The sequence below is a fragment of the Triticum aestivum genome, chromosome 2A, assembly GCF_018294505.1.
Source record: "Triticum aestivum cultivar Chinese Spring chromosome 2A, IWGSC CS RefSeq v2.1, whole genome shotgun sequence".
NCBI lineage: Eukaryota > Viridiplantae > Streptophyta > Magnoliopsida > Poales > Poaceae > Triticum > Triticum aestivum.
This window is the reverse complement of record NC_057797.1, coordinates 617,496,256-617,640,434: the sequence shown is the minus strand read 5'-3', so window position 1 is coordinate 617,640,434 and position 144,179 is coordinate 617,496,256.

Sequence of the window (144,179 nt, the reverse complement as noted above, 5' to 3'; positions counted from 1 at the left end):
CATGTTCATTTCCCCAAAACACTTCTCTTCACTTCATACAAGAGAGTTTGAGATACTCGAGATATCATACAATACACATGAACTTATCATTTAAATGTATGTAAAGCTTGTTTATCAACTTAAATCGTTAGTATATGACATAAGAAGACTATGTGCGCAGGTTTTTCATTTTTCTGATTTTTATTTAATTTATTATGCTCATTTGAAATCTGGTCAAACATAGCTTTGACTGCTCCAAACCCCTCCCAAACCCCGCTAACCCTAGCGCTGAATAAGGACCGTTCATCTAACCCTAGCGGTGATCAAGGGCCGTCGATCTAACCCTTCTAGAAGAAATCTGCGGGGAGGAGGGGGGCGATCCGCGAGATGCAATCTGATTGGCTGGGAGATTGTTTTTTTAACAAATATCGGACGCGCTGGATGGACCGTTGGGCCGTCTCGTTGTCTGGGCCTAAGATCGCAGTAAATAGCCCGTCTCAGCCTTTCCAGGCCTTGCATGCATGGAGGCGGCTACGTGGGTTTGCGCATGCGCGGGAGGCGGCGACGTGCATGCATGCGAGTGAGGCGAGCGAGGCGCGCTAGGCGAGTTAGGCGAGCTAGGCTAGCGAGGCGAGCTAGGTGGTTCAGGGCAGTGGTTCAGGGCAGCGGTTCACATGCACTGCCCGGTCAAAGATGCATCATTTTCATGCAAAAATTTAAGTGTGCAAAATGTAACGGATACACACACGCGTCCGGATTCACGCACGCACCGTTCTCATCCTTTCTCTCTTCCTCTCCCACCCACAGGCCTATAAATGGGGTGCCTCTCTTCCTCTCCCACCCACAAGCCAGATCCGATCCTCTCCAACTTCAAACACCCAAGCGACCAAGCCCTCCCCAAGCGAGACCAAGTGAAGAAGATGCAGTTCAACGGGCCGACCTTCCGTCGTCCGCCTGTGGTGCCGGAGCTGCGCTACCCACCGGGCATGCTCGTGGAGAGGGAGCTCCGTGTGTGGGCTATTTCAAGGTGGAGGGGTTCCGTCGAACTCACCCGCGCCTTCCTTAGAGCCGGCTATGCCCACCTCCCACAGGGCTCACCGAGGATGTTCACCCTCAACGAGGTTCGTGACCGCGGCGGCATCCTCCTACTGCTCACGGTCACCTTCACCAACCCATTTGACGCGCTCGAGCTCCTCGGCCAAGTCTTTTGGTGCGGCTGCGAGGCCATCTTCTTCACCATCTACAACATCTACACCAACTACGAGCGCATCTTCCCCGCTCCAGGCCAGATGCACTCCCTTCCCTACAACGACGAGGAGGAGGTGTGAAGATGAAGACGGTGTTGAAGGGGCGCGCGCGGCCAAGGTGGAAGAAGGAGGTCAAGATGAAGATGTTCAAGCCCGGAGTCAAGCTCATCATGTTTGGTTTTTTATTTTGTTGCTTTTCTATGTCGTGTCGTGTCGTGTCATGTTTCATCATGTGTCCGTGAACTGTCCGTGAACTTATCTAAGTTATTGTAATGGTACGGTGTGTTCCATCTTATTATGTGTGTTAAAAAATGTCCGTGCCCAAACTTATCATTTCTTCCCTAAACAAGTCATGAAGTTCGAGAACTTGTGGTTTTCGGAGGGGGTGAGAAGCCCTTTGTTTCATTCAAACAAAAAGTCATGAACTAACATGCAAATTTATTCCCTTTAAATCCTAAACCAAGTGCCACTCTAACCCTAAACCAAGTGCCACTCTGACCAAAATCATGTGGTAGTGCAACATACATTTTCAACCTTCCAACCCTCCAAAATTTAAGTGCAAAACAAAGGAAAACCACTCTCACGCGTGTGCAAACATTCACGGTCTCACTATGTACACCTTCCTTCCCTACCCATGTCAAAGTCTTGCCATCTGTCCTAGCGGTTACCAGCGCAGCCCTAAACACCACAAACCCACGCGGTCCTGGGTTCGAGTCCCCAGCCGCACCAATTTTTTGTGCATTTTCCACCCTTCATTTTTTTATACATATTATGTTTTCCTCAATGTAATGCCCTTAAAAAATGTTCATTTATTTTGGCACCTGGCGTAAACCTCTACCAGAGCTGAGGCACATTTTCCATGACATTTTGGTCTTTGATTTAAATCACGGTGTATTTGAATTGGATTAATTAACAGCTCCAAAAAATTTCTAACCTTAATTGTTTGGCTCCGGAATAATTCAATTAGCTTCCACAAAAAGTTTCAGCATTATGATTTACCGCCTAAATTAAATCAGAATAGAAAACAAAAAAATACGCAAGAAAACCCCTGAATGGGCCTAATTGGATGCAGTTGGCCCATTAGTCTAGCCTGCACTTGGCTCTACGCTCTGAATTTGGCCCAAGAGCAACCTTTTTTTCGGACAGAAAGGCAGAGCAGAGAGCTGCATTTCATTGATCAAAAGTTTCTGAATTCCTAATTTCTTCTCTTTTTTTCCAACATATTTAAATGTTGGTCACTTCTTCTCTTTTTGTTTCAACATTTAAACAACTTTAACCAACATTTAAACTAGGTGAATTTCTCAAACAATTTCAAGATTACAAATTCCTTCATAATTCATGCCTTTCCATACATTTTCAACATTACAACCAGTGCGATTACCATACCTACAAATGCCCAAAAGTATTTGCAAATGGGTATTGGTAGTGCTTGATCTTCAAGCTTCCTAACATTCTTCTTCAACATCCTAAGCTCAATAGCTAGCTCTCTGTCAGTGCGTGCTTCGCCATCCATCTCTTCTTCCGGAGCTCGTGGTGTGGCCACTGCCGTTCGTGGCAGCATGCGCAACCATTCTTCATGCTCTTCTTGCAGTTCATTCATCAGAGTCTTGGCCAGAGCATCGACCCAAAGAAAGAAGCATGTCACCTGCATGAACACTAAACAGATCAACCCATTGCTCAAACATCCCGACGGCGAAAATGGTGCAATTGCCCCGATTCTTACCCCATTCTCGCTGCACACGTAGAACGGATGATTCTGGTTCCTCGGTGTCTGAGAAACCCTTCGATCAACGCCCGCCCGGCACCGCGGACAGACGAAGACAGGCATGTCCACACGCGCCCGGCTCTGCATCCGCGAGGTGGCGCGGGAGCTTGAGGAAGACATGGAGCTCGGAGCCGAAGGGGATCTCAACGCCGCCGCGCCCTCCACTACTAGCTTCCCACCGCCGCGCCCTCCACAGCTAGCTTCCCGCCGCCGTGCTCTCTCTCTCGCCGTGGTCACCGCCGTGCTCTCTGTCGCCGTGGTCACCGCCGCTGTCGCCCGCTTATATAGCACACCCGCCAACGGCTCTCTGCTCAACGGCTCTTTGCTGGGTCCCACAAGCCACGCGTGCAACGGTTTGAATAAAATTGGCCGTTTCTGCCGCCTGGTCCCACCTGTAAGGGCCGAGTCAAAAGGTTGACTTGACGGAGACGGCAGAGTTCACGGAACGAGTCGGTGCGCACGGACTAGGGGCAAAACTGAGCACAATTCGCATCTGAGGGCAAAACTGAGCACATGGACACCACTAAGGGCAAAAGGATAATTAACCCATGAAACTACCCCTCTACATGTTATATATGACCACCAATGAGGTGAATACAATTATCTTGCACCATACATTTCTTCCTCGTGGTATCAGTTTAAACCTTACCTACGATCCCTACCCTAGCCGCCGCGCCGCTGCTACACCTCGCGAGCTGCCCCGCCCGCTGACCGCAACTGCTAGCCGCGCCTACCCCGCTGCCCGCGCCAGCTCCACTCGCTCAGATGCCTCGTTGTTCGTCTACACCTAGGGTACTGCTACGGCCTATCTACTTCTTTATGTCGATAATATTGTCCTGACGACATGCACCATCAACCTCCTTCGATGGCTCACCAAACGCCTTCGTGCCAAGTTCGCCATCAAGGACTCGTGGCCTCTCAACTACTTCCTCGACATCGAGGTGATACGGCGTGCGGACAACTTCTTCCTTCATCAGCAAAAGTATGCTCACGAGCTACTTGACCGCGTCGGCATGCTTAATTGCAAGCCCGCGGCTACGCCTGTTGATACGAAGGCTAAGTTCTCCGCTACTGATGGTGCTCCCGCACCGCATGCCTCATTCTACCGGTCCATTGTCGGTGCCTTGTAGTAACTGATGCTCACTCGGTCCGAGTTGCAGTATGCTGTCTAGCAGGTGTGTCTCCACACGCATGCTCCCCGAGATGCTCATTGAGTCATTGGTCCTGGTGAAGCGGATTCTCCGGTACATCCGTGGTCACATGGACCTCGGCATCACCTTGCGCATCTCCCTCCACCGACATCGTCTCTTATTCGGATGTTGACTATGCTGGTTGTCCGGACACTCGTTGCTCTACCTTAGGGTACTGTGTGTTCTTTGTGTTGGGGAACACATTATTTCAAAAAAATTCCTACGATCACGCAAGATCTATCTAGGAGATGCATAGCAATGAGAGGGGAAGAGTATGTCTACGTACCCTCGTAGACCGAAAGCGGAAACGTTATGAAACATGGTTGATGTAGTCGAACGTCTTCGCGATCTAACTGATCAAGTACCGAACGCACGGCACCTCCGTGATCTGCACACATTCAGCTCGGTGACGTCCCTTGTACTCTTGATCCAGCTAAGGACGAGGGAGAGTTTTGTCAGCACGACGGCGTGATGACGGTGATGATGAAGTACCGACGCAGGGCTTCGCCTAAGCACTAAAACGATATGACCGAGGTGGAATTCTGTGGAGGGGGGCACCGCACACGGCTAAACAATCAACTTATGTGTTCTAGGGTGCCCCCTGCCCACATATATAAAGGAGCAAGGGGGAGTCCGGCCGGCCCTCATAGGCACACCAAGGGGGAGGAATCCTCCTCCTAGTAGGAGTAGGACTCCCCCTTTCCTAGTCCTACTAGGAGAAGAAGGAAGGAGGGGGAAGAGAAGGAAGGAGGGGGCGCCGCCCCTCCTCCTAGTCCAATTTGGACTAGGACCATGGGGGGCAGCCCTTGGCAGCCCCCCTCTCTCTCCCCTAGGCCCAATAAGGCCCATTACATCTCTGGTGGTTCCGATAACCCTTCCGGCACTCCGATATATATCCGGTGACCCCCGGAACTCATCCGGTGTCCGAATATAGTCATCCAATATATCAATCTTTATGTCTCGACCATTTCGAGACTCCTTGTCATGTTCGTGATCACATCCGGGACTCCGAACAACCTTCGGTACATCAAAACACATAAACTCATAATACCGATCATCATCGAACGTTAAGCATGCGGACCCTACGGGTTCGAGAACTATGCAGACATGACCAAGACTCACTTCCGGTTAATAACCAATAGCGGAACCTGGATGCTCATATTGGTTCCTACATATTCTATGAAGATCTTTATCGGTCAAACCGCATAATAACATACGTTGTTCCCTTTTTCATCGGTATGTTACTTGCCCGAGATTCGACCATCGGTATTTCAATACCTAGTTCAATCTCGTTACTGGCAAGTCTCTTTACTCGTTCCGTAATGCATCATCCCGCAACTAACTCATTAATCACATTGCTTGCAAGGCTTATAGTGATGTGCATTACCGAGAGGGCCCAAAGATATCTCTCCGACAATCGGAGTGACTAATCCTAATCTCAATCTATGTCAACTCAACAAACACCATCGGAGACACCTGTAGAGCATCTTTATAGTTACCCAGTTACGTTATGACATTTGATAGCACACTAAGTGTTCTTCGGTATTCGGGAGTTGCATAATCTCATAGTCATAGGAACATGTATAAGTTATGGAGAAAGCAATATCAATAAACTAAATGATCATAGTGCTAAGCTAACGGATGGGTCAAGTCAATCACATCATTCTCTAATGATGTGATCCCGTTCATCAAATGACAACTCATGTCTATGGTTAGGAAACATAACCATCTTTGATTAACGAGCTAGTCAAGTAGAGGCATACTAATGACATTCTGTTTGTCTATGTATTCACACATGTATTAAGTTTCCGGTTAATACAATTCTAGCATGATAATAAACATTTATCATGATATAAGGAAATACATAATAACTTTATTATTGCCTCTAGGGCATATTTCCTTCAGTCTCCCACTTGCACTAGAGTCAATAATCTAGTTCACATCGTCATGTGATTTAACACCAATAGTTCACATCTTTATGTGATTAGTTCACATCTCCATGTGACTATACCCAAAGGGTTTACTAGAATCAATAATCTACTTCACATCGCTATGTGATTAACACCCAAAGAGTGATCATGTTTTGCTTGTGAGAGAAGTTTACTCTACGGGTCTGCAACATTCAGATCCGTATGTATTTTGCAAATTTCTATGTCTACAATACTCTGCACGGGGCTACTCTAGCTAATTGCTCCCACTTTCAATATGTATTTAGATGGATACTTAGAGTCATCTAGATCGGTGCCAAAAGCTTGCATCGATGTAACTCCTTATGACGAACTCTTTTATCACCTCCATAACCGAGAAATACTTCCTTAGTCCTCTAAGGATAATTTTGACTACTGTCCAGTGATCTACTCCTAGATCACTATTGTACTCCCTTGCCAAAACCATGCTAAGGTATACAACAGGTCTGGTACACAGCATAGCATACTTTATAGAACCTATGACTGAGGCATAGGGAATGACTTTTTCATTCTCTTTCTATTTTCTGCCATGGTCGGGTTTTGAGCCTTTACTCAACTTCACACCTTGCAACACAATCAAGAACTCCTTCTTTGACTGTTCCATTTTGAACTACTTCAAAAACTTGTCAAGGTATGTACTCATTGAAAAATTTATCAAGCGTCTTGATCTATCTCTATAGATCTTGATGCCCTATATGTAAGCAGCTTTACCGAGGTCTTTCATTGAAAAATTCTTATTCAAGTATCCTTTTATGCTATCCAGAAATTCAGTATCATTTCCGATCTACAATATGTCATCCACATATAATATCAGAAATGCTATAGAGCTCCCACTCACTTTCTTGTAAATACAGGCTTCTCCAAAAGTCTGTATAAAACTATATGCTTTGATCAACTCATCAAAGCGCATATTCCAACTCCGAGATGCTTGCACCAGTCCATAGATGGATCGTTGGAGCTTGCACACTTTGTTAGCATCTTTAGGATTGACAAAACCTTCTGGTTGCATCATATACAACTCCTTTTTTAATAAATCCATTAAGGAATGCAGTTTTGATATCCATTTGCCAGATTTCATAAAATGCAGCAATTGCTAACATGATTCGGACAGACTTTTAAGCATCGATACGAGTGAAAAAAAATCTCATCGTAGTAAACACCTTGAACTTGTCGAAAACCTTTTGCGACAATTCGAGCTTTGTAGATAGTAACACTACTATCAGCGTCTGTCTTCCTCTTGAAGATCCATTTATTCTCAATGGCTTGCCGATCATTGGGCAAGTCAACCAAAGTCCACACTTTGTTCTCATACATGGATTCCATCTCATATTTCATGGCCTCAAGCCATTTTGCAGAATCTGGGCTCATCATCGCTTCCTCATAGTTCGTAGGTTCATCATGGTCTAGTAACATAACTTCCAGAAAGGATTACCGTACCACTCTAGTGCGGACCATACTCTGATTGACCTACGACGTTTGGTAGTAACTTGATCTGAAGTTTCATGATCATCATCATTAGCTTCCTCACTAATTGGCGTAGGAATCACTAGAACTGATTTCTTATGATGAACTACTTTCCAATTCGGGATAAGGTACAATTACCTCATCAAGTTCTACATTCCTCCCACTCACTTGTTTCGAGCGAAACTTCTTCTCTAGAAAGGATCCATTCTTAGCAACGAATATCTTGCCTTCGGATCTGTGATAGAAGGTGCACCCAATAGTTTCCTTTGGGTATCCTATGAAGACGCATTTATCCGATTTTGGTTCGAGCTTATCAGCTTGAAACTTTTTCACATAAGCATCATAGCCCCAAACTTTAAGAAACAACAACTTAGGTTTCTTGCTAAACCACAGTTCACATGGTGTCATCTCAACGGATTTTTAGACGGTGCCCTATTTAACGTGAATGCAACTGTCTCTAATGCATAACCCCAAAACGATAGTGGTAAATCGGTAAGAAACATCATAGATCACACCATATCTAGTAAAGTACGATTATGACGTTTGGACACACCATTACGCTGTGGTGTTCCAGGTGGCGTGAGTTGCGAAACTATTCGACATTGTTTCAATTGAAGGCCAAACTCGTAATTCAAATATTTCGTCTCCGCAATCAGATTGTAGAAACTTATTTTTCTTGTTATGATGATTCTCCACTTCACTCCGAAATTCTTTGAACTTTTCAAACATTTCAGACTTGTGTTTCATTAAGTAGATATACTCATATCTGCTCAAATCATCCGTGAAGGGCAGAAAATAATGATACCCGCCGCGAGCCTCAACACTCATCGGACCGCATACATCGGTATGTATTATTTCCAATAAGTCAGTTGCTCGCTCCATTGTTCCGGAGAACGGATTTTTAGTCATCTTGCCCATGAGGCATGGTTCGCAAGCATCAAGTGATTCATAATCAAGTGATTCCAAAAGCCCATCAGCATGGAGCTTCTTCATGCGCTTTACACCAATATGACCTAAACGGTAGTGCCACAAAAGTTGCACTATCATTATTAACTTTGCATCTTTTGACTTCAATATTATGAATATGTGTATCACTACGATCGAGATTTAATAAACCATTCACCTTCACTACTAGGGAAAACCTTATACATAGAAATTTAGCAGTAGTGCGTGGAAAAAACGGGCGCTAGTTCTAAGTAGCAGTAGCGCGCGTGCGAAAACCGCGCTACAGATACAATAGTAGCAGTAGTGCGTGCACGTGAAAAGGCGCTACGACTAATATTCCCATTACCAAAACGATAGGCTACGCATAGCAGTAGCGGTCTTGAGAGAAGCGCGCTACCGCTAGGACATAAGTAGTAGCGCGTTTCGCGCGGAGAGCGCTACTGCTAATGGAAATAAAATGAAATGAAAAACAAATGGAAAAGTAAATGAAAAAGAAAGAAATAGAAAAAAGAGAAAGGAAAAAATAAAATGTAGAGCAAAATAAATGAAAAGCGAAAAAAGAAGAAAGCTGTAGCAGTAGCATTTGTTCGTAAGAGGCGCTATAGCTAACGTAGTTGTAACGCGTTTCCTAGACCCCCGCTGTAGAAACAGGAAAGGAAATAAGAAATATGAAGGGAATTACATAGCTATAGCAGTAGCGCGTTTTGTGAAAATTGCTATAGCTAACTTAGCTATAGCGCGTTTCGTGAAAAGCGCTACCGCTAAGTTTGACTTAACCACAAAACCGTTTCGCCCCGGCCACCACTTCTCCCCCAAATCCCTCGACCCACCCCACCGCCGTCTGCTCGATTCGCCGTCGCCCCACTTCGCCACCGTCTCCTGCCGACGTCGACGCCCCCGGAGCCACCAGAGCCGTGCGTCGTCGACGCCACCGGAGCTGCCCCCAACGCCACCGGAGCCGCGCGGCCACATCAACGCCACCGGAGCCGCAGTCGACGCCACCGGATCCTCCCTCGCCACAATTGCCTCCCTCGCTGTCGGTGTCAAAACCGGCGGATCTCGGGTAGGGGGTCCCGAACTGTGCGTCTAGGATCGATGGTAACAGGAGGCAGGGGACACGATGTTTTACCCAGGTTCGGGCCCTCTTGATAGAGGTAAAACCCTACATCCTGCTTGATTAATATTGATGATATGGGTTGTCACAGCCCTAGATTAGCCATCGTTTGACTTTGCTTGATCTTCATGCATCATGTCTAATTTTATCTGAAACTTGAAATGGGGACTAATAAACCCTAGCAGCAAAGGAAATTCAACTAGGGTCAAAATTAAATCTTTTCAATGAACCCAAAATGCCCTTCATAAATGTTCATCAGTTTTGTTTTGGTCTAGAACCTCTAACAAAAATGGTGCACAATTCTCTAGGACACTCTGGATTTTTTGAATTAAATCATAAGTATTTGAATTTGGACATTTAAATTCTATAAAATATTTTAAATGTCCAAATAATCTTGAAGGCATTTGAGGGCCGTTGGAAATATTTTCAAAAGTGCCCACAATTATTTCAGGATTTTAAAAAATGTATTAGTATTTTTACTAATTCAAAACAGGGGCAAACAATAGAAAACAGAAACAGTTTAAATCAGAGAAAGAGAGAGAAGTCTCACCTGTGGCCTGGCACTGTTGCTGGCGGCCCAGCCCACCAGGCAACATGCCAGTCATCCCCTTCCTCTCGCCAGCATTGTGCATGGCACACGCACAGGAGGTGAGGGCCACCTCCTGCTTCGCGCTGGAGGCTTGTCCTCCTCCCTGACCCCATGCCTGGATGACGCCATGCTGCCCCGACTCTCTCTCGCACTCTCCCTCGCCTCATCCCCTCCTCTGTCTCTCTCTCACGGCCGAACGCCACCATCGCCGCCGCTTGCAGTTGCCACGGCCAGAGCCACATCCTCGCCCTCCTCCTGAGCCCAGAGCTCCACCACGACCTCTTCTTCGTCCCCATCTAGCTACACATCGCCGGATGCCCCGTGACGCCGCCTTGGAGATCATCTTCAACCTCCTGCACCGAGCGTCGCCGTCGTCGATTCGCCGTCACCAGTGCGTCCCCAAGCTCTCTGACGATTCCATCGGATGCTCTGTGAGCTTCCCGTCGCTTCCCCTAACCCCGTGGCGTTTTTCTCGTTGTAGCCACCTTTTCCATCGGAGCCGAAGCTCGCCGGCGCCGTGCCTCATCGCCGCCGCCGTTTCCGGCCACCCCGCGGCCTCCCGTACGGTCCTTTGGATGCGGACGAGCAAGAGCTACTCTCCGGTGCCCATAGCTCACCAAACCACCACCCGTAGCTCAAATCCAAGCCGAGCCGCCGCCGTTTTGGTCGCCGCCGGCAAGGCTCCAGCGACTGCCGACGTGTCCGTCATTAGCGGCTAATCGCGCCACTAATTAACCTCCAGTGAAACAGACAGCCGGGCCCCACCGCCAAACTAACCAGCTAACTAAAAAAGATTAAGTTTAATCTAACTCCAGTGGGCCCGCGTGTCAGTGTTGACTATGCTGACATGGCCGTTGACCTGACCCCACATGTATGTGACCCTAACCAACCCTAAGACACTGACTGCTGGGTCCCACGCGTCAGGTTTGACCTGGGTCAACCCAGTTGACCTGCTGACGTAATGCTGACGTAGTGCTAACGCAGTAATGCATTTTCTGGAATTAGTTTATTTCTAAATAATTAGAAAATTCAAAAAATTCCCAAAACTTCTAAAAATCATAGTAATTCAACCGTAGCTCCAAATTAAATAATTTATATATGAAAAATTATCAGAAAAATGCAATATATCCATCTGTATTATTTTCATGCATGTCAAACTAAGTTATACCTGATGTTTAGGTGAAAACATGATAATGGCATTTTAAATGCTAAATATGGAGTTTGCATATGAACCCTTAGCTCATATGGACTTCATTTAAACTGTTGCTAGATGCATTAGTACAAATCATAGCATATTTCCATGTCATGATCATGCATCATATTGTCGCATTTGCATTGATTGTGTTCTTCTCTATTGCCGGTGCTTGTCCCCTCTCGGTAGGCGGGTTCCGACGATGAGTTCGATGACACCAATGAAGAGCTATAATATCTTCAGAAGTGCCAGGCAAGCAAAATCCCCTTGTTCATTCCGATACAATCCCACTCTCTCGCTCCTGCTCTCTTTTACTGCATTAGGACAACAGTGATTCAACTGTTACATGCTGCGGTAGTTGAACCCCTTTCCTCTGCATGACCTGTCATTGCCACAGTAAATAGATGAAACCCACTAGCATGAGTAGGAGTTGTTTGAGCCCTGATGTGCCTACTCGTTCATGCTTGTTGTCATGCCTGCTACAGCCCGGGTTCCCGGAGTCCTGTTAGCCCAGTGCTACAGCCCGGATTCGCACGCTGCTGACCGACATGCTCGATGTTGATTCATGTATGCCTGTCCCCGTAAGTTAGTGCCACCTTGGGTTCACGACTAGTCATGTCGGCACGGGTTCTCTGTCATATGGATGCTAGCGACACTATCATATACGTGAGCCAAAAGGCGCAAACGGTCCCGGGCCATGGTAAGGCGACACCCGTGGGAATACCGTGCGTGAGGACGCAAAGTGATATGAGGTGTTACAGGCTAGATTGGTGTGACTTAGAATCGGGGTCCTGACAGCTTTGGTATCAGAGCCTGACTGGCTGTAGGATTACCAAGCCAAACTGGTCGAAATTGAGTCTAGAAATGCTTTAGTTATATAAGGGAATTGATTGTGGGTTGGAACATAAGGCTCTTTTTACTCCTTATACCTCATGCCCTCTGATCTGAGTCACCCTCTTCTCTTCTACGGGGTTTAAGTACTAGGCTTCTCATCTTTCTATCAGGATCACGTGTTGCTAATCCGTAGAATCTTAGGATTGTTGGTTCCAAGCCTCAGTTCAGTTTTTACTACTTTTAGTATGTTGTCAGTTGAACCAGAACCTTGATATGATGTTTAAGTGACTATGCAAATCCTTGTGAATGTCTCAAATCTTTTTCTGAGCATTTACAGCCGTTATGCTGTCCGAGTCATCCCAGGTTTCTAGATAGTCTGATGCATTTGCAAATCCTTGCTCCTAGTTTTCAATGTCCTTTTGGCCCAGATTAAGCACACTAATCGGTCTGTTGAGGTACTCCATTGCCTCGGTATATATGTTGGAGCTACTATTAAGACCCTAGGTGTCGTAGAGGATCACCTAGTAATCTGGCCATGTTTGTGTTCCCAGTGTGATGATTCTGGCCATCATTGTTGAAAGCATCCCGTGATGCCATTTAGTTGGTAGGTATTCTATTCCTGGGTTCTTGAACCCGAGATTCACCCTACTTACTTCATGTTGATATTGTTTGCTAGTTCCTTTAGGATATTAGTAACCTTGTGATAGTCCTCGAGGTCTGTGGTATATCATTCTTCCAAATACCATGGATCAATGTGGCAGAAGTTCTTGAACCAAAATATCACAACCAGAGTGCTCTTGATGAGTTCTCCATTCTATATTGTGGCTCTGCCAGTTCTACCTTTCTGCATGGGTTATCCGGAAGAAATATGTTGAACTCGTTCAAGATACTAATCTATGCATCCACAACTCAGAAAATTATATGTTCCCTTGAGTTGTCCCTATTTAGTTGTTTTCTGACTCTCGTCTATCAACTGATAGTCGGGAGTAGTTGTGCGATCGTGTTCATCGATGCCTGCTATTCTTGTGGTCCATCAAGCCATTCTATTCCAGAATGACTAGGAGAAACAAACTCCAGTACCTCATCCATATCTAGGATTGGATCAAAGCAATTGTACTTCGCAGATCAAAATGCCAATCCAGCTTTTGTTCTGTTCTACCTTGGAGTATTACCCCCTTTATGTCAGGATTGTCATGAGAATTGCACCATCTCTCATGAATTTTGACGCAGTGATACTTCTCGCCATCATTATTCATTCCTCGGTCTCCATGTTGTTGTGACCGGAATGCCGAAAAGTGAACCGTGATGTATGAAATCAATACTCCTAGCAACCCAGTTGCTTGGTAGTTAATGGACACTAATTTCATTCTTAGCGTGTTGGTTATTCAATCATCATTCTAAGATTGATCGTGCTACCTAGTCCATTTCCCTGGTGCACTGCTCGATCAATGAGATAGGATTGTGTCAATCCATCACTCTCCTGATCACATCGTCTTGCCCTGAAAAGCAAGATTGTTCCCAAGCTTAGTAACATATCGGTGGTTCGTGATGTTCCGAATATCTTCTCGGAAGTATTACCAGGGTTTTACCTGGCCGCTATGTTGAGTTTGTGATCAAGTTGGTTTCCTATAAACCACCCCTTCTCCAAGAATCTGTGTTGGATACCCCTGAGCTAGTTGGTTGAGCTAAACAACAACTTGGAGAGTTGGAAGATAAAAGCTTGCCTAACTTAGTTCATTTAGAGGGATATCTTGTTTTTGTGTGTGTGTTAAAGAAAGATGATATCTTCACCGATTGACACTCATGGTCAGTTGTTGGATCTATTATCTTACCAATCTTAGATTTGAGTATGGGTTATCGTCAAATCAAGTTAGAACCAACGATATTCATAATGTTGCCTTACTCGTGGTTGATTCCTCGAGCATACACCATTACATCTTTTGGTCTGGCCAATACTATCACATTGTTCGCATAATGGTGGGACTCCAGTGATATGGAAATTCTGATGAGTTGCTGTTGAGCCCATCAGCAGCATCTTGTCTCCTCCATGATTCATGTTGAACATTGAGCTAGTGTTGAAAACTTTGTAAGCAATGCCTTCGTGTTCCATTCATGAAGCTTATGCTTGGATGAAAGAAGTGACTTTCTTCAAGTTCACGTGCATTAGGTGTAAGTTGCCGCCATGAATTTGAGAAAGGTTTGTTTTGTTTCCCTTGGAATCATCCCAAATCTGTCATGCATACGTGCGAAGTATTCTATGGTTTGGTAGATTAATTACCTCCATTCCATATGTATCTCCTAGTACACCAAGCCACTGATTGACTTGTTCAAGAAACACGGAGTCTATTCTAAGGTTAATCCTTTGGACTTCCACGCGTGGAGACTTCAATATCCTTGATGATGGTTCTCCACCTGAACTCGGTAGTGCTTTATTATAAGACTACTCTATGGTCATGCTTGCCTTGGACAACATGTTCACATGTATGTATCAGAACTAGCTCATGTTTTGGAGCTTGCTATCATAGTTCATCTCCCGAGAGTCTCGCAACGTTATCTCGTCGACTTGTGTTGCAAACTTTCTTTTCTAGACATGTTGTCTGAAAAATCGTGTTACCAGCCAGATCTGAATCTCAGGCAGATATGATGGCTGGAATATTTCCAAGATCTATGATGTAGGCCTCGACGAGGTTGATGTTCTGGCCGACACACCTAGCCGGAAGATCTATTATTGTAGTATCTTGAACGAGCAATTCGACCATCTTCTCCATGAGGATTTGGTATGACTTATTCCACAAGTTGTTCCTTATGGATTCTTGTGCTCCCGAAGTCCGACCTCTACTTGATGGCCATGTTGATGCTTTTAAGCATTGACCGTGGTACCTAGTACATCAAGGAGATTAGAAGCGGAGTGCTAAATGTCTCTCGGTCGATCATCCAGATTTGCTTCTTTGGCATTGCTAAGGAAAAAATCTGAGAAAGTGATGTCCTCCTTTGCATTTGCATCCTCCATCACCGTTTATCATGGTAGTATGATGTGTTGCCAGGATCCTCGGCACGGATGTTGGTAAAACCTTGATGAATACGGAAATGCTCAAGTTCTTGAGAGCACACTCAGTCACTAGGTTATATCCTTGGTATCAACTGGAATGTGCTTCCATTTGCCGAGTTGTTCTATAACCGTAGTTTCCTTTCCAAACTGAGTATGCCATCCTCTTGAATTCTTTCAAACGATCAATTGTGATTTGCCTCAGGCTGGTATGAAGAGTTTCAATGATCTCTGTATTAAAAGTAATTCTTTTTGCCACTTAAGGGAATAATTCTATGAGTCACCTTCCCTAAGGTGCCCCGTTATGGAATCATGGCAATTATCTCCTCACTACCTTGAAAACCATGCACTATCCTACTCCAGCATGGAATTGTCGCCTACCAATTTGAACCTTTGTCATATGTTTCTCACCCATCATCTCTGATGTGTGTTTTGCGTCTTAGCTCGAGAAATGTTCAATGTCTCATCCCGTGAGTTGATCGTCGATTGTTCGATCTTTGAGAAGATCGATCCTTCTAGAGTTTTCCCTTTCCTCTTGTTGTCCTGATAGTTGGACTTCTTAGAGCATGACATCAAGACAAAGATCGTGATCAAATCAACGTTCTTATGAAGTGCAACCTGGATCATGAAGATTGCATTAGATTTGTGTCCCCTCTGTCTTCTTACCTCACGTCTTGAATCTCGGGACGAGATTCTTGTTTAGTGGGGGTGGGTTGTCACAGCCCTAGATTAGCCATCGTTTGACTTTGCTTGATCTTCATGCATCATGTCTAATTTTATCTGAAACTTGAAATGGGGACTAATAAACCCTAGCAGCAAAGGAAATTCAACTAGGGTCAAAATTAAATCTTTTCAATGAACCCAAAATGCCCTTCATAAATGTTCATCACTTTTGTTTTGCTCTAGAACCTCTAACAAAAATGGTGCACAATTCTCTAGGACACACTGGATTTTTTGAATTAAATCATAAGTATTTGAATTTGGACATTTAAATTCTATAAAATATTTTAAATGTCCAAATAATCTTGAAGGCATTTGAGGGCTGTTGGAAATATTTTCAAAAGTGCCCACAATTATTTCAGGATTTTACAAAATGTATTAGTTTTTTTACTAATTCAAAAGAGAGGCAAACAATAGAAAACAGAAACAATTTAAATCAGAGAAGAAAGAGAGAGAAGTCTCACCTGTGGCCTCGCACTGTTGCTGGCGGCCCAGCCCACCAGGCAACATGCCAGTCATCCCCTTCCTCTCGCCAGTGTGCATTGTGCGTGGCGCACGCACAGGAGGCGAGGGCCACCTCCTGCTTCGCGCTGGAGGCTCGTCCTCCTCCCTGACCCCGTGCCTGGACGACGCCACGCTGCCCCGACTCTCTCTCGCACTCTCCCTCGCCTCATCCCCTCCTCTGTCTCTCTCTCACGCGCACGACCGAACGCCACCATCGCCGCCGCTTGCAGTTGCCGCGGCCAGAGCCACATCCTCGCCCTCCGCCTGAGCCCAGAGCTCCACCACGACCTCTTCTTCGTCCCCATCCGGCTACACATCGCCGGATGCCCCGTGACGCCGCCTTGGAGCTCATCTTCAACCTCCTGCACCGAGCGTCGCCGTCGTCGATTCGCCGTCACCAGCGCGTCCCCGAGCTCTCTGACGATTCCATCGGATGCGCTGTGAGCTTCCCGTCGCTTCCCCCTAACCCCGTGGCGTTTTTCTCGTCATAGCCACCTTTTCCATCGGAGCCGGAGCTCGCCGGCGCCGTGCCTCATCGCCGCCGCCGTTTCTGGCCACCCCGGGGCCTCCCGTCCGGTCCTTTGGATGCGGACAAGCAAGAGCTACTCCCCGGTGCCCATAGCTCACCAAACCGCCACCCGTAGCTCAAATCTGAGCCGAGCCGCCGCTGTTTTGGTCGCCGCCGGCAAGGCTCCGACGACTGCCGACGTGGCCGTCATTAGCGGCTAATCGCGCCACTAATTAACCTCAAGTGAAACAGACAGCCGGGCCCCACCGCCTAACTAACCGGCTAACTAAATAAGATTAAGTTTAATCTAACTCCAGTGGGCCCGCGTGTCAGTGTTGACTATGCTGACATGGCCGTTGACCCGACCCCACATGTCTGTGACCCTAACCAACCCTAAGACACTGACTGCTGGGTCCCACGCGTCAGGTTTGACCTGGGTCAACCCAATTGACCTGCTGATGTAATGCTGACGTAGTGCTGACACAGTAATGCATTTTCTGGAATTAGTTTATTTCTAAATAATTAGAGAATTCAGAAAATTCCCAAAACTTCTAAAAATCATAGTAATTCAACCGTAGCTCCAAATTAAATAATTTATATATGAAAAATTATCAGAAAAATGCAATCTATCCATCTGTATCATTTTCATGCATGTCAAACTAAGTTATACCTGCTGTTTAGGTGAAAACATGATAATGGCATTTTAAATGCTAAATATGGAGTTTGCATATGAACCCTTAGCTCATATGGACTTCATTTAAACTGTTGCTAGATGCATTAGTACAAATCATAGCATATTTCCATGTCATGATCATGCATCATATTGTCACATTTGCATTGATTGTGTTCTTCTCTATTGCCGGTGCTTGTCCCCTCTCGGTAGGCGTGTTCCGGCGATGAGTTCGATGACACCAATGAAGAGCTATAATATCTTCAGAAGTGCCAGGAAAGCAAAACCCCCTTGTTCATTCCGATACAATCCCACTCTCTCGCTCCTGCTCTCTTTTACTGCATTAGGACAACAACGATTCAACTGTTAAATGCTACGGTAGTTGAACCCCTTTCCTCTGCATGACCTGTCATTGCCACAGTAAATAGATGAAACCCACTAGCATGAGTAGGAGTTGTTTGAGCCCTGATGTGCCTACTCGTTCATGCTTATTGTCATGCCTGCTACAGCCCGGGTTCCCGGAGTCCTGTTAGCCCAGTGCTACAGCCCGGATTCGCACGCTGCTGACCGACATGCTCGATGTTGATTCATGTATGCCTGTCCCCGTAAGTTAGTGCCACCTTGGGTTCACGACTAGTCATGTCGGCCCGGGTTCTCTGTCATATGGATTCTAGCGACACTATCATATACGTGAGCCAAAAGGCGCAAACGGTCCCGGGCCATGGTAAGGCGACACCCATGGGAATACCGTGCGTGAGGACGCAAAGTGATATGAGGTGTTACAGGCTAGATCGGTGTGACTTAGAATCAAGGTCCTGACATGGGTAGTACAAGAGTAGATCTACCACGAGATCAGAGAGGCTAAACCCTAGAAGCTAGCCTATGGTATGATTGTTGTTGTATATGATCTATCGACTAGCCTGGCCTCGGTTTATATAATGCACCAGAGGCCTAGGATAACAAGAGTACTAGCCGAATACGCTGGTGGGGAGGAGTCCTTGCCTTGATCGCCAAGTCTTGTGGAATCTTCCTTGTATGCGGCAGCTGTCCGAACTGGCCCATGAGTATACGGCCATGGGGGTCCTCGGCCCAATCTAACAGATCAGGAGATGACGTGGTGAGTGCCCCCTGAACCGGTCTTCAAGTTAGGGACGCTCCTCGATTCTTCCGAACCATTCTTCATCTTCGGTCGTTGGTCTTGAAAACTGGTTCAACAAATCTTCTCATCTTCGATCTTGAGGATCGCCGAAATGCATTCGGCAAGTTTACACGTCGGGTATCCGAGGAGCCCCTTTAAGTTTCCGGCCTTTATCAATGCCTTGTTATTTTTATGCCACACCTCGGGTTTGAAGTTGTTCCCGGGAGGCAGTGTCCTCTTGCGTCCGAGCTCTAACGCCGGACTGCATTTGAGGTATCTTTTGCGGCCGAGCACTAATGCCGGACCGCTTCCGAGCTCCAACGTCGGAATGTATCCGAGCTCCAACGCCGGACTATGTCCAAGCTCCAACGCCGGACTATATCCGAGGTGTCATATCACCTTGGTTCAAAAAAGTTGAAGGAGTTTAGCCGAGCTTAATGCCGGAAATGCCCTCTATGGAGCCAGCCACTAGCGCCCAAGCTTTATGCCGGACTGCTTCCGAGGTGGTGCACCACCCCGACTATGAGCCGATTTTTTGTCAATATTTTTTATTATTGCAATTTATTCTCTGCCGAGATATATGGCCAGTAGCCCTCAAGGTGTGTATCGGTCTAAAACCTGAGATGCACCTGAAGGATGTCGTAAGACCGCTGATCCCAGTAGCCGCTGAGACTCAGGTTGATTTGCAAAATTGGCTTGAGGATCAAGTCCTAGCTCGGCAGAATACTTCGGGACACAAAAAGCGGCGTGCTTAGTCCTCGAGACTCAGGTTGGGTGCGGCCGACCAACCTAAGGATCAAAATCTCCTCAGCAATTGTATTGCACTTAAAATTTTCTGCATTGAACAGGCAATGCAGTAGCCCCCGAGATACTGGTCGGGTGGCAACACCAGATCAGGGGATCGATGTGCCCCTTTAATATTTGTAAATAATAAGGCCGAAGCCCAGTAGCCCCCGAGCCTTAATGCGGGCATGGGTGGCCGAATTAAGATCGATATCCATAGTAAAATCACAAATTATGTGTAATGACTCTATCTATCCAAGTACTTTACGTCATTAATGCTTGGATCCGCATTGTACATAACTTTGTTGACCGACCATCGGCTTCCACCTCCTCGGCTAGTAGCCGAGGAGTGTTTGTCCTACTTTATAAAGCCTTTATGAGGGCAAAGATTTACGACAAACAAGGCAATCTGGCCATACAGTTTTATGAACAAAGGTACGCAGAGAGTTATATTACTGTTTAACAGAAGGAATGTCTTCCAAAGAAAATAGTCCCGCTATTGGTTCCTTTCTTTGGGTTGTCATGCTAAGCATGATCATTAAACCTCAGCTCTAATGTAAGAGCAAAATATCGAGGATTTAGTTTGGGAGGCCAGTTAATAGCCCCCGTAGTGTTCGGCGACAGTCGGGGTCAAGCCGTAAACACTTCGGCCAATGTTATGAACGGCCCATCATTTAACATAGTCATCGGGTCACTGACCAGTTTACGCTTATTGTGAAAGTCAGTTTTCGGCTTTCTCTACTGAGGTGCTTAACCATGTGAGATGGAAGCACAATCGCAGTGGTTCTCCCTTTGCACGCCTAGCCGAACAAAATGGAACGTAGGAAGCAAGTGCAGGAGCCGGGCAACCCAACTATTGACCGAAGACACAATTCGAAACCGATGCATATATAGCAATATCTGAGAATGTTTTTGCCGAATCCCTAAAGGTGTCCGGCGTTGCACTGCGAGACTAATGTTGGAAAAGCACAAATAGTTTAAAAGTTCCAAAAAGCTTGGAAAACCAAGAAACGTCAGTAAAAACATGACGTCCGAACAATATCAAGTGTTCGGTGCCAATCCGAAAGTTGGTCTTAGAAAAAAGAAGTGCTTCTGTCGTGCTTTAACATGATACATCCTATCGCAAGACTTAGAGCGGGTCAGCCTACGGCTTCAACCTCCTATCCCGAGGGCGGAGTACTTCTCATCAGGCCAGTTTAGCAAACTAAACTCTAGCGGCTTTGAGAGAGAAATTAGGCTCCCCAGCTAGTGACCGCACACTCGTGTCGAAAAAAAGGAGTGATAAATAATAATAATAAAACTTTGCAACAACTAAGAAGAAGAACACTTATTATAAAACGGCTCAAATAAACTTAAGAGCCCCCAAGTGACTTGGGTAGAAGAATGATTGCATGTACCGAAGTACTTATATCATATCTATGTTCAACCGAACTTTAAACGCGTCTTAACCGACCGTCAGCTTCTCCCTCTTCGGTCAAGGACCGAAAAGTGTTATGTACTCCATCAGTCGAGAATATCGACGGTGTTTCCAATAACCAGGCAATCAGGCCATAAGGTTGTAACAGACAAAGTGCGGTCAGGGAACTTATGCTATATTACCGTGAAGTGTAAGAAGCATCTTCGAAGAAAATAGTACCCCCACCGATACCTTTCTTCAGTGCTCATTGTTATTATGAGACTTGTGCAATAGATTTTTTGTACTCATGAGTTCCGTTGTGTGCCGACCATCATTGAAAACTATAAGAGCGCTAGCTTTCGACTTCACCCAGTCTGAGGTCCGGCTCGGGCGACCCGATCGTGACAATCGCAGAGGTGCTCCCTTTACTCCCTAGCCGAACAACCGGGAACGTAGGGGTAAACACAGGAGCGAGGCAACCCAGCTTGCAAATCACTTAAGTCAATATGATGCATATTGTGGCATAATACACGAACAAGGAACAAAGCCGTACAAGTATAATCATATGCAAGTGGAAAAGCTTCATGAAGGAAGCCCCCAAATTAATTGGGTATTTGAATTTATGCGTCACAAACAAAGTTTGAACAAGGAAATTTTTTACAAGCAACTTTTTTCCAAAAAAGTATAATGCTTGGTCGAACCGAACACAAGTTAGAAATTAAAGCTTTGAGCATGAAAGCGACTTAGCTGGTTAATGTGTTCGGTATTGATGACGCGGTCCGAGCTTGGTGCGGGGCAAGGTTCCATCCCCCAAGCTGGTCCCGAGGTGGCGGAGCGGAGAGTTCGACACACCGAAGTGGTGACATAGCACGGTCAATGCAGACCGGCAGAGTGACGCCGAAGTCCCCGGATCATTTTCCTGTGCACAAAAAATAGTGCAAACCGGAGATAATAGTAATAATGATAATTAAAAAATGTTGCATAATAAATAATTTATGCAAAGTGAGGAATAGAAGAAATATGGCCTGGCGCGGAAGTCAATGTCGATGCAGGGCGTCGACGTGATGTAGTAAAGGCGTGGCAAAGCCTGAATTCACAGGTCGGTCCGAGCTCCGGATGCGGCGTTCGCCGGACTATGTACAGAAACTGATCGAACCCCCACGCGACCGTCGTTAATGCGGTCACCATTTGATAGACCTGTGTACATATCATGGACAAACCAGAGTAATAATTCCTTGGGAAAAATGAACCCAAACAAGCAAAAAATTGTTAGGATTAATAGCACCTGATTTATTTGTTGTAGCATTCTGAAGAAAAGCGACTCCCAAAATCGGGAATCAATCTGCACACCCATTGCCTGATGGGAAATAAAGCGATGGCCTGGTGATGCTGGCGAAGGTTGGCTTGCCGATGCGAAGTCCTCGGTCCAGCTTAACATGACGAAGTTGGTCGGCTGGTGACGCCGACGTCACCGGAGTATGTTGATGAAGAAATAGCCGAGTCCCCGGTCTAGCCAAGGCGAAGGAGCAGGTCGGCGAGGAGTTGTTGTAGCTGCCATGTCAACCGATGTGTTGAAGTAGTTCGGCGTGATGGACACCAGCTTGAAGAAACAATAGTGCAACCCTGCCGATGCAGGTCGTGACATGGTCGATGCCGGCTTGATGAAGTGACCGTGCGGCGATGCCGGTATGCCTGCTCCGTGTAATCCGTGGGGCGGCGATGTTGGTGATGATTTATCCTTCACGATGCCGGACTCTTGTTCGGCTTGCCGAGATGATGATCCGAAGTTGAGCTCGGCTCAACAAAGTGACGACGTGTCTAGCACAGGTCGGCAGCCGTGGAGCAATATTACCGTACTGGTTTGACACCAGCATGATGTTGAAGATCATGTTCAAAAGATCTTAAAGTTAGTGGGATGTGTTTGGGAACAAAACATAATACCCCATACAAAACTTCCTTCAAAAGGGATGTCCGAAATCCCATTCATAAAAAAGACGAACTCGGGTCGCATTCGTTTTCGCGCAGAAAACATATCCGAAAAGTGATGCACTAATCGGAAGGTTCCCGGAGTTTGGACGGTCGGATCGAGCTGAAATTTTGAGAGGTGGTAGATATAGGAATTACGCAGCCAATCAACGGTTGGATCTTCCAAAGGACGTCTGAGCTAGAAGCTGGACACCATGCCCTAAACTTGTCCAGATTCCCGTCCAGATTTGACAGGGCTCCGGTATATTATAGATTGCCGGAGATTCCTCGATCGAAACTCGACGAAATTTTGCATGGTCGTTGTAGACTCAATTCCGCACAATTACATCAAAGGGATCGTCAAAGCAATGCTCTAAGAGGTGGTGGCAGCGGATACAAGTTCGCTGTTTGGAAAAACAGCACGGTCGCCCGAGGGCAATGTTGACGTTGAGCCCCCGAGCTCCATGGATGATTCCTCCATGATCTTGATAGAGATCGGAGTTGATGTTAATGAAGGCCCTCATCCGAACATGACGATTGGAGATGGAGCACGGTCCTCGGTCAAGCCAAGGTGACCAGTTGAGCCGGCGACGAAGATGCCGACATCGCAGTTGACCTGCAGACGAGCCATCGATCTTTTTGCCGATCACACAGTGGAACTCTCAATGAAAGCACCAATGTCGGTGTCAAAACCGATGGATCTCGAGTAGGGGGTCCCGAACTGTGCGTCTAGGATCGATGGTAACAGAAGGCAGGAGACACGATGTTTTACCTAGGTTCGGGCCCTCTTGATGGAGGTAAAACCCTACGTCCTGCTTGATTAATATTGATGATATGGGTAGTACAAGAGTAGATCTACCACGAGATCAGAGAGGATAAACCCTAGAAGCTAGCATATGGTATGATTGTTGTTGTATATGATCTATCGACTAGCCTGGCCTCGGTTTATATAATGCACCAGAGGCCTAGAATAACAAGAGTACTAGCCGAATACGCCGGTGGGGAGGAGTCCTTGTCTTGATCGCCAAGTCTTGTGGAATCTTCCTTGTATGCGGCAGCTGTCCGAACTGGCCCATGAGTATATGGCCATGGGGGTCCTCGGCCCAATCTAACAGATCAGGAGATGACGTGGTGAGTACACCCTAGTCCAGGACACCGTCACTCGCCGTCACTGGAGACGCCCCTGCCTCCCTCACCACCACCGGAGCCATCCTCTGTAAGCCCCCACCCCTCCTCTCTCTCTAAATTAGTTAGGTTAATTTAGTTAGGAAAAGAATTTAGTTAGGTTAATTTAGTTAGGAAAAGAATTTAGATAGGGCTTTGACAGAGACGCCCCTGCCTCCCTCGCCGTAGGAAAAAAATGTATATGCTTAACTAGGGCAATAGGGTTAGGGTTGTAGTGTTTAATTACAAATGTTAGGAAAGTAAGGTTTAACTAGATGTTTACTAAGGTGGTAGGATTTAGTTTAGATAAAAAAATCAATATGAAAATATAAATTTCTATTAGTGTTGCCAGTCTAGTAGGTTCTTAATTTTTAGTGGATTTTTATTAGGACAAAAATTTAGGACATAATTTGAGTTCTAGGTTCATAATTTGAGTTCTAGGGTTCATCCATCTATATTTGGTTTTTGAATTGAGTTTCAGAGAGCATGAGATTTGTGTAGATTTTCTTGAAGTGTCAAACACTAGGAGATGCAAATTTGAAGTGGTCATGATATATGAAAAATCCTCAGCTGTGTTTGCTCATCGATCATAATTGACATTGAAGTGGTTCGATTGTGCCCAAGTGGCCTTTTGTTGTTTCCAGGGAATGAAGCCGAGTGGCCTATGTTTTGCCGGAATGTTGATTCATTTCTGTTCCGGCAAAATTCAGGTTCTCGATTTGTCCACTTTTTAGCAAAGGTCATGCCGAAATTTTCCATGAATTTCGGCATGACTTGTGCTACAAACTAGGACATATCGAGTGCCCGGTATTTGCCGCACCGGGAAGGAGTCAACGTTCCTGCAAAACAATAGGCCTTTTTTATGTCATTATTCATTTTATTAGGTCTAGAATTAATTGACTAGATTTAATCATAGGAAACATGGCTAGCAACAATGAAGGACGGGGTTCTGGTGATTGCGATGACGTCTACCGGGCGGCAGACGAATTTTTTAGCCTTGCCGACACGCAGACCGGTCCTGAGACTGAGATCGGCGCTGAGACTGAGACCGACGCTGCCTCGGGGAGTGGAGCCGGTGTAGAACCGAAAGCAAAGAGGCAACGGCCTCCTAACAAACTCAGGACTACTAGACTGGTGGTCACGGAGGTGGACGACGGCAATTTTGAGCCAAAGGCGCCCGAGGAAGTGTGTCGATGCTACAACAATCAAATAGGTTGCATCGTACGGACAACCGCCACCATCAACGATGAGAAACTACAGAGATAGAAAATATGAGGAGCTCCCTCCTAAAGAAGTTTCACCAGATATTCTTGTTCCCGGGCCGGAATGAGAAGGATTATGAAGATCCCGATGAGGACCCGCCAATGAAGAAGATAAACAAACATGCCATGACCAAGTTTAGCGACGCGTTGGCCGCCTGGAAAAATCAAGTGAAAGTAAAGATCATCGACAAGAAGGAACCCTACTCCGAGATTGTAAAGGATAATCCAACAATCATGGAAGAGCAGTTTCAAATATTCAAGGAGGCTTGCGAGGCCGAAGCTGCCAAAAAAAGTCTCAGTACATGAAGGGGCTTCAAGAGAGGAACATTGGAAGCCACCACCTCGGAAGCCATGGTTACGGCGGAAAGAGGTCCAAATGGGCCAAGGAGGACACGGAAGCCGCGAGTCTGGGCATCCCAGACCCCTTGGCGGATTTCACCGTCCTGCAGGAGCGTGACGTCCTCAGGGCCCAACACCGTTGGGACCCAGTGAAGAAGGTTTACGAGACAAAACCGGTCATTACGGACTTCATTAGAATGCTGGTAATTTTAGTTTCTGATCAATTCGACTGCACACGTTAGTCATATTTGTAAACGATCCTTGTGCCTTTTGCAGAGAGAGCAGCACCGGATTGCGGCCGAAAGCGACTCACCGTCTGAGGCATTGGCGAGGCCCAAGTGGGACACTCCATTCAACTGGGTGTTGAACATATTGAAACGACAACCGGTGGATACTCGACCGTTGTATGGACGCGTGCACGGTGTCGGAGATGGCGCCACGTGGAAGAAGTACTACCGTGAGACCACGTAGGAGAGAAAGGAAAGATGGAGGTTAACTGAAGAAAACATTGACAAGAAGGTTGAGATTGCGGTTGAGAAGAAATGATCTCAGACAGTCGCAACAGCGGTAGCTGCCGCAAAACAGGTGGTTGCAGATTTGTCTACTTCCTTGGTGACGGGCGTTTTCACTTGGACAAGGCAAAATCCAGAAAAAAATGCAGAGGACTTTCCCCTTGCTGACTTCTTGGAGAGCAGCTCGACTAGCATTGCACCAGCACCTGCTCCCGCACCGGCTCCCACACCTGCTCCCGCACCGGCTCCCACACCGGACGTGCTCAGTGGTGCTTGGTCTTTGGCTGAGCTCGACGCCCTCACGGTATCTGTCACACCGGCCCCCTTCAATATAAATGTATAATCTCCCGTTTTCGTTGCCTTTCGGATGTCTCGCGTCGCAGACTTTTCTTTGTAGGCCGACGAAACCCCGTGCACCATATTGTACACCATCGGCGACCAGAAGGTGGACGTGGGGAAGGCGATGATAATGGAGCCGAAGGAACCATTGTTCCACAGCCGGCCGATCCCCTCGAACGTCTTCAAGGTTTCCGTGGCCAGTGTCAAACCGGGCCATGAGAATTTGCCTCCTCAAATACTAGTGGGGGATGACGACGAGACACCGCCGCGGCTTGGTGATTGTTGCAATGGGTGGGTCCTGTTGTGGGCAAAGAGTCTGCTTCGTCTGGAGGTTGCCGGGAGCACACCCACGAGCACACAGCCTCAGTAAGGTATGAACATCAACACCCCACCTACCCAATTAGCGTCGGGTGTCAGGTTGGGTGATAGCGGACGGGGTAAGGAGGAGGCTCCATTAGTCGCTGATGACGTCACCATGGATGAGGATGAGGACGACGATGGCGCTGAATAGTATGTCTATACTGGCGCCTCCTCAGGGTTTGAGCATCATGAGTCGGTGCCTGAATTGCCGTCTCAATGTATTATGGACGACCTTCCGGTAGTAAAGAAGTCTAGGAAGAGAGCGAGGAAAGGCAAAAAAGCTGATTCTATGATCCAGCCGCCTCAGCAACTTCGGCTTCAGGACCGTATAGATATCCCCGATGCGGATAAATGGCATATCCCCGGTCAACCAATCCTACCTGCAACAGCGCTATGGGTCAGATTCGGCGATCCAAGGAGACTTCATGATGATGTGCTGCGGGTAGAGAAAGGCATCATCGCCTAGAAAGATCCAAGATACCCACTCTACATGGTTAACGTTCCGTGGCAAATGTCGTACGTCGACAGCTCCCCCGCAGATAAGTTCTTCCTCCGATTCGATTACATATTCGGCATGTTTCACGTGAAGAAGCTGGATTTTACGTTTGTCCGCCTTTATGCCTTGCACATGAACTACATCATCGGGGTTGAGCAGATATCTCATATCTGTGTCGCTGACCCGCACTACATGCACGAGGGCTTCTTGGGAGTCTGCGCAAAGCACCGTGAATACGCGAGGGATTACATCGCCAATTTCATGCTCGCCAATAAGGACAAGGAGGCGATTCTCATGCCTTATCATCCCGTGTAAGTCATCCGCGCTGCTATCCTTCCTTCGATTTCAATCATTCATTTGCACGGTGGAGGCTAATTACTTTGAGGTGTACTTATTTTGCGCAGCGGCGGGCGCGCCGTCCTCATCATCCTCTACCCCCGATTCTCCCACGCTCTTTACTTGGACTCGTCGAAGAAGATTCACAAAAAGGATTACACCCACATCAAGGATGTTCTCGACAGTGCAATGTTTTACTACCAAGCAAGGGGTGGAGAGGTCAGGGACAAGAAGAGAAGGGGCGGCAGGGCCGCCTTCGGCCATAAGACCGACTTATGCTGCATCCAGCAACCGAACAATTCTCTTAATGATGGATTCTATGTCCTACACCACATGCTAGAGTACAGACGGGATCACCAGAACCTTCGCATGTCACCTAGATCCGGCGATGCCCATATTCACTAAGCTCAAGGACTATCTCCCTGACTTGGATGGATGGAACGACATGTTGGAGTGATTGTTGATATATGACAATGTGTCCGTTTAGTCCATACTTTCTGTATGACAAAACTTTGAGTTATGCATGGTGAAACTTTATTTGTGATGTAATTAAACCGTCCTCCTCCTCGACTAGCGAAAATCACTCTAGTTAGGGCATTTTGGGGCACGATGAACTTTGTTATTTATGCTTATGATATGTTGTTTCTATTTTTGCCAAGTCTGTCTCTTTCTATTGCTCAACTATATATGTTGCATATCATCAACTCATGTGATGATGCAGGTGCATAGATAATGGATGGCGAAGAAGTGCTATGCCAGGAGTATATATACGACAAGTGGCCGGAGTGTCAGGCCCAGGTGTACCGGTTTCCCATTTCCGAGCGACATGCAGTAGTTAGTTTAGGTTCACGCTAATGCGAGAGAGGGATACGAACTCATGTACTCAAAGTGATAGCTCTTCTCGCATATATCATTGTTTAGATGGATGACGATGTATTTGCAAGTAATCGAGACTTGTATCACTATTTTTGAGATGATGAGGAGAGACCACTTTGTGTTGGATGATGATTATGATGATGACATGATTTGATGAGACTAATTGTATGTATATGCTATGATTACATTTGTATGTGTATGATATGCTAAAGATTATTGTATAAAGCCTATTCAAATACAAAACAAATACAAAACAAATATGCAGGAAAAAAACTAATAAAACTAGTAGTAGCGAGGGGGGAAACTTTAGCAGTAGAGCCGCCTTACCAGTAGCGCTTCCCAGTAAACAATGCTGCAGATAATATCAGCAGTGCCCTTTTCTAAAGAGCGCTACAACTATTCATGTATAGCAGTAGCGTGGGACAACATGCGCTACTGCTATACGTTAGTTGTAGCGCCTTATTAGTAGCGCCGGTCCCCGCGCTACTGAGAGGCCCAAATCCCGCGCTGCTGCTAGGCTTTTCCCTAGTAGTGCTTGGGTGTATGACCATATAAGGTTTTATTCATGTAAACAGAATAACAATTATTCTTTGACTTAAATGAATAACCGTATTGCAATAAACATGATCTAATAATATTATGCTCAACGCAAACACCAAATAACATTTATTTTAGGTTCAACACTAATCCCGAAGGTAAAAGGAGTGTGCGATGGTTATCTTATCAACCTTGGAATCATTTCCGACACACATCGTCACCTTGCCCTTAACTAGTCTCTGTTCATTTTGCAACTCCTGTTTCGAGTTACTAATCTTAGTAACTGAACTGGTAACAAATACCCCGGGGTTACTATGAACACTAGTAAAGTACACATCAATAACATGTATATCAAATATACTTTTGTTCACTTTGCCATCCTTCTTATCCACCAAGTATTTGGGGTAGTTCCGCTTCTAGTGACCATTCCCTTTGCAGTAGAAGCACTCAGTTTCAGGCTTAGGTCTAGCTTTGGGCTTCTTCACGGGAGTGGCAACTTGCTTGCCATTCTTCTTGAAGTTCCCTTTTTTCCCTTGCCCTTTTACTTGAAACTAGTGGTCTTGTCAACCATCAACACTTGATGCTTTTTCTTAATTTCTACCTTCGCCAATTTCAGCATCGCGAAGAGTTTGGGAATCGTTTCCGTTATCCCTTGCATATTATAGTTCATCACAAAGTTCTAATAACTTGCTGATAGTGACTAGAGAACTCTGTCAATCACTATCCTATCTGGAAGATTAACTCCCACTTGATTCAAGTGATTGTAGTACTCAGACATTCTGAGCACATGCTCACTAGCTGAGCTATTCTCCTCCATCTTGTAGGCAAAGTATTTGTTAGAGGTCTCATACCTCTCGACTCGGGCATGAGTCTGAAATACCAATTTTAGCTCTTGGAACATCTTATATATTCTATGGCGTTCAAAACGTCTTTGAAGTCCCGGTTCTAAGCCGTAAAGCATGGTGCACTAAACTATCAAGTAGTCATCATACCGATCTTGCCAAACATTCATAACGTTTGCATCTGCTCCTGCAATAGGTCCGTCACCTAGCGGTGCATCAAGGACATAATTCTTCTATGCAGCAATGAGGATAATCTCCAAGTTACAGACCCAGTCTGTGTAATTGCTGAAGGAAATATGCCCTAGAGGCAATAATAAAGTTATTATTTATTTCCTTATTTCATGATAAATGCTTATTATTCATGTTAGAATTGTATTAACCGGAAACATAATACATGTGTGAATACATAGACAAACAAAGTGTCACTAGTATGCCTCTACTTGAGTAGCTCGTTGATCAAAGATGGTTATGTTTCCTAACCATAAGCATGAGTTGTCATTTGATAAATGGGACCACATCATTAGGAGAATGATGTGATTGACTTGACCCATTCCGTTATCTTAGCACTTGATCGTTTTAGTTTACTGCTATTGCTTTCTTCATGACTTATACATGTTCCTATGACTATGAGATTATGCAACTCCCGATTACCGGAGGAAGACTTTGTGTGCTACCAAACTTCACAACATAACTGGTTGATTATAAAGGTGCTCTACAGGTGTCTCCGATGGCACTTGTTGAGTTGGCATAAATCGAGATTAGGATTTGTCACTCTAATTGTCGGAGAGGTATCTCCGGGCCCTCTCGGTAATGCACATCACTATAGGCCTTGCAAGCAATGCAACTAATGATTTAGTTACGGGATAGTGCATTACAGGAACGAGTAAAGAGACTTGCCGGTAACGAGATTGAACTAGGTATTGAGATACCGATGATCGAATCTCGGGCAAGTAACATACCGATGACAAAGGGAACAACGTATGTTGTTATCCGGTTTGGCTGATAAAGATCTTCGTAGAATATGTAGGAGCCAATATGAACATCCAGGTTCCGCTATTGGTTATTGACCGGAGACGTGTCTCGGTCATGTCTACATAGTCCTCGAACCCGTAGGGTCCGCACGCTTAACATTCGATGACGATCGGTATTACGAGTTTATGTGATTTGATGTACATAAGGTAGTTCGGTGTCCCAGATGAGATCGGGGACATGACGAGGAGTCTCGAAATGGTCGAAACATACATATCGATATATTGGACGACTATATTCGGACATCGGAAAGGTTCTGAGTGATTCGGGTATTTTTGGAGTACCGGGGAGTTACGGGAATACGGGGAAGAAGTATTGGGCCTTATGGGCCAAGTGGTGGAAGAGAGGAGGCAGGGCGCGCGGCCCCCCTAGCCCAAACCGAATTGGACTAGGGGGCCGGGGGCCCTTTCCTCCTTTCCTTCCTTTCCTTCCTTTTCCCTCTCCTCCTTCCTCCTCCTAGTAGGAGTAGGAAAGGGGAGTCCTACTCCTACTAGGAGGACTCCTCCTCCTCCTCCTAGCACGCCCTACAGGGGCCAGCCGGCCTCCCCCTTGCTCCTTTATATACGGGGGCAAGGGGCACCCTAGAACACACAAGTTGATCATTGATCCCTTAGCCGTGTGCGGTGCCCCCCTCCACCATAATCCACCTCGATCATCTTGTAGCAGTTCTTAGGCGAAGACCTGAGTCGGTAGTAACATCATCACCGTCATCACGTCATTGTGCTGACGGAACTCTCCCGTGAAGCTCTGCTGGATCGGAGTTCGTGGGACATCATCGAGCTGAATGTGTGCTGAACTCGGAGGTGCCGTGCTTTTGGTACTTGGATCGGTCGGATCATGAAGACGTTCGACTACATCAACCGCGTTCTCATAACGCTTCCGCTTATAGTCTACGAGGGTATGTGGACGATACTCTTCCCTCTTGTTGCTATGCATCACCATGATCTTGCGTGTGCGTAGGATTTTTTTTTGAAATTACTACGTTCCCCAACAGTGGTATCAGAGCCATGTTTATGCGTAGATGTTATATGCACGAGTAGAACACAAGTGAGTTGTGGGCGATACAAGTCATACTGCTTACCAGCATGTCATACTTTGGTTCGGCGGTATTGTTGGATGAAGCGACCTGGACCGACATTACGCGTACGCTTACGCAAGACTGGTTCTACCGATGTGCTTCGCACACAGGTGGCTGGCGGGTGTCAGTTTCTTCAACATTAGTTGAACCGAGTGTGACTATGCCCGGTCCTTGTTGAAGGTTAAAATAGCACTAACTTGACGAAATATCGTTGTGGTTTTGATGCGTAGGTAAGAACGGTTCTTGCTCAGCCCGTAGCAGCCACATAAAACTTGCAACAACAAAGTAGAGGACATCTAACTTGTTTTTGCAGGGCATGTTGTGATGTGATATGGTCAAGACATGATGCTAAATTTTATTTTATGAGATGATCATGTTTTGTAACACAGTTATCGGCAACTGGCAGGAGCCATATGGTTGTCGCTTTATTGTATGAAATTCAATCGCCATGTAATTACTTTACTTTATCACTAAGCGGTAGCGATAGTCGTGGAGGCAATAGTTGGCATGCCAACAATGATGCTTCAATGGAGATCAAGGTGTCAAGCCGGTGACGATGGTGATCATGATGGTGCTTTGGAGATGGAGATCACATGCACAAGATGATGATGGCCATATCATATCACTTATATTGATTGCATGTGATGTTTATCATTTATGCATCTTATTTTGCTTTGATTGACGGTAGCATTATTAGATGATCTCTCACTAAATTTCAAGGTACAAGTGTTCTCCCTGAGTATGCACCTTTGCCAAAGTTCATTGTGCCCAGACACCACGTGATGATCGGGTGTGATAAGCTCTACGTCCATCTACAACGGGTGCAAGCCAGTTTTGCACACGCAGAATACTCGGGTTAAACTTGACGAGCCTAGCATCTGCAGATATGGCCTCAGAACACTGAGACTGAAAGGTCAAGCATGAATCATATAGTAGATATGATCAACATAGTGATGTTCACCATTGAAAACTACTCCAGCTCACGTGATGATCGGACATGGTTTAGTTGATATGGATCACGTGATCACTTAGATGATTAGAGGGATGTCTATCTAAGTGGGAGTTTTTGAATATGATTAATTGAACTTTAATTTATCATGAACTTAGTACATGATAGTATTTTGCTTGTCTATGTTGTTGTAGATAGATGGCCCGTGCTGTTGTTCCATTAAATTTTAACGCGTTCCTTGAGAAAGCAAAGTTGAAAGATGATGGTAGCAATTACACGGACTGGGTCCATAACTTGAGGATTATCCTCATTGCTGCACAGAAGAATTACGTCCTGGAAGCATCGATGGGTGCCAAACCCGCTGCAGGAGCAACGCCAAATGTTATGAACGTCTGGCAGAGCAAAGCTGATGACTACTCGATAGTTCAGTGTGCCATGCTTTACGTCTTAGAACCGAGACTTCAACAACGTTTTGAACGTCATGGAGCATATGAGACGTTCCAGGAGTTGAAGTTAATATTTCAAGCAAATGCCCGGATTGAGAGATATGAAGCCTCCAATGAGTTTTACAGCTACAAGATGGAGGAGAATAGTTCTGTCAGTGAACATATACTCAGAATGTCTGGGTACCATAAACACTTGACTCAACTGGGAGTTAATCTTCCTGCTGATAGTGTCATTGATAGAGTTCTTCAATCACTGCCACCAAGCTACAAGAGCTTCGTGATGAACTATAATATGCAAGGGATGGATAAGACAATTCCCGAGCTCTTTGCAATGCTAAAAGCTGCGGAGGTAGAAAGCAATAAGGAGCATCAAGTGTTGATGGTCAATAAGACCACCAGTTTCAAGAAAAAGGGTAAAGGAAAGAAGAAAGGGAACTTCAAGAAGAACAGCAAACAAGTTGCTTCTCAAGAGAAGAAAGCCAAGTCTAGACCTAAGCCTGAGACTGAGTGCTTCTACTGTAAAGGGACTGGTCACTGGAAGTGGAACTGCCCCAAGTATTTGGCGGATAAGAAGGATGTCAAGGTGAACAAAGGTATATGTGATATACATGTTATTGATGTGTACCTTACTAAAGCTTGCAGTAGCACCTAGGTATTTGATACTGGTTCTGTTGCTAATATTTGCAACTAGAAACAGGGACTACGGATTAAGCGAAGATTGGCTAAGGATGAGGTGACGATGCGCGTGGGAAATGGTTCCAAAGTCGATGTGATCACCGTCGACACGCTACCTCTACATCTACCTCCAGGATTAGTTTTAGAACTGAATAATTGTTATTTGGTGCCAGCGCTAAGCATGAACATTATATCTAGATCTTGTTTGATGCGAGACGGTTATTCATTTATATCAGAGAATAATGGTTTCTCTATTTATATGAGTAATATCTTTTATGGTCATGCACCCTTGAAGAGTGGTCTATTTTTGATGAATCTCGATAGTAGTGACACAAATATTCATAATGTTGAAGCCAAAAGATGCAGAGTTGATAATGATAGTGCAACTTATTTGTAGCACTGCTGTTTAGGTCATATTGGTGTAAAGCGCATGAAGAAGCTCCATTCTGATGGACTTTTGGAGTCACTTGATTATGAATCACTTGGTACTTGCGAACCATGCCTCATGGTCAAGATGACTAAAACGTTGTTCTCCGGAATTATGGAGCGAGCAACAAATTTGTTGGAAATCATACATACTGATGTATGTGGTCCAATGAATATTGAGGCTCGCGGCGGGTATCATTATTTTCTCACCTTCACAGATGATTTGAGAATATATGGGTATATCTACTTGATGAAACATAAGTCTGAAACATTTGAAAAGTTCAAAGAATTTCAAAGTGAAGTGGAAAGTCATCGTAACAAGAAAATAAAGCTTCTACGATCTGAACGTGGAGAAGAATATTTGAGTTACGAGTTTGGTCTTCATCTGAAACAATGCGGAATAGTTTCGCAACTCACGCCACCCGGAACACCACATCGTAATGGTGTGTCCGAACGTCGTAATCGTACTTTACTAGATATGTTGCGATCTATGATGTCTCTTACTGATTTACCGCTATCATTTTGGGGTTACGCTTTAGAGACAACCACATTCATGTTAAATAGGGCACCATCTAAATCCATTGAGACGACGCCTTATGAACTATGGTTTGGCAAGAAACCAAAGTTGTCGTTTCTTAAAGTTTGGGGCTGAGATGCTTATGTGAAAAAGCTTCAACCTGATAAGCTCGAACCCAAATTGGAGAAATGTGTCTTCATAGGATACCCAAAGGAGATTGTTGGGTACACCTTCTATCACAGATCCGAAGGCAAGACATTTGTTGCTAAGAAAAAGTAGTTCATCACAGAAACCGGTTCCTGTGACACCTACACCAATTAGTGAGGAAGCCAATGATGATGATCATGAAACTTCAGATCAAGTTACTCCCGAACCTCGTAGGTTAACCAGAGTAAGATCCGCACCAGAGTGGTACGGTAATCCTGTTCTGGAGGTCATGTTACTTGACCATGACGAACCTATGAACTATGAGGAAGCGATGATTAGCCCAGATTCTGCAAAAGGGCTTGAGGCCATGAAATCTGAGATGGGATCCATGTATGAGAACAAAGTGTGGACTTTGGTTGACTTGCCCGATGATCGGCAAGCCATCGAGAATAAATGGATTTTCAAGAAGAAGACTGACACCGACGGTAACTTTACTGTCTACAAAGCTCGACTTGTTGCGAAAGGTTTTCAACAAGTTAAAGGGGTCAACTACAATGAGACTTTCTCACCCATAGCGATGCTTAAGTCCGTCCGAATCATGTTAGCTATTGTCGCATTTTATGATTATGAAATTTGGCAAATGGATGTAAAGACTGCATTCCTAAATGGATTTCTGGAACAAGAGTTGTATATGATGCAACCTGAAGGTTTTATCGATCCAAAGGGTACTAACAAAGTGTGCAAGCTCCAGCGATCCATCTATGGACTGGTCCAAACATCTCGGAGTTGGAATAAACATTTTGATAGTGTGATCAAAGCATATGGTTTTATACAGACTTTTGGAGAAGCTTGTATTTACAAGAAAGTGAGTGGGAGCTCTGTAGCATTTCTAATATTATATGTGGATGACATATTGTTGATTGGAAATGATACAGAATTTCTGGATAGCATAAAAGGATACTTGAATAAGAGTTTTTCAATGAAAGACATCGGTGAAGCTGCTTATATATTGGGCATCAAGATCTATAGAGATAGATCAATACGCTTAATTGGACTTTCACAAAGCACATACCTTGATAAAGTTTTGAAGAAGCTCAAAATGGATCAAGCAAAGAAAGGGTTCTTGCCTGTGTTACAAGGTGTGAAGTTGAGTAAGACTCAATGCTCGACCAATGCAGAAGATAGAGAGAAAATGAAAAATGTTCCCTATGCTTCAGCCATAGGCTCTATCATGTATGCAATGCTGTGTACCAGACCTGATGTGTGCCTTGCTATTAGTTTAGCAGGGAGGTACCAAAGTAATCCAGGAGTGGATCACTGGACAACGTTCAAGAACATCCTGAAATACCTAAAAAGGACTAAGGATATGCTTCTCATTTATGGAGATGACAAAGAGCTCGTCGTAAATGGTTACATCGACGCAAGCTTTGACACTGATCCGGATGATTCTAAATCGCAAACCGGATACATGTTTATATTGAATGGTGGAGATGTTAGTTGGAGCAGTTCTAAACAAAGCGTCATGGCAGGATCTACGTGTGAAGCGGAGTACATAGCTGCTTTGGAAGTAGCAAATGAAGGAGTCTGGATGAAGGAGTTCATATCCGATCTAGGTGGCATACCCAGTGCATCGGGTCCAATGAAAATCTTTTGTGACAATACTGGTGCAATTGCCTTGGCAAAGGAATCCAGATTGCACAAGAGAACCGAACATCAAGAGACACTTCAATTCCATCCGCGATCAAGTCCAGGTGGGAGACATAGAGATTTGCAAGATACATACGGATCTGGATGTTGCAGATGAAGGAAATATGCCCTAGAGGCAATAATAAAGTTATTATTTATTTCCTTATATCATGATAAATGTTTATTATTCATGCTAGAATTGTATTAACCAAAAACATGATACATGTGTGAATACATAGACAAACAGAATGTCACTAGTATGCCTCTACTTGACTAGCTCGTTGATCAAAGATGGTTATGTTTCCTAGCCATAGACAAAGAGTTGTTATTTTATTAACGGGATCACATCATTAGGAGAATGGTGTGATTGACTTGACCCATTCCGTTAGCTTAGCACTTGATCGTTTAGTTTGTTGCTATTGCTTTCTTCATGACTTATACATGTTCCCATGACTATGAGATTATGCAACTCCCGTTTACCGGAGGAACACTTTGTGTGCTACCAAACGTCACAACGTAACTGGGTGATTATAAAGGTGCTCTACAGGTGTCTCTGAAGGTACTTGTTGGGTTGGCATATTTCAAGACTAGGATTTGTCACTCCGATTGTCGGAGAGGTATCTCTGGGCCCACTCGGTAATACACATCACTTAATTCTTGCAAGCATTGCAACTAATGAGTTAGTTGTGGGATGATGTGTTACAGAACGAGTAAAGAGACTTGCCGGTAACGAGATTGAACTAGGTATTGAGATACCGACGATCGAATCTCGGGCAAGTAACACACCGATGACAAAAGGAACATCATATGTTGTTATGCGGTTTGACCGACAAAGATCTTCGTAGAATATGTAGGAGCCAATATGAGCATCCATGTTCCGCTATTGGTTATTCACTAGAGACGTGTCTTGATGACCCACAAGTATAGGGGATCTATCGTAGTCCTTTCGATAAGTAAGAGTGTTGAACCCAACGAGGAGCAGAAGGAAATGATAAGCGGTTTCCAGCAAGGTATTCTCTGCAAGTACTGAAATACGTGGTAACAGATAGTTTTGTGATAGGATAATTTGTAACAAGCAACAAGTAACAAAAGTAAATAAAGTGCAGCAAGGTGGCCCAATCCCTTCTGTAGCAAAGGACAAGCCTGGACAAACTCTTATATAGAGAAAAGCGGTCCCGAGGACACATGGGAATATCATCAAGCTAGTTTTCATCATGTTCATATGATTCACGTTCGGTACTTTGATAATCTGATATGTGGGTGGACCGGTGCTTGGGTGTTGTCCTTACTTGGACAAGCATCCCACTTATGATTAACCTCTATTGCAAGCTGAAAGTGCGTTATATCGACTAGAGGGGGGGGGTGAATAGGCGATTTTTATGAAAGTCTTCAAAACGTGGAAGTTTCGAAGACAAACGATAGAAATAAACCTATTACCATGCAGCGGAAGGTAGACTACACTAGGCAAACCATAGTCAAGTATTCAATGAAGTGAAAGCACAATGACTAATAGCAGCTAGGTAGTAAGGATCAGGTAGGAAGATATTATGAAGCCGATCAGAACAAGCAGTCACTCAGTGAAGACAGAAGATAGTGCAATCATACAATGACTTCACAAGGACCAACAGTAAGTAAAGGGAAAGGAAGGATGAAACCAGTGACTCGTTGAAGACAATGATTTGTTGGACCAGTTCCAGTTGCTGTGACAACTGTACGTCTGGTTAGGGCGGCTAGGTATTTAAACCTGAGGACACACAGTCCCGGACACCCAGTCCTGAACACGCAGCTCAGGACACCCAGTCCTCATCGTATTCCCCTTGAGCTAAGGTCACACAGACCTCGCCCAATCACTCTGGTAAGTCTTCAAGGTAGACTCCCAAACCTTCACAGACTTTGTTCACCGGCGATCCGCAATGTCTCTTGGATGCTCAGAACGCGACGCCTAACCGGCTGGAGGATTCACAGTCCTCAAGTGTAATAAGTCTTCAGATCACACAGACAAGAAGACTTAAGTGATGCCTAACACTCTTTGGCTCTGGGTGGTTAGGGCTTTATCCTCGCAAGGAATTCTCTCTCAAAGGCGTCGAGGTGGGTTGCTCTCAAACGACAAAAGCTGTACTCTAACTCTGAGCAGCCAACCGTTTATGGTTGTAGGGGGTGGGCTATTTATAGCCACTAGGCAACCCGACCTGATTTGTCCGAAATGACCCTGGGTCACTAAGGAACTGACATGTGTTCCAACGGTCAGATTTCAAACACACACGGCAACTTTACTTGGGCTACAAGCACAGCTGACTTGTCCGACTCTGGACAAGATTCGCTCTCATAGTCTTCACTCGAAGACACAGGTTTTGGTTAAGCACCACTTCAGTCGTTCTGACTGGTTCTCTTGGACCCCACTTAACAGTACGGTGGTTCCTATGACTCAACAAAGAAGAAAAAGAACTATGAAAGATCTAAGTCTTCGAGCTCCATAGGCTTCATGCGATGTCTTCTCTTGTCATAGTCTTCAATGTGAATATCTTCACATACCACCTTAGACTTCAATGTCTTCATATATTTTTAGGGGTCATCTCTGGTAGGAAAACCGAGTCAATGAGGGACTTCTACCTGTGTTATCCTGCAATTCTCACAAACACATTAGTCCCTCAACTAGGTTTGTCGTCAATACTCCAAAACCAACTAGGGGTGGCACTAGATGCACTTACAATCTCCCCCTTTTTGGTGATTGATGACAAACTAGTTGAAGTTTTCAACGGGGAATATAATATGTGAAATTGTAAAGGATAAGGAATTGTCTTCATAAGTTGCAAGGGCTCCCCCTGAAGATGTGCATATAAGTAATTTGCTTTTGGAATGCAAATGCACATGACAGGTTATACTCGTGGAGATCCTCTTCAACTTATGATGACAATTCATTATGCATGTGAAGGTATGTGAAGATAATGACATGCATAATGGAAAATGGACGTCTGCAAAATGATCTAAGTGCGGAATTTATCATCGCACATGCGGAATTTATCATCGCATCACAAAGTGGCAAATAAGTAGCAGACGACCGTCGAGTTTAAGTGTTACAACTCAAAGAACCAAATGAATTAAAACGAGAGTTGTAAACACTAGGCAAAATATAAAGCAACCGCCCATGTGGACCCACTTGAAGACTATCAAACTCATATGCTTCTCCCCCTTTTGTCAGTAAGGACCAAAAAGGTTTGAAGACATAGAGCATCTACTCGTTCCCATGAAGAGTAGGTGAAGCAGCAGGGTCGTCGGTGGTGTTTGGCGGTGCAGAAGAACTTGGAGCAGTGTCGAAGCGTGCTTAAGGAGGTGGCGGTGAAGTAGCATCGTCTTCGTCCTCGATCACTCTGGCATTCACAGTTGCAGCAGAGGAAGAGAACTCAGAGTCTTCAAGAGATGGAGTTCGTCGCAGCACTGCCCTTCGAGGAGGTGTGGAGTCAAACTTGAAGCGTTCGGAGAAGCCATCCTCTTGAAGATCATCTTCAGAGCACATAAGCGTCAGCCCTTTCCATGTCCGTCGAGAGGTTTCATGGGCAACAAAGGCATTCTTGGTGGCAAGATTGTGAATGCGGTTGACATCCACCAAGAGGCTTTGCATTTGGCGCTTCAGCCAGTCATGATGCCTATCCTGTTTCTGATGAAGAGCCACAAGAAGCTCTCGGTCGTTGAGAACACGAGATTGCTTCTTGGGTCATTGCCTAATAGTGCTTTCGGTGGCTTCAGTAAGGGCACGATGAGGTGCACGTGTAGTTCCAGCTAGAGGATAAACACGGGTGACTGCTTCAACTCCTTCAATGTTCTGAGAGAAACTTTGATGCTCCGCATTCTGAAGACTAAGAGGCTCCTTGGCAGGCTCAGGATAAATGGCTTCAACGGACATATCCACATCAGGCAGAAAGATCCGATGATTGCGAGCAGATGGCTGATATGAGATAGCGGAGTGGAGTTTAATCAGCTGCATTATCCATGGAGCGTAGAACTTCAAGCCAAAAAGATCAGAGCCCGATGCAGCAAGTTAGCAGATGAAGAAGTCATGTGCATCGAAGCATTTGCCATGAAGAATATATAAGACCAAAGTCTTCATTGCACCTTCCAGCTTGGCATGTGGAGAATGTCCTTTGATGGGCCAGAGAGTTTGCCTTATGATGTGATAAATAGTCCTTGGCAGATACTCAAGGTCTTCAACAAGGAACTCCTTAGGATATGCAGCATCTTGTGGCAATGGCTTCATCATACTAAGCATCTGACTCATGTTTGGTTCAGGCTTCTGAAAGATGCTCTCCATAGCTTCACTGTGAAGCTGACAACCAGGTTCATAGAGATCACCAGGAGTGGGTAGACCAGTGAGCTCAATGATATCAAAGGCTTTGGCTTCGTGATGAACATTTCCTGTCATCCACTCCAGGACCCAAGTCTTCGGATCTCTGTTGTACCCACGGATGTGAAGTGTGGCATAGAATTGGAGCAGCAACTCTTCATTCCAGTGCTCTTGGTCGGTGACAAACAACAACAATCCAACCTCTTTGAAGCAATCCAGAGCTTCTTCCACACAGGGCAGACCAGATATTGCTTCGATGTCAAGACGCTTATGTGAGAAGATGCGACCTTGATTGTACAGAATGCAGGAGTAATAGCTTCACTGCGGATAGCTCCAGAACCGATCATAAGATATTCTTTCCCTTGAGTAGGGGTTCTTGGAGCTATTAAAGAAAGTGTTGTCTGCTTTGAAGCCATTGACATTGAAGGATCCAGGTGCTGATGCAGGACCTGGAAACCTGGGCATCCTTGGAATTGGTTTTTGTACCTGAGGCCTGTGCTCAACATGGTAGTCAAACTAAGGACCAGCAGCAGGTGCAGGAACAGAAGCAGTAGCATCATTGGCTTCACTGACTTCTGGTGCTTGGGTTGGTGAAGGCTCCACATTGGCTTCTGCCATGACAGCGTCAGTGGCGTCGGTGGCAGCCTCAAGATTCTCAACCTCCACTTGATGAGCTGGAGGGTCGGTGACAGTCACGTTCTCCTCGAGAACAACTTCTGGGTGAGACGGTGGTGTAGCAACTCTTGGGGTTTCTTCTTCATCGGCTGATGCAGCCGGAATGTCTTCAACAGCTTTAGCTTCAGACTCGGAGACTGGAGGCCTTGGTCCTTTGCGAAGCCTGCGTAACACTGGCGATGCCTGTGGAGTTGGAGTTGACTGGGCCTCAAAGTCATCTTCCTCTTGTGCTTGTGGGTGATCAGCCCATGATGCATCCTGAGCAATTGGCGTGAGAGGACGACCAATGCTGATGAGTTCGCTGTGCGTTAGCACAGGCGATGATACCTGTTGGTGCTTGATCTGAGGAAGAACTGCATCATCTTCAACATGGTCATGGTGACCAATGTCTTCAGCAGCAGTGGGATCAGCTGCTAGAAAGTCTTCAGCTTCATGAGCCTCTGTGAAAGTAGACTCATGGACAATCAGTTGGCGCTCTTGATGTTCAGTGGCTGGGCGAACCATGGAGATGGGTTCAACAATTAAGGGCTCTGTGGGAGCAGCCCGTTCCTTCTTGGTCTTCCGCTTCTTCTTGGAGGGAGCAGTAGCAGAGGCTTCAGGATGTTTCCTCTTTCTGGCTTCAGCCTCAGCAGTCCTCGTCTTCTTCAGTTCTGAAGCGGTAGACCTGGCTTTTGGCTTCGAGCCAGTCATGCAGGTTGGGAAGATAATGGGATGTGCTTCCTGCCTTGGTGCATCGGGTTCGGCCATAGCAGGCTTCTTCTTCTTCTTCTTCTTCTTCTTCTTCTTCTTCTTCTTCTTCTTCTTCTTCTTCTTCTTCTTCTTCTTCTTCTTCTGCTTTGCAGCCATCCTGGGGTCAATGCCAGGACGCCCAAGGGCCTTGCGCTTCTCAGCCTCATTGTAAGTAAGAGTGTCAAACCCAATGAGGAGCAGAAGGAAATGATAAGCGGTTTCCAGCAAGGTATTCTCTGCAAGTACTGAAATAAGTGGTAACAAATAGTTTTGTGATAGGATAATTTGTAACGAGCAACAAGTAACAAAAGTAAATAAAGTGCAGCAAGGTGGCCCAATCCCTTTTGTAGCAAAGGACAAGCCTGGACAAACTCTTATATAGAGAAAAGCGCTCCCGAGGACACATGGGAATATCATTAAGCTAGTTTTCATCACATTCATATGATTTGTGTTCGGTACATTGATAATCTGATATGTGGGTGGACCGGTGCTTGGGTGATGTCCTTACATGGACAAGCATCCCACTTATGATTAACCTCTATTGCAAGCATCCGCAACTACAACAAAAGTATTAAGGTAAACCTAACCATAGCATGAAACATATGGATCCAAATCAGCCCCTTACGAAGCAACGCATAAACTAGGGTTTAAGCTTTTGTCACTCTAGCAACCCATCATCTACTTATTACTTCCCAATGCCTTCCTCTAGGCCCAAATAATGGTGAAGTGTTATGTAGTCGACGTTCACATAACACCACTAGAGGGGAGACAACATACATCTCATCAAAATATTGAACGAATACCAAATTCACATGACTACTAATAGCAAGACTTCTCCCATGTCCTCAGGAACAAACGTAACTACTCATAAAGCATATTCATGTTCATAATCCGAGGGGTATTAATATGCATATAGGATCTGAACATATGATCTTCCACCAATTAAACCAACTAGCATCAACTACAAGGAGTAATTAACACTACTAGCAACCCACAAGTACCAATCCCGGACTTGGAGAATTGGATACAAGAGATGAACTAGGGTTTTGAGAGGAGATGGTGCTGGTGAAGATGTTGATGGAGATTGCCCTCTCCCGATGAGAGGAGCGTTGGTGCTGACGATGGCGATGATTTCCCCCTCCCAAAGGGAAGTTTCCCCGGCAGAATAGCTCCCCAGAGGCCTAGATTGGTTCCGCCTCGTGGCGGCGGAGTTTCGTCCGAGAAGATGGCTTATGATTCTTTTTCATCGAAAGACCTCATATAGCAGAAGATGGCCATCGGAGGGCCACCAGGGGGCCCACAAGGTAGGGGCGCGCCTAGGGGGGTAGGGCGTGCCCCCACCCTCGTGGGCAGGGTGTGGCCCCCCTGGTGAACTTCTTGCGCTCGTTATTTTTATATATTCTAAAAACATCTTCCGTGAAGTTTCAGGACTTTTGGAGCTGTGCAGAATGGGTCTCTAATATTTGCTCCTTTTCCAGCCCAGAATCCCAACTACTGGCATTCGCCATCTTTACGTAAACCTTGTAAAATAAGAGAGAATAGGTATAAGTATTGTGACATAATGTGTAATAACAGCCCATAAAGCAATAAATATTGATATAAAAGCATGATGCAAAATGGACGTATCATGTCTCGGTCATGTCTACATAGTTCTTGAACCCGTAGGGTCCGCACGCTTAAAGTTCGATGACGGTTATATTATGAGTTTATGGTTTTTGATGTACCGAAGGTAGTTCAGAGTCCCGGATATGATCACGGACAAGACGAGGTGTCTCGAAATGGTCGAGACATAAAGATCGATATATTGGACGACTATGTGCGGACACCAGAATGGTTTCGAGGAGTTTCGGGCGTATACCGGAGTACCGGGGGGTTATCGGAACCCCCCAGGGAGACTAATGGGCCTATTGGGCCCTAATGGAGAAGAGGAGGGGCGGCCAAAGGGCAGCCGCGTGCCCCCTTCCCCCATTCCGAATTGGACAAGGATGGGGGGCGACGCCCCACTTTCCTTTCCCCTCTCTCTCCTTCCGTCTCATCTCCTACTCCCACATGGAAAGGGGGGAGTCCTACTCCCGGTGGGAGTAGGACTCCTCATGGGGCGCGCCTAGGGTGGCCGGCCCCCTCCTCCTCCTCCACTCCTTTATATACGGGGAGGGAGGCACCCCTTGGAGACACAACAATTGATTTGGATCTTTTAGCCGTGTGCGGTGCCCCTCTCCACCATAGTGCACCTCGATAATATCGTATTAGTGCTTAGGCGAAGCCTTGCGACGGTAGAACATCAACACCGTCACCACCCCATCGTGCTGATGGGACTCTCCCTCAAAGCTCGGCTGGATCGGAGTTCAAGGGACGTCATCAAGTTGAACGTATGCAAAACTCGGAGGTGCCATGCGTTTGGTAATTGATCACTCGGATCATGAAGGCATACGACTACATCAACCGCGTTGTGCTAACGCTTCCGCTTTTGGTCTATGAGGGTACGTGGACACACTCTCCCCTCTCGTTGCTATGCATCACCATGATCTTGCGTGTGCGTGGGATTTTTTTTGAAATTACTATGTTCCCCAATAGTGGCATCCGAGCCAGGTTTTATGCGTTGATGTTATATGGACGAGTAGAACACAAGTGAGTTATGGGCAATACAAGTCATACTGCTTACCAGCATGTCATACTTTGGTTTGGCGGTATTGTTGGATGAAGCGGCCCGGACCGACATTACGCGTACGCTTATGCGAGACTGGTTCTACCGACATGCTTTGCACACAGGTGGCTGGCGGGTGTCAGTTTCTCCAACTTGAGTTGAACCGAGTGTGGCTACGCCTGATCCTTGAGAAGGTTAAAACAACACTAACTTGACAAACTATCGTTGTGGTTTTGATGCGTAGGTAAGAACGGTTCTTGCTCAGCCCGTAGCAGCCACATAAAACTTGCAACAACAAAGTAGAGGACATCGCATGTTGTGATGTGATATGGTCAATACATGATGCTATATTTTATTGTAAATGATGATCATGTTTTGTAACCGAGTTATCGGCAAGTGGCAGGAGCCATATGGTTGTCGCTTTTTATATGCAATGCAATCGCCCTGTAATTGCTTTACTTTATCACTAAGCAGTAGCGATAGTAGTAGAAGCAATAGTTGGCAAGATGACAATGATGCTACGATGGAGATCAAGGTGTCACGCCAGTGACGATGGTGATCATAACGGTGCTTTGGAGATGGAGATCACAAGCACAAGATGATGATGGCCATATCATATCACTTATATTGATTGCATGTGATGTTTATCTTTTATGCATCTTATTTTGCTTTGATTGACGGTAGCATTATAAGATGATCTCTCACTAAATTTCAAGATAAAAGTGTTCTCCCTGAGTATGCACCATTGCAAAAGTTCGTCGTGCCCAGACACCACGTGATGATCGGGTGTGATAAGCTCTACGTCCATCTACAACGGGTGCAAGCCAGTTTTGCACACGCAGAATACTCGGGTTAAACTTGACGAGCCTAGCATATGCAGATATGGCCTCGGAACACTAAGACCGAAAGGTCGAGCGTGAATCATATAGTAGATATGATCAACATAATGATGTTCACCATTGAAAACTACTCCATTTCACGTGATGATCGGTTATGGTTTAGTTGATTTGGATCACGTGATCACTTAGATGATTAGAGAGATATCTATCTAAGTGGGAGTTCTTAAGTAATATGATTAATTGAACTTAAATTTATCATGAACTTAGTACCTGATAGTATTTTGCATGTCTATGTTTGTTGTAGATAGATCACTCGTGCTGTTGTTCCGTTGAATTTTAATGCGTTCCTTGAGAAAGCAAAGTTGAAAGATGATGGTAGCAATTACACGGACTGGGTCCGTAACTTGAGGATTATCCTCATCGATGCACAGAAGAATTACGTCCTGGAAGCACCGCTGGGTGCCAAACCTGCTGCAAGAGCAACACCAGATGTTATAAACACCTGGCAGAGCAAAGCTGATGACTACTCGATAGTTCAGTGTGCCATGCTTTACGGCTTAGAACCGGGACTTCAACGATGTTTTGAACGTTATGGAGCATATGAGATGTTCCAGGAGTTGAAGTTAATATTTCAAACAAATGCCCGGATTGAGAGATATGAAGTCTCCAATAAGTTCTATAGATGCAAGATGGAGGAGAATAGTTCTGTCAGTGAGCATATACTCAAAATGTCTGGGTATCATAATCACTTGACTCAACTGGGAGTTAATCTTCCTGTTGATAGTGTCATTGATAGAGTTCTTCAATCACTGCCACCAAGCTACAAAAGCTTCGTGATGAACTATAATATGCAAGGGATGAATAAGACAATTCCCGAGCTCTTCGCAATGCTAAAGGCTGCGGAGGTAGAAATCAAAAAGGAGCATGAAGTGTTAATGGTCAATAAGACCGCTAGTTTCAAGAAAAAGGGCAAAGGGAAGAAGAAGGGAACTTCAAGAAGAACAGAAAACAAGTTGTTGCTCAGGAGAAGAAACCCAAGTCTAGACCTAAGCCTGAGACTGAGTGCTTCTACTGCAAACAGACTGGTCACTGGAAGCGGAACTGCCCCTAGTAGTTGGCGGATAAGAAGGATGGAAAGGTGAACAAAGGTATATGTGATATACATGTTATTGATGTGTACCTTACAAGAGCTCGCAGTAGCACCTGGGTATTTGATACCGGTTCCGTTGCTAATATTTGCAACTCGAAACAGGGACTCCGGATTAAGCGAACAGTGGCTAAGGATGAGGTGACGATGCGCGTGGGAAATGGTTCCAAAGTCGATGTGATCGCCGTCGGCACGCTACCTCTACATCTACCTTTGGGATTAGTTTTAGACCTAAATAATTGTTATTTGGTGCCAGCGTTGAGCATCAACATTATATCTGGATCTTGTTTAATGCGAGATGGTTATTCATTTAAATCTGGGAATAATGGTTGTTCTATTTATATGAGTAATATCTTTTATGGTCATGCACCCTTAAAGAGTGGTCTATTTTTGATGAATCTCGATAGTAGTGATACACGTATTCATAATGATGAAGCCAAAAGATGCAGAGTTGATAATGATAGTGCAACTTATTTGTGGCACTGTCATTTGGGTCATATTGGTATAAAGCGCATGAAGAAACTCCATACTGATGGACTTTTGGAATCACTTGATTATGAATCACTTGGTACTTGCGAACAATGCCTCATGGGCAACATGACTAAAACGCCATTATCCCGAACTATGGAGTGATACGTCCATTTTGCATCATGCTTTTATATCAATATTTATTGCATTATGGGCTGTTATTACACATTATGTCACAATACTTATGCCTATTCTCTCTTATTTTACAAGGTTTACATAAAGAGGGAGATTGCCGGCAGCTGGGATTCTGGGCTGGAAAAGGAGCAAACATTAGAGACCTATTATGCACAGCTCCAAAAGTCCTAAAACTTCACGGAAGTCATTTTCAGAATATATAAAAAATACTGAGCGAAAGAAGTTCCGGAGGGGGCCACACCCTACCCATGAGGGTGGGGGCGCGCCCTACCCCCCTGGGCGCGCCCCCTGCCTCGTGGGTCCCCTGGTGGCCCTCCGATGCCCATCTTCTGCTATATGGAGTCTTTCGATGAGGAAAAAAAATCATAAGCCAGCTTTCGGGACGAGACTCCGCCGCCATGAGGCAGAACCTTGGCGGAATCAATCTAGGGCTCCGGCGCAGCTGTTCTGCCGGGGAAACTTCCCTTCGAGAGGGGGAAATCATCACCATCGTCATCACCAACGCCCCTCTCATCGGGAGAGGGCAATCTCCATCAACATCTTCACCAACACCATCTCCTCTCAAACCTAGTTCATATCTTGTATCCAATTCTTGTCTCTAAGTCCGGCATTGGTACCTCTGGGTTGCTAGTAGTGTTAATTACTCCTTGTAGTTGATGCTAGTTGGTTTATTTGGTGGAAGATCATATGTTCAGATCCTATATGCATATTAATACTCCTCTGATTAGGAACATGAATATGCTTTGTGAGTAGTTACGTTTGTTCCTGAGGACATGGGAGAAGTCTTGCTATTAGTAGTCATGTGAATTTGGTATTTGTTCGATATTTTGATGAGATGTATGTTGTCTCTCCTCTAGTGGTGTTATGTGAACGTCGACTACATGACACTTCACCATTATTTGGGCCTAGAGGAAGGCATTGGGAAGTAATAAGTAGATGATGGGTTGCTAGAGTGACAGCAGCTTAAACCCTAGTTTATGTGTTGCTTTGTAAGGGGCTGATTTGGATCCATATGTTTCATGATATGGTTAGGTTTACCTTAATACTTTTGTTGTAGTTGCGGATGCTTGCAATAGAGGTTAATCATAAGTGGGATGCTTGTCCAAGTAAGGACAGTACCCAAGCACCGGTCTACCCACATACCAAATTATCAAAGTACCGAACGCGTATCATATGAACGTGATGAAAACTAGCTTGACAATAATTCCCATGTGTCCTCGGGAGCGCTTTTCTCTATAGAAGAATTTGTCCAAACTTGTCCTTTGCTACAAAAGGGATTGGGCCACCTTGCTGCACTTTATTTACTTTTGTTACTTGTTGCTTGTTACCAATTATCTTATCACAAAACTATCTGTTACCTATAATTTCAGTGCTTGCAGAGAATACCATGCTGAAAACCGCTTATCATTTCCTTCTTCTCCTCGTTGGGTTTGAAACTCTTACTTATCGAAAGGACTACGATAGATCCCCTATACTTGTGGATCATCAAGACTCTTTTCTGGCGCCGTTGTCGGGGAGTGAAGTGCCTTTGGTAGGTGGAATTTGGTAATGAAAAATTCATATAGTGTGCTGAAATTTACTGTCACTTGTTACTATGGAAAGTAATCCTCTAAGGGGCTTGTTCGGGGTATCTTCACCCTGACCAATAGAGCAAAGAGTTGCTCCTCAACCTATTGAACCTACTGAAAATGAAAATGTCTACTTTGAGATTCCTTCGGGTATGATAGAAAAACTGCTAGTTAATCCTTTTGCAGGAGACGGAACAATGCATCCTGATGAGCACCTAATATATGTGGATGAAGTTTGTGGATTATTTAAGCTTGCAGGTGTGCCCGATGATGTTATTAAGAAAAAGGTCTTCCCCTTATCTTTGAAGGGAGATGCATTTACATGGTATAGGCTATGTGATGATATGGGATCATGGAACTACAAACGATTGAAATTGGAATTTCATCAGAAGTTTTATCCTATGCATCTTGTTCATTGTGATCGCAATTATATATATAATTTTTGGCCTCGCGAAGGAGAAAGCATCGCTCAAGCTTGGGGGGAGGCTTAAATCAGTGTTATATTCATGACCCAATCATGAGCTTCCAAGAGAAATAATTATTCAAAATTCATATACTTGACTTTCTAATAACAATCGCACCATGCTCGATACTTCTTGTGATGGCTCTTTTATGATGAAGACTATTGAATTCAAATGGGATTTATTGGAAAGAATTAAACGCAACTCTGAAGATTGGGACCTCAACGAAGGTAAGGAGTCAGGTATGACACCTAAGTTTGATTGTGTTAAATCTTTTATGGATACCGATGTTTTCCGTAAATTTTGCACTAAATATGGACTTGACTCTGAAATAGTAGCTTCTTTCTGTGAATCTTTTGCTACTCGTGTTGATCTCCCAAGGGAGAAGTGGTTTAAATATCATCCTCCCGTAGAAGTAAAAGTAGCTGCACCTATTAAAGTTGAAGAAAAGACTGTCACTTATAATGATCCTATTGTTCCTACTGCTTATGTTGAGAAACCACCTTTTCCTGTTAGGATAAAAGATCATGCTAAATCTTCAACTGTGGTTCGTAAAAGCAATATTAGAACTTATACACCTCTTGAGCAAGTTAAAGTTGAACCTAATATTGGTATTGTTAAAGATCTCTTGTCTGATAATATTGATGGGCATGTTATTCATTTCTGTGATGAGACTGCTAGAATTGCTAAACCTTGTGCTAAAGATAAACATAGACCCGTGGTAGGCATGCCTGTTATTTCTCTTAAAATAGGAGATCATTGTTATCATGGCTTATGTGATATGGGTGCCAGTGCTAGTGCTATACCTCATGACTTATACAAAGAAATTATGCATGATATTGTAGCGACCAGACCTCAAACAGTCTGATCTTTGTGCTTCGGTCTCATCCCTGGATCAGTAATGCTGAAACCACACAGTACTCGGAGGATTTATAGCAGAGTAGCAATCACACACTTATTACATCGAGTGTCTCAAAAGAGAATTTATTACAATAAATATGGCTTAAGGCCATCTAATAACGATAACAGCGGAAGGCTTGGAAGATAAGTGAGTCCATCAACTCCAACGGCATCACTGAGTATAGAACCATGACCTAAAAACTCCTTAATCGTCCTCTGAAAAGTCTGCAACATTAACGTTGCAGCCCGAAAACGGGTCAGCACATGGAATATGCTGGCAAGGTAACACATAGAGAGTAATGGAATGTAACAGCTATACTATATGCATATTTGGCTGGTGGAAAGCTCTATGGTTACAGTTTTGCGTAAAGCCAATTTTTCCCTACTACAAAGGAAATTACTATCATGGTGGTTCTTAAACATTGAGAATGGTTGACAGCATTCTCAATCCCAATTAAGCATCATCATTAAACATAACCCAACAGAATTAATTTAGAGTAACATGTTGAGATTCACATGAAAATCCAAGTACTAGATACTCAAGATGTCCATAACCGGGGACACGGCTAACCATGATTAGTTTATTACACTCTGTAGAGGATTGCGCACTTTTCCCCACAAGACTCGAGTGCCTCCATTTGGTTTCTTGCACTACATGGTGTTTGAGAAGACGGATGACCGAGACATAGTCTTTCAGAAGTGCTAGCACCTTACGATGGGTAGACCGTACCACCTACATCCCCTACATCTGCTAGTCTACCACTGTAAGAGTTCGCACGACTTAGTCAACTATGCTAGAGCCCATAATAGCTTGTGGCTGCACACGGAAGTTTCTAGTATGAATAGTCTCATGATCCCTTTGAGCCTGGGTGGCGGTCCAAAGAAAACAGGCAAGTCCTGGAATACCCAGGTGCCTCAATCCACCCAGATGTGTGTTTAAGTTGCCACCTTAGATAAACCATTAATTAACAATCTCACATCTGTCATGGATTTCACTCACCCAATCCACGTCTACTAGCATAGCATGGCATAATAAGCAACGTAGAAGTAACTCCCAAAGGTTTGATAATAATAGGTAATAGGTACTACCTCATCTACTTCCCATCCCACAATTTAATTAGATCCTAATCATGCAATGTGTGAGGATTGATCTAATGCAATAAAACTGGGTAGTAGAGAAGGTATGATCAAAGTGTTACTTGCCTTGCTAATGATCTGCGAAACCTAACGATTCGAAGTAACAGGTGGCGCACTCTGGGTATTCTATCGCAGACAAACAAACAAGCATACAATAAGTACTCATCTAATGCATGGGTAAAACTCAAATAAGAGATCTAACCAGAAGGTTCAACTTAAGAACTCCGGTTGGCAAAAAGAATCAAATCGAACGAAGCAACGAAATCAAACGGCGAAAGAAAACAACTTCGTTCTAATAATCTGGATCTAGGGCAAATTTTACAGTAGCAAAATGTTGTTTAAGTTGGTTAAACGGATAGAGGGTTTCGAGATGAATCCCTAGGCGCTTGAATCGCCTGATTCCGATAAACGAGCGAAAAGTTAAACTAAAACGAAAATCGGATCAGGAATCGTGATCAGAAAAATCGCGGATTTAATCCGAGAAAAAGAAAAACGACGAACGCCGAATATTTTTTTCTCTTTTTTCGGCACGGAAATCGAGGCACGATGAACCTCGGGCGGCAGGATCGTCGGCGACGGCGGCGGCGACGGCTCCGGCGGCGCGCGCAGATCGAGGCGAGGCAGATGGGCAGGGGCGGCTCGGGGCGGCGCTATTTAAAGGCTGCCCCCGGGCGGTGTCCCGCTCGGGTACGGCCCGAAATTGGTTCGTTTTTTTATTTTATTCCGCTCGGAAGAAAAATAAAAAGAAATACTAAACGGACTCCAAAAATTCCGAAATAAATTTTCGCGGGCTTCTAAAATCAAGCCGCACAAGGTGAACATTTATTTGGGCCCTAAATGCAATTTTGAGAAACGCACATTTTTCCTAAATTTAGATAAAACACCGAAAAACTCCGAAATAAAATATTATTTGATTTTATTATTAAATCCTCAATATTTCTTTATTTTGGGAAAGTCATTTTATTCCCTCTCTCATATTTTTGTAATAGAAATAATTGATGATAAAATAAATAAAATCAAATGATCCTATTCTCAAAAATTTGAGAGAACTCAAATATGAAAATAACAAAATCCCCAACTCTCTCCGTGGGTCATTGAGTTGCGTAGAATTTCTAGGATCAACCAAAAAGCAAAATAAAATATGATATGCATGATGATCTAATGTATAACATTCCAAATTGAATATTTGGGATGTTATAGATATTGCACCTGCTGAGATAGAAGATATTGATGTCACAATTAAACTTGCCAATAGAGATACTATTTCACCAATTGGAATTGTTAGAGATGTTGAAGTCTTGTGTGGGAAAACTAAATATCCTGCTGATTTTCTTGTTCTTGGTTCCCCACAAGATAGCTTTTGTCCCATTATATTTGGTAGACCCTTCTTGAACACAGTTAATGCTAGGATAGATTGCGAAAAGGATGTTTTTACTATTGGTTTAGGTGATATGTCTCATGATTTTAATTTCTCTAAATTTCGTAGACAACACCGTGAAGAGGAATTGCCTAGTAAAGATGAAATTATTGGTCTTGCTTCTATTGTCGTGCCTCCTAGTGATCCTTTAGAACAATATTTGCTAGACCATGAAAATGACATGTTTATGAATGAAAGAAGGGAAATAGATGAAGTATTCTTTAAACAGGAACCCATCCTGAAACACAATTTGCCTGTCGAAATCCTAGGGGATCCTCCTCTACCCAAGGGTGATCCTGTGTTTGAGCTCAAACCGTTACCTGATACTCTTAAATATGCTTATCTTGATGACAAAAAGATATATCCTGTTATTATTAGTGATAACCTTTCAGAGCATGAAGAAGAGAGATTATTGAAAACTCTAAAGAAGCACCGTGCTGCTATTGGATATACTCTCGATGATCTTAAGGGCATTAGTCCCACACTATGTCAACACAAAATAAATTTGGAGAAAGATGCCAAACCAGTTCGTGATCACCAACGACGGTTGAATCCTAAGATGAAAGAAGTGGTAATAAAGGAAATACTAAAGCTCCTTGAGGCAGGTATAATTTATCCCGTTGCTGATAGTCAGTGGGTAAGTCCTGTCCATTGTGTCCCTAAAAAAGGAGGTATTACTGTCGTTCCTAATGATAAAGATGAATTGATTCCGTAAAGAATTATTACAGGTTATAGGATGGTAATTGATTTTCGGAAATTAAATAAGGCTACTAAAAAATATCATTACCCCTTACCTTTTATTGATCAAATGCTAGAAAGATTATCCAAACATACACATTTTTGCTTTCTAGATGGTTATTCTGGTTTCTCTCAAATACATGTATCAGCTGATGATCAATCTAAGACCACTTTTACTTGCCCTTTCGGCACTTTTGCTTATAGACATATGCCTTTTGGTTTATGTAATGCACCTGCTACCTTTCAAAGATGCATGATGGCTATATTTTCTGACTTTTGTGAAAAGATATGTGAGGTATTCATGGATGATTTCTCCGTTTATGGATCCTATTTTGATGATTGCTTAAGCAACCTTGATCGAGTTTTGCAGAGATGTGAAGAAACTAACCTTGTCTTGAATTGGGAGAAGTGCCAATTTACAGTTAATAAAGGTATTATCTTGGGGCACAAAATTTCTGAAAGGGGCATTGAAGTTGATAAAGCTAAAGTTGATGCTATTGAGAAGATGCAGTGTCCCAAGGACATCAAAGGTATAAGAAGTTTCCTTGGTCATGCCGGCTTTTACAGAAGGTTCATTAAGGACTTCTAAAAATTTTCTCGGCCTCTGACTAATTTATTACAAAAAGATATACCATTCGTCTTTGATGATGATTGTGTAGAAACATTTGAAATACTTAAGAAAACATTGATCTCTGCACCTATTGTTCAGCCACCTGATTGGAATTTACCTTTTGAAATTATGTGCGATGCTAGTGATTATGCTGTAGGTGATGTTCTAGGGCAAAGAGTTGATAAGAAATTAAGTGTTATTCAATATGCTAGTAAAACTCTAGACAATGCCCAAAGAAATTATGCTACAACCGGGAAAGAATTCTTAGCAGTTGTATTTGCTTGTGATAAGTTCAGACCTTATATTCTTGATTCTAAAGTAACTATTCACACAGATCATGCTGCTATTAAATATCTTATGGAAAAGAAAGATGCTAGACCTAGACTTATTAGATGGGTTCTCCTGCATATTATCGATAGAAAGGGAGCTGAGAACCCCGTTGCAAACAACTTGTCTAGGTTAGAAAATGTTCTTGATGACCCACTACCTATTGATGATAGCTTTCTTGATGAACAATTAAATGTCATAAATGCTTCTCATACTGCTCCATGGTATGCTGATTATGCTAATTACATTGTTGCTAAATTTATACCACCTAGTTTCACATACAAGCAAAAGAAAAAGTTCTTCTATGATTTGAGACATTACTTTTGGGATGAACCACATCTTTATAAAGAAGGAGTAGATGGTATTATTAGACATTGTGTACCTGAGCATGAATAGGAACAGATCCTACGCAAGTGTCACTCCAAGGCTTATGGAGGACACCATGCTGGAGATGGAACTGCACACAAGGTATTGCAATCCGGTTTTTATTGGCCTACTCTCTTCAAGGATGCCCGTAAGTTTGTCTTGTCTTGTGATGAATGTCAAAGAATTGGTATTAGTAGACGTCAAGAAATGCCTATGAATTATTCACTTGTTATTGAACCATTTGATGTTTGGGGCTTTGATTATATGGGACCTTTTCCTGCCTCCAATGGATACACACATATTTTAGTTGCTGTTGATTACGTTACTAAGTGGGTAGAAGCTATTCCAACTAGTAGTGTTGATCATAACACCTCTATTAAGATGCTTAAAGAAGTTATTTTTCCAAGGTTTGGAGTCCCTAGATATTTAATGACTGATGGTGGTTCACATTTTATTCATGGTGCTTTCCGTAAAATGCTTGGTAAATATGATGTTAATCATAGAATTGCATCTCCTTATCACCCACAGTCTAGTGGTCAAGTAGAATTGAGCAATAGAGAACTCAAATTAATTTTGCAAAAGACTGTTAATAGATCTAGAAAGAATTGGTCCAAGAAACTTGACGATGCATTATGGGCCTATAGAACTGCATATAAAAATCCTATGGGTATGTCTCCGTATAAAATGGTTTATGGAAAAGCATGTCACTTACCTCTCGAACTAGAACATAAGGCTTATTGGGCTATTAAAGAACTCAATTATGATTTCAAACTTGCCGGTGAGAAGAGGTTATTTGACATTAGCTCACTCGATGAATGGAGAACCCAAGCCTACGAGAATGCCAAATTATTTAAAGAAAAGGTTAAAAGATGGCATGACAAAAGAATACAAAAGTGTGAGTCTAATGTAGGTGATTATTTATTGCTATACAACTCTCGTTTACGATTTTTTGCAGGAAAACTTCTCTCTAAATGGGAAGGTCCTTATGTTATCGAGGAGGCCTATCATTCCGGTGCCATAAAAATCAACAACTTCGAAGGCACCAATCCGAAGGTGGTGAACAGTCAAAGAATTAAACATTATATCTCAGGTAATCGTATAAATGTTGAAACCAATGTTATTGAAACCGTAACCCCGGAGGAATACATAAGGGACACTTTCCGGAACATTTCAGACTCCAAAAAGGAATAGGTATGTGGTACGGTAAGTAAACCGACTCCAAAACAGTTCTAATGGCAATTTTCTTCTGTTTTGGAATATTTAGAAAAATAGAAAAATAAGAAGCAGTCTGGGAAGGACACGAGGGCTCCACGAGGGTGGAGGGCGCGCCCCCTACCTCGTGGGCACCTCGTGTGCTCTCCGGACTCCGTTTTCTTGCATGCTACGTATTTTGGTCGGTAAAAATTTATTATATAATATCCCGAAGGTTTTAACTCTCGTATCATGCAAATATACTCTGTCTTTGTTTCGAGCTGTTTTTCTGACAGATCCATGTCGTCATGTCGTCTTCAATTGCCCCCAAGGACCAGTTCTTCGAGAAGGTCATCAACCCCTACCTCGCTGAAGTGCTGCAACACCCTCAAACCATTGAGATGTGTGAGGGGTTGTTGCACATCTGCGATGTTGAGGGACCAAGGAAGACCGGAAGCACGGAGGCAAGGCTCAAGGCATTGAAGCAACAAGTTTTCAAGTGTCAGGAGATGGTGGAGGGTGGACTTGATTCCAATCACATTATGATCACAGAGTTCCCCAACAACCACAAGCTGTACGTCAAGGACATTAGGGAGGCCATCTTCAAGCTTCATGAGAAAATCGAGCACCTCCAACCCCAGATCTATGACCTGCAAAATCAAAACTGTGAGTATGAATATAGATTCAAGAGGATGAGTTTGGCTGCAGATTTAAGGTTTTAGGAGACTTGATCATCCTTCTATGATGGTGAGCCTATGCCTTGGAAGAGGGACGTCAAGCCTACGCCATCAACAAAACCATCAACTCCTTCACCGGCAAAAGAGATATAATAACATGGGTATGGGCACTCCCCTTGGCAGCTGCCAAGCTTGGGGGAGTGCTACGGTATCGTATCACCATCACTTTTATCTTTATCGCTTTTCTTAGTTCAATCCTTTTGATAATATTTTGATCTAGTAGAATAAAAGTTTTAGTATGATCTAGTTGTGAGTTTTGCTTTATGATCCTTCTATGTAATCGAGTCCGTGAGCTATTTATAATAAAGATTAGTGTTGAGTCAAGGGCTTGATTATTTTGCCATAATCTTGAGTGAATAAAAGAAAAGAGAAAAGAATAAAAAGAAATAAAAGAGATCATATGGATCTTACGGGAGTAATGAGCTCACATAGAAAGAGTACGATGAATAAAAGTTGTTGAGAGTTGACAAACATAGTTTTGGTCATCGTTGCAATTAATAGGAAGTAATAAAGAAAAAGAGTTATTCACATATAAATACACTATCTTGGACATCTTTTGTGATTGTGAGCACTCATTAAAATATGACATGCTAAAGAGTTGACGTTGGACAAGGAAGACAATGTAATGGGTTATGTTTTCTTACATCTGAGATAAATTATATTGTCATGGATCATCCAACATGATTGAGCTTGCCTTTCCCCCTCATGCTAGCCAAATTCTTTGCACCAAGTAGAGATACTACTTGTGCTTCCAAATACCCTTAAACCAGTTTTGCCATGAGAGTCCTCCATACCTACCTATGGATTGAGTAAGATCCCTCAAGTAAGTTGTCATCGGTGCAAGCAATAAAAATTGCCCTCTAAATATGTATGACGTATTAGTGTGGGAGAAAACAAGCTTTATACGATCGTGTGATATGAAAGAAATAAAAGAGACAGATTGCATAATAAAGGTCCATATCACAAGTGGCAATATAAAGTGACGTTCTTTCGCATTAAGATTTTGTGCATCCAACCATAAAAGCGCATGACATCCTCTGCTTCCCTCTGCGAAGGGCCTATCTTTTACTTTTATCTCCTACCTTGCATAAGAGTCATGGTGATCTTCACCCTTCCTTTTTAAATTTTATCGTTTGGCAAGCACAACATGTTGGAAAGATCCTGGTATATATGGCTAATTTGATGTGAGTTTTCATGAACTATTATTGTTGACATTACCCTTGAGGTAAAACGTTGGGAGGCAAAACTATAATCCCCTATCTTTCTCTGTGTCCGATTAAAACTCCATACCCATAAGTATTGTGTGAGTGTTAGCAATTGTGAAAGACTATATGATAGTTGAGTATGTGGACTTGCTGAAAGCTCTTATATTGACTCTTTCCTATGTTATGATAAATTGCAATTGCTCCAGTGACTGAGATTATAGTTTGTTAGTTTTCAATGAAGTTTATGATTCATACTTGAAATTGTGATTTAATTGTTAATCTAGCATAAGAGATCGTATGACTAGAATTATATAAGTTGTTGTTCTAAGAATGATCATGATGCCCTCATGTCCGTATTTTATTATTATCGACACCTCTATCTCTAAACATGTGGACATACTTTCCGATTTCGGCTTTCGCTTGAGGACAAGCGAGGTCTAAACTTGGAGGAGTTGATACGTCCATTTTGCATCATGCTTTTATATCGATATTTATTGCATTATGTGCTGTTATTACACATTATGTCACAATACTTATGCCTATTCTCTCTTATTTTACAAGGTTTACATAAACAGGGAGAATGCCGGCAGCTGGGTGATACGTCTCCAACGTATCTATAATTTTTGATTGCTCCATGCTATATTATCTACTGTTTTGGACTATATTGGGCTTTATTTTCCGCTTTATATTATTTTTGGGACTAACCTATTAACCGGAGGCCCAGCCCAGAATTGCTGTTTTTTTGCCTATTTCAGTGTTTTGAAGAAACGGAATATCAAACGGAGTCCAAACGGAATAAAATCTTCGGGAACGTGATTTTCTCACCAAACGTGATCCAGGAGACCTGGACCCTGCTCCAAGGAATAAAAGAGGTGGTCACGAGGGTGGGGGGCGCCCCCCCTAGGGCGCGCCCCCTGCCTCATGGGCCCCTCGTTGCTCCTCCGGCGTACTTCTTCCTCCTATATATACACACGTACCCCCAAACGATTAGAATAGGAGCCAAACACCTAATTCCACCGCCGCAACTTTCTGTATCCACGAGATCCCATCTTGGGGCCTGTTCCGGAACTCCGCCAGAAGAGGGCCGTCATCACGGAGGGCTTCTACATCATCATAGCCTCTCCGATGAAGTGTGAGTAGTTTACCTCAGACCTTCGGGTCCATAGTTAGTAGCTAGATGACTTCTTCTCTCTCTTTGAATCTCAATACAAAGTTCTCCCCCTCTCTTGTGGAGATCTATTCGATGTAATCTTCTTTCTGCGGTGTGTTTGTTGAGACCGATGAATTGTGGGTTTATGATAAAGTATATCTATGAATAATATTTGAATCTTCTCTGAATTCTTTTATGTATGATTGGTTATCTTTGCAAGTCTCTTCGAATTATCTGTTTGGTTTGGCCAACTAGATTGGTAGTTCTTGCCATGGGAGAAGTGCTTAGCTTTGGGTTCGATCTTGCGGTGTCCTTACCCAGTGACAGAAGGGACAGCAAGGCACGTATTGCATCATTGCCATCGAGGATAACAAGATGGGGTTTATTTCATATTGCATGAATTTATCTCTCTACATCATGTCATCTTGCTTATGGCGTTAATGTTTTTAACTTAATACTCTAGATGCATGCTGGATAGCGGTCGATGAGTGGAGTAATAGTAGTAGATGCAGAATCGTTTCGATCTACTTGTCACGGACGTGATGCCTATATACATGATCATGCCTAGATATTCTCATAACTATGCTCAATTCTGTCAATTGCTCAACAGTAATTTGTTCACCCACCGTAGAATACTTATGCTCTTGAGAGAAGCCACTAGTGAAACCTATGGCCCCCGGGTCTATTCTCATCATATCAATCTCCATCACTTAAATCTTGCTTTGCCTTTTACTTTGCTTTTACTTTTTACTTTGCATCTTTATACCAAAAATACCAAAAATATTATATCTATCAGATCTCACTCTCGTAAGTGACCGTGAAGGGATTGACAACCCCTAATCGCGTTGGTTGCGAGTAACTATCGTTTTGTGCAGGTACGAGGGACTTGAGCGTGGCCTCCTACTGGATTGATACCTTGGTTCTCAAAAACTGAGGGAAATACTTACGCTACTCTGCTGCATCACCCCTTCCTCTTCGGGGAAAACCAACGCAAGCTCAAGACGTAGCAAGAAGGATTTCTAGCACCGTTGCCGGGGAGTCTACGCAAAAAGTCAACATACCAAGTACCCATCACAATCCCTATATCTCGCATTACATTATTTGCCATTTGCCTCTCGTTTTCCTCTCCCCCCAATTCACCCTTGTCGTTTTATTCGCCCTCTCTCTCTCTATCCTCCCTCTCTATTTGCCTCTTGTTTGCTCGTGTGCTAGTTTGCTTGCTTGTTGTTATGTCTGAAATTGGGGAAGTTATCGCCAATATGGGCGATAAAAATATCATGGAAAATTCTGATGCTCTTGCTGAAGAACCCCCTACCTACCATACAAAAAGATTTTGAATCGGTAGTGGTAACATTATTGGAAAAGGAGTTATTCAAGATTTCTTTACTTGTGCCGATGCTTTGCCCTCTATGGGCGGTTCTATTCTCCATATAACTAGTAGTCTTGCGGACGCTATTGCCATGCTTATCATTGAACTTGAAAGGCAATTTATGCATATGCACCCATCTATACAAAGAGTTTTCCTAGAATTTTCTAATATCGAGCATTCCTCTGTTAAGCGTGCCGCTACTATCTTTTTGGCTCATGAATTCAGATTTATAATAAAAGAAGCAAAAGAAATCTTTGTGCACTATAGGGTGGACGCTGGTCGTCCTCACATAGAATCTATCCTCTTCGATCAAGAAGAAATTATGCGCTTTCAATCTCCTGACTATGTTGCTTTTAATGAAAATCTCAGAAAAAAAGTGCCAACCAATATTTTAATTCATAGAATCTATGAACTTAATGATGATTTGGCTATTCGAAATAATGAGCTAGGATACTCTCTTGAGTCTAGGCTCACGAAGTTCTGTCAAAAGAATGTTTATAATGATGAATTGGTTGTACATTACGAAGGGCCGAAAGAGGAACCTATACCTCCTAAAATTGATCTTGGGGACTTCTGTCCTATTAAATTTAGCCCTTTTGATTACTTTTGCTTGCCTCAAAGAAAACTTGCTCGTGAACGTAGAGAATATGAAATGAGCTTCACCGATCTATCTTATTACTATGGCAATACCTAGATCTATCCTCGCTTTTATGCCTAGCTAGGGGCGTTAAATGATAGCGCTTGTTGGGAGGCAACCCAATTTTATTTTTATTCCTTGATTTTTGCTCCTGATTAGTAATAAATAAATTATTTAGCCTCTGTTTTGGTTGTGTTTTTTGTGTTTAGTTAGTGTTTGTGCCAAGTAGAACCGTTGGGAAGACTTGGGGAAAGTCTTGTTGAACTTGCTGTAAAAAACAGAAACTTTAGCGCTCACGAGAACTGCTGTCATTTTTATTTGAAGAGTGCTATTTAGTTAATTATTTTTGCATATGATTAATAGATGAAGTACTCACATCCATCAATTTATTTTAGAAGTTTTGGGGTTCCAGATCTTGCGCTAGCTACAGATTACGACAGACTGTTCTGTTTTTGACAGATTCTGTTTTTCGTGTGTTGTTTGCTTATTTTGATGAATCTATGGTTAGAAAATAGTTTATTAATCCATAGAGAAGTTGGAATACAGTAGGTTTAACACCAATATAAATAAAGAATGAGTTCATTACAGTACCTTGAAGTGTCTTTGTTTTCTTTCGCTAACGGGGCTCACGAGTTATCTATTTTGAGTTTTGTGTTGTGAAGTTTTCAAGTTTTGGGTGAATTCTTTTGATAGATCATGGACCAAGGAGTGGCAAGAGCCTAAGCTTGGTGATGCCCATGGCACCCCCAAGATAATCCAAGGACACCAAAAAGTCAAAGCTTGGGGATGCCCCGGAAGGCATCCCCTCTTTCGTCCACTTCCATCGGTAATTTACTTGGAGCTATATTTTTATTCACCAAGATGATATGTGTTTTGCTTGGAGCGTATTGTATTATTTGTGTCTTTGTGTCTTAGTATTATACAATCTTCCTTGCTGTACACACCTTTTGAGAGAGCCATACATGAATTAAAATTTGATAGAATACTCTATGTGCTTCACTTATATCTTTTGAGCTATGTAGTTTTGCTCTATGTGCTTCACTTATATCTTTTGAGCTAAGCAGTTTTGCTCTATGTGCTTCACTTATATCTTTTGAGCGTTATAATTTTGCTCTATGTGCTTCACTTAGATCTTTTAGAGCACGGTGGTGGATATGTTTTAAAGAAACTATTGATCTCTCATGCTTCACTTAAATTATTTTGAGTCTCTTAATAGCATGGTAATTTGCTTAATAATAATATGCTTGGTGTTCAAGATTTATGAAACTTTATTTTGAATGTGTTGAATACTAAGAAAAGATTGAAGCATGATAATTGTTTTGAGATATGGAGGTGATAATATTGAAGTCATGCTAGTGAGTAGTTGTGAATTTAAAGAATACTTGTGTTAAAGTTTGTGATTCCCCTAGCATGCACGTATGGTGAACCGTTAAGTGATGAAGTCGCGAGCATGATTTATTTATTGATTGTCTTCCTTATGAGTGGCGGTCGGACGAGCAATGGTCTTTTCCTACCATCTATCCCCCCTAGAACATGCGCGTAATACTTTGTTTGATTAACTAATAGATTTTTGCACCATAAGTATGTGAGTTCTTTCTGACTTAATGTTGAAGTCCATGGATTATACGCACTCTTCACCCTTCCACCATGCTAGCCTCTCTAGTATCACGGCAACTTTTCACCGGGTCCTTAAACCCACCATAACCTTCCTCAAAACAGCCACCATACCTACCCTATTATGGCATTTCCCATGCCATTCAGATATATTGCCATGCAACTTTCCATTGTTCCTTATTATGACACGCTCATTCATTGTTTCATATTAATTGCATGATCATGTAGTTGACATCGTATTTGTGGCAAAGCCACCGTTCATAATTCTTCAACATGTGCACTCATTGCATCATTGCACATCCCGGAACCGCCGGAGGCATTCACATAGAGTCATATTTTGTTCTAAGTATTGAATTTGTAATTCTTGAGTAGTAAGTAAATAAAGTGTTGGATGATCATCATTATTAGAGCATTGTCCCAAGTGAGGAAAGAATGATGGAGACTATGATTCCCCCATAAGTCGGGATGAGACTCCGGACGAAAAATAAATAAAAGAGGCCAAAGAAGCCCAAATAAAAAGAGGCCATAAAAAGGGCCAAATAAAATTAAAAAAATGAGAGAAAAAGAGAGAAGGGACAATGTTACTATCCTTTTACCACACTTGTGCTTCAAAGTAGCACCATGTTCTTCATATAGAGAATCTCATATGTTATCACTTTCATATACTAGTGGGAATTTTACATTATAGAACTTGGCTTGTATATTCCAATGATGGGCTTCCTCAAATTGCCCTAGGTCTTCATGAGCAAGCAAGTTGGATGCACACCCACTTAGTTTCTTTTTGAGCTTTCATATACTTATAGCTCTAGTGCATCCGTTGCATGGCAATCCCTACTCACTCACATTGGTATCTATTGATGGGCATCTCCATAGCCCGTTGATACGCCTAGTTGATGTGAGACTATCTTCTCCTTTTTGTCTTCCCCACAACCACCATTCTATTCCACCTATAGTGCTATATCCATGGCTCACGCTCATGTATTGCGTGAAGATTGAAAAAGTTTTGAAAAAGTTAGAGTATGAAACAATTGCTTGGCTTGTCAATGGGGTTGTGCATGATTTAAATACTTTGTGTGGTGAAGATAGAGCATAGCCAGACTATATGATTTTGTAGGGATAACTTTCTTTGGCCATGTTATTTTGAGAAGACATAATTGCTTTGTTAGTATGCTTGAAGTATTATTATTTTTATGTCAATATAAACTTTTGTCTTGAATCTTTCTAATCTGAATATTCATACCACAATTAAGAAGATTTGCATTGAAATTATGCCAAGTAGCAGTCCGCATCAAAAATTCTCTTTTTATCATTTACCTACTCGAGGATGAGCAGGAATTAAGCTTGGGGATGCCTGATACGTCTCCAACGTATCTATAATTTTTGATTGCTCCATGCTATATTATCTACTATTTTGGACTATATTGGGCTTTATTTTCCACTTTTATAATTTTTTGGGACTAACCTATTAACCAGAGGCCCAACCAGAATTCTGTTTTTTGCCTTTTTTGAGTTTCGCAAAAAGGAATATCAAACGAGTCCAAACCTAAAATTTCGACGTGATTCTCAACCAGAACGTGATCCAGGAGACTGGAGTGGCTCAAGAAGAATCAGAAGCACGAGGGTGGGGCACGCCAACCCCTGGGCGCGCCCCCCTACCTCGTGGCCCCTCGTTGCTCCCTGACTACTTCTTCCATAACCGCTTATATATACCAAACTTCAAGAACACACGGAGTTCCCCGCCGCAACCTCTGTAGCCAAGAAACCCATCTAGACCCATTCTGGACCCTGCCGGAGGGGGATTCTCACGGTGGCCATCTACATCATCCCATGCTCTCCGACGAGGAGGGAGTACTTCACCCTCGGGCTAGTTATTGTACCATGCTTGTTTTGCTCTCTCTCTCTCTCTCGATGTCTTGATTGTCACGATCTTGATGTATCCGAGCTTTGATTGATCTTGGATCTATGATGTTTATCCCCCTCTACTTTTGTGATGAGATTGAGTTTTCCCTTTGAAGTTTCTTAGGATGACGTCTTTAAGTATTGACGAAAACTTGATGTATGTCTGCATGTGCTACACACTACAAAAAAATACACTTCCGTGATGATACGTGTTTGTCACAGTAGGTCGCTTTTTTTGTCATGCATGTACATCCATGACAAATTTATGACAGAATCAAGATAGTCATACCTGTGCTGTCGTAGAAGTGTTCCATGACATTACCAAAATTATCATCACGGAAGTGTCCACTTCCATGACGATAAATCGCGCGTCACAGAAGTGCTTTCGTCAAGGGTGACCGACACGTGGCATCCACCGTAACGGAACGCCGTTAAGCTATCGGGTCGGGTTTTGGATCCGATAACCCGTTAACAGCCCCGACCAATGGGAAATTTCCACGTGTAAAATTCTTATTGGCCGGACGAAACACGTGTCAGCTCGTCAGTGGGTCAGATAGGCGCCTATGATACGTCGACACGTGGCACGGCCCAACAGAGGCCCATTCCTGTGTAAAGGCCGGCCCGTTTGACTTGGTCAAAAGCTGGCGGGCCGGCCCATGGAAAGCCTGTTAACGGCCTGTTCGAATATAGCCCATTTACAGCCCGCTAACCCAAGGCCCGTTACGCCCTATCCGAATTAGGCCCAGTAGCGTCATCTGGGCCATCCAATATGATTCCAGCCCGTTTTCACTTCTGGCCCATGTATGGCCCATGACGTCTTTCGGCCCATATGAGGCCCTATGTAACTCTTGGCCTATTAACGGCCCGTGGTGAAACTGGCCCGTAATGAACAGTGTATCACTTTACACCCGTTAACGGCCCGTGGTGAAACTGGCCCGTGATGAACAGTGTATCACTTTATACCCATTAACGGCCCGTTATACCGTTGGGCCGTTTCCAGCCCATGTTATCTTCCGGCCTTCTTCAGAGCCCATTTATTCTTGGGCTCATTTCCAGCATTCGTTTACTTACGGCCCGTTACTGTCATTTTCTGCTTGTGGGCCAAATTCAGCCCGTGGTTACAGTCGGCCCGTTTGTGGTCCGTTAATACGTTGGGCCGTTTTCATAGCGTCATCAAATACGGCCTATTAACGATGGCCCGTTATGGTCGGCCCATGAACGGACGATTCCAACTCTAGCCCGTTTACGGCCAGAATGCGGTCTGTTCGGCCCATGTTTGGCCAATCGATCATACGGCCCGTATAAGGCCCATTGATGATACGACCCGTAGAAGGCCCATTGATGATACGGCCCGTAGAAGGCCCATTGTTTCTACGGCCCGTAGAAGGCCCACTGCTTCTACGGCCCGTAGAAGGCCCACTGTTTATACGGCCCGTAGAAGGCCCACAGTTTCTACGGCCCGTAGGAGGCCCAGTGTCACTACAGTAAATATTAGCCCATGGTTATTGTGGCCTAGTTTTAAAAAATAGGTTATTGCAGCCACTAGCAAACCACAGAAAAAGAACTGCACTGACTACAAGCAAACAAATAAACAAGACAACAAGGAAATAAATAAGCAAGCAACTTACACTAGGCTATCACGGCTATTACACATATTACATCCACTGGGCATCAAAGTTCGCCACCAGTGCAAATATAGGGAACACAGCAGCATATAAACGCCGCAGCAAAACAAGTCCAGAACTGAAACCACTTCAGAAGAGCTCAAGAAACAATATCCTGGGTACCCATAATGCTGGCAAGATGCTTAGCAAGCTTATTAACTTTCTCTTGTTTGGCGCTTAAGTCCTCCAGCGCTTGCTGTTGCACCAGAAAGTATGCATCTGAATTCTGCAGGGACTTCCTCAGTCCTTCGGCTTCCTGTCGCATAACATCTGATCGATGTCTTTCAACTTGAAGTTGAGACTCAAGAAGCCGAACTGATTCAGGCAACGAGTTCGAAGAGCTGGTGCCAGCAGTGGTAGCCAGTAACTCGAACACTACATCAAGACAGGACTTTGGGGTTGTCTCAGTGTCTTCAATATAGTTTTTATCAGCTTTCTTGGAGACCAACAGGGATGTCTCACTATCTTGAACCTTATCTGCATTACTTCCTTTACCATTGCATAACAGGGTACTCTTCTCCAATATTTTATCCGCGTTCTAAAAGAGAAACAAACAAACACATCTCAGGTTTACCAGTTCAGTAGTAAGGTGGACAGGATAACAGCATGAAACAAACATATATCTATGTAGTATGGTCACTGTATGGTCTATATCATTCTAGTTTATGTTGCCAAATCAAGATAGATACAGTTCGAATCATATCTATTTAAGACAAAGCAGCATAGACAGAATATAAGTGTGGGAAACTACACAGCAATAACAACACTTGTAATGTGCATGGCATGAGAACATAACTGTTTATTCAATTGAAACTGAAATCAACATAGAGCAAGTTACAACAGCAAACAGCCAAACACGTTGAAGAAACAGGTTTAAAACATACCTGTTGCGCCATTGGAGTTTCAATTGCATCCTTCAAATTTGAAATTAGTTGGTATCAGTAAATACAGTGATGCAAGAGCAAAGTAGTATGAACCATAGCTACGGAACCTGACCTGAGAACAATTCTTCTTCTGCTTTAAGCGTTGACTTCGGGTTCGGAGTGGTGGTCCTCGTGATTTGGGCACTGCAGTTGCCTTACTAACTGCTCGTGTTTGGGTGCTCTGTGGTGGAGACGGTGCTGTGTCAACGGGAACTGGGTGTCTATCTGCTGGGGTTGGGGTTAGAAGGGGTGTAGCTGGTTCTCTGTCCAACTGGGTAGGGGTACAATCTGCATGAGTGTGGGTTATGTGTGGTGGGGCTGGTTCTTGGGCAAGTACAACCGTGGTTCTACCTGCATCGACAGGTAGCACGATCTTTTCTGAAGACCGTGTTTTTACTCCCACAGATACTGCCATCACTCCCTCCAATTGAAATGGCTGATAAACAAGAAAAGTAATTGAATGTACAGACATTGTAAGATAGACAGGTGCAATGGATAGTAGGGAAGAAAACAGGGCATGAAATAATTCACATTTATGTTGTCTAAGCAAACAGAATAGCAGGACATAATTTCACATATATGATGGCTAATTAAACAGGATAGCATGACACAATTTCACATGTATGATGGCTAACTAAACAGGATAGAATGACATACTTCAAAATATGATGACTATGTAAACAGGATGACATGATATAACTATACGATGTGTCTATTAAAGTGGTTGGCATGCCATAAATCACAAACATGCCGTCGATGGAAACATGATGGCATGATATAATTCACGGATAGAATGACATAATTTAAATATGATGACTATGTAAACAGGATGAGATGATATAACTATATTATGTCTTTAGAAAATGGGTTGGCATGCCATAATTCAGATACATGTTGTCTATGTAAACATCATAGCATGACATAATTCAAATATATGATTTATATACTAAGGAAGTGAGCAGAGGGCAATCGCATATATGATGTGTCAACTAAGGAGATGGCATTCAATATTGTGTATATGATGTAAAAACTAAGCATTGCAATACAACATATGCATTATATGAGTAATATAACCCTGCCAAGTTTGAGCATACACCTCAGGGGGATAATAGGACTGGTCATCTGCCTCTGAATCCTCCTCTGAAGAGCTATCTGTAACCAGCAAGATATCTGCTTCAGCAGGTAGCATTGTCTGCTCTGAAGACCTTGTTTTCACTCCAGATTTCTCCATCACCAATTCAAATGGCTGATGCACAGGAAGAGCAGTTGAATATACAAACATTGTCGACAAAAGCAATGAGAAATACAAAAAAAGGACGGCATGATATAATTCACATATATGACGCTTGCCTAAACAGCATGGCATTGCATAATTCACATACATAATGCCTTGCAACAAGATAACATTGCATAATTCACATATATAATGTCTTGCAACAAGATGGCATTGCATAATTCACATATATGGTAATTAGACACTAAACAGGTGGCATTCACACAAAGCATGTCTAAACTAAGCAAATGACATAGCAATGCAAGATACCATACGCACGATATGAGCAACATAACCCTGCCAAGTTAGGGCATGCACCTCGGGGGGGGGGAATATGACTGGTCATCTGTCTCTGAATCCTCCTCTGAGGAGCTATCGGTAACCAGCAAGACATGCGCTTCGTCAGATAGCATTGTCTGCTCTGAAGACCTTGTTTCCACTCCAGATTTTTCCATGACCGTGCCAAATGGCTGATGCACAGGAAGAGTAATTGAATGTACTAAAATTGTTGACAAATTTAACACGTAATAAAAAAATGATGGCATGATATAATTCACATATAAGATGACTGGCTAACCAGGGTGGCATTGCAAAATTCACATATATGATGCCTGGCTAGACAAGATGGCATTGCATGATTCACATATACGATAAAGAAACTAAACAGATGGCATTGACACAAAGCATGTCTAAACTAAGCAGATGACATCTTTAATGTATACAGTAAGCAATGCAAGGCACCATATGCATGATATTACCAACATCAGCATGCCAAGTTAGAGCGAAGACCTCATGGGGTAAATAGGAGTGGTCTTCTCCTTCTGAATCCCCCTCATAACAGTTATCTTCCTCTTGATTACGATCCGAAATGGGTGGAGGGGGGCTGCCTTTGCGCCCACCATGGAACGACGTCTGCATGAAATTTTATTGCCACGCAAGGCTCGTCTCTTTTGCTCTACATGATCAGTTCCATTGTGTACAATAACTGGCATGCATAGGAATAAAACATAGTGAGATTATGTAAGGAGTGCATGCACAAATCCAGAGTGATGGTAGCAAACTGTGGATAGACCCAAAACCAATGATAGCAGGCAGATAATAGCTTTAGTTAAAAAATACAGATAATGGCTCCTTTAATGTTTGTTTGCACCCAACATGAAACTCATAGTAGACACCGGAGATTAACCAGATAGTAGACAGATAGTACTGATTGCTGCCCCAATATGTACCCCACAACCATTTAAAAACTCAAGTTTCAGCATTAGTTTGGAACTGACTCGGAGTCTAATAGGTGAACACGACGATAATGTAGCATGTCATCATATTAAGCGACGCATAACGTAAGCAGACACGGAAGAGTGCGACCTCTCTTGCGGACCCGTGTAGTCCTCAAGGTCATCTGCTCAGTTGATGATGGTAATGCAGTTGCCGTGGCTGCCGGCGGCGGGGAAGAAGATCTGAGGCGGCGAAAGACAGTCTGGAGAGCGGATCCCTGCTGTGGTGAACCCTTCCGTCGTTGGAGCAGCTGAGCTGGGGTGGAACACAGCGCCGCAGGAGCAGGACAAACCACACAAGGTTTTCTTTGACACATATCTGTAACAGAAGTAATTGAGTAAGGGCTTGTTTGAATTTGAGGATTCTAACAATGCAGGGATAGGAAATAGACAGGAATAGGATAGGAATGCACGTGCAAAACAGAGAATTTAAAAACACAGGATTTCTGCCAATCTGGGTGTTTGATTCACAACAATTGGAAGATCACAGGATGCAAAAAAGCATGGTGAGATTAAGTCAAACCACAAGAAAATGTACGGTTATAATGCTATTATGCTACTATCTCTTAGTCTTGTGCTTGATGAATAGAATGAAAAGGAGGAGAATTGGAAATTATAATTCCTACGGTTTTTCTTTCAAGGAGACACTAAAGGAACAAATCCTACAGTTTTCCTTTGCTCCATTCCTTTGCACCAAATTCATGAAAAGTAGTACCATAGGAAACTTTCCAATTCCGATGTTTTTCATTCACTTTTCCTTTCAAGCACTGGCGATTCTAGTAGGCAGGCTTGAGCAAGGAAAATCCTACACTAAAAAATGTTTTTGTGCTACTTCTATTACTTTGGACCCGGGCCACTGCCATACTAGCTCAACTCCCAGGCCCATCGACAAATGCACAACTGAAACGCGCAGAGATAAATAATGATGGCGTTCAAGAGAGTCCATCACGGATAGCTAAGTTGCCTGGTACCTCACTGCTTGTCATATAGTAGGATAAAATAATCGTATTTCCCGTTACTACGAGTGCTCAGTGGACAATATATATAACATGTAGAGTAAAAAAGAGATGCAACAAGTGTAGAACCTCTTTGGCGAAGCCATGTCGATCTCAGCGTGATTGGGTTGGCCGGTGAGGATGCTCCGGCTGACTTGGCTGTCGGAGGAGGGGAAGAAGATCTTAGGCGTCTGGAGATGGAGCCCGAGGTACTGCTCCGCTGTGATGGAGGGTTTCGTCGTTGGAGCAGCTCCGGTGAGTTGTACGACGCCGAGGCTGAAGCAGGACAAGAGAGACAACGAACAACGTTAACCTGAGTGGAATTCTAATAGCATCTCCAATACATGACGTAAAATACATAACCACAAAGTGCTAGATGTAAAATACATCAGCCGCTCATCTCTGAACTTAACTGTCGAAACTGAACTTAACTGTCGAAACTGAACTTAACTGTCGAAACTGAATTTGCTGTCGAAACTGAATTTTGCTGTCGAAACTGAACGCACTAGCAAGGTGAGGCTACACGTCGGTCGACTGACTTTTTCATCTCTGGTCAGTCGATTTTGCAGCCGTTGGATACGAAATCAAGGGCCTGCGGTTCATCTTCAACCTCCACCCCCCTGAGCCGGCCAAACAGCAGCCCCCCGCCGCCCGCGGCCGGCGGTGCGCCGCCCCGCCCGCCCCGAAAACACTCCCCACCGCCGGTCCGCCGCCGCCCCGGCCATCCCTCTAGGCCACCCCGTGCCGAGCTTTTTCTCCGGCGATCCCCACGCCACCGCCCGCCAACGCCCCGCCACCGCCGGCGACCACCGCCCCCATCCTGAACCCTAAGATAGATAGTGGGGTATCTCTCCGGCGAGCCCCCCTCCCCGCTGCGGCTGGTTCTTCCTTCACCCCGGCGAGCCCCCCCACCACCTGAAAATCGACTGACCCAAAAGTCGATTCAGTCGACTGAAGTGTAGCTAAATCGGAGCAGCATCGCAAGCAAGAGCAAGAGCGAGAGCAGCAGCGCGAGCAAGAGCAATAGCAAGAGCAGACCAGGCAGGGGACCGAGAGCAAGAGCAGAGCAGCAGCGCGAGCGAGAGCTAAAGCAGCAGCAGGTCCTACTGATGTGGACGTCGCCGCCGAGGGAGCGACGCCGTGGAGGAAGTGGCCGGCGACGCCGCCGTGGATGGAGCCGCGCCGTGTCGGCTCGGGACCGAGCGCCGGCAGCACCGTGAGATCGAATCAAGAAGAAAATGCGGCGATTAGTGTACAACCTCTTTGGTGGCGCCGATTAGGCCGCAGCTTCATCCGAGGAAACGGTGATGATGATGCTCTTCCGGTGGTGCAGGTGAAGACGGCGGTGTGGGAATGGAGGTGGCGCGAAAGACGAGGGGAACGTCGGGGCAGCTCCTTGGAGGTGGAGGACGGGGTGGCTGAACCGGCGGGACGATGAGATCGACGACGGATCCTCATCCGGTACGGTGGATGAGGGACGTCGAGGTGTTGCTGTGGACGACGTCGTCGGGGAAGAGGCTCCGGCTGGGTGGCGGACGGAGCAGGGTGTGGGGTTTCGTCGCGGGTTTTCGCGGCCTCGGTGTACGAATGGGTGGGCGGATGGGATGGCAGTGGGGAACCATGGCTTAGAGACGCGCTTGTCCGAAATGTGGGGTAAGTTACGAAAGTACCCCCACCGATTTGAGGCGGTTCTTTCGGTTCAGGGGTACCACGGGCATTTCGCGTGTCTGGATTTCACAGGAGGTGGGAGTTTTCGCGCGCGTTGTAATTTCGGAATAGCAAGGCGCGGGTTGACATGGAGGGAGTTGTCGGAGCACAACGAGACAAAGATATATCTTAAATATTTCGGGCTAACAAGGCGCGGGTTGAAGAGGCGGGAGTTTCGCAGCACGATAGACAGAGACGCTAGCTTGAATTTTCGGCATAACAAGGCGCGGCTTGAAATTTCGGAAGAACAAGCTTAACGTGTACCCAAAAAAAGACAATTTGCACCTCAACACGCACAACACACACACAAACACCATTTAGACTAGAGTAAGGTACACGTGCATTGCACGCATGAGATTTGGCAACCAAATTATGAATAAATACCACATTATAGCATGCAAGCTTTGAGTCATATATGCATGATGTAGATGTTCGTTTAATTCTTATAGTTCATTTCATTCAAAATCATCTAGTTTTTATAAGAAAGCTAATCTATTTTAAGATTCATGGAATTGTGCGTCGTAAGACATAAAGTAAAAACAAATAATGGCAAATCATGTAGAAAAACATTTGGGCAATTCTGATACGGAAGATTCTAGAACAAATAAGAAGTGCTTGTGTTTTGATGTTTGTGCATTATGCTTAAGTTCAACCATGGAGTCTTCTAGATTATACATGTGGCGAAATCTGGTGGAATCTAGATGATATCCAACGGCCAGTAGTGCTCAAATTTGCCATCTTTGGACCATCGGATTCGCCTCATCCAACGACCATCTTTCAAAGTTAAAGTTACCCGCACACAATATAAAAAATATATAATATATATAGGGGTATAGATATAGATATGTGATGCAAAAGCCGCCCATCATCTCCAATTAGAATAGTGTGTCCATGCACGGATGCGACGTGGCCAAATGATGTGTGCCATCGGTATCTCAAATTCAAATCAGTCTGACCTTGTTCAATGTGTATACATTACAACATGCTCGTTTCCAAACCACACCGCGCAGATCTCCGTTATATTCATGCATGCATGGGTTTCAAACATCAGGATCTCTTATTCAAATATTTGAATTCAACTTTACATTGATTGTGACCTCACCTATTCAGCTATTCTTTTACACCCACACAGTAGTCTTCTCTTTATAATTGTACCACTAACTTTCTCTCGTGCATGCATGCACACACACTACCAGTCGGCATTATCCATCGCACGCATGCAATCTTTTTCTTCAGGTCGGTCTCCCATGAAGGCACACACCAACACACATCCCCCTCTCCATCATATCGGGCATTCTTTATCTCTCACGCGTGCATGCGCAACGATCGATGTTCCTCTATGTATGTGTGTATATAGCTAGGTCTTTCATAGTTTTCCACACAAATCGATCAATCGATATATCCAGTGAGGTCTCACCCTCTTTCCCACGTCCACATCGATCAATCTATATCTCTCTATATAGGATTAACATATATAGCTAATACACCCACATTAATTATGTATCCAACGTCCCCCTCTCATCATCCATGCCTTCCTCTTCATCTCTCAGACGCGTGCACAATGGCGAAGACAGGGGGCAGTAAGGGCCCTGCCCCCTCCCCCCTAACATCACTATATATCAAGGCTAATATGAATGTGATCATTAGACAATTGCTGCTAAAAATGGTTTAAGTTCATGAATTGACCCTCCTCGTAAAGGATTAGCAATGCTTGGCCCCCTAGCTCATTTATTTTTCATGGCTCCGCCACTGCGCGCATCAGCGCACGTGTTCGCCCCCTCTCTCTAAATATCGATCTCCACTTGTGCATTCCTTCATAGTCTCCCTCCACTCGGCCCCTCGCACCATCTTCTAGCCCACCCACCGGATTTTGCCACATGTACAATCTAGCAGACTCCATGGTTGAACTTAAGCATAATGCACAAACCTCAAAACAACAGTGGTTCTCTTTTGTTCTAGATTCTTCCGTATCATAACTGCCCAAACTTTTTTTCTAGTTGAATTGCCATTATTTGTTTTTACTTTATGCTTTACAACGCACAATTCCATGAATCATAAAATATATTAAGGGCTTCTTTGATTCAAAGGATTCTCAAAGGAATTTTGGAGGATTCTAATCATTAGGAATTTTTCCTATCTTGGTTGTTTGATTCGTAGGATTGTAAACCATAGGAATTTTTCCATATGATTCATTTGCACTAGATTTCATAGGAAACATCCCATCCACTCAAACCTCTTTGAAAGAATTCTGCGTTTTTTCTATGCACAATCAAACACTCGTACAATCCTGTAGGATTCAAGACGACATTCCACTATAATCCCATGTTTTTCCTATTCCCGCGTTCTTAGCTTTTTTATAAAAACTAATTGATTTTGAATGAGATGAACTATAAGAATTAAACGAAGGGCTACATCAGGCATATATGACTCAGAGCTTACATGCTATAGTGTGGTATTTATTCATAATTTGGTTGCAAAATCTGATGCGTGCAATGCACGTGTACCTTACTAGTATTTCGAGTTTGTGCAAAACACGTAAACTAGAATACCAATGGCACGCTACACAGTGTCTCTCTTACAGTTCATGAAGCCACGTGGCACATGTGTAGGCGTTGTCGCGACCTCCTTGCGTGGATTGATCACAGTGACGTGCTGCTGGTTCCAGAAGAATGTACTCGTCCTCCCTGAGCCATACTGGCGGTACATGCACGAAGCGAAGATGTGCACGCACGCCATGCACGCACTCATTCCTCGCACGCACACGCGGGTACACGGGCGGACGCAATTTTGTACCAAGATCCACCCCATGTGATAATTTGACGCGTGTAAAGTCGTTCACTTCATTGATGGTCGATTAATACAGCGCATGCAAATTGAGTGGACGTGAGGGCGGAAGAAAGACATTATTACTCCACTGCGCGCATGCGAGTAGTTAAATCGTGGGTTGCTAGTAGTACTTCCATTGGTCTCCTTCGTATTTTGTGCCAATTTTTGACAGTAACATACTACTCAATATTTACGCATTTGAGCAGTGTAGTACTTGAAATTTATGTTCCGCTAAACTCATCGGGAGCCGTTTCGGGCCTCGAAACCAAAACCATCAATTAATCTTTACCTTGTTCCCATCACATTCGAAAGCCTGCTCACACCTACTAGTAGTACGTACCAAACCTGAACGTGTTCCCACTATGCAGGTATTAGTACTAGTGCTAGTACTTAGGTTATAAAAAGGGGAACTACCTAACCGAAAATCACTCTACCTTTCCTCCTCATAAGTGCTTCTTCTTCGTCCGTCGTTGCCATGGCCGGTGAGCGGAGCTCTAGGTCGAGAACTACTCGTAACAAGGGAGCGGCAACCAAGGCTGCGGAAAAAAAGAGAGGGCTCGCCGCCACGCAGAGACCTCGAAAGATCTCTCACGGGCAGGCGATGGCTCCCAGGAGCGCCCTAGCCGCGGAGGCGAACATGCCGAGCCGGCGGAGCTGGAGTCGTTATCCCTCGACGGCATGCCCGATCAGCTCAATAAGCAGAAGGAGTTCATCCAAGGCTTGATGGAGTTGCTGAAGGAGAGCCTCGACGACATGCCCGCTGAGCTCAATCAGCAGGGGGAGTTGACCGCCGGCTTGGTGATGCTGCTGAAGAAGAGCATTGCCTCGGAGAAGAAGGCGACCGGCGAAATCCTGCAACTTCGGGAGGACAATGCGAAGCTCTGCCACGAGATCGACTTGTTGAAGGAGAAGAACGCCGGCTGGAAGAAGCTGCATGAGAATAGTAGTTCCTCGATGAAGATGCTGCAGGCCCTCGCCATGGAACAGAAGGAAGAGTTGGCGAAGCTCCGCATCGAGCACCCGGCTGCTGTCAAGGTACGTAATATGGCCGTGGAACAGATGATGAAGGCTCGCGTCGAGAAATGCCGTGTCATGCACACAATGATGATGATGGCAGAGGAGACGCGCAAGGAGATGGAGGTCGTGCAGGCGATGAAGACGCAGTTACGACTCCGCGGCGAATTAGATCATTTGGGGTGATAATCTTCCTTCTTCTTTTGCTCCTGTGTTTCATCTTTTGCTTCGGGTGTTTCGCCGCACGTGTCACGTTCTCTGCGAGGCATGAATAGAACAATGTTTTTTTGAGGGAATGAATAGAACAATGCTAACAATGAGATGACTACCAAATTAGATCATTTTTTATTGCCATATGGCACTGGGCTGCCGTGTTTCTTGCTCCTCCGTCGCAGTACTACTCCAGTGGAAAACTTGAGTATACCGCATGGTTCTTTGCTCCTCCTCGATCAGGTCGTCGGCGCATTTATACGAGCAGTCAAATCACAAGGCCCCGCCTTCCAGCAGTAATGAGCCGTCAAATCACAAAGGCCCTCGCCTCTCGTGAAACCGACCAAGCTAGACTGCCCCGCCCTCTAGCCTTTTAAAAAATGTATACTTTTGTACAGCAGTAGTATCGATGGATTGCGCCATGGAGCAAAACTTGAAATTAAAAAAAGGTGGTACATATAGAGAGCGCTCGTCGCCAAATTATGCATATAGTACTATTAAAAAGGCTAGTCACAATAATGGTGTCCAGCACAACCCACCCCTCAAATAAAACTAAGAGGGTGCTTGGATACGTTTTAGTCCCATGACTAAAAGTAGTGGGACTAAAACATGCTAGCCTCACCCATGCTTGGATCCAAATACTAAAAAGGCTAAAATCAAGTTAATGAGCATTTATTATCCTCCAAACCCTCCAATCCAGAACTCGCCTGTGTTAAAGGAGAGGAGTTAAATGAGTAGAGAGAGGACTAATCCACATTTTAGTAGGGGTACCCCTGACTAAAAAAATTTAGTCTCAAGACTAGTTTTAGCCCCTCTTTAGTCAGGGGTGCTTGGAACTTTAGCCTCTTAAAGAGACTATTTTTAGTCAGACTAAAATAAGTCCCTTGGATCCAAGCACCCTCTAAGCATCCTGGAATTCTTTGACAAAACTAAGCACCCTGAAATTCTTTGACAACTAAACTGCTGGCTATATGATGTTGGCCATATATATTGTACGTATATAATGTGAAGAAACGAGTGGTAGTACTATACCAACTAAAAGATGAAATGTAAGAAATACTAGTATGTACGTACTGAAGAGTTAAAGTAACAAGAAGAAACATAACATAGTTCTGCTGGGGGCTCAGCACAACACACCCCTCAAATTAAATTAAGCACACCTGAAATTAAACTTTGCAACTGTTCCGGTAGACACTGCATTAGAACCACCATGAGCAACGACACTGCCACCTTACTCGGAGTCCTCGTCCACGTCCTCGACTTCGTCCTTGTCCCTCTTCCTCTTGGCCGATACTTCTTTGCTTGAACCGCACACTTGGCTGTTGCTCTTCATCCAACCCTTGTAGATATTGAAGCAAAGGTAGCCATCCATTGCAGCGTACTGGATGTGGTCTATATCTAGTACATTCCGCTGCCATGCATGACGATGAAACGTGTATGGAGGTTTCACCAGTTTACCGTACGAAGGATGAACCATGGCTCCTGCCAGGGTCAGCATTGAAGGCTGACGAGAGGGCACCAGCCGATTCTTCTGGAGGTCGAAGGGGTTGCCTACAACGAGGCCTATCCGACCCAGGATTTCTTTGTCGTTACCAAAGTCTACAGTAACGAATTTGACTAGGTTGCTCCCGAGGAAGTCCTTAAAATCCTGGCACTCAACGTCGGCATGGCATATGTGGTAGACCAAGCATAAGTCATGCACGCAAACCTGGATCACGGCGGGCTTCTTCCTCTCTTCGTCCTTTAGATCCTTCTCTCGTCCCAGGACTGTGGTGTACTCAACATCTAGCCCAGCGACCCACTCATCATCTGAGTTTTCGAACATGCGTCTGAAGCGAGAAAGGCATCCTTTCACCGTCGCGGAAGAACGGGTGTAGATGACGTCGAACTCATCGCCGGTGATGGTTCTAACCTTGTACTCACCGCCGATCATGGAGATTTGGGACGCCATGGATTTGGGAGGAGGGTTAGGATTAGTGGAACTGCCGTAATGTGAATGGACGGGACGACTAGGAGCGAACCGCCGTAGTATTGAAGGACGTGCGGGGACGAGTAGGAGCGAACTGCCAGCGTGCGAACGGCAGGGTAGTGGCTTTCCATTCTCCCATGATACGGGCTTCCGAGAGCCCTTGGATCTGAGATCGAACGGTTGCATGGCGTGATTCTAGACCTATGGGTGAATATCCTATCCTGGAGGGTTATTCTGCAAATTTTCAGCAACTTAGCATGCGACCGTTTGATCTCAGATCCAAGGGCTGCCAGCAGCCCGTATCATGGTCGCGCCTACCACGACCGTCGCGTCGCTCGCGCGGTCGCGCCCTTGGAGATTTAACACGGTGCGTTAGGCTATCTGATGTTGGCATGTCATACATAGTCATCACTTAGTCACTCATACTACAACAAGGTTGGCTATAAGTGTATTTTTTGTTACTCCTCTCTATCTCTTTCTTCGTACTCAAGGAAGAAACGGTGCTAGTAAGCGCGTGTATTTATTGCATTTGCCAAGGAGTGACCTCTTCCAATGAAATGGTGTTGCTAAGTTTGCTTCATTTAATTAGCTATAGACTCAAAATTGTCTTTTCACCTAGGTACATGCGCTTAGCACCGTTTCTTCCTTGGGTCACCAAACTAGTCTCTCTCTTCTTGATTAACTTGCCACATCAGACTTTATGCCTATGTGGCAAGCTTAAGCACCTGTAGGAGCAAGTAAAAGTAAGTACAATAGTGCGCTTTACATGGCATTTTTGCATATGTGGAGGAAAGAGAGGCAAGGAAAAAGTGGAGAAGTGGGCTCTCATGCAAGAGCCAGCCTCTACTACATGGTGGAGCATTGGGAGAGGCACCTGTATGGAGGTGGTCAGGAATCTGGGAGACTCACGCCAGTCATAGCATCGCAGTTAAAATGATAATGGCAAGTCAAATCACGGGGCCCCACCTGTCCAGTAGTAACTCGCTGTCAAATCACACAGCCCTACGTTTGCAGCAGCCTACTCCCTCGTCTTCTCGCGTCTCTGTCGAACCGACTAGGTGGAACTGCCCCGCCGCCTACCGCGCAGGAAAAGCGTCTAGAAAACGGAGCTTTTCCTGCGCATAATTTTGTATACATCATACTAATTTTGTATCCATGGATTACGCCCGCGCCATGGAGCAAAGCGTCTAGAAAACGGAGGAGACACGGTGGTCTTGCAATAGAGAAGAGGGAGAGGCGAGACGGTGGTTTTGGAATGGAGATGATGGAGAGGAGAGGAGGTGGTTTTGCAATGGAGAAGAGGGAGAGGAGCGTGCGACAGCGATTTAGGATTGGACGAGAGGGCCGGCGCGCTCTGACTGGATCAAAATAAAAATCAATTTACCCTTCAATTAAGAAAGCGACCCCATATTAACTAGTCTCCCAATCTAAATGCAGCGCCGCTCCTCTCCTCTTACATTTCAACACCAGCGCCCCTCCTCTCCTATTCCAGTCCAAAACCAGCATCGCTCCTCTCCCGTTCTAATCCAAAACCAGCGCTGCTCCTCTCCTCTTCCATTCAAAAACCACCGCCGGCGAGTGAAGGTGCTGTGGAGAAGTAGATCGATGGAGGAGTACAACCGATACGTGAGGATCGCAGATGGCGACCCTATGAAGCTAGCTAGGATGTTGGAGATATAGTCTTGGTTTGACAACAAGGACCAACTAGCGGCGACAGCGGCATCCATGGCCAAATATCTGCAACAGAGTGAAAAGGAGGCGATACTCCCGGAGGGAGTCACAATGGAGTACATAGAGTTGCTCCTCTGGGCCATGGAGCAAACAGATTCACCGAATCCGATCGTGAGGGAGCGGTGGTGGGAGTATCGATCCCAGATGGAGCATCCACCAGAGATTGAAGGATCGGGCATCTACAGGGTGCCATTTGTGAGGGTGTCCTGCCAGAGCGAGCCGGTGGAGTCTTCGTCGACCGAACCCAACTGCAAGAGGAAAAAAGCAGTTGGCCCGACGATGCTTTCCCGCTATCGTCTCCCTCGCCGTTCACATCGTCTCACGGGGTGGCTGTTGTGAATTGTCAGGAGGAGCTTAGGGTTGTCAGTATTTGCAGGTTGTGAATTGTTTTTGTGTTGTGTATTTTGAGAGTACTTTCAGATATGAATGTCTTTTGAATTTCAGATATGCAATATTGAGCATATGAAGTATTTTATGAATTCTAGAGATCTATTTTTAGCACTTAAAAATGTAGTTTCATAGGAGTAAAAAAGTGCAGACAATGTGATTCTCAGAGAAGAAACTGCAAGTTTCAGTTTCAGATTAGAAACTACAAGTTCAATTTCAGATAAGAAACTGCAACTTTCAGAGGCAGAGCATTTATATTAACACAGCCTTTTCAAATAGGGTTAACATCATGTTGGAAGTTTTATTCATGGTCGAAAATGGAACTACCAGCCAGTTAACATCATGCTGATCAACATTCATGTATAGCACATCTTCATATGATGCACAGTCAAAATGCCCACACAATGTCGAGTGTGCGAAACACAAAGAAAACGAGGGACGAAGTTTTGGCAAGTGTTGGATGTGGTTTTGGGCTGCCCCGTCTAGGCTTTCATTTTTAACATGCGCAGCCCACGACCTCGGATGGGAGGTCCATAGGCCTGTTTGTATTTTCTTAGGGCCGTAATGTATCGACCGACCTATGGACCTCCCATCCGAGGTTTTATTTTTGGCAGCCCAATTTATGTATTTTTTTGAAGAAAACGCAGAGGTCTGTTCTATTTTTCTATATAAGAATAGGAACGCCAGGTCCAACTTATGTTTCCCTTCTAACTATATATTATATATTTAAATTATTTTATATGTTAACTGTTTAGTTCACATACTCCCTCCTTTTGGGTTTATAGGGCTTATCTCAAAATTTTAGTTTTTCAATTTTATAAGGCTCAATTTCGTTGTTTTCCATCACATGTTCAGATTCCAATGTGCATTAAATCATTGCATGCAAGTATTGAGAGAAAATTGACCAATGCATGTACTTTATGCATGCATGCATTGCAATTTATGCATTGATAAACATAATTTTTTGAGGAAAACAAGTGCATTAATTAGGTGCTTTTGCAAACTAAAAAAGTATTCCACCATTCATCATCTACCTTGGTAGGTGAGATTTTTGAATTGAGCCCTATAAAATGAAAAGGAGGGAGTAATTGGCAAATAGATCTCGCCGCCACCCCCTGCCTCCTGACTCCGGGCGCGCCTGCCCCCCTCAGCAAGTCCGCTCGCGTGCCCCATGGAGTCGCCGGCCATATCCACGGGGGAATGGCTGGAAGACAGGCAGATGTACAAGATGCATCTCCCACATGTCTACAAAGCCTTCCCGCGGATGCTCCAGCCGCTCGACTCCATCGCGCCGGCGGTGCTGCAGGAGACTCGAGGGAGGAGATGGAGGGAGCGGGCGATGCGGATCCACAAAGACGCTCTCTCCTGGACCTAGTGCACGCGCGAATGGAGGGAAGCAAAGGAGGAAGCTGCGAGGGAGGAAGCCAAGGAGGGACCGAATCCGTTCTCTCACTCGCGCAGGTATGCTCGGATGTGCAAGGATCATGTGGATTGGGAGCTGCTGAATCTAGCCCTGCGGATCTACTTCGAAGGAGATTTCTCGGAGAAGCACAAGATGCCCCACCCCAGTGAGCCGCTGATTGCATTCGTTCGATGGGCGAAAGGAGAAGTGAATTCAGGAGATCCACGCCGTGCTGCGAGATGGGAATGCTTGACTGGACTCCTGCCCACCAGCACGCCACCGGAGTCGGAGCAGGTGGATCCCCTACCTTACCTCTCCCCCAAACCTGCAGAAGATTGAAATTAGGCTTGCAATCTGCTTCAATTGAGCTGTCTGGTGGTTATTTCTGCTTCCTGAGAGACAACATCTGGCTGGAGGATGAGCAGGAACCAGGAACTCCGATGAATTTCCCCTATCACAATGGGGGGAGCGCCGGTTGGGCAGTGGTACGGCCCACCTCCGCCCCAAATGGGGGCACAATCTGGGCAGGCTCCTGTAATTGCCCAAGATCAATCTGCTGGTGGTTCTGACTCTCAGATCAGTGGGAAATCTCAAGGCAAGAATCAGCAAAAGAAGAGATAGGACATCCAGAAAACTGCTCCTGCCCCTGCTTCGGGCCTTATGGCATACTCTGAGGTGATCTGCTACAACTGTGGGGAACCAGGGCATCATTTGGATAAATGTGTCAAGCCCAAGAGTTGTTTTATCTGCAAAATGGTTACCCATAAAGTTGAGAATTGCCCTGTCAGAAGGAAAACCCACAGTTCTGCTAGATATGTTGGAAGTGATAGAAATACTGCTTACTTCCATGCAGTAGCTAACCAGAGGAGGAGGAAAACCCTCATTCACTCCCTTGATGGCCCTAATGGCCCTGTTACTGAGGTAGATGAGATGCTGAAAGTGGCTAGTGACTTCTACAAAGACCTGTTTAAGAAAGAAAACCCTTCTGGGTTCTCTCTACAAAACAATTTTTTCTCTGCTTCTGAAAAAGTCTCTCCTGCTGAAAATGAGCTGCTAGAAGCCCCTTTTTCAGAGACAGAGGTGAAGGAAGCCATTTTTAGCTCTTATCCTGATGGGGCTCCTGGTCCTGATGTGATTCCCTTCTTGTTTTACCAGCATTTTTGGGACTTGGTGAAAAATGATCTCTTAGATCTTTTCCAAGCCTTTCATAGAGGAGAGTTGGATCCAGCAACTTACTCATGGGGGGTCTGTTGGGGTCAAGTTAAATAACTGTGAAAGTGATTTTTTCCTTGCTGGTAAAGGCCTTAGGCAAGGTGACCCCATCTCCCCGCTTTTGTTTAATTTAGTAGTGGACGTTCTTACTAAAATGCTGAGCAAAGCTGCTGATCATAGTCTGATTGCAGGGCTCTGTCCTGAGGTCTGCCCTGGTGGCATCATCTGCCTTCAATATGCAGATGATACCATCCTTTTCTTAGACAATGACTCCACACATGCTAGCAATCTGAAAACTGTTCTAACCTGGTTTGAACAAGTCTCAGGCATGAGAATCAACTACTCTAAAAGTGAACTCATCCTATCAACATGGATGATCAGGAGTTAGCTGACTTCCTCTCTATTCTAGTCTGTAATAAACGTAACTTCCCCATTAAGTACCTAGGTATCCCTCTCCACTATGATAAACTGAGGAGAGAGGATATCCAACCCCTTCTGGATAAAATCATTAAAAGGATTGCTGGGTGGAGGGGCAAACTTCTCTCTTACAGAGGTAGATTGATCCTCATACAAGCTTGTTTGGCTAGCATTCCAGTGTATCTCCTCTCCTTCTTCAAGTTCCCTAAATGGGCAGTGAACCTCATCAATTCTCAGATGTCTCATTGCTTGTGGAATGATTTTGAGGGAAATAGGAAGCTACACCTTGCTAATTGGGCCCTAGTCTCTATGAAAAAAGATTTTGGAGGCCTAGGCATACCTAACCTCCAAGAAATTAACATTTGTCTTCTAGGGTCTTGGATTAAAAGATTCTATGAGGAAGACCTGAAACCCTGGAAGCTTCTTATTGCCCATAAATACCTAGGAAATAAACCTAATATTTTTGTCCCTTCCTCCAACCCTAAGACCTCTAGATTCTGGAAAGGATTAAAATCTATTATGCATGCTGTGAAATTTGGCTACAGATGGAACATAGGGGATGGGAGCAGAACCAGGTTCTGGGAAGATAGTTGGTTTGGCACATCCCCCCTAGCAGTCCAATTTTGGCCTATTTACTCTGTCCGCAATGAGCTTAACAAAAGTGTCAATGAAGTTTGGGACGGTCAATGCCTAAAACTCTCTTTAACAAAAGCATTACCTTTACTGCCGAGCCGGATGCCCTGATTTGGTAGCTGGACAATAAGGGGAAGTATTCCTCCAGCTCCCTCTATCATATTATCAACTTTAGAGGGGTTCAACCCGTGTTTATCCATGTTGTCTGGAAATTGAGAGTTCCCCCTAAAATTCATGTATTTCTCTGGCTTCTCTCCAAAAACAAATTGATGACTAGGGATAACCTTAGGAAGAGACACATCATCAAACCCCTTGATTGTGTTTACTGCTTGGAACAAGAGTCTTGTTCTCACCTATTTTTTGAATGTATAGTTGCTAAACATCTCTGGGCCCACATTGAGGAATATTTCTCTAGTCAGATTGGCTCATCCTTCGAATCTGTCGCCAGATTCTGGATTGCTACCAAAAGTGCTCAGTTTTAAACACTGTTAGCTCAGCTGTCCTTTGGTGCCTCTGGAAATATAGAAATGCTATGATTTTCAGTAACACCTCCTGGATTTCCATTCCGCAGGTCTTGAGGTTGATCAGGAACATGGTGAGGAACTGGGCGATTCTCTCCTCCGGATCGGACAAGGACAAGTTGATGAGCTTCATGGAAACCCTAACAAGATCCCTCCAGAAACCGTTGGCGATCACTTGTGGCTGAACAAGGCTCGACCTGCTCTGGGGCTGGACCCATGGGCTCGTCTCAAGATCTCTGATGAAGATGATGGGCACCTGGCGCCGAAAAAGAGGGACATCCACCATGCTACGCCTTCCAGCCCGGTCTCTCCGCTTGCTTACTGGTCGCCGCAGGCTGACACGGCCCCTCGGCTGAAGACCATGAAGGCTTCGCTGGACCCTCCTTGTGTCATTTGAGTGCTCTATCCGCTCTGCCTTTGGCACCGCTCGGGTGATTTGTGTTATTCAGAGAACTTGTTCATCCACCCCCCTAGTTTGTAGCTTTTCTACCTTTGCTTTCGAACTGCTCTTTGAGCTGCTGTATCAGAATATGTTGTGGTTTCGTTCTCAGCAATGGAACCGGGGAGATGCTCCCTGTTTTTCTAAAAAAAATATTCATATGTTATTATATATTATTTTTATTGTCATCATATATTTAACAGATACTTACATATGTAAGAAAACAATATCCCACATCTTATTAACTTATAAAAATAATTTCTTAACAAATAAAATCCTGGATTGTTTTGGCACGAAAATCCTAGTGATTGTGTACAATTGCTTGGTAAGATTTAAGGACGAATGTAATAATATCACTTATTATTTAAATATATTTATAACAAAATGCTCAGCCCCTTTTTATTTTTTGATAACATTGCTGGCCCAACCCAACATTATAATTAGAATCAGCCCAGCAAAATCGTGTATTTCGAGAAAGTGCAAATGGCCTGTAATTTTTTAGGAAATAAAATAAATGGGCCGCATGGACGCTACATTATTTGTTCACCCAGCCCAGCTAATGGTTGTAATTCGAAAAAAGATCAAATTGACTCCAATTCTATCGCGCAAAAAAAATACTGTAAATTCTGAAAAAATGGGTTGAATACATGCCACATTTTTTGAGGCTGAAATGTGGGCCAATAGGTCGAAGCCAATGCAAGTCGTTGTCAATTTAGTCAACAAATGATTCTGACATGTTAGCCGTTGGATTTACATCCAACGACAGGCATCCATCTTCAATCTCTCGTCTTCTTCCTCCAGCACCGCCAGGACCACCTCCCGCCTCCTACTGCTAGCAGCTCTGCTTAGCACGCTTCGCTATGAAGCGCTACTCCACCGTTGGCCAGGCCATCCCTCCACCCCTCCACACCTCCTGTTCTTCTCCGGGAAAATTTTGTTTTTTCCACTCTAGATTTTGCCAATTTTCCTTATGCCACTCTAGATTTTGACATTTCACTTTTGCCACTCTTAGTTTTTGACAATTATCACAATTGCCATTCCTGTGGCAAAAGCAAAATTTTCAGAGTAGCAATTGTGATAATTGTCAAAAGCTAAGAGTGGCAAAAATGAAATAAAATTATTTTGCTTTTGCCACAAAATGGCAATTGTGATAATTGTCAAAAGCTAAGAGTGGCAAAAGTGAAATGTCAAAATCTAGAGTGGCATAAGAAAAATTGGCAAAATCTAGAGTGGAAAAACAAAATTTTCCCATTCTTCTCCACCGACTGCCGAACCACACCGCACTAGAACCAGTTAACCCTCGTACACCTCTCTGTCTGCGACTCTACTCCCGCGTCTTCCCATCTCCAGTTCATTGCTGTCCGGGGCCTCGCCATCATCCACCACCTTGGATGCGCTCGGCGCGGCGTGGTCAATGTGGTCAACGAACGAAACCATCGGAAGTATACTATGCATGGAGAGGCTGACAGCTGGGTCCATGGCCGCACACAAGGAAATGCCTCCTTATTACGCGCAAAATAATGATTCCTCCACCTGACATCTGGGACCCACCGGAAGGGCCTCTGTATTTCGCGAAATAAAGTGCCCCCTGCTGACATGTCGGACCCACCAGCTATCTTTGCACGCAAGGAAGTGCCTCCTTATTACGCACAAAAAATGAATATCCCCCCTGCCAGCTGGAACCCAGCATAGTGGGAGGCTGACTTGTGGGCCTACCAAGTTGACGGGGACGGAGGGCTTTGTCAACTTAGTCAATATGAACGATTCTAGCTCCTGTTACCATACAATGTTCATCCAACGGCCGTAGTGCTTCTTCAACCTCTGGTCTTCTTGCTCCAGCCGCCCAAATTGGCGCCGGTCGTGCCACATGCTCCTGCCTCCCATGGCCGGCTGTGATGCCGTGGAGGCCTCACTGCCCGCTACTACTCCCACCGCTGGCCAGGCCATCCCTCTACTCACCCACACCCCCTGTTAATCTGCGGCGACAGCAGCCTCACACCGCAGCCGAACCAGTGAACCCTCGTACTCCTCTTCGCGTGGGCATCCACTGCTGCGTCTTCCCCGGCTCCGAGTCGTCCCCTTCCTAGTCCTCGCCGTCGTCCACCGCCCTGGTGCTCTCGATGCGGCGTGGTCAACGTGGTCAACACCGACTTCCATCGGAAGAGTACTATACGTGCAGAGGTTGACAGCTGGGTCCATGGCAGCCGCAAGGAAGTGCCTCCTTATTACGCGGAAAATAATTATTCCTCCACCTGATAGCAGGGACCCACCGAATGGGCCACCAGTATTTTGTGAAAAAAATCGTTTCCCCCTGACTGCTGGGACCCACCGGACGGGCCACCATATTTCGTGAAAAAAACGTTCCCCCCCGCTGTCAGCTCGGACCCACCGGAAGTGCCTCCTTATTACGCACAAAAAAAATGAATACTCCCCCGGCTAGCTGGGACCCACCTTGCTGGGAGGCTGACTTGTGGGCCTACTAAGTTGACGGGGACGAAGGGCTTTGTCAACTTAGTCAATATGAACGATTCTAGCTCCAGTGACCGTACAATGTCCATCCAACGGCCGTAGTGCTTCTTCAACCTCTGGTCTTCTTGCTCCAGCCGCCCAAAGCAGCGCTGGTCGTGCCGCATGCTCCTGCCTCCCCTAGCCGGCTGTGATGCTGCAGAGGCCTCACCGCCCCCTACTATTCCCACCACTGGCCAGGCCCTGCGGCGACGGTAGCCTCACACCGTAGCCGAACCAGTGAACCCTCGTAGTCCTCTCCACGCGGGCTTCCACTATCGTGTCGTCCCCTTCCTAGGCCTCGCCGTTGTCCACCGCCATGGTGCTCTCCGCGTGGCGTGGTCAACATGGTCAAGGAACAACTTCCATCAGAAGAGTATTGTACGTGGAGAGGCTGACAGCTGGGTCCACGGCCACAGCCCAGTTTTTTTGTGATTTGCCAAGCAAGTCGCTTTGTCAGGCCTGTTGGGTTGCAAATCTTTCAAGACGAGGAGAGCTTTCATTCAGCTGGCCGAGAAAATCGCCCATCAGTAATGAGAAATGGGTTGTACATTTTTAAAACACATCAAACCGGCAATTAGTTTTAAATATCTTTTTTTTCATTTCAAGATTTTAAATTACATTAATTTTTATGCATGGAGAATTTGTTGGATTTTATATTAATATACATTTATTTTTAAAATCAGTTTGAATGTGAGTTGAAATTTCGGGATTAAAAACAGTTCGGACCGCATCGAAATATGCAAAATTTTGTATAATTTTTTAACCATGGCCACAATTTGGGCTGTAATGCTAACAAAAAGAATATGGGCTCCAAAAAAACCTTAGGAATTAGCAAATGGGCTGTAAATTATTAGAAATAATGGCAGATGGGCTGTATGCTGTTTTCCACAGATTTGAGGCTTTCCTAAAAAAAGGTTGACGCACAAGCACTGACTGTTAGATGTCCATCCAACGGTCGTCGTGCTTCTTCAATCTCTGCTCTTCCTGCTCCAGCCGCTCAAACAAGCGCCGGCGGGACAACCTGCTCCCTCCTCCTCGCGGCTGGCTGTGCTGCCGCACAGGCCTCAGCGCCCGACCGTACTCCCCTCGCTGGCCTAGCCATCCCTCTACTCACCCACACCTGCTGTTATTCTCCGGTGACGGCAGACGAACTAGTAAACCCTCGTACAGTCATACTCCCCTCCGCGTGAGAAACAACTGCCGAGTCTTCCCTGCCTCCGTGTCATCCCCTTCCTAGGCCTCACCGTCGTCCACTGCCCTGGTGCTCTCGGCGCGGCGTGGTCAACGTGGTCAAGGAGAGGCTGACAGCTGGGTCCACGGCGGCAGCAAGAAAGTGCCTCCTTATTACGCGGAAAATAATGATTCCTCCACCTGACAGTAGGGACCCACCGGACAGGCCACTGTATTTCACGAAAAAAACGTTTCCCCCCTGACTGCTGGGACCCACCAGCTACACCTTCGCACGCAAGGAAGTGCGTCCGGGCAAAAAAACCGATTCGCCCCCCTGACTGCTGGGACCCACCAGCTACATCTTCGCACGCAAGGAAGTGCGTCCGGGCAAAAAAACCAAAACGATTCGCCCCCTGACTGCTGGGACCCACCAGCTACATCTTCGCATGCAAGGAAGTGTGTCTGGGCAAAAAAACAATTCGCCCCCTGACTGCTGGGACCCACCAGCTACATCTTCGCAGGCAAGGAAGTGCTTGACAGTCAGGACCCACCTGGTCAAAGCGTACGTGGCCTTGTCATTCTGGTCGCGAACGTGTACGTACATATATACTAGTGGATGTAGAGGCGCGCACGTGTCGTAGTAGAGGCGGCCAGGGTGCAAGAAAGAAAATACGACCACGTATGTGTACATACGGGCGGGGTCTCGAACGCCTACTCGCGCATACGTACGGCGAGGGCTCGTGTACATGGCTGGGTCAGAACGGAGAAACAGCGTCGTCGTCGTGTTCATGGGGAGGCAACGGAATGCGTGGTCGTGTTCATCGGGAGGGCTTGGACGGAAGAGGCGATGGAAACGAGGCCTGGCGTACTGCACAATGGAGGAAACGGACCTCCTACGGTCGAAACGGGGGTCCTGTTGATCGGGAGGGGTGTGGCGTACCGCAAAACAGAGGAAACAGACCTCCTACGGTCGAAACGGGGGTCCTGTTGATCGGGTGGGGTGTGGCGTACCGCAAAACGGAGGAAACGGAGTTGTGTTGGAGCGCTACGGTCGAAACGGGGGTCCTGTTCATCGGGAGGGGTGTGGCGTACCGCAAAACGGGACTCCACGGGATACTGTTCATCTCCACCGTCGACCCCCTCCAGCCTCCATGAGCTACGTTCATCCACCGTCGACCTCCTCCAGCCTCCACGGGCTCCTGTTCATCCAGCCTCCACTGCGTGCTACTCCACCAGCTACTGTTCAACCACCCCTCCACTGTCTACTGTTCATCCAGCCCTCCACACCACGGGGTCCTGTTCAACCACCCCTCCACGGGCTCCCCTCCATCATCTACTATTCATCCTGCCCTCCATACCACGGGGTCCTGTTCATCCACCCCTCCACGGGCACCCTCCACCGTCTACTATTCATCCAGCCCTCCACCACACCACGGGGTCCTGTTCATCCAGAGGCAACGCCACCGCTCACTGTTCATCCAATCCCCCCCCGCAACACTCACTGTTCATCCCATCGATCGGCTTCAGTTAGCAGTAGTAGCCAAGGAATCGCTCGATCGGGTTCAGTTAACAGCCATCGATCGATCGCTCGCGTTCAGTAACGTGTAGCCTGCAGTGCAATCGCTCGGGTTCAGTTAGAGCCCAACGCCTCGCTCGGGTTCAGTTAGAGCCAACGCCTCGCGCACACGCGCGTACGTGTACGAGAGAAACGCGCATCGCTCGGCCCCCGACCTCCCACCGTAACCGGGAACTCTCCGAAATTTTCCTCCCCTCGCTTCTACCACGGTTTTTTCCGTCATGGACGGCCCAAAGAATGTCATGCAGCTGCGTCTCCGGCCTGCCCAGGACGAAAAGCCCATTTTCTGTCATGATTTTTTGTCATAGAAGTAGGAGCCCACCACATCTATGATGATACCAGGTTTTGTCACAATTATCATCATAGAAGTGTCATATGTATGACAAAAAAAATTTGTTCGGCCCAAAATGTTACGGATGTGTCTTTTTTTGTAGTGACATCATCATAGCCTCTCCGATGAAGTGTGGTTAGTTTACCTCAGACCTTCGGGTCCATAGTTAGTAGCTAGATGGCTTCTTCTCTCTCTTTGAATCTCAATACAAAGTTCTCCCCCTCTCTTGTGGAGATCTATTCGATGTAATCTTCTTTTTGCGATGTGTTTGTTGAGACCAATGAATTGTGGGTTTATGATCAAGTCTATCTATGAATAATATTTGAATCTTCTCTGAATTCTTTTATGTATGATTGGTTATCTTTGCAAGTCTCTTCAAATTATCTGTTTGGTTTGGCCAACTAGATTGGTAGTTCTTGCCATGGGAGAAGTGCTTAGCTTTGGGTTTGATCTTGCGGTGTCCTTACCCAGTGATAGAAGGGGCAGCAAGGCACGTACTGCATCGTTGCCATCGAGGATAACAAGATGGGGTTTATTTCATATTGCATGAATTTATCTCTCTACATCATGTCATCTTGCTTAAGGCGTTACTCTGTTTTTAACTTAATACTCTAGATGCATGCTGGATAGCGGTCGATGAGTGGAGTAATAGTAGTAGATGAAGAATCGTTTCGATCTACTTGTCACGGACGTGATGCCTATATACATGATCATGCCTAGATATTCTCATAACTATGCTCAATTCTGTCAATTGCTCAACAGTAATTTGTTCACCCACCGTAGAATACTTATGCTCTTGAGAGAAGCCACTAGTGAAACCTATGGCCCCCGGGTCTATTCTCATCATATCAATCTCCATCACTTAAATCTTGCTTTGCCTTTTACTTTGCTTTTACTTTTTACTTTGCATCTTTATACCAAAAATACCAAAAATATTATATCTATCAGATCTCACTCTCGTAAGTGACCGTGAAGGGATTGACAACCCCTAATCGCGTTGGTTGCGAGTAGCTATCGTTTTGTGTAGGTACGAGGGACTTGAGTGTGGCCTCCTACTGGATTGATACCTTGGTTCTCAAAAACTGAGGGAAATACTTACGCTACTCTGCTGCATCATCCCTTCCTCTTCGGGGAAAACCAACGCAGGCTCAAGACGTAGCACTGGGATTCTAGGCTGTAAAAGGAGCAAATATTAGAGACCTATTCTACAGAGCTCCAAAAGTCCTAAAACTTCATGGGAGTCATTTTCAGAATATATAAAAAATACTAAGTGCAAGAAGTTTCGGTGGGGGGCCACACCCTGCCCACAAGGGTGGGGGCGCGCCCTACCCCCTGGGCGCGCCCACTGCCTCGCGGGCCCCCTATTGGCCCTCTGATGCCCATCTTATGCTATATGGAGTCTTTCGATGAGGAAAAAATCATAAGCCAGCTTTCGGGACGAGACTCCGCCGCCACGAGGCGGAACCTTGGCGGAATCAATCTAGGGCTCCGGCGTAGCTGTTCTGCCGGGGAAACTTCCCTCCGAGAGGGGGAAATCATCGCCATCGTCATCACCAACGCTCCTCTCATCGGGAGAGGGCAATCTCCATCAACATCTTCACCAGCACCATCTCCTCTCAAACCCTAGTTCATCTCTTGTATCCAATTCTTGTCTCTAAGTCCGGGATTGGTACCCGTGGGTTGCTAGTAGTGTTAATTACTCCTTGTAGTTGATGCTAGTTGGTTTATTTGATGGAAGATCATATGTTCAGTTCCTATATGCATATTAATACTCCTCTGATTATGAACATGAATATGCTTTGTGAGTAGTTACGTTTGTTCCCGAGGACATGGGAGAAGTCTTGCTATTAGTAGTCATGTGAATTTGGTATTCGTTCGATATTTTGATGAGATGTATGTTGTCTCTCCTCTAGTGGTGTTATGTGAACATCGACTACATGACACTTCACCATTATTTGGGCCTAGAGGAAGGCATTGGAAGTAATAAGTAGATGATGGGTTGCTAGAGTGACAAAAGCTTAAACCCTAGTTTATGCGTTGCTTCGTAAGGGGCTGATTTGGATCCATATGTTTCATGCTATGGTTAGGTTTACCTTAATACTTTTGTTGTAGTTGCGGATGCTTGCAATAGAGGTTAATCATAAGTGGGATGCTTGTCCAAGTAAGGACATCACCCAAGCACCGGTCCACCCACATATCAGATTATCAATGTACCGAACACAAATCATATGAATGTGATGAAAACTAGCTTAATGATATTCCCATGTGTCCTCGGGAGTGCTTTTCTCTATATAAGAATTTGTCCAGGCTTGTCCTTTGCTACAAAAGGGATTGGGCCACCTTGCTGCACTTTATTTACTTTTGTTGCTTGTTGCTCGTTACCAATTATCTTATCACAAAACTATCTGTTACCTATAATTTCAATGCATGCAGAGAATACCTTGCTGAAAACCGCTTATCATTTCCTTCTGCTCCTCATTGGGTTCGACACTCTTACATATCGAAAGGACTACAATAGATCCCCTATACTTGTGGGTCATCATGGAGCGAGCAACTGATTTGTTGGAGATCATACATACTGTTGTATGTGGTCCAATGAATGTTGAGGCTCGCGGCGGGTATCATTATTTTCTCACCTTCACAGATGATTTAAGCAGATATGGGTATATCTACTTAATGAAACATAAGTCTGAAACATTTGAAAAGTTCAAAGAATTTCATAGTGAAGTTGAAAATCATCGTAACAAGAAAATAAAGTTTCTACGATCTGATCATAGAGGAGAATATTTGAGTTACTAGTTTGGTGTACATTTGAAACAATGCGGAATAGTTTCGCAACTCACGCCACCCGAAACACCACAGCGTGATGGTGTGTTCGAACGTCGTAATCGTACTTTACTAGATATGGTGCGATCTATGATGTCTCTTACTGATTTACCGCTATCATTTTGTGGTTATGCTTTAGAGACGGCCGCATTCACATTAAATAGGGCACCATCAAAATCCGTTGAGACGACACCTTATGAACTATGGTTTGGCAAGAAACCAAAGTTGTCGTTTCTTAAAGTTTGGGGCTGCGATGCTTATGTGAAAAAACTTCAACCTGATAAGCTCGAACCCAAATCGGAGAAATATGTCTTCATAGGATACCCAAAATAAACAGTTGGGTACACCTTCTATCACAGATACGAGGGCAAGACATTTGTTGCTAAGAATGGATCCTTTCTAGAGAATGAGTTTCTCTCGAAAGAAGTGAGTAGGAGGAAAGTAGAACTTGATGAGGTAACAATACCTGCTCCAGTATTGGAAAGTAGTTCATCACAGAAACCGGTTCCTATGACGTCTACACCAATTAGTGAGGAAGTTAATGATGATGATCATGAAACTTTAGATCAAGTTGTTACTGAACCTCGTAGGTCAACCAGAGTAAGATCCGCACCAGAGTGGTACGGTAATCCTGTTCTGGAGGTTATGTTGCTAGACCATGATGAACCTACGAACTATGAAGAAGCGATGGTGAGCCCAGATTCCGCAAAATGGCTTGAGGCCATGAAATCTGAGATGGGAACCATGTATGAGAACAAAGTGTGGACTTTGGTTGACTTGCCCAATGATCGGCAAGCCATTGAGAATAAATGGATCTTCAAGAAGAAGACTGACACTGATGGTAATGTTACCATCTATAAAGCTCGACTTGTTGCAAAAGGTTTTCGACAAGTTCAAGGGATTGACTATGATGAGACCTTCTCACCCGTAGCAATGCTTAAGTCTGTCCGAATCATGTTAGCAATTGCCGCATTTTATGATTATGAAAATTGGCAAATGGATGTAAAAACTGCATTCCTGAATGGATTTCTGGAAGAATAGTTGTATATGATGCAACCGGAAGGTTTTGTTGATCCAAAGGGAGCTAACAAAGTGTGCAAGCTCCAGCGATCCATTTATGAACTGGTGCAAGCCTCTCGGAGTTGGAATAAATGTTTTGATAGTGTGATCAAAGCATATGGTTTTATACAGACTTTTGGAGAAGCTTGTATTTACAAGAAAGTGAGTGGGAGCTCTGTAGCATTTCTGATATTATATGTGGATGACATATTGTTGATTGGAAATGATATCGAATTTCCGGATAACATAAAAGGATATTTGAATAAGATTTTTTCAATGAAAGACCTCGATGAAGCTACTTATATATTGGGCATCAAGATCTATAGAGATAGATCGAGACGCTTAATTGGACTTTCACAAAGCACATACCTTGACAAAGTTTTGAAGAAGTTCAAAATGGATCAAGCAAAGAAAGGGTTCTTTCCTATGTTATAGGGTGTGAAATTGAGTAAGACTCAATGCCCGACCACTGCAGAAGATAGAGAGAAAATGAAAGATGTGCCCTATGCTTCAGCCGTAGGATCTATCTTGTATGCAATGTTGTGTACCAGATCTGATGTGTGCCTTGCTATTAGTTTAGCAGAGAGGTACCAAAGTAATCCAGGAGTGGATCACTGGACAGCGGTCAAGAACATCCTGAAATACCTTAAAAGTACAAAGGATATGTTTCTTGTTTATGGAGGTGACAAAGAGCTCGTTGTAAATGGTTACGTCGATGCAAGCTTTGACACTGATCCGGACGATTCTAAATCGCAAACCGGATACGTGTTTTTATTAAACGGTGGAGCTATCAGTTGGTGCAGTTCTAAACAAAGCGTCGTAGCGGGATCTACATGTGAAGCGGAGTACATAGATGCTTCAGAAGCAGGAAATGAAGGAGTATGGATGAAGGAGTTCACATCCGATCTAGGTGTCATACCTAGTGCATCGGGTCCAATGAAAATCTTTTGTGACAATACTGGTGCTATTGCTTTGGCAAAGGAATCCAATTTCACAAGAGGACCAAGCACATCAAAAGACCCTTCAACTCCATTCGGGATCAAGTCCAGGTGGGAGACATAGAGATTTGCAAGATACATACGGATCTGGATGTTGCAGACCCGTTGACTAAGCCTCTTCCACGAGCAAAACATGATCAACAACAAGGCTCCATGGGTGTTAGAATCATTACTGTGTAATCTAGATTATTGACTCCAGTGCAAGTGGGAGACTGAAGGAAATATGCCCTAGAGGCAATAATAAAGTTATTATTTATTTCCTTATATCATGATAAATGTTTATTATTCATGCAAGAATTGTATTAACCAGAAACATGATACATGTGTGAATACATAGACAAACAGAATGTCACTAGTATGCCTCTACTTGACTAGCTCGTTGATCAAAGATGGTTATGTTTCCTAGCCATAGACAAAGAGTTGTCATTTGATTAATGGGATCACATCATTAGGAGAATGATGTGATTTACTTAACCCATTCCGTTAGCTTAGCACTTGATCATTTAGTTTGTTGCTATTGCTTTCTTCATGACTTATACATGTTCCTATGACTATGAGATTATGCAACTCCCGTTTACTGGAGGAACACTTTGTGTGCTACCAAACGTCACAACGTAACTGGGTGATTATAAAGGTGCTCTACAGGTGTCTCCGAAGGTACTTGCTGGGTTGGCATATTTCGAGATTAGGATTTGTCACTCCGATTGTCGGAGAGGTATCTCTGGGCCCACTCGGTAATACACATCACTTAAGCCTTGAAAGCATTGCAACTAATGATTTAGTTGCGGGATGATGTGTTACGGAATGAGTAAAGAGACTTGCCGGTAACGAGATTGAACTAGGTATTGAGATACCGACGATCAAATCTTGGGCAAGTAACATACCGATGACAAAAGGAACAACGTATGTTGTTATGCGGTTTGACCGATAAAGATCTTTGTAGAATATGTAGGAGCCAATATGAGCATCCAGGTTCCGCTATTGGTTATTGACTAGAGACGTGTCTCGGTCATGTCTACATAGTTCTCGAACCCGTAGGGTCCGCACGCTTAAAGTTCGATGGTGGTTATATTATGAGTTTATGGTTTTTGATGTACCGAAGGTAGTTCGAAGTCCCGGATATGATCACGGACATGACAAGGAGTCTCGAAATGGTTGAGACATAAAGATCGATATATTGGATGACTATGTTCGGACACAGAATGGTTTCGAGGAGTTTCGGGCATATACCGGGGTGTTACCGGAACCCCCGGGGAGACTAATGGGCCTATTGGGCCCTAATGGAGAAGAGGAGGGGCGGCCAAAGGGCAGCCGTGCGCCCCCTTCCCCCCAGTCCGAATTGGACAAGGAGGGGGGCACCCCCCTTTCCTTTCCCCTCTCTCTCCTTCCCTCTCCTCTCCTACTCCCACATGGAAAGGGGGGAGTCCTACTCCCGATGGGAGTAGGACTCATCATGGGGCACACCTAGGGTGGCTGGCCCCCTCCTCCTCCTCCACTCCTTTATATACGGGGAGGGAGGCACCCCTTGGAGACACAACAATTGATCTCTTGGATCTTTTAGCCGTGTGCGGTGCCCCTCTCCACCATAGTCCACCTCGATAACATCGTAGCAGTGCTTAGGCGAAGCCCTGCGATGGTAGAACATCAACATCATCACCACGCCGTCGTGCTGACGGAACTGTCCCTCAAAGCTCGGCTGGATTGGAGTTCGAGGGACGTCATCGAGTTGAACGTGTGCAGAACTTGGAGGTGCCATGCGTTCAGTACTTGATCGGTCGGATCGTGAAGACGTACGACTACATCAACTGCGTTGTGCTAACGCTTCCGCTTTCGGTCTACGAGGGTACGTGGACACACTCTCCCCTCTCGTTGCTATGCATCACCATGATCTTGCGTGTGCGTAGGATTTTTTTTTTGAAATTACTACGTTCCCCAATAGCAGACCCGTTGACTAAAGCCTCTCTCACGAGCAAAACATGATCAGCACCAAGGCTCCATGGGTGTTAGAATCATTACTGTGTAATCTAGATTATTGACTCTAGTGCAAGTGGGAGACTGAAGGAAATATGCCCTAGAGGCAATAATAAATTTATTATTTATTTCCTTATTTCATGATAAATGTTTATTATTCATGCTAGAATTGTATTAACCGGAAACATAATACATGTGTGAATACATAGACAAACAAAGTGTCGCTAGTATGCCTCTACTTGACTAGCTTGTTGATCAAAGATGGTTATGTTTCCTAACCATAGACATGAGTTGTCCTTTGATAAATGGGGTCACATAATTAGGAGAATGATGTGATTGACTTGACCCATTCCGTTAGCTTAGCACTTGATCGTTTTAGTTTACTGTTATTGCTTTCTTCATGACTTATACATGTTCCTATGACTATGAGATTATGCAACTCTCGATTACTGGAGGATACCTTTGTGTGCTACCAAATGTCACAACGTAACTGGGTGATTATAAAGGTGATCTACAGGTGTCTCTGATGGTACTTGCTGAGTTGGCATAAATCGAGATTAGGATTTGTCACTCCGATTGTCGGAGAGGTATCTCTAGGCCCTCTCGGTAATGCACATCACTATAAGCCTTGGAAGAAATGCAACTAATGAGCGGGATAGTGCATTACGGGAACGAGTAAAGAGACTTGCCGGTAACGAGATTGAACTAGGTATTGAGATACCGAGGATCGAATCTCGGGCAAGTAACATACCGATGACAAAGGGAACAACATATATTGTTATGTGGTTTAACCAATAAAGATCTTCATAGAATATGTAGGAGCCAATATGAACATCTAGGTTCCGCCATTGGTTATTGACCGGAGACGTGTCTCGGTCATGTCTACATAGTTCTCGAACCCGTAGGGTCCGCACGCTTAATGTTCGGTGACGATCGGTATTATGAGTTTATGTGATTTGATGTATCAAAGGTAGTTCAGAGGCTCGGATGAGATCGGGGACATGACGAGGAGTCTCGAAATGGTCAAAACATAAAGATCGATATATTGGACAACTGTATTCGTACATCGGAAAGGTTCCGAGTGATTCGGATATTTTTCGGAGTACCGGGGAGTTACGGGAATACGGGGAAGAAGTATTGGGCCTTATGGGCCAAGTGGTGGAAGAGAGGAGGCATGGCGCGCTGCCCCTCTAGCCCAAACCGAATTGGACTAGGGGGCTGGCCCCCCTTTCCTCCTTTCCTTCCTTTCCTTCCTTCTCCCTCTCCTCCTTCCTTTCCTCCTCCTAGTAGGAGTAGGAAAGGGGAGTCCTACTCCTACTAGGAGGAGGACTCCTCCTACTAGGAGGAGGACTCCTCCTCCTGGCGCGCCCTACAGGGGCCGGCCGGCCTCCCCCTTGCTCCTTTATATATGGGGGCAGGGGGGCACCCTAGAACACACAAGTTGATCATTGATCCCCTTGCCGTGTGCGGTGCCCCCCTCCACCATAATCCACCTCAATCATATCATAGCGGTGCTTAGGCGAAGCCCTGCGTCGGTAGCAACATCATCACCGTAATCATGCCGTCATGCTGACGGAACTCTCCCGTGAAGCTCTGCTAGATTGGAGTTCGTTGGACATCATCGAGTGATACGTCTCCAATGTATCTATAATTTATGAAGTTTCATGCTATTATATTATCAACCTTGGATGTTTTATATGCTATTTTATATGGTTTTTGGGACTAACCTATTAACCTAGAGCCCAGTGCCAGTTTCTGTTTTTTCCTTGTTTTAGAGTATCACAGAAAAGGAAAACCAGACGGAGTCCAATTAACCAGAAACTTGATGGAGCTTGTTTTTGGACCAGAAGAAGGCCAGGAAGTAAAAGAACTGGCCCAGAAGAGTCTCGGGCTGCCCACGAGGGTGGGGGCGCGCCCAACCCCCTAGGCGCGCCCCCTGCCTCGTGGACAGCCCAGAGACCCCCCTGCCTTGTTCCCGACTCTAACACCTCTTATATAACCCAAAACTTCCAGAAAGAAACCTAGATCAGAAGTTCCGCCGCCAGAAGCCTCCGTAGCCATCGAAAACCAATCTAGGCCCTCTCCGGCACCCTGCCGGAGGGGGCCATCATCACCGGAGGGCATGGAGGAGGATCCCGGAGGGGCCATCATCACCATGAAGGCCAAGGACCAGAGGGGGAACCTCTCCCCATCCAGGGGAGGCCATGGAGGAGGAAGCACAAGGGGGGAACCTCTCCTCCTCTCTCTTGGTGGCACCGGAGTGCCATCGAGAGGGGAATCATCGCCGCGGTGATCGTCTTCATCAACATCACCATCATAATCACCACCCTCATCTCTTCTACGCGGTCCACTCTCCCGCACCCCACTGTAATCCCTACTTGAACATGGTGCTTTATGCCACATATTATGATCCAATGATGTGTTGCCATCCTATGATGTTTTGAGTAGATATCCTTTGTCCTTGGGTTGATTGATGATCAAGATTGGTATGAGTTGTATGTTTTACTTTGGTGCTGTCCTATGGTGCCCTCCGTGTCGCGCAAGCGTGAGAGATTCCCGCTGTAGGGTGTTGCAATACGTTTATGATTCGCTTATAGTGGGTTGCGTGAGTGACTGAAACATAAACCCGAGTAAGGGGGTTGTTGCGTATGGGATAAAGAGGACTTGATGCTTTAATGCTATGTTTGGCTTTTACCTTAATGATCTTTAGTAGTTGCGGATGCTTTCTAGAGTTCCAGTGATAAGTGCATATGATCCAAGAAGAGAAAGTATGTTAGCTTATGTCTCTCCCTCATATGAAACTGCAATAGTGATTACCGGTCTTGTTAACAATTGCCTAGGACAATTCCGCACACCGATCCACCATTATTCCACACTCGCTATTTATAATATTTAGTAATATATTCTAACTTTATGATAACAACACCTACTTTTATATTTTAGCTCTCCGATATCATACAAAGTTATCCACTTCATACCCACAACGTAGTTCTATTTCTCGTTTCTAGTTGGAAGCAAACGTTCGGTGTACGTAGAGTCGTATCAGTGGCAGATAGGGCTTGAGAGAATATTGATCTTACCTTTAGCTCCTTGTGGGTTCGACACTCCATACTTATCACTTCCACCATTGGGAATTGCTATGATGACTCCCTACACTTGGGGATTATCATCGAGCTGAATGTGTGCTGAACTCGGAGGTGCCGTGCGTTCGGTACTTGGATCAGTCAGATCGTGAAGACGTTCGACTACATCAACCGCGTTCTCATAACGCTTCCTCTTATGGTCTACGAGGGTACGTGGATGATACTCTTCCCTCTCGTTGCTATGCATGACCATGATCTTGTGTGTGCGTAGGAATTTTTTTTGAAATTACTACGTTCCCCAACAATTGCTACCATCATCTTTCAACTTAGCTTTCTCTAGGAACACATTAAAATTCAACGAAACAACAGCACGAGCCATATATCTACAACAACATAGACATGCGAAATACTATCAAATACTAAGTTCATGATTAATTAAAGTTCAATTAATCATATTACTTAAGAACTCCCACTTAGATAGACATCCCTCTAATCATCTAAGTGACCACGTGATCCATATCAAGTAAACCATGTCCGATTATCACATGAGATGGGGTAGTTTTCAATGGTGAACATCTCTATGCTGATCATATCTACTATATGATTCACGCTCGACCTTTCAGTCTCAGTGTTCCGAGGCCATATCTGCATATTCTATGCTCGTCAAGTTTAACCCGAGTATTCTGCTTATGCAAAACTGGCTTGCACCCGTTGTATGTGAACGTAGAGCTTATCACACCCGATCATCACGTGGTGTCTCGTCACGACGAACTGTGGCAATGGTGCATACTCAGGGAGAACACTTGTACCTTGAAATTTAGTGAGAGATCATATTATAATGCTACTGCCGTACTAAGCAAAATAAGATGCATAAAGGATAAACATCACATGCAAGCAAATAAGTGATATGATATGTCCATCATCATCTTGTGCCTTTTGATCTCCATCTCCAAATCACCGTCATGATCACCATCGTCACCGGCTTGACACCGTGATCTCCATCGAAGCATCGTTGTCGTCTCGCCAACTATTGCTTCTATGACTATCGCTATCGCTTAGTGATAAAGTAAAGCAATTACATGGCGATTGCATTTCATACAATAAAGCGACAACCATATGGCTCCTGCCAGTTGCCGATAACTGTGTTACAAAACATGATCATCTCATACAACAATTTATATAATCACGTCTTGACCATATCACATCACAACATGCCCTGCAAAAACAAGTTAGACGTCCTCTACTTTGTTGTTGCAAGTTCTACGTGGCTACTACGGGCTTAGCAAGAACCGTTCTTACCTACACATCAAAAACCACAGCGTGGTATAGTGATTGCTTTTTCGTCTTTAGAAAGAACCCTGTTCATTGAATCCGATTCAACTAAAGTTGGAGAAACAGACACCCACTAGCCACCTGTGTGTCGGTAGAACCAGTCTCACGTAAGCATATGCGTAATGTCGGTCTGAGCCGCTTCATCCAATAATACCATTGAATCAAGAATCAACTAGTGACAGCAACCAATATGTATATACCCACGCCCACAACTCCTTTGTGTTCTACTCGTGCATATAACATCTACGCATAGACCTGGCTCGGATGCCACTATTGGGGAACGTGGTATTTTAAAAAGTTTCCTACGATCACGCAAGATCTATCTAGGAGATGCATAGCAACGAGAGGGGAATAGTATGTCTACGTACCCTCATAAACCGAAAGTGGAAGCGTTATGAAACGCGGTTGATGTAGTCGAACGTCTTCGTGATCCAACCGATCAAGTATCGAACGCACGGTACCTCTGCGATCTGCACACGTTTAGCTCGGTGACGTCCCTCGTACTCTTGATCCAGCTGAGGCCGAGGGAGAGTTTCGTCAGCACGACGGCGTGATGACGGTGATGATGAAGTTACCGATGCAGGGCTTCGCCTAAGCACTACAACAATATGACTGAGGTGGAATTCTGTGGAGGGGGGCACCGCACATGGCTAAACAATCAACTTGTGTGTTCTAGGGTACTCCCCCTGCCCCCGTATATAAAGGAGCAAGGGGAAGGGAGAGGTCAGCCGACCCTCATAGGCACGCCAAGGGGGGAGGAATCCTCCTCCTAGTAGGAGTAGGACTCCCCCCTTTTCTAGTCCTACTAGGAGAAGAAGGAAGGAGGGGGGAAGAGAAGGAAGGAGGGGGCGCCGCCCCTCCCCCTAGTCCAATTCGGACTAGGCCCATGGGGGGGTGCGGCCAGCCCTTGGCAACCCCTCTCTCTCCCCTAGGCCCAATAAGGCCCATTACTTCTCTGGTGGTTCTGATAACCCTTCCGGCACTCCGATATATATCCGGTGACCACCGGAACTCATCCGGTGTCCGAATATAGTCATCCAATATATCAATCTTTATGTCTCGACCATTTCGAGACACCTCGTCATGTCCGTGATCACATCCGGGACTCCGAACAACCTTCGGTACATCAAAACACATAAACTCATAATACCGATCATCATCGAACGTTAAGCGTGCGGACCCTACGGGTTCGAGAACTATGTAGACATGATCGAGACTCACTTCCGGTCAATAACCAATAGCGGAACCTGGATGCTCATATTGGTTCGTACATATTCTACGACGATCTTTATCGGTCAAACCGCATAACAACATACGTTGTTCCCTTTGTCATCGGTATGTTACTTGCCCGAGATTCGATCATCGGTATCTCAATACCTAGTTCAATCTCGTTACTGGCAAGTCTCTTTACTCGTTCTGTAATGCATCATCCCGCAATTAACTCATTAATCACATTGCTTGCAAGGCTTATAGTGATGTGCATTACCGAGAGGGCCCAGAGATACCTCTCCGACAATCGGAGTGACAAATCCTAATCTCGATCTATGCCAACTCAACAAATACCATCGGAGACACCTGTAGAGCATCTTTATAGTCACCCAGTTACGTTGTGATGTTTGATAGCACACTAAGTGTTCCTCCGAAATTCGGGAGTTGCATAATCTCATAGTCAAAGGAACATTTGTAAGTTATGGAGAAAGCAATAGCAATAAACTAAACAATCATAGTGCTAAGCTAACGGATGGGTCAAGTCAATCACATCATTCTCTAATGATGTAATCCCATCCATCAAATGACAACTCATGTCTATGGTTAGGAAACTTAACCATATTTGATTAACGAGCTAGTCAAGTAGAGGCATACTAGTGACATTATGTTTGTCTATGTATTCACACATGTACTAAGTTTCCGGTGAATACAATTCTAGCATGAATAATAAACATTTATCATGATATAATGAAATAAATAATAACTTTATTATTGCCTCTAGGGCATATTTCCTTCATTTTGGACCATCACTCATCTCGTGGTCGTCTAAACGACAACCCATCATTTCACGATCCAGTGCCGAGTCAGAGTATCGTGGCGTGGCCAATGCTGTTGCTGAGTGTACATGGCTTTGACAACTTCTTCATGAGCTCTATCATCATGTTCACAAAGAGAACGTGGTCTAATGCGACAACGTCTCTACGGTCTACCTCTTCGCCAACCCGGTTCATCATCGTCAGACCAAGCATATCGAGCTGGATATTCATTTTGTTCGCAAATAGGTTGCTCTTGGGAATATTCGACTTCTGGATAACCCACAAGTATAGGGGATCGCAACCATTTTAGAGGGTAGAGTATTCAACCCAAATTTATTGATTCAACACAAGGGGAGCCAAAGAATTTCTCAAGTATTAGCAGCTGAGTTGTCAATTCAACCACAACTGGAAACTTAATATCTGTAGCAAAGTATTTAGTAGCAAAGTAATATGATAGTAGTGGTAATGATAGTAAAAGTAACGGTAGCAAAAGTAATGTTTTTGGTATTTTGTAGTGATGATAACAATAGCAACGGAAAAGTAAATAAGCGAAGAACAATATATGGAAAGCTCGTAGGCAATGGATCGGTGATAGAGGATTATGCCGAATGCGGTTCATCATGTAACAGTCATAACCTAGGGTGACACAGAACTAGCTCCAATTCATCAATGTAATGTAGGCATGTATTCTGAATATAGTCATACGTGCTTATGGAAAAGAACTTGCATGGCATCTTTTGTCCTACCCTCCTGTGGCAGCAGGGTCCTAGTGGAAACTAAGGGATATTAAGGCCTCCTTTTAATAGAGTACCGGACCAAAGCATTAATACATAGTGAATACATGAACTCCTCAAACTACGGTCATCACCGGAAGTGGTCCCGATTATTGTCACTTCGGGGTTGTCGGATCATAACACATAGTAGGTGACTATAGACTTGCAAGATAGGATCAAGAACTCACATATATTCATGAAAACATAATAGGTTCAGATCTGAAATCATGGAACTCGGGCCCTAGTGACAAGCATTAAGCATAGCAAAGTCATAGCAACATCAATCTCAGAACATAGTGGATAGTAGGGATCAAACCCTAACAAAACTAACTCGATTACATGATAAATCTCATCCAACCCATCACCGTCCAGCAAGCTTATGTTGGAATTACTCACGCAAGGCAGTGAGCATCTTGAAATTGGTGATGGAGGATGGTTGATGATGACGATGGCGACGGATTCCCCTCTCCGGAGCCCCGAACGGACTCCAGATCAGCCCTCCCGAGAGAGTTTAGGGCTTTGGCGGCGGCTCCATATCATAAAACGTGATAAATCTTTCTATTTGATTTTTTTTCTCTCCAAACACGAATATATAGATTTGGAGTTGAGGTCGGAGGAGCTCCAGGGGCCCCACGAGGTAGGGGGTGCGCCCCCACCCTTGTGGCTAGGGTGTGGGCCCTCTAGTCTTGATCTTTTGCCAGTATTTTTTATTATTTCCAAAAATAATCTTCATGAAGTTTCAGGTCATTCTGAGAACGTTTGTTTCTGCACATAAATAACACCATGACAATTCTGCTGAAAACAGCGTCAGTCCGGGTTAGTTCCATTCAAATCATGCAAGTTAGAGTCCAAAACAAGGGCAACAGTGTTTGTAAAAGTAGATACGACGGAGATGTATCAACTCCCCCAATCTTAAACCTTTGCTTGTCCTCAAGCAATTCAGTTGACAAACTGAAAGTGATAAAGAAAACCTTTTACAAACTCTGTTTGCTCTTGTTGTTGTAAATATGTAAAGCCAGCATTCAAGTTTTCAGCAAAGATTATAAACTAACCATATTCACAATAACGCTTAGGTCTCATGTTTACTCATGTCAATGGCATAATCAACTAGCGAGCAATAATAATAAATCTCGGATGACAACACTTTCTCAAAACAATCATAATATGATATAACAAGATGGTATCTCGCTAGCCCTTTCTGAGACCGCAAAACATAAATGCAGAGCACATTTAAAGATCAAGGACTGACTAGACATTGTAATTCATGGTAAAAGAGTTCAGTCAAGTCATACTTAATGTAAACTAACAGTAATGAATGCAAATGACAGAGGTGCTCTCCAGCGGGTGCTTTTGAATAAGAGGATGGTGACTCAATATGAAAGTAAATAGATAGGCCCTTCGCAGAGGGAAGTAGGGATTTGTAGAGGTGCCAGAGTTCGGTTTTGAAATAGAGATGAATAATATTTTGAGCGGTATACTCTCATTGTCAACATAACAACCAAGAGATGGCGATATCTTCCATGCTACACATATTATAGGCGGTTCCCAAACAGAATGGTAAAGTTTATACTCGCCCTCCACCAACAAGCATCAATCCATGGCTTGCTCGAAACAACGAGTGCCTCCAACTAACAAGAGTCCCAGGGGGAGTTTTGTTTGTAATTATTTTGATTTGATTTGCATAAAGCATGGGACTGGGCATCCCGGTGACCAGCCACTTTCTCATGAGTGAGGAGCGCGAGTCCACTCCTCTTGAGAATAACCTGCCTAACATGGAAGATACGGACAGCCCTAGTTGATACATGAGCTATTCGAGCATACAAAACAGGATATTTATTTGAAGGTTTAGAGTTTGGCACATACAAATTTACTTGGAACGGCGGGTAGATACCGTATATAGGTAGGTATGGTGGACTCATATGAAATAACTTTGGGGTTTATGGGATTGGATGCACAAGTAGTATTCCCGCTTAGTACATGTGAAGGCTAGAAAAAAGACTGGGAAGCGACCAGCTAGAGAGCGACAACAGTCATGAACATGCATTAAAATTAATCAACACCAAATGCAAGCATGAGTAGGATATAATGCACCATGAACATAAATATCGTAGAGGCTATGTTGATTTTGTTTCAACTACATGCGTGAACATGTGCCAAGTCAAGCCACTCGAATCGTTCAAAAGAGGATACCACCCTATCATACCACATCACAACCATTTTAATAGCATGTTGGCATGCAAGGTAAACCATTATAAGCTCCTAGCTAATTAAGCATGGCATAAGAATCTATGATCTCTAATTGTCATTGCAAACATGTTTATTCATAATAGGCTGAATCAGGAACGACAAACTAATCATATTTACAAAAACAAGAGAGGTCAAGTTCATACCAGCTTCTCCCATCTCAATCAGTCCATCATATATCGTCATAATTTCCTTTCACTTGCACGACCGAATGATGTGAATAATAATAATAATAGTGTGCGTGCATTGGACTAAGCTAGAATCTGCAAGCATTCAATAAACAGGAGAAGACAAGGCAATATGGGCTCTTTTGTCAGATCAACAATAATGCATATAAGAGCCACTTTAACAATTTGATCATGGTCTTCTCCAATCGACCCCCAAAGAAAAGAAAAGAAATAAAACTATTTACACGGGAAAGCTCCCAACAAGCAAAAGAAGAACAGGAAATATTTTTGGGTTTTCTTTTTAATTACTATTACAAGCATGGAAATTAAAACTAGCTAAAAACTACAACTAATTTTTTTTGTTTTTCTTAAGGTTTATTAAACACACAAGAAGAAAGCATAAAAAGAGAAAATAAACTAGCATGGATATCACAATGAAAAAGTATGAGCACCGACAACTAGCAATGAGTGTGCGAACATGAATGTAATGTCGGTGAGAAATACGTACTCCCCCACGCTTAGGATTTTGGCCTAAGTTGGACTATGGCCATGGTTGGCCTGGCGGATATCCATAGTAATAGTTGGGGCCGTACTGTGAAGAAGAAGACTCTGATTGCCACTGGTTGGCAATGATCTCCGGATCCCACTGGTAATTAGACTGTCATGGAGGATCAACTTGTGGTTCCGACTCTAGCTCTGTGGCTGATGTAGGGTTCCGGTAGGCGTGAATAGCCTCCAACGGAACAATGTACTTGCCCGCAGATAAATCAAATAAGGAAGGAGCAGGCAGGGTAATAGTCTCAGGATGATGTTTACAAAAGAACAATTTGTATTTGAGCTCATTTTCCCTATTCTTAACAATAAAATCGTGTGCTACAATACTCTTATAATCTAAATAAACAGGAGGTAGAAATTTTTCTTCCTTCTCATAATGCCTAATATATATGTCAAAATGTGCAGCTAGGCGCAAGGCGAAGATGCCTCCAAAGACGGGGCCCTTAGTACGGTTAAGATTTAACTGCTTTGCAATAATAGCACCCATGCTGAATGTATCATCACGAAATAAGGCATGGCACAAAATAACAATATCAGGGGCACTCAGGTTTCCACAGTTTCCGCGCCCAATTAAGCATCTACTAGCAAATATAGCAAAGTAACGTAGAACAGGAAAGTGTATGATAGTAGTTCATGCATCAGAAACCTTCCTCGTTTCCCCTACAGTGATGGTATCAATAAACCCATCCACATCGCCGCGATGTGGTTCCTCTATGATGCCCTCGAAAGGGATCAAACAAACCTGACAAAAATCACGAAGTGACATCTCCTTATGCTCATCATATAAATAAAACTCCACCGTAGGTGGTGAGCTCCTAGCATGGAAATAAAAGTTTTGCACAAAGATATTGGTGAGTAAGAGATATTGTTCGCGCTGGTCGTGGAGGAAGGCGGTGAGGCCTGCATTCTCAGCCAATTCATAGAAATCATCATAAATCTCGGCCGCTCTCAAGAAATCATCACAAGGCCATTCACACGGCCGAACCTCTGTGATGCGAGGCAGATTATATTTGGGCCTCTTTGCTTGTTAATTTTGCTTTTCCTTCGAGCTTCGGCACGATGAGCCCCTCAAAAATCTCTTCATTATTTTCGGAAAAATTCTGCAATTTTTAGTAACTTCAAATAAAAGTGAACCAAACTCAACAAAATTGATAGCAACGACTCCTACAAGTGCCTAGAGCCTATATCATGCATGAAAACTACTTGGAATGTAACATCCCAAAATTCTAAATTTTGGAATGTTATAATAAATAGATAGATTGATTGTTTGTTTGATTGTTGTGTGATTGATTGAGTGAAATTCGAAACTTTTAGAAAGTTAAATGAGAGGGAATAAAAGGACTTTCCCAAACTTTCACCTTTTTGCATTTTGATCTCTGTGATTCAAATTCTTTTCAAATACAAAACCCTGGAGAGAAGATAAAATGACTTCTTCCATTTATTTAAATGAAACGGGGTGTTTGAAAATATTTGAATTTCATTTGGGAAAATATTTCCAGTTCTGAAACTTTATGCAACTCAATGATTTCATGAGAGAAGATAAAATGACTTCTTCAAACATATGAAATATGAGTTGGAAGTTTAAAAGGATCAAATTCAAAGTCCTTTTGGAAATTATTTTCAATTTGGAGTTATTTGGGATTTATTCAAATTATTTTTCTCCAAAAATAAAATATATGAAAAATAGGGTAACATGATTCCCTACAATAGAAAAATTAGAGAAAAATTAAATTGAAATCATTTTGGTATTTTTAAAATGTTTTAGTGAGTTTTATTGAATCAGTAGCATTGTTTGATTTATTGGAATTTTTGTAGATTTTATTTAAAGTCACAAAAATGTTCAGCTTGTAGGAAATCTTTTTCTGGAAATTTTGATATATTATATGCCTATCTAAAAGTTTTATTCTATTTTTTCTTTATTCAGGTTATCCTTGTTTTTCTATTTAAAAAACATTGTACGTGCGGCCCATCCCTAAATGTTGCACACATGTGTATCATAGTACCGGCAGGCGTCCCATCTTTTTCTTTCTTTTCCTATATGGGCCAGGCCCAGCCAGCCTTTTTAATTTTTTTCTTAGGCCGAATTTTGTTTAAAAAAAATAAAGTTGCAGCCGCAGCGTGCGCGCGCGGCCGGCCGAAGGCCTTTAGGCCCATACGAGCCGCCTCTTTTCTTCTCTGTTTCTTTTCTTTTCATCTACGTTTAGTCCCACATTGCCTAGCCTTTGACCTCTATGCCTCTTTTCCACCAATAAATATAGACCCATAGAGCCTTCAAAAATCATCCGATTCGGGTTAAATCAATATTTTCGTTTGACTAGATTCACTAAAGAAAAATTATTTCTTTTATCCGGCGGGACTTCTGGAAATTGTCTCCTCTCTCCGAAGTCATTTCTTTTACCTTATAAAGGTATCTTTCTTTATATATACTTATGTAGCTTATTATTTCTAGACTAGTACAGTAGAATAATTAGATTATCAACTAGTCTATGTATTTATACATTAGACACAGAATTTTCTCAGCCGTAGTTATTTTACTTTCGTAAAATAGTTTGGCCCTGATTTTTCAAATAACTTTTTACTCGTTCATCCAAATTAGATGAAATCAGCGCCTATAGCTTCGTCTTGTTTTCACCTATCCAGTGAACCTATCACATCAACTGTTTGAAATTTTCAATTTTCGAAATTTGTTTAGATTCATATTCAAACTTCTTTTGAACATAACTTGAGTTTCGTAACTCCAATTTAGTTGATTCTTTTTGCAAATCCAAGCTCTTGACCTAAACTTTCTGATAAGGTCAAATTCACATAATTTTGGTACTGTTAGAAATTGTTTTATGTTGCAAGAGTTATTTGCTTGGTTTTGATGTTTTCTGAACAGTCTTCTTCGTTCTTCCCGATCTTCTGAGTGATTGCTTATGTGTGGTTACTATTGCTTGCTCACGATAGATTGAACAGAGTGTAACGAGTAGAACTATCAAGAGTTATGAGTGCGAGTCATCTTGATCAACATTGCACGCAAGTTCACACTTTGATCATACTTTTCATTACCCAGTTTTTATGCATTAGTTTCAACCCTCAAACATTGCACGGTTAGGATGTCATTAACATGTGGTTGGGAAGTAGTTGATGAGGTAGAACCTATTGCCCTGTTACATTCAAACCCTTGGGAGTTACTTCTACAAGTTGCTTATATTGTTATGCTATGCTCGTAGACGTGGTTTGGGAGAGTGAAATCCATGACAGATGTGAGATTGTTAATTAATGGTTCAACTTAAGGTGGCAACTTAAATACACATCTTGGTGGATTGAGGCACCTGGAGTACCGAGTGTTGCCTGTATTTTTGAAAATCCCGGAGTACCCGTGTGATCTTCCTATGGACCACCACCCAGGCTCAAAGGGAACTGAGATGATTCATGCTAGAAACTTCCGTGTGCAGCCAGAAGCTATTATGGGCTCTAGCATAGTTGAGTAAGTTACATGAAGCTCTTGAAGAGGTGGATCAGTAGGTAGTGGGTTGTAGGTTTGGTATGGTCTGCCCGGAGTAGAGGGTTAATGTTCCTATAAGACTGTGTCTCGGTCATCCGTTTCTCAAACACCATGTAGTGCGAGAAATCCAACGGAGGAGATCGAGTCTTGTGGGGAAAAGTGCGCAAACCTCTGCAGAGTATACAATCTAATTATGGTTAGCTGTGTCCCCGGTTATGGACAATTTTGAGTATCTAGTACTTGGAGTATCTTAAGTATCTCATCACGTTACTTAAATAATTTGTTGGGTTATTGATGTTAATTTGGGATTGAGTTGGAGGAACCTTCTCAATATTTTCAACCAACTTTGTAGTTAAATAAATTATATTCCTTTGCAGTAGGGAAAAATTGTCTTTTCGCAAAAACATTATAACCATAGAGATTTTCCACCAGCCATATATGCATGTAGTGATAGCTATTATTCATCATTATCCTTTGGTGTGAATTTGCTAGTACATTCAATGTACTGACCCTTTGTGGCTGCAACGTCTCATGTTGCAGGATTATCTTACGACGAGTAAGTGATACATCAGGGTTATGATTTCTACACTCAAGTTTGTCGTTGGTGTTGATGGGAATCCATAACCTTGTTGTTAGTTCCACTATTTGGATTGAGGTAATAGTATTTACGTTACTTTATACATGTGATTTACCTCTGTTATAAATCCTCGAGTATTGTGTGTGTCAGCATACCGATCCAGGGATGACACTTAAGTATAGAGACTTGACCGTCTGAGGTCGGGTCGCTACAAGATGGTATCAGAGCACATGTTGACTGTAGGACGTGACCCCTAGAAACTGGCAAGCCCATAGGAAATATTTTCTCTACAACTTTCTTTTCAAAAAGATCTTTTACCTCTCTTCTCTTTTGAACTTATTCAAATATTCCCTTTTAGTTAGACTATACCCTTTCCCCATTTGACCACACGAGGATTGATTGATAGACCACTCCAAGAAGGAAAAGATATCAGACAACTAAGTCCACTTTGAATGAAGAGGATTTTACCATGCATTATAGTAATGGAAACTACAACGGTGGAAGACTCCGAAGACTAGGAGAATTTGAAGGCTCTAAAGAATTCCGAGAGTGTAGTGACTTGGAAGGCTCTGAATAGGATCCACTTAAGTTGTTCTCGTGCCCTTCTGAATTTCTTTACTAAAGAACCCCTGGCTTACATATTTTAGATGAAGATCTTCACCCTGAACCAAAGACAACACTACGAAGACTTTTCCTCTGATCCAGCCGTATGGAATTTGTCAGACTATTGAAGTTGCCGAATACCTGAGATGAAGGTGTATTGGATAAAGACCAGAACATGGAGAGCTAAAAACTCGAAGTTTTTGTCAAGAAAACCCTAAGGCAAAGATATCAATTATGGAAGATAGCTCATGACAATGACAAGGGTAGAAACACGGCTATCCATGATGTTATCGCCCACTTATGCTATTATCACCGTGCTGAGTTAAGCATGCTTATGCATGGAAGGATTGGATGGTAGAAGGCTGATGCAGCACCTATCAACAAAAGATGAAGTTTTAACCTTAGCTGGTGTATCGCCAAGATCTGGAGTGTTACATCAAGAAGTTAAGATGGACCTCCAGGAAGCAGTATAAGATAAGGAAGCGTTTCGTGAAGAACTTAGGACCCAGAAGATGAAAGTAGCCAAGATGGATAAGCAAAACCTCGAGATGCCGGAGATTCGTCAGGAACTGAAGGACAGTAGGACCATGGTTCATGCCAAGGATGTTGAAACCCAGAAGTTTGGAATGCAACCCCAAAATATTGAAGGATGTCACTAGAGACTTCGCGTCAACAGAAATCTGGTAGAGGAACTTGAGAAGGACAAGCATGATCAGAAGAAGCCATCAGAGACATGAACAAGACCTGAAGAGTCTGGCGATGTTGAAGATTTATTGACCTTTAGAAGACCAAACCCCTATTATATACCTACGTTAGATGCGACGATCGTGAGTTGTCATTTGTTTGATGTTTTTCCAACAGCCACAAATAAAATATATCTCTTCAAAACTATTGTTTGCATTGTGTGTATCCCTCTCTATCTCTCTTATCTCACCCCAAAACCCATGGACCCAATAGAGGATGAATGGAGATGAGCTTGTATTTTATGGACCGATGAGTCAATTGGAGACGGACCAATGGATTCAGAACATGGAAGATTTCATGAAGAATAGCCCTATAGCTAGAAAGGATATGACCCAGCATGCTCTTTAGTTCTTTGAAAGTTGTGCTGGTACTTGGTGGAGGATGTACCAAACCATCAATGGATGGCAAGGAGTAACCACTTGGGAAGAATTTAAGTTGACTCTGCAAATATCGCATCTTGTGCCCCAGAAGTTGAAGCCTTATGGAAAGGTTCATGAGGGAGTCCTGGATTAGGGGGTCTCCGGACAGCCGGACTCTATCCTTCGGCCGGACTATTGGACTATGAAGATACTAAATTAAAGACTTCGTCTCGTGTCCGGATGGGACTCTACTTGGCGTGGAAGGCAAGCTAGGCAATACGGATATGGATATTTCCTCCTTTGTAACTGACCTTGTGTAACCCTAACCCTCTCCGATGTCTATATAAACCGGAGGGTTTAGTCCGTAGGACAACATACAATCATACCATAGGCTAGCTTCTAGGGTTTAGCCTCTCCGATCTCGTGGTAGATCAACTCTTGTAATATTCATATCATCAAGAATAAATCAAGCAGGATGTAGGGTTTTACCTCCATCAAGAGGGCCCGAACCTAGGTAAAACATCGTGTCCCCTGCCTCCTGTTACCATCCGCCTTAGACGCACAGTTCGGGACCCCCTACCCGAGATCCGCCGGTTTTGACACCGACATTGGTGCTTTCATTGAGAGTTCCTCTGTGTCATCACCGTTAGGCTTGATGGCTCCTACGATCATCGATAGTGATGCAATCCAAGGTGAGACTTTTCTCCCCGGACAGATCTTTGTGTTCGGCGGCTTCGCACTGCGGGCCAACTCGCTTGGCCATCTGGAGAAGATCGAAAGCTACGCCCCTGGCCATCTGGTCAGGTTTGGAAGCTTAAATTACAAGGCTGATATCCGCGGAGACTTGATCTTCGATGGATTCGAGCCCCTGCCTTGTGGCCACGCGGTCACGATGAGTATGATTTAGCTCTACCATCAGACCGTATTCAGGAGATCACACCAGCAGCCTCTCCGAGCCTCAATTCGGAGCCAGTTGCGCCATCCATGGATGGGTGGATAGACCCCGTCACGGAGGTCGTATCCTCAGCGGCGATCGAGCCGAATATCGACCTTACCCTTCACGAGAGCCGTGTTGCCAAACTGTCGGATCCTTCCCCGGCCACGGACTCCGAACCGCCTGCTCCCTTGCCTATCAAATCCGACTGGGCGCCAATCATGGAGTTCACCTCCACGGATATCTTTCAGCACTCACCCTTCAGCGACATATTGAATTCATTAAAGTCTCTCTCCTTGTCAGGAGAGTCCTGGCCGAACTATGTCCGGCAGGATTGGGATGCGGATGACGAAGAAATTCGCCGCCCACCCACCACCCACTTAGTAGCCACTGTCGATGACTAAACCGACATGCTCGACTTCGACTCCGAAGACATCGACGGTATGGACGACGATGCAGGAGATGAACAGGAACCACTGCCCACAGGGCACTGGACGCCCACTTCATCACATGACATATACATGGTGGACACACCAAAAGAAAACGACGACGAGGAACGAAAGGACGCAACGAAGGGTTGTCCCCTCGAGAAGCAGTCAAAGCGGCGGTGTAAGCGCCGCTCCAATTCCCGCCCCGGCAGAAACATTGATCATATAGACCCAGCGTTAGAGCAGGGTGAACCATCGCCGGACCACGGCAACACGGAGAATCAAACCGAACAACCCGACTCTATCAAAGATAATAGTCCAGACAACATCACACCGGACAGACACCCGGAGCAATAGAATGCCCATCAAAGGCTTGTTGCCACCGCGAGGAGTCTAAAAAAGCAGAAGCAAAGGCTCAAGGCTGCGCAAGACACACTCAGAATCAGATGGAGTAAAGTACTCAACACAGCGGCGAAGTACGGCGGTAACCGCCACACCAAGAGCTACCCGAAGCGGAAGTTGCTACCTGAATTTGATGAGGAGGGCTTAGATCCCCCGCAACCAAAAATTAAAATGGCCATATGGCCGGATAGACGACCTCACGGCCAACATAGAGCGGCGAACAACGTCGCACATGAGCCAATACGCGATCCACGCGAGGGCTCACATCAAAAGGATGGTGCAACCAGATCCATTTATGGACCACGCAAGTGCACTCCGGCATATGATGCAACACAACAAATATCCGAACACCACGGTACACCCAGATACAGGGGTGCCACACACCCCCTATGTTTCACCGATGAGGTGCTGGACAATGAATTTTCGGAGGGATTCAAACCCGTAAACATAGAGGCATACGACGGAACAACAGACCATGGGGTCTGGATTGAGGACTATATCCTCCATATCCATATGGCTCGAGGAGATGATCTCCACGCCATCAAGTACTTACCCCTCAAGCTCAAAGGGCCAGCTCGGCACTGGCTTAAAAGCCTCCCCGAAAGCTCCATTGGAAGCTGGGAAGAGCTCGAAGATGCTTTTCAGGCGAATTTTCAAGGGACTTATGTCCGACCTCCGGATGCGGACGATTTAAGTCATATAACTCAACAGCCCGGAGAGTTAGCCCGAAAGCTTTGGAATAGGTTTCTTACTAAAAAGAACCAAATAGTCGATTGTCCGGATGCCGAAGCCTTGGCAGCCTTTAAGCACAGCGTCCAAGACGAATGGCTCGCCAGGCACCTCGGCCAAGAAAAGCCGAGAACAATGGCAGCATTAACAAGCCACATGACCCGCTTTTGCGTGGGCGAGGATAGCTGGCTAGCCCGATGCAGCACCAGCGACCCAAGTACATCCGAAGTTAGAGATGGAAACGGGAAATCACGACGCATCAAAAATAATAAGCGCCGGAATAAAGAAGACAGCCCGAAGAGCACGGCGGTAAACGCCGGATTCAGAAGCTCTCGGCTAGGTCAGCAAAAGCCGCCCTCTAAAGGTGCCAGAGATGAACTGTCCGGCCCAAACAAAATTCTGGACCAAATATGTCAGATCCATAGCACCCCCGATAAACCTGCAAATCGTACCCACAGAGAATGTTGGGTCTTCAAGTAGTCCGGCAAGCTCAACGTCGAACATAAGGGGCAGGATACACCAAGCGAAGAAGAGGATGAGCCTCGCAAGCAAAGCACTGGGGAACAGAAGAAATTTCCACCAGAAGTCAAAACAGTAAACGTGTTACACGTGATAAAGAGGAGAAACAAAGCGGCACTCCCAGATAAATATGCCCAGGGGCCTATCACCACGGAGTTCTGCCAGTGGCCGCCTCAACCGATCACCTTCGACCATCAGGATTGCTCGACAAGTATCCGGCGCGCAGGATGGGCTGCCTTGGTATTAGTTCCAATAATTGACGGATACCACTTCACACGAGTCCTGATGGACGGTGGCAGGAGTCTAAACCTGATATATCAGGACACAATCCGCAAAATGGGGATAGACCCAACGAAAATTTGCCACAGCAATACTACCTTTAAAGGAGTAACACCAGGCCCAGGGGCTCATTGCACGGGCTCCCTGCTACTAGAGGTTATATTCGGCTTCCCCGATAACTTCCGTAGTGAAAATTTAACCTTCCACATTGCTCCGTTCCAAAGTGGCTATCAAGCACTACTTGGACGCGAAGCTTTCACTCACTTTAATGCAATACTGCATTATGCTTCCCTCATGCTTAAGATGCCCGGTCCATGTGGCATGATTATAGTAAATGGAAATATTGAGCGATCCCTGTGCACCGAAGAGAGTGCGGCTGCCTTGACAGCCGCACACTAAAACGTCTTCACCAACTAAAGCATTCAATAGGTCATCAAGACTACGGACACGGTTAGACGAGTCCGACACAGCTATATGTAATTCATACAGGTTTGATGGCCACACCCCTATTACAAATAGAAGGGGCTCAAAACACGCAGACAAGTGGCAATTTTTACTCATCTTGAATTGTACATGGTTCTTTAAACCTACCTTTTTGCACAACAACTTTTCACCTAAGTTCCTCTCTTTTACAGATGACCATCGTGCTATACCCCTCCAGGATACGGCACAACGGAGACACAGGCGCAGACGTGCAGCAGGGACCCGTTCCAAGGATTCTTTTTAGATTAAGACTCTGCGTCAACCTTTTTTTACTGTCTCTTGTTGATACACATCCCTCAGATTCTCAGTACAATTGAGAAGGATGCTGACGTCTTGGCATGTGTCCACGTCAGAATAATGCACATACCTGGACACCAGGGGCTTCTTACAAAGGGCACTGTTTAGGCCTGGTTTATACCATAAAGATCGAATACCTTAGGGAGTGTTCGGCGTCGCGAGTTTGGCCTTATATGCATCAGCTCCGAATCATGTCTTTGGTCAAATGTTGGGTTTGCCCGGCTTCTGTGTTTTGCTGCCTTATGTTCCGCTCTATCGGCTAAGGTGGCACCAGGAGAACTACTGTGATTGTGCCCCGGTTCATCCGGACGAGCACCTTAGTAGAGAAAGCCGAAAACTAACTGTCATGATATAGCGTGAGACTGGTCGACCACTCGATGACCTATCGGAATGTTAGAATTCCTCCGCCTTAACGAAGGGCCGTTTCTCGGCCAGGCATGTACGCACCCCGAATTTGGGAGAGTGTGGAGCCACCAGGGGCTATATAGTAGCCCCACCGTCAAACTCCTATGGCTAAGTGAAAGTGTTAAAGCATTATAGTCCGGTTGCCTCGTTTGCTGCGCTATCACCTCCTTAATAGGACCAAGATGTTGGATTAAGTGTGAACACGCGTCTTCTGCAAACGCCTCTGCATTATATGCGTGGGGGTTGAAGCCGACGACTGCAATCTTTCAGGTTATATACATATATAAATAAACGGCCGCACAAGAGGCATCATATTACTTTCAGGCAAAAGTATAAATACAGCCTTAATAAATTTCATAAACATTGTTTTACAATGGGAATACATGTCACTCAAACATAATATTCTTCGAGCACTGGGCCTCTATCAAACGAGCACCCTCAAGAACTTCTTCAAAATAGTGCTCGGCAGCCACTCGGCCTATGGCCGAACCCTGCGCCGCAACAGTGGTAGCATCCATCTCCGCCCAGTATGCTTTGACACGGGCAAGGGCCATCCGCGAGCCCTCTATGCACGCCGACCTCTTCATCGCATTGATGCGCGGCACCGCACCAAGGAACTGCTGCACCAGGCTAAAATAGTTGCTCAGCCTTGGCCTTTCCGGCCACAGCTGATCCACGACAGACATCATGGCGAGTCCGGACAACCTATTGAGTTCGGCCCATTCGGCTAGCTGATCAGTCAATGGAAGTGGACGCTCTGGAACGTTAAACTGCGACCAGAACAGCTTGTCCACTTCACGATCTTTTTGATCTCGAAAGTATTCGGCCGCATCGACAGCACTCGCCGTCAAATCCAGATATGCGTCTGCCGAACTCCACAGCCGATCCAGAGGGGCATACTGCGGATCTCCGAACTTCCTCCGCAGCAAAAAGGGCTTCCCAGCCACAATATCACCAGCTTCACGCAGCTCTTCCTTCTTTGCCCTCATGGCAGAGCGGGTGTCTTTGGCCTCCATCATGGCCTTTTCGAGGTCCGTCACCTTCGCTTGGTTCTCTTCTTCAAGGAACTGGCAACGGTCGGCAGTGTCTTTTAACTTTACAGCCATCTTGGCCATCTTCTCTTTTCTCTCGCAATGCGCGGCCTTCTCGGCTCTTAACTCTTCGGCCGCCTTCAAAGCAGCCGCATTACTACTCCTTGCTTGTTCTTTGGCTCGGGCAAGTTTCGCCCGAAGGGTCTCCATGGTGGCAGCTCCATCTGCAGTCACAACATATTAAAGATACTGGCGTTACGCTGCTCTTACTATGTGACATTCACTAGAAAATATCACTTACCCTGTGCCTCATCAAGCCGCTTATTAACAAGATTGATGTCGGCATCCGCCGCATCCAGTTGCCGCTTTAGTTTGGCAATCTCATGAGTCCGGCCAGCCACCGGAGCTCCAGCCACCTGCACATAAAGGTGGTTTGGTTATTACCCGGGATTACGATCCTCTGTTCGCCGCCGTTCTCGGCGACAACTAGAGTCTCAGGGGCTACTATCTACACAGGGTACACCTAAAAATGTCCGGTACTATCACAAATGTAAATCATTTCACGTACCTCAAAACCTGTCAGTAGACTCATAAAGGCTTCATGCAACCCGCTTTCGGTGGACGAAATCCTTTCAATCACCGTACCCATCAATGTATGGTGTTCTTCTGAGATAATTGCTCGCTCTAGCAGATCCCTCAGTGCATCCGACCGCATACCAGACGGTGCCGGATTCTTTTGGTTGCTCTCTTCAAGAGTCGGACACTGGGGGCTTCGGGCGACCATAGGATTATCTTCTGGCCTCACCTGATCTGGCGAGGCCCTCCGTGACAACACTTCAAGGTCACCCGCTTCTTGAGCGGGGGAGTCCGGGGGAGGCGTTTCGCTCTCCATCATCTTCGGAAGAAGATCCCCCAAAGACGAGCTCTGCTGAGAAGGGCTAAGATCCGAACTACAAGATAAATGCTTCGGTTATTTTCCTCAGAGGTAAGGTAGTATATCTTCACTATTAAAGTACCTTTTGATTACTTACAGCTCGTTAGAGGGCTGATCCACGCGCGGACTTTGTGCGGCAAGAGCACCCTCCAAGGAAGGACCCTCTGGTGGAGATTTCTTCTCCCGTTTGGAAGCCTTGGTTTCTGGATCTTCACAGGAGTCCTCTTCCTTCCCTGAAGCGAGAGAAGGTCAGATTCTTCCCCTTGGTTATCCTCCTTCACGGAGGCGCTCATTCCCTCGGTTGGAATTGGTAGCGATGGGGGCCCGCTTTCACCCTCATTATTCCCCCCTTTATCTTCCTTTGAGGGCTCCGGGCAAGGTGCTAGCTCGAGCATCTTTTCTAGTACCAGATTGTCCAAACCCTCAGGAAGGGGGGCCGAACACCGAATCATCTTCGCCTTTGTTAGCCAGTCCTGGTCAAAGAGCAATTTCTCAGAATGACGTCATGATAAATGAAAGACGGTGTGTTCGGCTAGAGGATTACTTACTTGGTCGGCGGTGCGGTTGCTGCTCAGGCCCACGTCCTCGGTAGTATCCAGACACTCTATTTGGGGTCCAAAGAATGATTTATACATCTCCTCGTGCGTTAGGCCGAGGAAATTCTGAATAGTGCCGGTCCTTCTGGGTTGCACTCCCACATACGGAGAGGCCGGCGTTTGCAAGGCTGGATTCGATGAACCAGCATGACTTGCACCACCATAACCAGACTGAAATCTCCGTTGAAGAGATCTTGAATGCTGCTTTGTAGTATAGGCACGTCCTTGGCTGGACCCCAACTCAGCCCTCTGCTAATCCATGACATCAGTTGTGGTGGAGGGCCCGAGCGGAAAGCAGGGGAAGCCACCCACTTGGCGCTTCTGGGAGCTGTGATGTAAAACCACTCCCGTTGCCATAATCCGGACACCTCTGGAAAGGAACCCTTTGGCCATGGAGCTCCAGCGATCTTTCTTATTAATGCGCCTCCGCACGCTACATGCTGCCCCTCGACCATCTTCGGCTTCACGTCAAAGGTCTTGAGCCACAGGCCGAAGTGAGGGGTAGTGCGGAGGAAGGCCTCACATACGACAATAAATGCCGAGATGTGGAGAAAGGAGTCCGGGGCTAGATCGTGGAAATCTAGCCCGTAATAGAACATCAAACCCCTAACGAAGGGATCTAGAGTGAGGCCTAGACCTCGGAGGAAGTGGGATATGAACACAACGTTCTCGTTGGGTTCGGGAGTAGGGACGACCTGTCCTCAGGCAGGCAGCCGATGCGAAAACCTCGGCGATCAGGTATCTGGCCTCCCTCAACTTCTTGATATCCTCTTCCATAACGGAGGAGGGCATCCACCGGGCTTGAAGGCTAGATCCGGACATGATTGAAGGTCCGAAGCACCTGACCTGGGCTTTGGGTGTTAGAACTCGAGGCAGGGGAAGGATTCGATTGTGCACGGGAGGGAAAAAAGTAAAAGCCTTGTCCCTTTATAAAGAGGGTGAATATCAAGCGTCCTCCTAGTGGTTGTTCGGGACTTGCCTAAAATCTAGGAGTCCTAGGCACGGTTGGGTTACCCACGACAATATTGATGAGAATCCCATAATTAGGGGAACACGATCTCTGCTTTGACAAGACGTGTCAAGAAACCACCTCGCGTTATGTGTGGAGCTGGTTGAAGAAAAATGGTTTGAATAATCATCGAGCCAAAGCGTGTCAGCAGATTAAGATTTGTGGAAATATTATTCTCTCTACGGTGGTATGTGGAATTTATTTTGCAGGGCCGGACACTATCCTTTTATTTGAACTCTTCTGTGGTATATCCGGAGGAGGAACCTGCCTTGCAATGCCAAAGACAACACTGCGCGTCGGACTCATCGTCATTGAAGCCTGTCTTGGATTAGGGGGTCTCCGGACAGCCGGACTCTATCCTTCGGCCGGACTATTGGACTATGAAGATACTAAATTGAAGACTTCGTCTCGTGTCCGGATGGGACTCTACTTGGTGTGGAAGGCAAGCTAGGCAATACGGATATGGATATTTCCTCCTTTGTAACCGACCTTGTGTAACCCTAACCCTCTCCGGTGTCTATATAAACCGGAGGGTTTTAGTCCGTAGGACAACATACAATCATACCATAGGCTAGCTTCTAGGGTTTAGCCTCTCCGATCTCGTGGTAGATCAACTCTTGTAATACTCATATCATCAAGAATAAATCAAGCAGGACGTAGGGTTTTACCTCCATCAAGAGGGCCCGAACCTGGGTAAAACATCGTGTCCCATGCCTCCTGTTACCATCCGCCTTAGACGCACAGTTCGGGACCCCCTACCCGAGATCCGCCGGTTTTGACACCGACAGTCCAGGAAGAGAAGCAGATTGGATTCCAGGAAGGACCTGAGTCATATCACGTGTTACAGGTGCAAGGAGGCAGGGCACTAATTCAGCGGTTGTCCAAAAAGGAAACCTCGAGACTTGTCAGAAGTAATATGTTTTCGTTGTAATGGAGCATGGCACTATGCCAGAGAATGCCCCAAGGAGAGGGAGACTTGTGCTAAATAGTTGAGTTTGCAACAAAAGAAATATAGTAGTAACAGTGGGAACAATTCTTTTATATTGAGGTGTTGAGTTGAGGCATGTAAAGGAAGTGCATGAGATTGTAATAATTTGAGGGTCAATAAAGTTAGTATCATGGGTATTGATTTGGATTTTATGAGTTTTTACTCTATGAAGAAAGTTTTTGACCATTTTCGAGGATATGAGAAATGTGGTCGATGGAAGATTGGAGCATTTTAAGGGTGGTAGCACCCTGTGAGGAGATTTGACCCCTAAAAAGGAATAATGTTGTTCCACGGAGTGGACTTCAAAAGTATAAGTTTTATCTCGTTATGCGGGATACCCCAAGAATATGAAGAGATGAAGTACTATTGGATATAAAGGAGATACGATGTTGGTAATGTGGAGCAATTGTAACTCCATGATGAGTCTGAGTAATCACGTCTTAGTTTGGTGCCAAACTAAGGAAGAGAGACAGTACAATAGGAAGGATTTAAGAATGCCAGGAAGCTGGATGTTTGGAAAATAATCAGTTGCCCCTAGGATGACCTCAAGGATTACAAGTAATGAGATGGGCCATAACCCACAGGCCCCAGGACCTGCCAAGGAGCAAGCACACTCTTGCTGAAGGAAAAACCCTGGAAGAATTTACGTTTATCGGTAGACGATCTTATAGAGTAACGCAAAACCTGAGAGTTGTGAAGAAAGATAGATGTTTGTTTGGCTTGCAGAATCAATGGATTTATCCGAACTTAGTTCGTTGACAAGAGAAATTCTGCAATGCTTGTGAGGATGACCGAGAGTTAGAACACGAGATTCGCTAAACTGCATACATGGTAATGATTTGGGTGCGGGATGGATTGATCACCATACCGACTTACTCTTATTACTCGCCTTGCTATATGGGATGGTAAATCTGAGTGACTTACCCATAGTAGAGCAACGACGATCGAAACCTTGTTTGAACCTTAGAATGGTATAAGTATTTTCCCTTGTACAAGGCAGCTTTGCCAACTGTAGGTTATACGGTGAGGTTCAACCCAGACTCATTCCTGTAGGAGAAACCATAAATTGTTGACCACCATGAGATATCGATAGTTGTTTAGTATTGGCGTCAGACCCGTCAGCTAAGAAGACCCAGTCACAGAAGAACCTTACCTAGATGAAAGACAGAAGAATTGAGAAAAAGGTTATGCCACTACCAAAAGAGCCCAGATAAGGAATTATCCTGAAGATCTGAGAAGACCGACACTGTTAACAATATGGATGAAGTATATGAGTTTTGATGGAACCGTAACCATGCTTCTAAGGGTGGTAGCACCCCAGACTCCCTCCTGCGACAATTGATGGATTTTGAGGAGACCCCCAAACCCTAACCTTTTTCTTGCTAGCCTCTCCGAATCTCGAGGACGAGATTCATTTTAAGGGTGGTAGGTAAATTTTGGGATGTTACGATAAATAGATAGATTGATTGTTTGTTTGATTGTTGTGTGATTGATTGAGTGAAATTCGAAACTTTTAGAAAGTTAAATGAGAGGGAATAAAAGGACTTTCCCAAACTTTCACCTTTTTGCATTTTGATCTCCGTGATTCAAATTCTTTTCAAATACAAAACCCTAGAGAGAAGATAAAATGACTTCTTCCATTTATTTAAATGAAACAGGGTGTTTGAAAATATTTGAATTTCATTTGGGAAAATATTTCCAATTCTAAAACTTTATGCAACTCAATGATTTTCATGAGACAAGATAAAATGACTTCTTCAAACATATGAAATATGAGTTGGAAGTTTAAAAGGATCAAATTCAATGTCCTTTTGGAAATTATTTTCAATTTGGAGTTATTTGGGTTTTATTCAAATTATTTTCTCCAAAAATAAAATATATGGAAAATAGGGTAACATGATTCCCTACAATAGAAAATTGGAGAAAAATTAATTTGAAATCATTTTGGTATTTTTAAAATGATTTTTAGTGGGTTTTATTGAATCAATAGCATTGTTTGATTTATTGGAATTTTTGTAGACTTTATTTAAAGTTACAAAAATGTTCAGCTTGTAGGAAATCTTTTTTTGGAATTTTGATATATTATATGCCTATATAAAAATTTTATTTTATTTTTCTTTATTCAGGTTATCCTTCTGTTTCTATTTAAAAAAATTGTATGTGCGGCCCGTCCCTAAATGTTGCACACGTGCGCATCATAGTACCAGCGGGCATCCCATCTTTTTTTTCTTTTTCTATATGGGCCAGACCCAGCCAGCCTTTTCATTTTTTTTCTTAGGCCGAATTTTGTTTAAAAGAAAAAGTTGCAGCCGCAGCGTGCGCGCGCGACCGACTGAAGGCCTTTAGGCCCATGCGAACCGCCTCTTTTCTTCTCTGTTTCTTTTCTTTTCATCTACGTTTAGTCCCACATTGCCTAGCCTTTGACCTCTAAGCCTCTTTTCCATCAATAAATATAGACCTATAGACCCTTCAAAAATCATCCGATTTGGGTTAAATCAATATTTTGGTTTGACTAGATTCACTAAAGAAAAATTATTTCTTTTCTCCGACAGGACTTCTGGAAATTGTCTCCTCTCTCCAAAGTCATTTTTTCTCTACCTTATAAAGGTATCTTTCTTCATATATACTTCTGTAGCTTATTATTTCTAGACTAGTATAGTAGAATAATTAGATTATCAATTAGTCTATGTATTTATACATTAGACATAGAATTTTCTCAACCGTAGTTATTTTACTTCCGTAAAACAGTATGGCCCTGATTTTTCAAATAAATTTTTACTCGTTCATCCAAATTAGATGAAACCAGTGCCTATAGCTTCGTCTTGTTTTCACCTATCCAGTGAACCTATCAAATCAACTATTTGAAATTTTCAAATTTGTTTAGATTCATATTCAAACTTCTTTTGAACATAACTTGAGTTTCATAACTCTGATTTAGTTGATTCTTTTTGCAAATCCAAGCTCTTGACCTAAACTGTCTGATAAGGCCAAATTCACATAATTTAGGTACTGTTAGAAATTGTTTTATGTTGCAAGAGTTATTTGCTTGGTTTTGATGTTTTCTGAACTGTCTTCTTCGTTCTTTCCGATCTTCTAAGTGATTGCTTATGTGTGGTTACTATTGCTTTCTCACGATAGATTGAACGGAGTGTGACGAGTAGAACTATCAAGAGTTATGAGTGTGAATCATCTTCATCAACATTGCAGGCAAGTTCACACTTTGATCATACTTTTCATTACCCAGTTTTTATGCATTAGTTTCAACCCTCAAACATTGCATGGTTAGGATGTCATTAACATGTGGGTTGGGAAGTAGTTGGTGAGATAGAACCTATTGCCCTGTTACATTCAAACCCTTGGGAGTTACTTCTACGCGTTGCTTATATTGCTATGCTATGCTCGTAGACGTGGTTTGGGAGAGTGAAATCCATGACAGATTTGAGATTGTTAATTAATGGTTCAACTTAAGGTGGCAACTTAAATACACATCTGGGTGGATTGAGGCACCTGGAGTACCCAGTGTTGCCTGTATTTTTGGAAATCCCGGAGTACCCGTGTGATCTTCCTATGGACCGCCACCCAGGCTCAAAGGGAACTGAGATGATTCATGCTAGAAACTTCCATGTGCAGCCACAAGCTATTATGGGCCCTAGCATAGTTGAGTAAGTTACGTGAAGCTCTTGAAGAGGTGGATCAGTAGGTAGTGGGTTGTAGGTTTGGTATGGTCTGCCCGGAGTAGAGAGTTAATGTTCCTGAAAGACTGTGTCTCGGTCATCCGTTTCTCAAACACCATGTAGTGCGAGAAATCCAACGGAGGAGATCGAGTCTTGTGGGGAAAAGTGCGCAAACCTCTGCAGAGTATACAATCTAATTATGGTTAGCTGTGTCCCCGATTATGGACAATTTTGAGTATCTAGTACTTGGAGTATCTTAAGTATCTCATCATGTTACTTAAATAATTTGTTGGGTTATTGATGTTAATTTGGGATTGAGTTGGAGGAACCTTCTCAATATTTTCAACCAACTTTGTAGTTAAATAAATTATATTCCTTTGCAGTAGGGAAAAATTGGCTTTTCGCAAAAACATTATAACCATAGAGCTTTTCCACCAACCATATATGCATGTAGTGATAGCTATTATTCATCATTATCCTTTGGTGTGAATTTGCTAGTACATTCAATGTACTGACCCTTTGTGGCTGCAACGTCTCATGTTGCAGGATTATCTTACGACGAGTAAGTGATACGTTAGGGTTATGATTTCTACACTCAACTTTGCCGTTGGTGTTGATGGGAATCCACAACCTTGTTGTTACTTCCGCTATTTGGATTGAGGTAATAGTATTTACGTTACTTTATACATGTGATTTACCTCTGTTATAAATCCTCGAGTATTGTGTGTGTCAGCATACCGATCCAGGGATGACACTTAAGCATAGAGACTTGACCGTCTGAGGTCGGGTCGCTACATGGAACCACATAAATTTGACATGCAAGATCAAGAACAGGGTCACCTAAGCAGAAAAAATATGCAATGAATAAAGCACTAGAACAAAAACTAATTGGGCCATTGGAGGAGTCAAATACCAAGGAACAATCCCCCAAAGCAGTTTTGTGAGAGGTGCTTTGAATAAGGAGATCGAAAATCACAGCAAAATGAGCTAGAACTCGTGCTTAAGCTGGATAATGGTGTTTGTGGGAGGAAGAAGGAGTGTGTGGGTGCAGGAATAAGTGGAGGAAGGCCACCATGGGCCCACGAGGCTGGGGGCCGCGTCTAGGGGGGTAGGGCGCGCCCTCCACCCTCGTGGCCAGGTGGATGCCCCCTTGCTGTGTTCTTAGTGCCAAATATTCTCAAATATTTCAGAAAAAATCATATTTAAATTTCAGGGCATTTGGAGAACTTTTATTTTCTGGTATTTTTATATTGCACGAATAATCAAAAAACAGACAAAAATTACTATTTTTTCTTTATTTAATATAAATAACAGAAAGTAGAAAGAGGGTACAGAGAGTTGTGTTTTCTAACTTCATTCATCTCATGATCATCAAAAAGGAATCCATTAACAAGGTTGATCAAGTCTTATTAACAAACTCATTCCGAATAACATGGAACCGGAGAATTTTCGAATAACAGTAGGTTACCTCAATGGGGATATGCACATCCCCAACAATAAGAATATCATATTTCTTCTTGACAGTAGGAAGAGGAAATCCAAAACCTCCAAAAAATAATCGATGGAATTTTTCCAATAGAATTGATACTGTGGACTTGAGGTTGTTTCCTCGGAAAGTGTACCGTATGCTCATTACCATTAACATGAAAAGTGACATTGCCTTTGGTCCAATAAATAACAGCTCCTGCAGTATTCAAAAAGGGTCTTCCAAGAATAATAGACATACTATCATCCTCGGGAATATCAAGAATAACAAAGTCCGTTAAAATAGTAACGTTTGCAACCACAACATGCACATCCTCACAAATACCGACAGGTATATCAGTTGATTTATCAGCCATTTGCAAATATATTTCAGTAGGTGTCAACTTATTCAAATCAAGTCTACGATATAAAGAGAGAGGCATAACACTAACACCGGCTCCAAGATCACATAAAGCAGTTTTAACATAATTTCTTTTAATGGAGCATGGTATAGTGGGTACTCCTGGATCTCCTAACTTCTTAGGTATTCCACCCTTAAAAGTGTAATTAGCAAGCATGGTGGAAATTTCAGCTTCCGGTATCTTTCTTTTATTAGTAACAATTTCTTACATGTACTTAGCGTAAGGATTCATTTTGAGCATATCAGTTAATCGCATACGTAAAAAGATAGGTCTAATCATTCCAGCAAAGTGCTCAAAATCCTCATCATCCTTTTTCTTGGATGGTTTGGGAGGAAACGGCATGGGTTTTTGAACCCAAGGCTCTCTTACCTTACCATGTTTCCTAGCAATAAAGTCTTTCTTATCATAACGTTGATTCTTTGATTGTGGGTTATCAAGATCAACAGCAGGTTCAATTTCTATATCATTATCATTACTAGGTTGAGCATCAACATGAACATTACCATTTACATTATCACTAGTTTCATGTTCATTACCATATTCTGTTTCAGCATCAGAAATAGAAATATCATTTGGATTCTCAGGTGTTTCAGCAATAGGTTCACTAGAAGCATGCAAAGTCCTATCATTTTTCTTTTTCTTCCTTTTAGAAGGACTAGGTGCATCTATATTATTTCTTTGAGAATCTTGCTCAATTCTATTAGGGCGGGCTTCAGGATACAAAGGTTCCTGAGTCGTTTTACCATTTCTAGTAGCCACTCTAACATCATAGTCCTTATTCTTACTATTCAATTCATTGAGAAAATCATTTTGAGCTTTAAGTACTTGTTCTACTTGAGTGGTAACCATAGAAGCATGTTTACTAATAAGTTTAAGTTCACCTTCAACATTAGCCATATAATCACCCAAGTGTTCAAGCATATCAGCACTGCGTTTTAATTCTCTACCAAAATAAGCATCGAAGTCTTCTTGCTTAACCATAAATTTATCAAACTCATCTAAGCATGGGCTAGCAAACTTGGTGAATGGGATTTCAACTTTATCATATCTATAGAGAGAATTTACGTTTACTACCTGTGTCGGGTTATCAAGACCATGTGTTTCTTCAATAGGTGATGGATTAAAACCATATATTTCTTCAAAAGGTGGTAAATTAAGACCATGTATTTCTTCAATAGGAGGTAAATTCTTAACATATTCAGCTTTAATACCCTTTTCTTTCATGGATTTCTTTGCCTCTTGCATATCTTCAGGACTAAGAAATAGAAGACCCCTTTTCTTCGGAGTTGGTTTAGGAATAGGTTCAGGAAGTGTCCAATTATTTTCATTTGTTAACATATTATTCAATAGAATTTCATCTTCATCCAGTGTTCTTTCCCTGAAAACAGAACCAGCACAACTATCTAGGTAATCTCTGGAAGCATCGGTTAGTCCATTATAAAAGATATCAAGTATTTCATTTTTCTTAAGAGGGTGATCAGGCAAACCATTAAGTAATTGGAGAAGCCTCCCCCAAGCTTGTGGGAGACTCTCTTCTTCAATTTGCACAAAATTATATATATCCCTTAAGGCAGCTTGTTTCTTATGAGCAGGGAAATATTTAGCAAAGAAGTAATAAATCATATACAGGGGACTACGCACACAACCATGATCAAGATAATTAAACCATGTCTTAGCATCACCCTTTAATGAGAACGGAAATATTTTAAGGATATAAAAGTAGTGAGTTCTCTCATCATTAGTGAACAGGGTAGCTATATCATTTAATTTAGTAAGATGTGCCACAACAGTTTCAGATTCATAGCCATAAAAAGGATCAGATTCAACCAAAGTAATTATATCAGGATCAATAGAGATTTCATAATCCTTATCAGTAACAAAGATAGATGAAGTAGCATAAGCAGGATCATATTTCATTCTAGCATTTAGAGTTTTTTGTTTAAGCTTAGCTAATAATTTCTTAAGATCACTTCTATCATTGCAAGCAAGAAAGTCTATTTTAGTTTCTTCGTCCATAACATAGCCCTCAGGCACAACAGGTAATTCATATTTATTAGGAGAGCCTTCATAATCACTTTCATCAGTATTATCAATTTCAATAATTTCATTCTCTCTAGCCCTAGCAAGCTGTTCATCAAGAAATTCACCAAGTGGCACAGTTGTATCAAGCATAGAAGCAGTTTCATCATAAGTATCATGCATAGCAGAAGTGGCATCATCAATAATATGCGACATATCAGAATCAATAGCAGAAGCAGGTTTAGTTGTTGCAAGCTTACTCAAAACAGAAGGTGAATCAAGTGTAGAGCTAGATGGCAGTTCCTTACCTCCCCTCGTAGTTGAGGGATAAATCTTGGTTTTTGGATCTCTCAAGTTCTTCATAATGATAAGCAGATATAAATCCCAAGTGACTCAAAGAATAGAGCTATGCTCCCCAGCAACGGCGCCAGAAAATAGTCTTGATAACCCACAAGTATAGGGGATCACAACAGTTTTCGAGGGTAGAGTATTCAACCCAAATTTATTGATTCGACACAAGGGGAGCCAAAGAATATTCTCCAGTATTAGCAGCTAAGTTGTCAATTCAACCACACCTGGAAACTTAATATCTGCGGCAAAGTATTTAGTAGCAAAGTAATATGATAGTAGTGGTAACGATGTAACGGTAGCAAAAGTAATGTTTTTGGTATTTTGTAGTGATGATAACAATAGCAACGGAAAAGTAAATAAGCGAAGAACAATATATGGAAAGCTCATAGGCAATGGATCGGTGATAGATAATTATGCCAGATGTGGTTCATCATGTAATAGTCATAACCTAGGGTGACACAGAACTAGCTCCAATTCATCAATGTAATGTAGGCATGTATTCCGAATATAGTCATACATGCTTATGGAAAAGAACTTGCATGACATCTTTTGTCCTACCCTCCCATGGCAGCGGGGTCCTAGAGGAAACTAAGGGATATTAAGGCCTCCTTTTAATAGAGTACCGGACCAAAGCATTAACACATAGTGAATACATGAACTCCTCAAACTACGGTCATCACCGGAAGTGGTCCCGATTATTGTCACTTCGGGGTTGCCGGATCATAACACATAGTAGGTGACCATAGACTTGCAAGATAGGATCAAGAACTCACATATATTCATGAAAACATAATAGGTTCAGATCTGAAATCATGGCACTCGGGCCCTAGTGACAAACATTAAGCATAGCAAAGTCATAGCAACGCCAATCTCAGAACATAGTGGATACTAGGGATCTAACCCTAACAAAACTAACTCGATTACATGATAAATCTCATCCAACCCATCACCGTCCAGCAAGCCTATGATGGAATTACTCATGCACGGCGGTGAGCATCATGAAATTGGTGATGGAGGATGGTTGATGATGATGATGGCGACGGATTCCCCTCTCCAGAGCCCCGAACGGACTCCAGATCAGCCCTCCTGAGAGAGTTTAGGGCTTGGAGGCGGCTCCGTATCGTAAAACACGATGAATCTTTCTCTCTGATTTTTTTTCTCTCCGAACACGAATATATAGAGTTGGAGTTGAGGTCGGAGGAGCTCCAGGGGGCCCACGAGGTAGGGGGCACGCCCAGGGGGAAGGCGCTCCCCCCACCCTCGTGGCTAGGGTGTGGGCCCCGTGGTCTTGATCTTTTGCTAGTATTTTGTATTATTTCCAAAAATAATCTCTGTGAAGTTTCAGGTCATTCCGAGAACTTTTGTTTCTGCACATAAATAACAACATGTCAATTCTGTTGAAAACAACTTCAGTCCAAGTTAGTTCCATTCAAACCATGCAAGTTAGAGTCCAAAACAAGGGCAAAAGTGTTTGGAAAAGTAGATACGACGGAGACGTATCAGTTCTTCATGTTGCTACGACGCAACAATTCATCGACATCGTGACCAAAGGCTTGCCGACGTCCACCTTTAAGGAGTTCCGGTCTAGTCTTTGCATCACCATGCACGACGCTTCGAATGCGGGGAGGTGTTGACGAATGATTGTGTTGGTTCCATATGTATACATACATGTATTGGGTGTAGTTGTGATGCTTGTCTCCCAAGTCTGTACTCTGTAATTAAGGTTCTCGTAGATTGGGTGCGTACGTGCGACTAGCCTGTTTCCCCCCGAACCCTAGACTCCCTGGCGGCGACTAGGGTTTGGGTGGGCGCTTATGGCGCTCGCGGATTCCATCGGCGGGGCGCATCACCAGCACGGGGACGATGGCAACATCGGCTGCCGCAAGGGCTGGAAGCAAAGCAGCGCCCTCTCCCCTCGCTCCGGGCAAGCGCAGATGGAGGAAGCGCTCGGCAAGATGGACATCTCCGAGGAGGAGGCGACACAGCTGGTGATCGATGACGCCAACGACGATGCTCCGACGAAGTGGCTTCTAGCAGGGAAGGTTTTGCACCGCAATCTTCTTCACATCCACACGATCTGCAACGCCCTTCGCCCTGCTTGGGGAAACCCTAGGGGCCTGACTTTCCGCCCACTAGGAGAGAATATGTTTGCTGCTGAGCTTGAATCGAAGCGAGATCACAATCGTGTTTGGGAGGGAGCACCCTGGCACATCAGCAAAAACGCGGTGATCTTGGAGTATTACAAAGAACACATGCAGCCTTCTGAGCTCAAGTTTGACCGGCTGCCAGTCTACGTAAGGGTAATTAATCTATCGTATTAATTGAGGAACGACACTCGGGGCTTGGCAATAGCCCGACAGATAGACAAGCATGCATCCATCGTCCAAATTGATCCGGGGGGGCTTCTTGAGAGCGAGAGTAACCATTGATGTGCTAAAACCCCTCCGCAGATGGATTGTCATTGAATCAACCAAGAGAGACAAGGTGGACTACTATGACATCGAGTATGAATAGATTCCCCACTTTTGCTTCTCCTGTGGCAGATTGGACCACTCCGATCTCTTCTGTCCCACTCCATGGACAAGGGATGCTAACGGTGATCTTCCCTTCAAGGCTAGCCTTCGGGCTGCTGAGGAACGGATGAAAGGTTTTTCTGGTGAGAACTTGATAACCCCAAGTATAGGGGATCTATCGTAGTCCTTTCGATAAGTAAGAGTGTCGAACCCAACGAGGAGCAGAAGGAAATGATAAGCGGTTTTCAGCAAGGTATTCTCTGCAAGTACTGAAATAAGTGGTAACAGATAGTTTTGTGATAAGATAATTTGTAACGAGCAACAAGTAACAAAAGTAAATAAAGTGCAGCAAGGTGGCCCAATCCTCTTTGTAGCAAAGGACAAGCCTGGACAAACTCTTACATAAGGAAAAGCGCTCCCGAGGACACATGGTAATATCGTCAAGCTAGTTTTCATCACGTTCATATGATTCGCGTTCGGTACTTTGATAATTTGACATGTGGGTGGACCGGTGCTTGGGTGCTGTTCTTACTTGAACAAGCATCCCACTTATGATTAACCTCTATTGCAAGCATCCGCAACTACAACAAAAGTATTAAGGTAAACCTAACCATAGCATGAAACATATGGATCCAAATCAGCCCCTTACGAAGCAACGCATAAACTAGGGTTTAAGCTTCTGTCACTCTAGCAACCCATCATCTACTTATTACTTCCCAATGCCTTCCTCTAGGCCCAAATAATGGTGAAGTGTTATGTAGTCGACGTTCACATAACACCACTAGAGGCTAGACAACATACATCTCATCAAAATATCGAACGAATACCAAATTCACATGACTACTAATAGCAAGACTTCTCCCTTGTCCTCAGGAACAAACGTAACTACTCACAAAGCATATTCATGTTCATAATCAGAGGGGTAATAATATGCATAAAAGACCTGAGCATATGATCTTCCACCAATTAAACCAACTAGCATCAACTACAAGGAGTAATTAACACTACTAGCAACCTACTAGCACCAATCCCGGACTTGGAGACAAGAATTGGATACAAGAGATGAACTAGGGTTTTGAGATGAGATGGTGCTGATGAAGATGTTGATGGAGATTGTCATCTCCTGATGAGAGGGGCGTTGGTGATGACGATGGCGATGATTTCCCCCTCCGGGAGGGAAGTTTCCCCGGCAGAACAGCTCTGCCGGAGCCCTAGATTGGTTCCGCCTTGTGGCGGCAGAGTTTCATCCCGAAAGGTTGCTTCTCGTTTTTTTCTCGGCGAAAGACTTCATATAGGAGAAGATGGTCATCGGAGAGCCACCAGGGGGCCCACGAGGTAGGGGGCGCGCCCTAGGGGGGTGCCCCCCACCCTCGTGGACAGGGTGTGGGCCCCCTGGTCTTCATCTTTGGCGAGGATTTTTCATTATTTATTATAAGGTATTCCGTGGAGTTTCAGGACTTTTGGAGTTGTGCAGAATAGGTCTCTAATATTTGCTCCTTTTCTAGCCCAGAATTCCAGTTGCCGGCATTCTCCCTCCTTATGTAAACCTTGTAAAATAAGAGAGAATAGCCATAAGTATTGTGACATAATGTGAAATAACAGCCCATAATGCAATAAATATCGATATAAAAGCATGATGCAAATGGACGTATCAACTCCCCCAAGCTTAGACCTCGCTTGTCCTCAAGCGAAAGCCGATAACAATAAATATGTCCCCATGTTTAGGGGTAGAGGCGTCGATAAAAATAAAATACGGACATGAAGGCATCATGATTATTCTCATAACAGCAACATATATAGATATTGTCATATGATTACTTATGTTCAAGTGATGATCTATTCACAATGCAAAAGTGTGAATCAGAAACCTTATTGAGAACCAACAAACTATAACCTCAGTCATTGAAGCAATTGCAATTTATCATAACATCAGAAAGAGTCTATGTCAGAGCTAAAAAGCAAGTCCACATACTCAACTATCATCTAGTCCTTCATAATTGCTAACACTCATGCAATACTTGTGGTTACGGAGTTTTAATCGGACACAGAGAAAGATAGGGGCTTATAGTTTCGCCCCACAACCTTTTACCTCGAGGGTAATGTCAACAATAATAACTCATGCCCCCCTACATCCAATTAGATATATATATATATATATATATGTATATATATATATATCAGGTTCTTTCCAACATGCTGGGCTTGCCAAAGGATAAAATGAAAAAGGGAGAGGTGAAGATCACCATGACACTTGCATAAGGTAGAAGATAATAATAAAAGATAGGCCCTTCGCAGAGGGAAGCAGAGGTTGCCATGCGCTTTTATGGTTGGATGCACAAAATCTTAATGCGAAAGAACGTCACTTTATATTGCCCCTTGTGATATGAACCTTTATTATGCAGTCCGTCGCTTTTATTACTTCCACATCACAAGATCGTATAAAGCTTATTTCTCCCACACTAATCATACATATTTAGAGCAATTTTTATTGCTTTGCACCGATGACAACTTACTTGAAGGATCTTACTCAATCCATAGGTAGATATGGTGGACTCTCATGGCAAAGCTGGTTTAAGGGTATTTGGAAGCACAAGTAGTATCTCTACTTGGTGCTGAGAATTTGGCTAGCATGAGGGGGAAAGGCAAGCTCAACATGTTGGATGATCCATGACAACATACTTTATCTCAGATATAAGAAAACATAACCCATTACGTTGTCTTCCTTGTCCAACATCAACTCTTTAGCATGTCATATTTTGATGAGTGCTCCCAATCATAAAAGATGTCAATAATGGTATATTTATATGTGAAACCTCTCTTTCCTTATTACTTCCTATTAATTGCAACGATGACCAAAGCTATGTCTGCCAACTCCCAACAACTTTTAATCGTCACACTCTTTCTATGTGAAGTCATTACTATCAATAAGATCAATATGAACTTTTGTTTCTTCTTGTTCTTTTTCTCTTTTCTTTTATTCACCCAAAATCATAGCAAGAAAATCAAGCCCCTGACTCAACACTAATCTTTATTATATAGCTCACGGACTCGATTACATAGAAAGATCATAAGGCAAAACTCAAAACTAGATCATGCCATAAACTTTATTCTACTAGATCAAAATACTACTAATAGGATCGAACTAAGGAAAACGGTAAAGATAGGAGTTGTGATTGTGATACGATACCGGGGCACCTCCCCCAAGCTTGGCGGTTGCCAAGGGGAGTGCCCATACCCATGTGATTATATCTCCTTGGTTGGTGAAGAAGGTGGAGGTGTTGTTGACTTAGTTGATGGCATAGACTTCTCCCTTAATTTACGCTTGAGGACGGCATTTTGATCCCTCAGATCATCAATCTCCCACTCCAGGGTTAATATCTTTTTGCATAGGTCCTGCTTATTTTCCTGCAAGAGACGAAAAGGGATAAACTCGAATTTTGGTTTCTTTACCCTATCAGGGAGACTTGACTTTTTGAACTCCACGTGCATATCCCCAGGTTGAGGTAATGGGGCTTCGTCTTCATCTGAGCTCGTCTCCTCCTTCCCATTGGGTTCATAGTCCTCTTCTTCCTCCGTGGTCCAACCATCGTGCTCCACATCTCCATAGACCTTAGGATTAGCTAAGTAATCATCCACATAGCTTTCTCCTTCCGAATCCTGGAAGACATGTTGATCTAATCTGCAGCGGGACAGCTCGAAACAAAAACAGAGGATAATTGCGTGATACGGGAGTCAAAACCTTCGGGAGAATATATAGTGAATTTTTACCGACCAAAATACGTATCGTGCAAGAAAACGGAGTCCGGAAGGCACACGAGGTGCTCACGAGGTAGGGGCGCGCCCGGGGGGTAGGGCGCGCCCTCCACCCTCGTGGGGCCCTCGTGTCCTTCCCGGACTGCTACTTAATTTTCTATTTTTCTAAATATTCCAAAACGGAGAAATATTGCCTTAAAAATTGTTTTGGAGTCGGTTTACTTACCGTACCACATACCTATTCCTTTTCGGAGTCTGAAACGTTCTGGAAAGTGTCCCTTATGTATTCCTCCGGTGTTACGGTTTCAATAATATGGGTTTCAATATTTATGGGATTACCTGAGATATAATGTTTAATTCTCTGACCGTTTACCACCTTCGGATTTGTGCCTTCGAAGTTGTTGATTTTTATGGCACCGGAACGATAGACCTCCTCGATAACATAGGGGCCTTCCCATTTAGAGAGAAGTTTTCCTGCAAAAAATCTTAAACGAGAGTTGTATAGCAATACATAATCACCTACATTAAACTCACGCTTTTGTATCCTTTTGTCATGCCATCTTTTAACCTTTTCTTTAAACAACTTGGCATTTTCATAAGCTTGGGTTCTCCATTCATCAAGTGAGCTAATATCAAATAACCTCTTTTCACCGGCAAGTTTGAAATCATAGTTGAGCTCTTTAATAGCCCAATATGCCTTATGTTCTAGTTCGAGAGGTAAGTGACATGCTTTTCCATATACCATTTTATACGGAGACATACCCATAGGATTTTTATATGCAGTTCTATAGGCCCATAATGCATCATCAAGTTTCTTGGACCAATTCTTTCTAGACCTATTGACAGTCTTTTGCAAAATTAATTTGAGTTCTCTATTACTCAATTCTACTTGACCACTAGACTGTGGGTGATACGGAGATGCAATTCTATGATTGACGTCATATTTAGCAAGCATTTTACGGAAAGCACCATGAATAAAATGTGAACCACCATCAGTCATTAAATATCTAGGGACTCCAAACCTCGGAAAAATAACTTCTTTAAGCATTTTAATAGAAGTGTTATGATCAGCACTACTAGTTGGAATAGCTTCTACCCACTTAGTAACGTAATCAACAGCAACTAAAATATGTGTATATCCATTAGAGGCAGGAAAAGGTCCCATATAATCAAAGCCCCAAACATCAAACGGTTCAATAACAAGTGAATAATTCATAGGCATTTCTTGACGTCTACTAATATTACCAATTCTTTGACATTCATCACAAGATAGGACAAACTTACGGGCATCCTTGAAGAGAGTAGGCCAATAAAAACCGGATTGCAATACCTTATGTGCAGTTCTATCTCCCGCGTGGTGTCCTCCATAAGTTTCGGAGTGGCACTTGCGTAGGATCTGTTCCTGTTCATGCTCAGGTACACAACGTCTAATAACACCATCTACTCCTTCTTTATAAAGATGTGGGTCATCCCAAAAGTAATGTCTCAAATCATAGAAGAACTTTTTCTTTTGTTGGTATGTGAAGCTAGGTGGTATAAATTTAGCAACTATGTAATTAGCATAATCAGCATACCAAGGGGTACTACGAGAAGTACTTATGACATTTAATTGTTCATCAGGAAAGCTATCATCAATAGGTAGTGGGTCATCAAGAACATTCTCTAACCTAGATAAGTTGTCTGCAACGGGGTTCTCAGCTCCTCTTCTATCAACAATATGCAAATCAAATTCTTGTAGCAAGAGAACCCATCTAATAAGTCTAGGTTTAGCATCTTTCTTCTCCATAAGATATTTAATAGCAGCATGATCAGTGTGGATAGTTACTTTAGAATCAACAATATAAGGTCTGAACTTATCACAAGCAAATACAACTGCTAAAAGTTCTTTTTCAGTAGTAGCATAATTTCTTTGAGCATTGTCTAGAGTCTTACTAGCATAATGGATAACATTTAATTTCTTATCAACTCTTTGCCCTAGAACAACACCTACAGCATAATCGCTAGCATCACACATAATTTCAAAGGGTAAATTCCAATCAGGTGGCTGAACAATAGGTGCAGAGACTAATGCTTTCTTAAGTATTTCAAATGCTTCTACACAATCATCATCAAAGACAAATGGTATATCTTTTTGTAATAAATTAGTCAGAGGCCGAGAAATTTTTGAGAAGTCCTTAATGAACCTCCAATAAAATCCGGCGTGACCAAGGAAACTTCTTATACCTTTGATGTCCTTGGGACATGGCATCTTTTCAATAGCATCAACCTTGGCTTTGTCAACTTCAATACCTCTTTCAGAAACTTTATGCCCCAAGACAATACCCTCATTAACCATAAAGTGGCACTTTTCCCAATTCAAGACAAGATTAGTTTCTTCACATCTCTGCAAAACTCGATCAAGATTGCTCAAGCAATCATCAAAAGAAGATCCATAGACGGAAAAGTCGTCCATGAAAACCTCACAAATCTTTTCACAAAAGTCAAAGAATATAGCCATCATGCATCTTTTAAAGGTAGCAGGTGCATTACATAAACCAAAAGGCATACGTCTATAAGCAAAAGTACCAAAAGGGAATGTAAAAGTAGTCTTTGATTGATCTTTAGCCGACACTGGTATTTGAGAGAAACTAGAATAACCATCTAGAAAGCAGTAATGTGTATGTTTGCATAATCTTTCTAGCAATTGATCGATAAAAGGTATGGGGTAATGATCTTTCTTAGTAGCCTTATTTAATTTGCGGAAATCAATTACCATCCTATAACCTGTAATAATTCTTTGTGGAAACAATTCATCTTTATCATTAGGAACAACAGTAATACCTCCCTTCTTAGGGACACAATGAACAGGACTTACCCACCGACTATCAGCAACGGGGTAAATTATACCTGCCTCCAGAAGCTTTAGTATTTCTTTTCTTACCACTTCTTTCATTTTAGGATTCAGACGTCGTTGAGGATCACGAACTGGTTTGGCATTTGCTTCCAAATTTATTTTATGTTGACATAGAGTGGGACTAATGCCCTTAAGATCATCAAGAGTATATCCAATAGCAACACGGTGCTTCTTCAGAGTTTTCAATAATCTTTCTTCTTCATGCTCTGAAAGGTTAACACTAATAATAACATGATATATCTTCTTTTCATCAAGATAAGCATATTTAAGATTATCAGGCAATGGTTTAAGCTCAAACACGGGATCACCCTTAGGTGGAGGGGGATCCCCTAGGATTTCAATAGGCAAATTGTGTTTCAGAATAGGTTCCTGTTTAAAGAATACTTCATCTATTTCCCTTCTTTCATTCATAAACATATCATTCTCCTGGTCTAGCAAATATTGTTCTAAAGGATCACTAGGAGGTACGACAATAGAAGCAAGACCAATAATTTCATCCTTACTAGGCAATTCTTCTTCACAGTGTTGTTTACTAAATTTAGAGAAATTAAACTCATGAGTCATATCATCTAAGCCGACAGTAACAACATCCCTTGTGCAATCTATGGTAGCATTAACAGTATTTAAGAAGGGTCTACCAAATATAATGGGACAAAAGCTATCTTGTGGGGAACCAAGAACAAGAAAATCAGCAGGATATTTAGTTTTCCCACACAAGACTTCAACATCTCTAACAATTCCCATTGGTGAAATAGTATCTCTATTAGCAAGTTTAATAGTAACATCAATTTATTCTAACTCGACAGGTGCAATGTCATGCATAATTTCTTTGTATAAGTCAATAGGTATTGCACTAGCACTAGCACCCATATCACATAAGCCATGATAACAATGTTCTCCTATTTTAACAGAAATAACAGGCACGCCTACCACAGGTCTATTTTTATCTTTAGCACAAGGTTTAGCAATTCTAGCAGTTTCACCGCGGAACTGAATAACATGCCCATCAATATTATCAGACAAGAGATCTTTAACAATAGCAATATTAGGTTCTACTTTAACTTGCTCAGGAGGTGTATATGTTTTAATATTGCTTTTATGAACCACAGTTGAAGCTTTAGCATGATCCTTTATCCTAACAGGGAATGGTGGTTTCTCAACATAACAAGTAGGAACAATAGGATCATTATAAGTGACAGTCTTTTCTTCAACTTTAATAGGTGCACCTACTTTTACTTCTATGGGAGGATGATATTTAAACCACTTCTCCTTAGGGAGATCAACATAAGTAGCAAAAGATTCACAGAAAGAAGCTACTATCTCAGAATCAAGTCCATATTTAGTGCTAAACTTACGGAAAATATCGGTATCCATAAAATATTTAACACAATCAAACTTAGGTGTCATACCTGACTCCTTACCTTTGTTAAGATCCCAATCTTCAGAGTTGCGTTTAATTCTATCCAATAAATCCCATCTAAATCCAATAGTCTTCATCATAAAAGAGCCAGCACAAGAAGTATCGAGCATAGTGCGATTATTTTTAGAAAGTCAAGCATAATTTTTTTGAAGAATTGTTTCTCTTGGGAGCTCATGATTGGGGCATGAATATAACATTGATTTAAGCCTCCCCCAAGCTTGAGCGATGATTTCTCCTTCGCGGGGCCAAAAATTATATATATAATTGCGGTCACGATGAACAAGATGCATAGGGTAATACCTTTGATGAAATTCCAATTTCAATCTTCTATAGTTCCATGATCTCGTATCATCGCATAGCCTATACCATGTCAATGCGTCTCCCTTCAAAGATAAAGGGAAGACCTTCTTCTTAGCAACATCGTCAGGTATACCTGCAATCTTAAATAATCCACAAACTTCATCCACATATATTAGGTGTTCATCAGGATGCTTTGTTCCATCTTCTGTAAAAGGATTAGCTAGCAGTTTTTCTATCATACCCGAAGGATAATCATAAGGAATTTCATTTTCAATAGGTTCAGTAGGTTGAGGAGCAACTCTTTGCTCTACTGGTTGGGGTTAAGATACCCCGAACAAGCCCCTTAGAGGATTACTTTCCATAGTAACAAGTGACAGTAAATTTCAGCACACTATATAAATTTTTCCTTACCAAATTCCACCTACCAAAGGCGCTTCACTCCCCAGCAATGGCACCAGAAAAGAGTCTCGATGACCCACAAGTATAGGGGATCTATCGTAGTCCTTTCGATAAGTAAGAGTGTCGAACCCAACGAGGAGCAGAAGGAAATGATAAGCGGTTTTCAGCAAGGTATTCTCTGCAAGTACTGAAATAAGTGGTAACAGATAGTTTTGTGATAAGATAATTTGTAACGACCAACAAGTAACAAAAGTAAATAAAGTGCAGCAAGGTGGCCCAATCCTTTTTGTAGCAAAGGACAAGCCTGGACAAAATCTTATATAAGGAAAAGCGCTCCCGAGGACACATGGGAATATCGTCAAGCTAGTTTTCATCATGTTCATATGATTCGCGTTCGGTACTTTGATAATTTGACATGTGGATGGACCGGTGCTTGGGTGTTGTTCTTACTTGAACAAGCATCCCACTTATGATTAACCTTTATTGCAAGCATCCGCAACTACAACAAAAGTATTAAGGTAAACCTAACCATAGCATGAAACATATGGATCCAAATCAGGCCCTTATGAAGCAACACATAAACTAGGGTTTAAGCTTCTGTCACTCTAGCAACCCATCATCTACTTATTACTTCCCAATGTCTTCCTCTAGGCCCAAATAATGGTGAAGTGTTATGTAGTCGACGTTCATATAACACCACTAGAGGCTAGACAACATACATCTCATCAAAATATCGAACGAATACCAAATTCACATGACTACTAATAGCAAGACTTCTCCCTTGTCCTCAGGAACAAACGTAACTACTCACAAAGCATATTCATGTTCATAATCAGAGGCGTAATAATATGCATAAAGGATCTGAACATATGATCTTCCACCAATTAAACCAACTAGCATCAACTACAAGAAGTAATTAACACTACTAGCAACCTATTAGCACCAATCCCGGACTTGGAGACAAGAATTGGATACAAGAGATGAACTAGGGTTTTGAGATGAGATGGTGCTGATGAAGATGTTGATGGAGATTGCCCTCTTCCGATGAGAGGAGCGTTGGTGATGACGATGGCGATGATTTCCCCCTCCGGGAAGGAAGTTTCCCCGGCAGAACAGCTCTGCCGGAGCCCTAGATTGGTTCCGCCAAGGTTCCTCCTCGTGGCGGCAGAATTTTGTCCCGAAAGGTTGCTTCTCGTTTTTTTCTCGACGAAAGACTTCTTATAGCAGAAGATGGTCATCGGAGAGCCACCAGGGGGCCCACGAGGTAGGGGGTGCGCCCTAGGGGGGCGCCCCCCCCCACCCTCGTGGATAGGGTGTGGGCCCCTGGTCTTCATCTTTGGCGAGGATTTTTCATTATTTATTATAAGGTATTCCATGGAGTTTCGGGACTTTTGGAGTTGTGCAGAATAGGTTTCTAATATTTGCTCCTTTTCTAGCCCAGAATTCCAGCTGTCGGCATTCTCACTCCTTATGTAAACCTTGTAAAATAAGAGAGAATAGTCATAAGTATTGTGACATAATGTGAAATAACAACCCATAATGCAATAAATATCGATATA